This window comes from Notolepis coatsorum, assembly GCF_963971535.1.
Source record: "Notolepis coatsorum genome assembly, chromosome: 4".
Classification (NCBI taxonomy): Eukaryota; Metazoa; Chordata; class Actinopteri; order Aulopiformes; family Paralepididae; genus Notolepis; species Notolepis coatsorum.
The window spans coordinates 29,803,855-29,948,033 of NC_140168.1; the positions used below are offsets into that span (position 1 = coordinate 29,803,855).

The following is a 144,179-nucleotide window of genomic DNA, read 5'->3' on the forward strand; positions in this document are numbered from 1 at the left end:
GCGGGTCAATGTTGACCCGGGGTCTAACTCAGTCCTGACCACTAAAAAGAAAGGAGTATCACTCAATATAGTTAATACTACATCCTAACTAACATTATATGCATTCATAACCATATAATCCCATTGTAATTTGATTGTATTACAATCACATCATGTCCCTTATTTTTTAGATGAAAATGAGGTTGTTCAATCATAATATACTAAATGTGAAACCCATAGATAATGTTTTCTGACTATAATAGAACAATATTAGAATATAACTACTGAAAAAAAGTTTAGTATATTTATTATTTTATTTATTTATATTTAGTATTTTTATGGTATAGTTTACCTTGCCCGGTCAAGAATGACCCTAACACCACAGTCGTACCTTTTTTTCTGCAGATACCTTCAGAATTTTCAAAATGGTGACAGTTTTGCTGCGCTTATATAATATGTATAATATGTGTTGTGGAGGATATCATAAAGCCTTGTTCTAATCAAATCAACTACATGATAGTTATTACATATTATAACCTTGAAACGGGTCGCTGGAGACCCTACCACCACATAAGGGTTAAACATTATTTCTCTTCGGAGTTGTGGGATATTTTCAATGTTTTAGCAAATTTTGATTTAAATGGTATAATTCCCATTTTAAAATGTTTTACCATGGTATGTTTGGTATCTTTTTTTTCCAGCACAGCCTCACATATATGACCTGACAGTTTTCATACTGCATAATACTGTATATACTACTGTATACTGTACAACACAAAACACAAAATCGGATTGAGAAATGTGTTCTTTTTACTATGAACCAATGCAAACATATTCAATCAAGCATATAAAACAGTGGAAATGCCCCCTCAGGTAGCATATTTACATAAACAAAAGAGAAAAGGGCAGAATTCAATTCAAAAACAAGTATTTTCTTAATACACAGGTAATAAACCCAGACGAAATGTAGATTCTCAACTGGAAAATCTCACCATCATGCTTTTTTAGAAATAGTCAGTAAAAAAGTAAGTAAAAGTAAAAAAAAAATATAGCATCATTATGGAATGTAACTAAAGTAATGTGCAATAAAAATACTATAATATAATAATAGTAAAAGTAAAGAGGAATATTCAATATACACTATATAGACTACTGTAGACTACTGTACATCATATACATATGTGTGTGTGTGCGACATTGTACTGTGCTGTACTGTGTGCTCAACTGTGCCACAATTCGAAACAGTTTGCCAATGACGAGACAGAGGGCTACATCACAGCGCTTGCATTTCCAGGGAGTCAGGGTCCTTTTCCCCCCTTTGTGACACTGCTGGCAGATCCTGCGGCCATGTGTGGCTTTCTGTCTGACGTCCTCTGTAGGTGCTGCGATGGCAACAGGGATATGGTCTACCTTCCTGTCAAGAGGAGCTAGTGTGATGTCCACGCCACACAACTCACGCGCTATCTCGCACATGAAGTCCTTGTGAGTCATGTGTGCCTCCTGTTTTGCCTTACTGATTTCACAGTGGAGGATGTAGGCGTTGGTGCTCGCGATGTCCACAAAGTGGAAGAACATGGTCCGGTACCAGTGGGAAGTTCTGCGGTGTGTGGAGTAGTACTGGATCAGCTGGTCTGAAAGGTCAACTCCGCCCATGAATTTGTTGTAGTGAATCATGGTGGTGGGACTACGAAACATCTTGATCGTCCAGACCCCATGCACCTTCAAGATTCAAGAGATTCAAGAGTTTTATTCATCACATACATACAGTGAAATGCGAGTGGCCATGCCCGCTTCGATTGTGCAATAATACAAAATAATAAAATAGACATAATAAACAGGTATAAAAATACATAAAGCATATACCTTTACTCTCCTCTGGACCATGTCTGTAGGTTGAAGGACCCCTGGGTGGACGGTGGAGCACGCAGACACCTAGACAGAATAGAATAGAAATTAATCATCCACAGGGAAATTTTACACTACAAATCGCTCACAGTAGAGGGTACATGGTGTGTACAGTATATGTTGTGTACAGTGTGTACAGTATATGTTGTGTACAGTGTGTACAGTATATGGTGTGTACAGTGTGTACAGTATATGTTGTGTACAATGTGTACAGTATATGTTGTGTACAGTATATGTTTACAGTGTGTACAGTATATGTTGTGTACAGTATATGTTGTGTACAGTGTGTACAGTATATGTTGTGTACAGTCTGTACAGTATGTGTTGTGTACAGTATGTACAGTATATGTTGTGTACAGTGTGTACAGTATATGTTGTGTACAGTATATGTTGTTGTGTATAGTATGTGTTGTGTACAGTATATGTTATGTACAGTATGTGTTGTGTACAGTGTGTGTTGTGTACAGTGTGTACAGTATATGTTGTGTACAGTATGTGTTGTGTACAGTGTGTGTTGTGTACAGTGTGTACAGTATGGTGTGTACAGTGTGTGTTGTGTACAGTGTGTACAGTATATGGTGTGTACAGTATGTGTTGTGTACAGTGTGTACAGTATATGTTGTGTACAGTATATGTTGTGTACAGTATGTACATTATATGGTGTGTACAGTGTGTACAGTATATGATGTGTACAGTGTACAGTATATGGTGTGTACAGTGTGTACAGTATATGGTGTGTACAGTATATGGTGTGTACAGTGTGTACAGTATATGGTTTGTACAGTGTGTACAGTATATGTTGTGTACAGTGTGTACAGTATATGTTGTGTGTGTACAGTGTGTACAGTATATGTTGTGTACAGTATATGTTGTGTACAGTATATGGTGTGTACAGTATATGGTGTGTACAGTGTACAGTATATGTTGTGTATATGCCCGCTTCGATTGTGCAATAATACAAAATAATAAAATAGACATAATAAACAGGTATAAAAATACATAAAGCATATACCTTTACTCTCCTCTGGACCATGTCTGTAGGTTGAAGGACCCCTGGGTGGACGGTGGAGCACGCAGACACCTAGACAGAATAGAAATTAATCATCCACAGGGAAATTTTACACTACAAATCGCTCACAGTAGAGGGTACATGGTGTGTACAGTATATGTTGTGTACAGTGTGTACAGTATATGGTGTGTACAGTGTGTACAGTATATGGTGTGTACAGTGTGTACAGTATATGTTGTGTACAGTGTGTACAGTATATGTTGTGTACAGTATATGTTTACAGTGTGTACAGTATATGTTGTGTACAGTATATGGTGTACAGTGTGTACAGTATATGTTGTGTACAGTCTGTACAGTATGTGTTGTGTACAGTATGTACAGTATATGTTGTGTACAGTGTGTACAGTATATGTTGTGTACAGTATATGTTGTTGTGTATAGTATGTGTTGTGTACAGTATATGTTATGTACAGTATGTGTTGTGTACAGTGTGTGTTGTGTACAGTGTGTACAGTATATGTTGTGTACAGTATGTGTTGTGTACAGTGTGTGTTGTGTACAGTGTGTACAGTATGGTGTGTACAGTGTGTGTTGTGTACAGTGTGTACAGTATATGGTGTGTACAGTATGTGTTGTGTACAGTGTGTACAGTATATGTTGTGTACAGTATATGTTGTGTACAGTATGTACATTATATGGTGTGTACAGTGTGTACAGTATATGATGTGTACAGTGTACAGTATATGGTGTGTACAGTGTGTACAGTATATGGTGTGTACAGTATATGGTGTGTACAGTGTGTACAGTATATGGTTTGTACAGTGTGTACAGTATATGTTGTGTACAGTGTGTACAGTATATGTTGTGTGTGTACAGTGTGTACAGTATATGTTGTGTACAGTATATGTTGTGTACAGTATATGGTGTGTACAGTATATGGTGTGTACAGTGTACAGTATATGTTGTGTATATGCCCGCTTCGATTGTGCAATAATACAAAATAATAAAATAGACATAATAAACAGGTATAAAAATACATAAAGCATATACCTTTACTCTCCTCTGGACCATGTCTGTAGGTTGAAGGACCCCTGGGTGGACGGTGGAGCACGCAGACACCTAGACAGAATAGAAATTAATCATCCACAGGGAAATTTTACACTACAAATCGCTCACAGTAGAGGGTACATGGTGTGTACAGTATATGTTGTGTACAGTGTGTACAGTATATGGTGTGTACAGTGTGTACAGTATATGGTGTGTACAGTGTGTACAGTATATGTTGTGTACAGTGTGTACAGTATATGTTGTGTACAGTATATGTTTACAGTGTGTACAGTATATGTTGTGTACAGTATATGGTGTACAGTGTGTACAGTATATGTTGTGTACAGTCTGTACAGTATGTGTTGTGTACAGTATGTACAGTATATGTTGTGTACAGTGTGTACAGTATATGTTGTGTACAGTATATGTTGTTGTGTATAGTATGTGTTGTGTACAGTATATGTTATGTACAGTATGTGTTGTGTACAGTGTGTGTTGTGTACAGTGTGTACAGTATATGTTGTGTACAGTATGTGTTGTGTACAGTGTGTGTTGTGTACAGTGTGTACAGTATGGTGTGTACAGTGTGTGTTGTGTACAGTGTGTACAGTATATGGTGTGTACAGTATGTGTTGTGTACAGTGTGTACAGTATATGTTGTGTACAGTATATGTTGTGTACAGTATGTACATTATATGGTGTGTACAGTGTGTACAGTATATGATGTGTACAGTGTACAGTATATGGTGTGTACAGTGTGTACAGTATATGGTGTGTACAGTATATGGTGTGTACAGTGTGTACAGTATATGGTTTGTACAGTGTGTACAGTATATGTTGTGTACAGTGTGTACAGTATATGTTGTGTGTGTACAGTGTGTACAGTATATGTTGTGTACAGTATATGTTGTGTACAGTATATGTTGTGTACAGTATATGGTGTGTACAGTATATGGTGTGTACAGTGTACAGTATATGTTGTGTATATGCCCGCTTCGATTGTGCAATAATACAAAATAATAAAATAGACATAATAAACAGGTATAAAAATACATAAAGCATATACCTTTACTCTCCTCTGGACCATGTCTGTAGGTTGAAGGACCCCTGGGTGGACGGTGGAGCACGCAGACACCTAGACAGAATAGAAATTAATCATCCACAGGGAAATTTTACACTACAAATCGCTCACAGTAGAGGGTACATGGTGTGTACAGTATATGTTGTGTACAGTGTGTACAGTATATGGTGTGTACAGTGTGTACAGTATATGGTGTGTACAGTGTGTACAGTATATGTTGTGTACAGTGTGTACAGTATATGTTGTGTACAGTATATGTTTACAGTGTGTACAGTATATGTTGTGTACAGTATATGGTGTACAGTGTGTACAGTATATGTTGTGTACAGTATGTACAGTATGTGTTGTGTACAGTATGTACAGTATATGTTGTGTACAGTGTGTACAGTATATGTTGTGTACAGTATATGTTGTTGTGTATAGTATGTGTTGTGTACAGTATATGTTGTGTACAGTATGTGTTGTGTACAGTGTGTGTTGTGTACAGTGTGTACAGTATATGTTGTGTACAGTATGTGTTGTGTACAGTGTGTGTTGTGTACAGTGTGTACAGTATATGGTGTGTACAGTATGTGTTGTGTACAGTATGTACAGTATATGTTGTGTACAGTATATGTTGTGTACAGTATGTACATTATATGGTGTGTACAGTATATGGTGTGTACAGTGTACAGTATATGGTGTGTACAGTGTGTACAGTATATGTTGTGTACAGTATATGGTGTGTACAGTATATGGTGTGTACAGTGTGTACAGTATATGGTGTGTACAGTGTGTACAGTATATGGTGTGTACAGTGTGTACAGTATATGTTGTGTACAGTATATGTTGTGTACAGTGTGTACAGTATGTGTTGTGTACAGTATATGGTGTGTACAGTGTACAGTATATGGTGTGTACAGTGTACAGTATGTTGTGTACAGTATATGGTGTGTACAGTATATGGTGTGTACAGTGTACAGTATATGGTGTGTACAGTGTACAGTATATGGTGTGTACAGTATATGGTGTGTACAGTGTACAGTATATGGTGTGTACAGTATATGGTGTGTACAGTATATGGTGTGTACAGTGTGTACAGTATATGGTGTGTACAGTGTACAGTATATGGTGTGTACAGTATATGGTGTGTACAGTATATGGTGTGTACAGTGTGTACAGTATATGGTGTACAGTGTACAGTATATGGTGTGTACAGTATATGGTGTGTACAGTATATGGTGTGTACAGTATATGTTGTGTACATTGTGTACAGTATATGTTGTGTACAGTGTGTACAGTATATGTTGTGTACAGTATATGTTGTGTACAGTGTGTACAGTATATGTTGTGTACAGTGTGTACAGTATATGTTGTGTACAGTATATGGTGTGTACAGTGTACAGTATATGGTGTGTACAGTATATGGTGTGTACAGTGTGTACAGTATATGGTGTGTACAGTGTGTACAGTATATGTTGTGTACAGTATATGGTGTGTACAGTATATGGTGTGTACAGTGTGTACAGTATATGGTGTGTACAGTGTGTACAGTATATGGTGTGTACAGTGTGTAGAGTATATGGTGTGTACAGTATATGGTGTGTACAGTGTACAGTATATGGTGTGTACAGTGTACAGTATATGGTGTGTACAGTGTACAGTATATGGTGTGTACAGTGTGTACAGTATATGTTGTGTACAGTATATGGTGTGTACAGTATGTACAGTATATGGTGTGTACAGTGTGTACAGTATATGTTGTGTACAGTATGTAGAGTATATGGTGTGTACAGTGTGTACAGTATATGTTGTGTACAGTATATGTTGTGTACAGTGTACAGTATATGGTGTGTACAGTATATGGTGTGCACAGTATGTATAGTATATGGTGTGTACAGATAGCTGAAGCAGATAGCTGAAGCAGATAGGCTCTCTGAAGCAGATAGCTGAAGCAGATAGGCTCTCTGAAGCAGATAGCTGAAGCAGATAGGCTCTCTGAAGCAGATAGCTGAAGCAGATAGCTGAAGCAGATAGCTGAAGCAGATAGCTGAAGCAGATAGCTGAAGCAGATAGGCTCTCTGAAGCAGTTGCTGAAGCAGATGGGCTCTCTGAAGCAGATAGCTGAAGCAGTTGGGCTCTCTGAAGCAGATAGCTGAAGCAGATGGGCTCTCTGAAGCAGATAGCTGAAGCAGATAGCTGAAGCAGATAGCTGAAGCAGATAGGCTCTCTGAAGCAGATAGCTGAAGCAGATAGCTGAAGCAGATAGGCTCTCTGAAGCAGATAGCTGAAGCAGATAGCTGAAGCAGATAGGCTCTCTGAAGCAGATAGCTGAAGCAGATAGGCTCTCTGAAGCAGATAGCTGAAGCAGATAGGCTCTCTGACGTGTACAGTATATGGTGTGCACAGTATGTATAGTATATGGTGTGTACAGATAGCTGAAGCAGATAGCTGAAGCAGATAGCTGAAGCAGTTAGCCTCTCTGAAGCAGATAGCTGAAGCAGATAGGCTCTCTGAAGCAGATAGGCTCTCTGAAGCAGATAGCTGAAGCAGATAGGCTCTCTGAAGCAGATAGCTGAAGCAGATAGGCTCTCTGAAGCAGATAGCTGAAGCAGATAGGCTCTCTGAAGCAGATAGCTGAAGCAGATAGGCTCTCTGAAGCAGATAGCTGAAGCAGATAGGCTCTCTGAAGCAGATAGCTGAAGCAGATAGGCTCTCTGAAGCAGATAGCTGAAGCAGATAGCTGAAGCAGATAGGCTCTCTGAAGCAGATAGCTGAAGCAGATAGCTGAAGCAGATAGGCTCTCTGAAGCAGATAGCTGAAGCAGATAGGCTCTCTGAAGCAGATAGCTGAAGCAGATGGGCTCTCTGAAGCAGATAGCTGAAGCAGTTGGGCTCTCTGAAGCAGATAGCTGAAGCAGATAGGCTCTCTGAAGCAGATAGCTGAAGCAGATAGGCTCTCTGAAGCAGATAGGCTCTCTGAAGCAGATAGCTGAAGCAGATAGCTGAAGCAGATGGGCTCTCTGAAGCAGATAGCTGAAGCAGATGGGCTCTCTGAAGCAGATATCTGGGTATTTCTTAAGTAAAGTAACTGTGTACTTGTTCCACCACTGATATAGAATCAGATTTCGCAGTGACTCACCAGTTCTCTGGGCTCCAGTGGGTGTTCTGGGGACTGCGGTGGATCACCTCCCCGTGGATCAGAACCACTGCACCTGGAGAGAGAGAGAAATGGATGGATGGATTAGTTGTATGACCGATTGCATGTGTAGTGTATTTGCCCATCATTGCCCAGGTTTGGTTGTCGAGTAACAATTTTTTTTAGATTGAATTTAAAAGATGGAAATGATGTACAATCTCGTATGGTCAGTGGTAGATCATTCCAGATTAAACATCCCTGGACTGAGAGGGTGTTTTTAGCAAAGGCGGTTTGCCGGCCGGGCACTTCGCAATCCCCTCTAGTGCTGAATCCTCTATCGGGCTTCCTTTCTATGAATTCCCTCAGAGGGGGCGGGCACAGACCATGTAGGGTCTTGTAAATAACAATAGCATGTTTAAAAAAATTAAATTGGCAAAACTAAAAAAATGGTACCTCTGAAGAATCTGACAGTGGTGATATGAGTGAGGTTTCTTATGGAATACTTTAAAGGGGAGATGAAGCGTTAAACAATATGAGCCTAGTTTGTTTGTTGTGTACCTTGGGTAAGACATGGTCCTATAATCAAATGTGAAATCCTGCTTATTTGTCTGAAAAATCCAGTCTGAGTCAGAGCGATAGTTCAACTTGACTAACAGGGTGAAGTAGGTAGGTATCAGTTTCCTTTTTTTCCTCCCTCAATAATGTTATTTATGTACGTTATCATTATGTAAACTAGGGATGCACGATAATTATCGGGCCGATATCAGCAATTATGACATCATCCCGATAACGGTGATAGCTCCGATAATATAATATATTTTTTGGTAAAAAAAAATGCGGTGCGGGTGAATTGGGATGAAGGGCGTTTGTTTTTACTGTAGGCTCCTCCCGTTTTGCCAGTACTGTGGTACGACTGATAGCGTGTGGTTTAGGAAGAGGGCGTTTTACACAAATCCAGCACTCCCATTCTTGGCTGTGACGTAGCCACGTAAGTTTCAGAAGCAGCGCGGATGTAAACAAAGATGGCGTCAGTAGTGTGGGAATAGTTTTAGAGGAAAAAAGTTCACTTGCTATTTGTAACAAATGCAATGCAGAAGTTCCATGAGGAGGGAAACGGGCAACAACTTATAATACATCCAACCTAACAAGTCACCTGCAACATCACCACCGCTACGATGGTGTGTTAAAAGCCTACGACGACACGCAAATCTAGCCCCTTTCATGACTGTGATGCAACCCTTGGTTGAATACGCAGTCACTTATTGCTCTGTAGTAGCCAGGTTAATTTGCACCACCAAGCACTGCTTAAAAGCTAGCGGCTTGAGCCCTTGGGTCATTTCTGTCAAACTTCTTTAATTTAGCAAACGCCTCGTCAATAGGTACAATCGCTGCGGGTTCCTTTGTAGCTGGCTTTGGATTCACAGCAGCTTTACGGTGGTGATGTTGCAGGTGACTTGTTAGGTTGGATGTATTATAAGTTATTGACGGATTGTGAATTTTCTGATTCAAATTATATTTATTTGGAAAAACTGTTGTCTTGGCTTTTTTTTGTTCATAACGCTCATGTCATGATAAATCTGGTTAGGTCAAAACTACAGGAATATACATTTAAAAAAAATATTATAATACAATAAATATCGGTTATCGGTATCGGCCTTGAGGAGCAGAAAGTTATCGGTATCGGGGTCAAAAAATCAATATCGTGCACCCCTAATGTAAACAAATGCACATATGGATTGTTTGCTGCAACGTTTCTGAATGAATTGAAGCATTAATAAATAAGCAGATAATTAAATTAGATGTCCATAACATTTGTGTTTTTAATTAGCATAGCCTAAATAAATATGAATTCAAGAAGTTAAATACTGAATTAATGACACATTTATTAACAGGCTGAAAGTTAAAACGAAAAAAAAAAAATTAGCCTATTTAATAGGCTAAACACTGCATAAAATATAGGCCAAGCGGTGGTAAAAGGCAACTTTTTCTTTTAGGCTATAGCCTTTTAAAACAGGCTAAACTTCGTTTTGGCTTCTTGAGTTCACATTTCTTTGGTTTGCAGTGGTGCATCTGCCGGCCAATGTTCCGAGACATATTACATTTTATTTGTTAGGCTATTTGAATACACCAGCCCTAAATGGTGGATTCAAATAGCCTAACAATTATACAAATATATAAATATGTCTCAGAACATTGGCGGGGACACTGGACAGCCAGCTGAAGCGCGCCGTGGGCCATACATCCCAAACGTTGTAATCCTGCGTCTTGACCACGTTTCGGGCATTGGAGTATGACATGAATATTTTCTTTCGGAATATGCCACATCTGGAACATATTCTCGAATGCTGTTGCCATGCCAGCACTGCAGCAGTATGGGCAGGGATTAAAGCAAAAAACTAAATCACCTGACTGAACTTTTTTTCAGGCCAAGTCATATTCTTATTTTAACCTCCACTGAATTTTTTTTTAATAGCGTTAGCGTTTTAAGGGAGCCTACTTGTTTCGGTTTCGTGGATAATCCAATGTACAGTTACCCCCCCCCCCTCCCACCCAACCACCTCCAATGTACAGCCCCCCCCCCCCCTCCTCCAATGTACAGTTTCTTCGTCAAATGTATATACTCTTTTTTTAGACTCTTATTGTATCACAAACAATACTGTATTTGTAAATCTGGTATGTCATAAATGTATAGATGTAGCAGTATTGTCTATCTGTATGTCATGTATGTCATATGTTATGATGAATTGAAAATGGGGGACTCTCTGAAGCTTTCTGCTTTGCCTGCCCCGCTAAGCCAATGCGAAGGACGAGGGGGGCTGTGCTTCCTGTTCTGCCCCCTTGCAAATGGGTGTAGCATTCCCTGAGGGGGAGGAGCTGCGCATTATATGGCTTTTTTTGCTTACCTTGCTTCCTCTAGAACTTTGCGAACTCCAAAAGCGGTACTGCTGGTTCTGGTGAGGGGAGGTACTCACTGTACACTGTTCAAGATGGACATGCAGCTGTAAAATAAGAAAAGAGAAAGTTAGTGAGAAAAACATTAAAGAGGAACTACATGCAATTTCACAATTTATTCCTTCAGTTATACCTCTGTACAATTGAACATACAAGTACAAAAATATTAGTGAACATGAAAAAAAACTCCAACTCTCACTGAAGCTGCTCAATAGACAATGAATTTTGAAATATGTTATAGGTGACACTGAGCACCCAGGTGAATGTTCTGAGTTCGTAGGTACATGTTCTACTATAGAATAAAGATAATTTGGATATAAAAAAAAGTAAACAAAAGTTCTGTGGGTCCAGACTTTATACTTGATGACATCACAGGTTTGATTCTTACTTCTCACGTTTCTGGTTTGGGAGAGAAACCCAAATGAATGAATTGAAAATGGGGGACCCTGATGTAAACAAGACGAACGTCTTTCTCTGGTCTGCATCCCCTTAACAATTGTGTGTATTGAGCTGTACTGTATTGTACCCATTCTGCAATCTGTTAATAACAATCAATCAATCAATCAATCAATATTTAACAGATTGCAGAATGGGTACAATACAGTACGGCTCAATACACACAATTGTAGCGCTTCCTGCCGGGGGGTCTTGGACTGGCTGCTCGACCACCTCCCTGACCAGGCCGAAGTCAGTGACCAGGGCATCCCGGCCTTGCGACGTCACCCTGATCAGACAGTTCTGGAAGGTAGAGAATAAAATGGACAATAGTTGTTAATATTATTGTCAGCGATGATGAACAGGAAGTTTCAAGTTCAAGTTTCTTTATTAGTTGTCATACAAGAATACAGAATACTTTTATATGAAATGCTTTCCCTATTGTTAACATGTAGGAACAATTAGATCTGAAATTAGTTTAAAAAACGGTTGCACTGTGGGGACAATTTAAAAGTACAGTAGATTACAGTAGATTTCATTATCTGTTCTTATGCATGCATTTGAAAGATAATATATGTATATATTATATATATGTCCCACACAACCCCACCCAACCTCCTCCTATGCACAGTTTTTAACGTCAAATGTATATACTCCCTTTTCTGGACTCTTTTTGTATCACAAACAGTACTGTATTTGCAAATCTGGTATGTCATAAATGTATAGATGTAGCAGGACTGTCTATCTGTATGTCATATATGTCCTGATGAATTGAAAATGGGGGACCCTGATGTAAACAAGACGAAAGTCTTTCTCTGGTCTGCATCCCCTTAACAATTGTGTGTATTGAGCTGTACTGTATTACATCAATCAATCAAAACAAACACATTGCTGTGACTTGTTTTTAACATGGAAATTAGCTTACAGTCTTCTCCAGAAAAAGACAAGAAGATAGATACCAGTTTCCTCTCTGTGCGTTCAGTAGAAAGCTATCTGGCTGCACGTTAGCCTTAGCTTAGCACAATGAATGGAAGCGGACATGACCGGTTAGCCTAGGCATTGTCCAACTAACACCGCTCCCGAAGGCTAACTGGTCATGTTCGCTTCCATTCATTGTGCTAAGCTAAGGCTAACATGCAGCCAGATAGCTTTCTACTGAACGCACAGAGAGGAAACTGGTATCTATCTTCTTGTCTCTCTCTGGAGAAGACGATAATAAGCTAATATCCCAAAATGTTGGCGTTCTTTTAACTTGGCTAGTAAATCTGCAGTCTGCGAAACACGTTGCTAGTAATTTAGCTGTGTTATATTAGCCTGGTAGCTACAGGCTAACGTCACGGTGACAATCCTTTTAGCAAACACATGAAACACTATAGCTAGTGTTAATCTACTATAAACTAAACTGAAATTACACCGTTTATATCCAAATGACACAAGCTGTATGCAAGATAAGACTTACATTTCAAATTGGAGCGTGGGTTTATCATCAGATTAATAGAACCTAATCCTCCAACATGCCGCCGACTGTGAAAGGGTTAATTCGGATTTTAGAGGAGTCGAGAGTCGAGACACACAAACTACCCCTCCCCCACACTGCAACTAATGATAATGTTTTCAACCTGTGGGGGAGGGGTGCATGCAGCAGTAGGCTACACAATTTTGAGCTGAGCTGAGTCTTTGAGAGTGGCAGTAGATTGATTGATTGATTGAAAATTTTATTAAGGTGATACTTGGATAGATATCACTTAAACGTTCCCAGCTTGTTATGTACATATAAACTAAGAAAAAATTTATTACAAGTTTTCTGAATTTGATGTTTATATATGCAAATGAGGCACTTCCCACATTAAATATGCACATATCATCCAATCCAATCCACTTTATTTATAAAGCACATTTAAAAACAACAAAGTTGACCAAAGTGCTGTACAAGTCCACAACATAAGATAAAACATAAAACATAAAACATTTTAATAAAAGCACACAATAAAAACAGTACAATGTGTCACATAAAAAGGCAGGTCTCTCAAAAACTGTTTAAAACACCGAAAGCCAGAGCAAATAGATGTGTCTTGAAGCGTGATTTGAACACCTGCAGAGTGGGGGCCTGCCTAACATGCAGTGGCAGCTCATTCCAGAGCGTTGGGGCTGCCACAGCAAAAGTACGGCCCCCCCATAGCTTCAGCCTGGACTTTGGAACGGCCTAGAGGAGCTGGTCAGAGGACCTGAGGGACCTTGGAGGAACATAAGGTTCCAGCAGGTCCGAGAGGTACCCCGGTGCCAAGCTGTCCAAACATGTTCCTCTGTCTCCTCCGTGTATAAACATGTTAGCTACAGCCAAAGGTCACACTTGTCTCCCAGTCACACAAGTCTCCCAGTCACACAAGTCTCCAAGTCACACAAGTCACACAAGTCTCCCAGTCACACAAGTCTCCCGAGTCTCCCAGTCACACAAGTCTCCCAGTCACACAAGTCTCCAAGTCATACAAGTCACACGAGTCTCCCAGTCACACAAGTCTCCAAGTCACACAAGTCTCCAAGTCATACAAGTCACACGAGTCTCCCAGTCACACAAGTCTCCAAGTCACACGAGTCTCCCAGTCACACAAGTCTCCCGAGTCTCCCAGTCACACAAGTCTCCCAGTCACACAAGTCTCCAAGTCATACAAGTCACACGAGTCTCCCAGTCACACAAGTCTCCAAGTCACACAAGTCTCCAAGTCATACAAGTCACACGAGTCTCCCAGTCACACAAGTCTCCAAGTCACACAAGTCACACAAGTCTCCCAGTCACACAAGTCTCCAAGTCACACAAGTCACACGAGTCTCCCAGTCACACAAGTCTCCCAGTCACACAAGTCTCCCAGTCACACAAGTCTCCAAGTCACACAAATCTTCCAGTCACACAAGTCTCCCAGTCACACAAGTCACCCAGTCACACAAGTCTCCCGAGTCTCCCAGTCACACAAGTCTCCAAGTCACACAAGTCTCCCAGTCACACAAGTCTCCCAGTCACACAAGTCTCCAAGTCACACAAGTCACATGAGTCTCCCAGTCACACAAGTCTCCAAGTCACACAAGTCTCCCAGTCACACAAGTCTCCAAGTCATACAAGTCACACGAGTCTCCCAGTCACACAAGTCTCCAAGTCACACGAGTCTCCCAGTCACAAGTATCCTAGTCACACGAGTCTCCCAGTCACACAAGTCTCCCGAGTCTCCCAGTCACACAAGTCTCCAAGTCACATGAGTCTCTCAGTCACACAAGTGTCCAAGTCACACAAGTCTCCCAGTCACACAAGTCTCCCAGTCACACAAGTCTCCAAGTCACACAAGTCACACAAGTCTCCCAGTCACACAAGTCTCCAAGTCACACAAGTCACACGAGTCTCCCAGTCACACGAGTCTCCCAGTCACACAAGTCTCCCAGTCACACAAGTCTCCAAGTCACACAAGTCTCCCAGTCACACAAGTCGCTATAGTCTACATTACAGCGCTAGCCAGGGCTAACTCATGTTGTTAGTGGTAGCCTGTAGGAGCTCTATAGTATACATTACAGCGCTAGCCAGGGCTAACTCATGTTGTTAGTGGTAGCCTGTAGGAGCTATATAGAGTCTACATTACAGCACTAGCCAGGGCTAACTCATGTTGTTAGTGTTAGCCTGTAGGAGCTATATAGTCTACATTACGGCGCTAGCCAGGGCTAACTCATGTTGTTAGTGTTAGCCTGTAGGAGCTATATAGTCTACATTACAGCACTAGCCAGGGCTAACTCATGTTGTTAGTGGTAGCCTGTAGGACCTATAGAGTCTACTGCACCACAACATCGACAAAGCAACGGTGTTGCAAACACTCTGCCTTTATGCTTCTGCAACATCGACGCACAGCCTAATGTAACATTGTACCCGGTATGTAGCTAGGTTCCCTAGATAGATGACACTTCCCTTCTCAACCAACCCATTGATAACAAGCAGAAGTTGCTGTAGCATGTAGAGGCCTTTAGGCCTTCCCTGCTTTAAAACCTGGTGCGGGCATTTACCTTACCCAGTACCCAGTTTCCTGATGAATTGAAAATGGGGGACCCTGATGTAAACAAGACGAAAGTCTTTCTCTTTACATTACAGCGCTAGCCAGGGTTAACTCATGTTGTTAGTGGTAGCCTGTAGGAGCTATAGTCTACATGGCGGCGCTAGCCAGGGCTAACTCATGTTGTTAGTGGTAGCCTGTAGGAGCTATAGTCTACATTACATGCTAGCCAGGGCTAACTCATGTTGTTAGTGGTAGCCAGTAGGAGCTCTATAGTCTACATGGCGGCGCTAGCCAGGGCTAACTCATGTTGTTAGTGGTAGCCTGTAGGAGCTCTATAGTATACATTACAGCGCTAGCCAGGGCTAACTCATGTTGTTAGTGGTAGCCTGTAGGAGCTATATAGAGTCTACATTACAGCACTAGCCAGGGCTAACTCATGTTGTTAGTGTTAGCCTGTAGGAGCTATATAGTCTACATTACGGCGCTAGCCAGGGCTAACTCATGTTGTTAGTGTTAGCCTGTAGGAGCTATATAGTCTACATTACAGCACTAGCCAGGGCTAACTCATGTTGTTAGTGGTAGCCTGTAGGACCTATAGAGTCTACTGCACCACAACATCGACAAAGCAACGGTGTTGCAAACACTCTGCCTTTATGCTTCTGCAACATCGACGCACAGCCTAATGTAACATTGTACCCGGTATGTAGCTAGGTTCCCTAGATAGATGACACTTCCCTTCTCAACCAACCCATTGATAACAAGCAGAAGTTGCTGTAGCATGTAGAGGCCTTTAGGCCTTCCCTGCTTTAAAACCTGGTGCGGGCATTTACCTTACCCAGTACCCAGTTTCCTGATGAATTGAAAATGGGGGACCCTGATGTAAACAAGACGAAAGTCTTTCTCTGGTCTGCATCCCCTTAACAATTGTGTGTATTGAGCTGTACTGTATTGTACCCATTCTGCAATCTGTTAATAAAGTTTTCAATCAATCAATCAATCAATCAATCAATCAATCAATCAATCAATCAATCAATCAATCAATCAATCAAACCTGTAAGGCCTCCCCCCCCATCATTTATGTACAATAAAAATAGCAATGGTCCTAAAACATGTTATGTTTTGATGAATTGAAAATGGGGGACCCTGATGTAAACAAGACGAAAGTCTTTCTCTGGTCTGCATCCCCTTAACAATTGTGTGTATTGAGCTGTACTGTATTGTACCCATTCTGCAATCTGTTAATAAAATGTTCAATCAATCAACCAAACTCCCCCCTCCCCCATGCTGCTATGATGCCTGAATTTCCTCAAGGGGATCAATAAAGGAATATCTTATCTTATAATTATCTAAATGAATAACAAACTGTTAATTATGACTATTGTAAACAAGACAAATGTCTTTCTCTGGTCTGCATCCCATTAACAATTGTGTGTATTGAGCCGTACTGTATTGTACCCATTCTGCAATCTGTTAATAAAGTTTTCATTAATTCATTCTCCTTTTGGATTGCCCAGCTGCTGCTAGCCTGCTAGCTAGCGTTTTAGCTTGCTAGCCTGCTAGCTAGCATTCATTCTCCTTTACGATTTTGATTATGATGTTCAGCCAAACATTACTTTGCATAATCTATGCAATAGTGTCATTGCATAAAATAGCAGTGCTATAGGCGCCCTCGTTGTATAATAGTATAATTATTATATGCTAGTACTGTACTACACTACCCAGAATGCACGTTAGGTCATGAGCAGCCAATAAAAAAATCCCCTCTCAGACCACGTGAGGTCACTTTTAGCTTGCTAGCCTGCTAGCTAGCGTTTTAGCTCATAGTCATAGATATCTATAGCCTGCTAGCTAGCGTTCATTCTCCTTTACGATTTTGATTATGATGTTCAGCCAAACATTAATTTGCATAATCTATGCAATAGTGTCATTGCATAAGATAGCAGTGCTATAGGCGCCCTCGTTGTATAATAGTAGAATTATTATATGATAGTATTGTACTACACTACCCAGAATGCACGTTAGGTCATGAGCAGCCAATAAAAAAATCCCCTCTCAGACCACGTGAGGTCACGTAGCTAGCAGATGAGTGACAGGTCACGAGCAGCCAATCAAAACAATCCCCTCTCAGACCAACCAATCAAAAATAGTCTCCAAAGGTCCTCACACACATCTGCGCCAAACGCATATTTCCCCCTGCAGTACTCGAGTGTGTCCTGTAGGAATGCTGTAGAGTCGGGTGAAATCAACAATTATACCAGTGTGAGGACCTAGTCTAAAAAATGTATATTAGGGACTTAAAGATCATTTTAAAGTCATCTAAAGTATATTATTTCTGGGGACCAGGAAAAAGTCCTCGCAAGTGGATTTGACCTCACAATGAAGGTTGGCGGAGCATAGTATGTCCTCGCAAGTACCTATAGACATGCACACACACACACACACACACACACACACACACACACACACACACACACAGAGAGTATGCGCATGCATGCATATGCAAAAGGACTAAATGCAACCGCAGTAACAACTACATGAATATGAATCTGTTCTCGGCATCGTGGTATAAAACACATTTCCATGATGGCAGCATATCTGTCACACCTCCAGTTTGCTTGGCATCGCAAATCTGCTCCCATCTGTCTAAATATGTCTCTCTTGGTGACAATATAATCAACGCGACTCGCGGATTTGCGGATGGAACCCGAGCCTAATGCACCATCACGATTAGCATCAGGTAACCAGTGGTTGTCAGGCCGGGAATGGTGTCGTCAAATGTCATTCTACTTAAACCGGTGACAGGGCTCACACACGTCAAGAGGCAATCTAATCTTCTCAAACTCAACAACAATAAAACTGAGCTCATGGTTGTGGCACCCAAGGCCCTGCTCCGGAAGGTTGGGGATCTCACCCTCAACATAGACGGCTGCTCCATCTGCCCATCCCCTAAGGTCCGCAACCTGGGCGTTATCCTGGACTCCACCCTTTCCTACCAAGCCCATGTCAGTTCTGTCACCGAATCCGCCTTTTTCCACCTCAGAAACATCTCCAGACTCCGACCATCACTTTCCGACTCCACAGCTGAGACCCTCATCCATGCCTTTGTAACCTCCCGCCTGGACTACTGCAACGGGGTCCTGTCCGGGGTCTCAAGCGAAACCCTGGACAGGCTCCAGTATGTTCAAAATTCAGCTGCCAGGGTTCTAACCCGCACCAAACCCTGGCAGCACATCACCCCCACCCTCATCCACCTTCACTGGCTCCCCATCAAATCCTGCATCACCTACAAAACCCTCCTGCTCACCTACAAATCCCTCCACGCTCTGGCACCTCAGTACCTCACTGACCTCCTCCACCCCTACACTCAGTCACGGTCCCTGCGATCCACGGACACTGGTCAGCTCTCCATCCCCCGAACCAGACTGCGGACCTTCGGGGAACTCCCTCCCTGCAGAACTCGCAACACCCCAACTCTGGACTCATTCAAAAAAACTGCTCAAAACCCACCTCTTCAACTTGGCCTTTAACCCCTAATTTCTCACTTTATATGTATATGTTGTGTCTGTCCACTGTCTGTTACTTTGTTATTCCCCCCCCCCTATGTAAAGCGACCTTGGGTCTCTTGAAAGGCGCTATATAAAATGAAGTCATTATTATTATTATTTAATTGTAGAGCTACTGCCAATCACTGAAACGACAGGGCAAATCAGAGCATCGCATGTGAAAGAATGCACGCATGAACACACACACACACACACACACACACACACACACACACACACACACACACACACACACACACACACACACACACACACACACACACACACACACACACACACACACACAATCATCCTGAGAGGATAGCCTTTCACTATATCACACACACACACACACACACACACACACACACACACACACACACACACACACACACACACACACACACACACACACACACACACACACACACACACACACACACACACACACACACACACACACACACAATCATCCTGAGAGGATAGCCTTTCACTATAACACACACACACACACACACACACGCACGCACGCACACACACACACACACACACACACACACACACACACACACACACACACACACACACACACACACACACACACACACACACACACACACACACACACACACACACGCAATCAACCTGAGAGGATAGCCTTTCACTATAACACACATGCACATACAGTTTTTAAACTAGTGTAAACAAAGGTGTTCAATATACATATATACAATACAGAGTAGGACAAAAATTAGTAACTGAGTTACAATACAATATACAGTACAATGCAGAAATGGGATGAGGTACAACTTAGGGTAAGGTGCAATGAGTTATGAGTTGTAGTGCAAATCTCTTTACCAATCAATATAAAGTGGGTGCTACAGTGAGTTGTTTGTTTAAAGTGAGTGTGTGCGTGTGGATGTGTGTGCGTGTGTGCTGTGAGTGTAGTTGATGGTTTGTTACATAGTGTTATTGTCGTTGAGCATCCTGACGGCCTGGGGATAGAACGAGACTACCTTGGAGACAGGGAGACATACATAAATACATGTAATAACAAGTATATATATGAATAGAAGCACAGAAATGGTTAGAGTTCCTGTTTGCAGCATTTCTTTTACAATAAGCAGTGCAACAATATAACAAAATGATTCCCACTTATAGTAACTAGGAGTTTACTTATTTTGTATGTATTCCGCTCGGATCCATTTGAAGTATAGGGTATGGGTTTAGACATTGGTCAGTGTAGGATCCAGAGTGTTTACAATATAAATTTGGACGTGACAATGTGTCTTTAGTGACTCACAGTTGGGGGAAGGGTACAGAGGGCACAGCAGCAGTCCGGTCAGAGTGGCACAAAGAAAAAAGAGGGGGGGGGGGGGGGGGGGGGGGGCGTGTGTGCTTTAATGGCCTCGTCTTTGTTTGGTCTGGGAAGTAAGCCGATGTTTGATTAGAGCACAAGCAGAAATCATTTTAGCATTACCATAACATTCATTTTGAAGTGAATTGACTTTGCAATAAGGTGTGTGTGTACTTGTCTACCTTTCGTATCTCCTTTTGACGAGCTACAGCACCACCACATGTGATTGCTTATACTTTTCATATATACTTGTGCTCTAGTTTTACTGCTCGGCGATTTTAATGTTCACGTATGCTGCCCAAATAAACCCCATGTGAAGGAATTCCTGCACTTAATTGAGTCTCTTAATTTTAGCCTACATGTTAATTCCCCAACACACAAACTCGGCCACATTTTAGATTTAGTTTTAACAGCAGGTTTCTCCATCGACAACATGAAAATAGATGACCCAGTCCTCTCAGACCATTCACTGATCTCTTTTGATGCTCTGTGTTTTGTCCCCATTTCCAAAGCTATTGTCCCAGCGCGTTCCTCTCGCCACATTAACCCCTCCACTGCCATTAAGTTCCGTGATGCCTATATAGCTGCCCCTAACACCTGCAGTATTGAGGCCTCTCCTGCCCAGCACAGCACTGAGATCCTTATCTCAATGTTCAATTCCTCATGCTCCTCCATACTCGACTCTGTCGCCCCCTTAAACTCAAAAGGCCCAGACCTAGATCTCAGCCCTGGCTTGATGAGAACACCAGAGCTTTAAGGAGACAGTGCAGACAGGCCGAGCGCAGGTGGAAACACAATAAACTGCAGATCCACTATGAGATCCTTAAACATCACCTCAAACAGTATCAAGAGGCAGTTAAGGTGGCGAGAGAAAGGCACTTCTCAGAAATAATTGCCAAAAATTGTCACAATCCCAGAGTCCTTTTTTCGACCATTAACTCTTTCACCTCCCCTCCTCCCGCCCCCTGCCCCGATGCCTCCCCCTCCAAATGTGAAGAATTCCTAAACTTCTTCATTAGGAAGGTGGAAACCATTAGATTAGCCATCTCATCGTCCTCCTCCACCCCCCCTCCTACCCAGCCCCCCTGCCCGGCCCCCCCTCCTGCCCAGCCCTCCTGCCCACTTCCCCCTCCCTCCCTCCCCTCCTGCCCAGCTCTTTTGAACAACTTCCAACCCATCTCTCTAACCACTCTCAGAGAGCTGGTGGCAGGCATGCGGACTGTCACATCCCCCCTTGATGCCCTCCCTACCCATCTTCTAAAAGACTCCATGGACATAGTAGGCCCCAGTATTTTGTCTATCATAAACAGCTCTCTGGAATCTGGCTCTGTTCCCTCCTCCCTTAAGCATGCCATGGTTGAGCCCCTCCTAAAAAAACCTAACCTAGACCCTGCTCTTTTCAATAATTACAGGCCCATATCCAAACTACCCTTCCTATCTAAGATTTTAGAAAAGGCTGTCCTGGCACAGCTCCTCCCATTCCTACATCACAACAACCTCCTAGACAAACTCCAGTCAGGTTTCAGGGCAGGGCACAGCACTGAGACAGCGCTAGTCAAAATCTACAATGACCTGCTTCTCACCATCGACTCAGGTAGCTGTGCCATGCTCCTCCTCCTGGACCTCTCTGCCGCGTTCCACACGGTCGACCACTCCACCCTGGTCGATCGTCTTGAACACAGGCTAGGTATTGGGGGGTCTGCCCTAAACTGGTTCGCATCCTACTTGAGCGGCCGCTCCTTTTCGGTCAGTTTGGGTGGACACTCCTCCCCCACAGCTAGTCTACCGTATGGGGTTCCCCAAGGTTCCATCCTGGCCCCCATACTCTTCTCTATCTACATGCTCCCTCTGGCCGAAATCATCCAGAAACACAACATTTCATATCACTTTTATGCCGATGACTCCCAAATCTACCTTCCCCTCAACCCCTCTGACACAGCTAACCTAGACTCTCTTAAAAACTGTCTCAGGGACATAAAAAGCTGGATGGCCCTTAACTTCTTACAGCTAAATGAAAATAAAACGGAGATCATTTTGTTTGGCCCCCCCTCTTCCACCAAAACACTCTCCAACAGCCTAGGACAACTCTCCACCCACCTCAAACCCCACGTCAAGAGCCTGGGTGTAATCTTTGACCCAGAGCTCAAATTCGACCGGCAGGTAAATGCCGTAGTCAAATCATGCTTCTTTCAACTCCGCAACATCAGTAAAATAAAACCAATCCTCTCACCCGTTGACCTGGAAACGGTAGTCAATGCATTCATAACCTCACGCCTTGACTACTGCAATGCCCTCTACACCGGCATCAGTCAGACAGCCATGTCCCGCCTCAAAATGGTCCAGCACTCTGCAGCTAGGTTCCTTACCGGCACCAGAAAGAGAGAGCACATCACACCAGTCCTAGCCTCCCTACACTGGCTCCCAGTCCCATTTAGAATAGACTTTAAAATCCTCCTCCTCACCTGTAAAGCACTATCGGGTGCAGCACCCTTATATATCGGGTGCAGCACCCTTATACATCACCGAACTCATCACCCCCTACGCAGCACCCAGGTCACTAAGATCCTCCAACCAGGCTCGGCTGGTCCCCCCACGCACCAGACTCAAAAAGAGAGGCGATCGCTCCTTCAAGGCCGTGGCCCCCAAGCTATGGAACCAGCTTCCCCTGGAGATCCGATCTGCCCCCTCACTGGAGACATTTAAGGCCCGTCTAAAAACCCACTTCTATTCCCTGGCCTTCAATAAACCCTGATTCTCCCACACCCTAACTCACACACTCCCATGTAATTTTATCCTGCCCCCTCCCTCTTGTATCTCTTATTATGCTCCTCTGTCCCCTGTGTGCTACTGTACTTTGTGTTCCCCTATCCGTGTGTTGTCCTACTGTCCTACTCTCTGAATGTACTGTCTTGTCCTGCTGTGCCTTTTTGTATTTTTGTATTTGTGTATTTTATATTAGGACATTGATTTTAAGATTTGATTGTACAGCACTTTGGTTGGCTCTTGGGCTTTTAAACGTGCTTTATAAATAAATTACTTGACTTACTTGACTAGTGCCTGGTACACTAGCTTAGACTGACAATAGATTACACTAACCTTTTGCAGTATACCATGGATCAAACTCGTGCTTTATGTCTGGATAACGCTCTCTCAGAATTTTCCTGATGGAGGGATGTCTGTCGGTGGTGACAACATTTACATTAATCCCTGCATCTAGGATCTTTTCCAGTCCTTTCTCGAACCCCATTGGCTCCATTGCGACGGAATTTTTGGCCTGGGTCACCTAGAAGGAACAAGTAAGGATTCGTTTACAGGTGATTACATTTTTGACAATCAGATCATTTAAATAACGCACATCCTCCATTCATGGGTGCTGAGCCAAACTGTAAAACAGTAGTAAATGAACTAAGCGTGGCTCGCAACTCACTTTTTGATGCTCCAGGGTTTTAATTGTGAAAAAAAATATATATATAACAGATGATACAAGGTTTTGACCACTTCTGGTCTTTTTCAAGTATGAACAGAAAGTGAGTTGAGAGCCCCGCTTTGTTCATTTACATTTCTGACTAGATTTATTATCACAATAACTGATGTTTAGTCTATTGGTGCCTCTTTTTTTTACCTGAATCAAATCAAATACTATAATCTGGTTGGTGGGGTCATCCATGAAGGAATACGTGGTGTATTTGCAGGAATGGCCTGGGCTATCAATCACTCCTCCCATCTCCGCAGACCTGCACCCCCTCACCATCCAGAGTTTGGCCGATGAGCCTTGCCAGTACAGAATTCTCCTGCTCCTCGTATGCTTTTCCAATGACTGGAATCAGGTAGCTGGACTGTATATTGTAGTACGTTGTTGTTTTCTGAGGCAGCTGAAGCTTCAAAAGCCCAATCAGCAATGTAATGTAAGTTGCACCAGTGAAAAGTGTTGCTGCTGCTGCTAGCAGGTTATTTTCAGCCATTCCACGTACAGTTGGACACGACTCCCAGTCTCCAGTGTGTCCATCGTTGCATTTCCATGTCACTTTGATTCTGCTGCCAGATGTTGATATGTCTTGGTTCAGGTCACACAATGCATCTCCACAAATATTACACCTTTGGAAGAGTTCCATGAGATTGGACTCATTCACAATGCACTTGTTGTTATTTCTTGCTCTTATTAGTCCAGCGATGCTTGATGTGCCTCCTGAACTAGATGTCTTGCCTGAGGTCGAGGAGCTTGTCAAGGGGACACAACTGGACTCTGCAGGATCAGCAGCAGCCTCTGAAGTCATGCTGATGTCCAACACAGCTGATGACGATGCACTGATGTCCATTTCACTAGATTCCATTTGGTGCGTTTCCTGTTGCAGACAAACCAACATGAACATGTTTAGTTTCTCTACTCACCTTTACATGAGTGTTTCAGCACTGACTAAATTACTCAAATGTAATGTATTGACTTTTATTAGGGATCCTAGATAGATAACATATACTCAGTCACATGGAAGGTTAGCCTTGTTTTTGTCCTGCACGTAGTCATTGTGGAAGAAGATGCCATGTCCTACAAATTAAATAACTTTCATTACATTGATTACATTGAAAAGTAATAGAAAATTCATAGCATGAGATATGATTAATTAGCCTACCGATTGTTGTGTCCAGCTGGGTGCCAGGGAAATACATGGTTTTCTGCGGGTTACTGTTTGCTGAGGACTAGTCAGCTGTGGGAGTTTGAACTCTGCAGGGTTTTCTGGATGAATTTTCTTGGGTGTTGATTGTGGTAAACTGGCAAATAGGTTGGTAGGATCCACCACTTCTGGTTCACCCTAATGATGAATGACAGAACATGGATAAAAACACATTATTATTCATAAATAATACATACATGAAGGCAATATGTACATATTGGTATTACAACTCTGCACATACATCTGATTAGCACTACACTCAGTAGTACTCATTTATATATTTTGTACCCAGTTTAATCACCTGTACATTGTATATTGCTGTTGCACTTTACTGTTACATTTGCACTCTGGTTGGATTCCAAACGTCTTTTCGTCGTACTGTACTTGTGCTGTATAATGACAATATATTTCAATCTAATCTAATCTAAAATATACATACTCCTCTCCAAGGCCAGATTAAGACTTCAGAGGCCCCTGGGCCAGATTCTTGTGGAGGCCCCCCCAAACACACATACACGTGCACGCACGCACAGTGGCGTTTTTATATGTCACTTTAAAAAATATATAGAATATTTAGAAGTGGTGGGCTCTGAGGGCCAAGCTAAAAGGACGTTGATCACCCCTGCCCACTTTGACAACCTAGGATGGCTTAGAGTAGACGACAGAGTACAGGAACTTGCAATGGGCCTGGTCTACAAGATACACTACACGACCAAGGTACCCATGTACATGTCAAAATACTTCCCAAAGGTCAGTGAATACCACGATCACAACACCAGAGGGAGCTCCACAAATCATGTTAAACCCAGATTCGGCTCAAACAAGGGACTAAACACGTTTCGCAATTATGCCACATCAATGTGGAACGCCCTACCCAAAGCTGTAAAGGAATGTGAATCAATACCCACTTTCAAAACCACTCTCAAAGAACACCTACGGGAGACTGCAATTCGAAACTGGCCCCTGTAAATGTCCTAACCCAATCCCCTCCAATGTACAGTAAATTACCAAGTATGGTTGTCAATATTCCAATGTACAGTTTTGCTTGTACAGTTGTACAGTGTCCCCCACCAACCCACCCCTCCCACCCACCGAACCACCTCCAATGTACAGTCCCCCCCACCCCCCCAACCCCACCCCACCTACCCAACCTCCTCCAATGTACAGTTTCTACATCAAATGTATATACTCTCTTTTCTGGACTCTTTTCGTATCACAAACAGTACTGTATTTGCAAATCTGGTATGTCATAAATGTATAGATGTAGCACTACTGTCTATCTGTATGTCATGTATGTCATATATGTTGTTATGATGAATTGAAAATGGGGGACCCTGATGTAAACAAGACGAAAGTCTTTCTCTGGTCTGCATCCCCTTAACAATTATTGAGCTGTACTGTACTGTACTGTACCAATTCTACAATCTGTTAATAAAGTTTTCAATCAATCAATCAAGAAGCGAAAAGAAACACATCATGTTTAGATGGGGGGATGGCGCCATCCTCAGGAAGAAAAAAAACATGCACACACTTTGGAGACAAGAATATAATATTATAATAGTAAGCTTACTTTTACGTGAATGTCAATTTAAATTATAATTAGGGAAGGGAGGGGGTTGAAATGTGTTTTTGTCCTGTGTTACTGTCTGTGAATGAATGAATTAATGAAAATTGTATTTAACAGATTGCAGAATGGGTACAAATAATACAGTACGGCTCAATACACACAATTGTTAACACTTTGAGAGCCACTCACGGCTAAACTCGTGTTTACGATAGTTACTTTGAAAGCTACTCACAAGATTTCTCTGAATTTTTTTTTTTTTTTTTTAGCGATCTGAAATCATATTGCATCACGCGAGCCTACCCTAGCCTACCCAAGGGCCGCCGGCGATCAGATGTGAAAAAAGCACCCCCTATCGTCTCCCAGATGGTAAATCACCCTTTTGGAATGGACTCAATGAAAATGGGAAAAAAAAATATTCCAGTCCACATTTCACTTCTCACCCATGCAGCCGGAGTACCAGAGTTCATTCAGGGGGCTCTGAGCCCCGCGGATCATGAGTTCTACTGTATACACGTTAGATCTATACACTTATCGATTTTTTCGAATGGTGATTAGGAATTGGAATATACCAGTTGGATACTGTTGTGAAGGATCAGATTAAACCGAATATGTATATTTATTTATATATATATATTTAATTGTATTTGTATATCGTTTGATATCCCCTGTATATTCCTTGTACAATATGCATTGAATATCCCCGTTTCTACTAAACAGCCCATAATAGTTTCATTCTACCATTGGACGAGAACCTGGCGCCAGGTTGCCATACCCCTAGGTCCAAGTTCAATCGTGCCGCCTAACATGTCGAGGCAACCCCCGGTTCCGCGCAGTAATATGCCGGGCGAAATACGAATGGTACTATTTGTTCATAGCGCATATATATATATATGGCGCTCGTAAAGTAGAACTTTCTTTTAGTCCAGTTCTTTACCCTCCAACAGAGTGACAGACGCAAAAGCCTCCCCACGACGCACGTGCGGTGTAGTAAGGCCTACTTGGCCCAGAATAGGCATTGAGATATCGTGTAGATTAATAGTTGAATGGTCATAGTTTGGCACCATACCGTCGAGTTGGACGTATTCTATTAAGCTAATAATAGTCTATTTATGTATGGTGCATCGTTCGGTTAGAGTTCTACAGTTATCAGTACCCCCATCGTTCCTGACGTTATCTGGACGCTTATCCAGGCTGGTCAGACCCCTAGTGGTGATTGCATCCGAGGAGCTCCGGGCCAAGAGCGACTGGACCTGTATATTGGATTACTCTACCCAGACGACGGCGAGCCTTCCCCGGCTCTTGGATTATGCTTTGTGTGCTTTGATTATTCCATGGATAAAGGCCAACACTGCCGAGTGTTGGAATTACCCCCCGGAGAGGACTCCAGGTGAGGCGGCGCTCTACACGTGAGGTCGCACCACGTCTCTCCGTTGTGGACCGGCAGATACCGTTCCACAGAGGGTCCAGCTGTATTCGTCTGCGGCCCGAGGTTCTGTGGGCACCGTGTCCAAGACTTTGGATTCTCCCAAGACACTGTCGGCCAGATGGGATACCGCCAGCGGCTTCTCTAACCCCCCCCCTCCTACTGTCTTACAACCAGCGGGAACCCCCCCCCCCCTTAGTGTATCCAGCTATAATCATTTAAGTACCATCGCTATCGTTTCCTAAATATTCCAGGTTGTATACTTACTCCCTGCGCAACCAGAGATTGGACATTCAATGTTGATTTACCTACGAATACTCATTTGCCATAAAAGTGCATATTCCATATTTCAAATCATAAATGTAATTAAGTGATCGTTGTATACACCCTTTGCTGTATTAAACTTTCGATTTGGTACATTTGTGTTGGTTCGTTTCATCAGGTGGGAAAGTGTTCATCATACTTATATCTTGTACTGGGTGGCCAGAAGTTAAAGTACATGAGGTAGTGGTATTAAATATCATATCTAACAATACAGTCAGGGAATTGTACCCCTCAGTTACAATTGGTCCTTCGAGCCGGATGGTAACTAGTGTAATATTAATATAGTGTTATTAATATCGAAATGGCCTATGATGAACACTCCACGAAACGATCCTCCTAACCTAGAACGCCCGCGGCGCAGACGACAGACACCTCAGTACTTAGAGGCTTACACTGTCAGTCAACTACCTAGCCTTCGACAAACGGTAAACGTGGTAAAAGTAGAAAGTAAAATTATGTCTGACCTTAACGACCAGGTTTCCCCGACCACAGAGGCCCTAGTAGGTCCTAATGTAACTGACCAAGCCCACGGTGGGGACCAGGAGGGAATTGACATGCCTTTACCCCCCGCCACTACTAAAGAAGTAGTCCCCGACAAGCCCCGGGAGGAAGACAACCCTACAGAGAGAGAACTCTGCACGGAGGAAGAGGAGGAGAGCGCCGAGGAACTAGAGCTCCAGGACTCCCCAACGAGTACCCCCAGGAGCAGCTCACGCAGGAGCGGCTCACCTCCACTACCGCCTTCCCCCAACGAAGCGGAGAGGACACTACAACAGGCGTTCCTCGTCAGCCTGACAGCCTCCGCCGAGCGCGATCGGCTCCAAGCACAGATGCTTGGCGAGCGCGAACACCTCCAAGCGCAGCAACGGAGCGAAGAACAGCGCACACGTCTGGAGATGAGACGTTTCCAGATGGAAGAGAATATGGCAAGAGACCGGGCCGACGGCCAGCGCGCCGCTGCCGGTGCCCAAAGAGAAACAGAGCGTGCCGCCGCCGACGCCCAGCGCGCCGCTGCCGGTGCCCAAAGAGAAGCAGAGCGCGCCGCCGCCGACGCCCAGCGCGCCGCTGCCGATGCCCAAAGAGACGCAGAGCGCGACAGGATACAAGCCGAGCGCGACAAGCAACAAGCGCAGCTAATGGAGCAGCTGATCAAAAGGACAACTCCCTCTCCCTCCGCCAGGGGCTCAAGGAACTCGTCGAGACAACAGTCAAGAGCAGCGTCACTGCAACGAGCAAGCGACCCTGAACTTGACCAACAGACCGAGTCTAGACCCCCCGCAGACCCCCTTCCCATACCGGTCCAAGCGAGACCCAGCTACAAGGAAGGAGCGGCCTACACTGCGGAGAAGCTAAATAAACGATTACAGGATCTGGAAGATTTGATAGAAGAAGAAGAGGGAGAAGAGGAGAACCAAGCCCGACGACAGCACAGTACTCCACCGGACCAGGAGGTCCCATACAGTCCAGGCTATACCCCCGCGGCGCTGCGCTACAGACCCCCGACTCTATTCACGGGTGAGCACGACCAGCCCCGAGGAACAGTACCTGGACCAGCGGGCCATGGTACCCTGCCAGTACCAGCCCACAGCGAGGCGCAAGAGGGGACTCGCCCAGGAGGTCTCTCCCCCAACGCTCGCCGATGTATCAGCCATCCACGGCGTCATACAACGCCACGCCGTCATTCCCAGACTGTGCCTATGAGAGTCGAGCACAGTACACGGAGCTCCGGATGTGCTTAGAGACAATGATGGTGGATGTCGCTGATGAACGCCACAAGTATGCAATATTATTGAAGCACCTGAAAGTACCGCGAGCGCACAATATAGCGCTAGCCTATGCTACCTCCTCGACCCCATACACAGCGGCCCTTGCAGCGCTGGATCAGAGATATGGACGTATATGGGATTACGTAATCCAGGAGATAAGGCATATTGACCGCCTACCCCCAGCCACAGACAATCGCTCACTAGACGACCTGTCAATCAAAGTGCAGTCCCTGGTGGGGATGCTGGGAGCTCAACGGGAGAAGGGCATGCATGAGCTGTACGCCAACTCTAACGTTGAGAGGATTTTGGAGAAGCTGCCACCCGCAAGACAGGAGCGCTTTCGACGGCAGAGGGACTACCGAGATCCCGACGGCCCCGAGCCATCCCTCCTTGATCTGGCCGACTTCCTGGCGAGAGAGGTCAGCAGCTTACGACTGGACACCTTCGGGCGGAGCACGACAAGCTCCAGAGAGGGACCCAGGAGAATAAGTGATGGAAGAAGATCGGTGACTGTCATGCACCAATCAGAGTCAGTACCGAGCAGTAAGAGTCACAGCACCCCCTCGAGAAAGGAGAAGTGGAAGATAGCGTGTCCCTACTGTGAGAAAGAACACTGGCTGTCACAATGTGACTCATTCACAAAGATGAATGCAGAAGAAGTGAGCCAATGGATAAAGTCCAACCGGCGCTGTTATCGATGTGCGCGGCCCCACATGGCAGCCGAATGCCGCCTAAAGAAAAGGTGCAGCCGGTGCGATGGAGCCCATCTAGATATACTACACGATAGTAACGGAAGACGGCCTATACCTGCACCACGGAGCGGCACCAAGGCAAGTGTCATGTACATTGACCCCGCCAGCAGCAACGGAGCTCAAGTGCTCTTAAAGGTAGTCCGTGTGACATTGAGCTACCAGGATAAAGTCATGGACACTTACGCCGTCCTTGATGACGGGTCAGAGAAGACCCTTCTGCTCGCCTCCGCTGCGACTCAGCTGGGACTGCGGGGGAGCAAGAACGAAATGACGATTCGGACAATAAGAAGAGATTTAAAGACGATAAAGGGCGAGAATGTCTCCTTCACTATCGCAGCCAACGGGCAGCCAGAGCGACGGTACAAGATCACAAATGCTTTCACCAGCCAAGAAATAGGATTATCGCAGTACACCTACCCTGTCACCAAGTTGATGGATAAATATGTGCACCTGCGTCAATTACCTATCCCGCTCATAGACGGCGCTACCCCGACCCTGTTGATAGGCTCCGACCATGCAGAACTCATAGTCCCGATTGACCGGGTCCATACGGGCCCCCGAGGCTGTCCTGCAGCAGTCGAGACCCGCCTAGGATGGACATTACAAGGCCCCCTCGCTAAATCTCTCAACCGAACAGCAGCCACTAGCTGCTTCCACTCCAGAACGACAGAAGAAGACACCACTCTCCTGCAGCATGTCGAGAGGCTATGGACCCTAGAGACAATGCCCTTTAAGAACGAAAAGAAAGACATTCGCTCTAAAGAAGACATTTACGCCATCAACCTACTCGAGCAGGGGACAAAGAGAGTCACAGTCGGCGGATTGATGAGATACGCAACTCCACTCCTGAGGCGAGAGGGAATGCCCACCTTTCACGCAAAGAAAGACGCCACGGAGCGCTATCTACTGAACACAGAGCGGCGCCTAGCAAAAGACCCTGTTCAAGAGAGTGTGTACCGAGCTGAGATTGAGAAGCTAATCACAGCGGGACACGTAACAAAGATTGACATTAAAGAGGCCGATCAGACGACCGAATCATGGTACGTGCCGCATCACAAGGTCCATCACAATGGCAAGGATCGCATTGTGTTTAACTGCAGCTACCAGATCGGATCCCAAAATCTGAATAAAGAGCTCTTGCCCGGCCCCACACTCGGCCCCTCCCTACTAGGCGTGCTACTGCGCTTCCGCCAGGACAAGGTGGCTATAAGCGGGGATATCAAAGGGATGTTCTTGCAGGTGAGACTAGTAGAGGAGGACAAGCCTCTGCTACGGTTCCTATGGAGAGAGAAGATCGGAGATGAGAACCCAACCATCTACCAGTGGGAAGTACTCCCCTTCGGAACCACATGCAGCCCGTGCTGTGCTACCTTTGCACTACAGAAACACGTCACAGAGGACCCAGCAGCAGATGAAGAGGTCCAACACAGTGTGAAGAACAGTTTCTACGTGGACAACTGTCTACAAAGCGTCTCGACTCAAGAAGAAGCCGAGGCTCTCCTAATCAAGTTACGCGCCTCCCTAATCAAAGGAGGCTTTGATCTCAGGCAGTGGGCCAGCAGTGACCCGCACGTATTGCGCAGCCTCTCCTCCGCAGACAAGGCTGCCAGCAGCGAGACCTGGATGGCGACAATCCCAGGAGAAGCCCAAGAAATGACACTAGGATTAGTCTGGCGCTTCAAAACAGACTCGCTCCACTATAGACACAAACCCTTGGCTCCAGAGCAAGGAAGGTCGGCGGCGATACCGACCACCAGACGGAGTGTGTACAGAACACTCGCCAGACAATATGACCCGCTGGGATGTATTCTACCTTACACCACCAGGGCAAAGATGATTGTACGAGCACTATGGGACAAGGACCAGGGCTGGGACGACCCAATACCCGCACACCTTGCCTCAACATGGAGAGAGTGGGAGACGGAACTCCGCTCACTCCCAGGTGTCAATATACGCCGCAGCTACTTCCCATCCACAGTGAGGCCAGAGACATGCGAGATTGAGCTACACGTCTTCAGCGACGCCTCCGAAGTAGCCTACGGATCGGTTGCCTATTTGCGTGCCCAAGAGATGGGAGGAAAGATACACACTGCTTTCATACTGGCCCGCTCAAGAATAGCCCCACGTAAGCAACAATCTATCCCACGTCTAGAGCTCTGCGCAGCCCTCGCAGGAGCGCATCTAGCCACGTTAATCCAACGTGAACTCACCATTCCGGTGCATAGAACAATCTTGTGGTCAGATTCCACGACAGTACTCACATGGATTAAGTCTGATTCATGCAGATACAAAGTCTTCGTGGGAGTCAGAGTCACCGAGATTCAAGAATTAACAGAAGAAGCAAGCTGGAGGTATGTGGATACCAAACACAACCCAGCTGACGTCATCACCCGGGGAATGTCCCTGGATGACCTAACCCGTCGCAACATCTACAGTGACGGACCAGCATTCCTCCAGCTCCCGGAAGGAGATTGGCCTACGCCCACCCCGAGGGAAGCAAGTAACGAGGAGGCTGAGAACAAGAAGCCTATGTTCTGTGGACTGAGCACTGTCGCCTCCACAGACCCGAACATAGATGACTGCATTACCCTAGAGAGTGCGCAACAAAGAACATTCCTGCGGCACCACCCAGAGATTCAGTCCACCACTGACATGTCAGCAGCTGACTACGAAGAAGCAGAACTTCTTCTACTACAACGAGCCCAGAGAGACTCGTTCCCCGATGAGCTAGACTGTCTACAGGGAGGAAACCCCGTCCCATCAGACAGCAGACTGATTCACCTGGCACCAGAGAGTGACGCACATAATCTCATCAGAGTGGGTGGTCGCCTGCGGAGAGCCCCCGATCTACCAGATGACATTAAGCACCCGATCGTCTTGAACAGCCGACACAAGGTCACAGAGCTGATCATAAAGAAATACGACGAGGATGTACACCACGCAGGAGCAGAGAGAGTCTTCGCGGAGATCAGACGTCGTTATTGGATATTGCAAGGGAGAGAAGCAGTACGGCGCTTCCAGCGAACCTGTCTAGACTGCCGTAAGTGGCACGCGCAGCCCAGCATACCACGGATGGCTGACCTACCCCCCTGTCGCCTCCGAATCGGCGACAAGCCATTCCACTCCACAGGCATGGACTGTTTTGGCTCGTATATAAAGAGAGGAAGAGGCACCGAGAAGCGGTGGGGTATTGTATTCAAATGCATGACCACCAGAGCGATACATATCGAGCTCCTTCCGACCATGAGCACAGACTCATTCCTTATGGCCTTCCGGAGATTCACATCACGGAAAGGAAACCCGTCTACATTGTTGTCTGATCACGGGACCAACTTCAAAGGCGGAGAAAGAGAGCTGAGAGAGAGCTTCCAAGCTATGGGCCCAGAACTTAAGACCCACCTCGCTCCAGCCCAGATTGACTTCCAGTTTAATCCCCCGAACGCACCCCACTTCGGTGGAACCTGGGAACGAGAAGTACGTTCTATAAAGACAGCCCTGTATGCCGTACTCGGAGCCCAGACTGTGGCAGAGGAAGTCCTAATGACAGTCCTCACGGAGATCGAGGGAGTATTGAACTCAAAGCCCCTCGGTTACGTCTCCAGTGATGTAGCAGATGTCGACCCAGTCACCCCCAACACACTCCTAATGGTGCGGCTGGACCCCGCGCTACCCCAGACAATGTACAGGCCCGAAGAAGCGAACGGCCAAAGAATGTGGAGGTACAGCCAAGTACTAGCTGACAAGTTTTGGAGCAGCTTCCTACTTCACTACCTACCGTCTCTACAGACCCGCCAGAAGTGGGTAAAAGAGAGAGACAATTTGACAGAAGGAACAGTCGTCATGATTATTGACCAGTCACTCCCCAGAGCTATGTGGCCGGCTGGCCGCGTAAGCAAAGTGATCACCGGTGCCGATGGCAAGGTCCGAGCAGCTGAAGTACTCGTCCAAGGGCGCACCTACACACGTCCCGTGGCGAGGCTCATAGAACTGCCCCGACTCCCAGATACTATCGATGATGACCATGACCCTATGACTTTGTGAGTTGACTGACCCTTACAGCGGACCTTGAGTGGAAGACAGTGCGGTTAATCTGTCTCTGCTTAGCTAATTAGGTGGGACTAATTAGGGGGCGGCTGTTGTGAAGGATCAGATTAAACCGAATATGTATATTTATTTATATATATATATTTAATTGTATTTGTATATCGTTTGATATCCCCTGTATATTCCTTGTACAATATGCATTGAATATCCCCGTTTCTACTAAACAGCCCATAATAGTTTCATTCTACCATTGGACGAGAACCTGGCGCCAGGTTGCCATACCCCTAGGTCCAAGTTCAATCGTGCCGCCTAACATGTCGAGGCAACCCCCGGTTCCGCGCAGTAATATGCCGGGCGAAATACGAATGGTACTATTTGTTCATAGCGCATATATATATATGGCGCTCGTAAAGTAGAACTTTCTTTTAGTCCAGTTCTTTACCCTCCAACAGAGTGACAGACGCAAAAGCCTCCCCACGACGCACGTGCGGTGTAGTAAGGCCTACTTGGCCCAGAATAGGCATTGAGATATCGTGTAGATTAATAGTTGAATGGTCATAGTTTGGCACCATACCGTCGAGTTGGACGTATTCTATTAAGCTAATAATAGTCTATTTATGTATGGTGCATCGTTCGGTTAGAGTTCTACAGTTATCAGTACCCCCATCGTTCCTGACGTTATCTGGACGCTTATCCAGGCTGGTCAGACCCCTAGTGGTGATTGCATCCGAGGAGCTCCGGGCCAAGAGCGACTGGACCTGTATATTGGATTACTCTACCCAGACGACGGCGAGCCTTCCCCGGCTCTTGGATTATGCTTTGTGTGCTTTGATTATTCCATGGATAAAGGCCAACACTGCCGAGTGTTGGAATTACCCCCCGGAGAGGACTCCAGGTGAGGCGGCGCTCTACACGTGAGGTCGCACCACGTCTCTCCGTTGTGGACCGGCAGATACCGTTCCACAGAGGGTCCAGCTGTATTCGTCTGCGGCCCGAGGTTCTGTGGGCACCGTGTCCAAGACTTTGGATTCTCCCAAGACACCGTCGGCCAGATGGGATACCGCCAGCGGCTTCTCTAACCCCCCCCCTCCTACTGTCTTACAACCAGCGGGAACCCCCCCCCCCCCCTTAGTGTATCCAGCTATAATCATTTAAGTACCATCGCTATCGTTTCCTAAATATTCCAGGTTGTATACTTACTCCCTGCGCAACCAGAGATTGGACATTCAATGTTGATTTACCTACGAATACTCATTTGCCATAAAAGTGCATATTCCATATTTCAAATCATAAATGTAATTAAGTGATCGTTGTATACACCCTTTGCTGTATTAAACTTTCTCAGCAAGACCGACGGCTTCTCAGTTACAGTGGGTGACAATATTGTCACAAGGAAAGATGAAATTACCTACCTGGGTTCCATCCTAGAGGCTAATCTCTCCTGTGACAAAATGGCATCCAATGTAATAAAAAAAGTCAACCAACGAACTCGATTCTTGTACCGGATCTCCTCTCTGGTAAACAAGAATACCCTGAAGACTCTGGCAGGAGCACTCATTCAGGGGTACTACGACTATGCTTGCACCTCATGGTACCAAAGCACCTCAAAGGCGCTAAAAACAAAATTACAAACATCTCAAAACAAACTGGTCAGACTACTGCTTGACCTTACTCCTAGAACCCACCTCACCCCTGCCCACTTTGACAACCTAGGATGGCTTAGAGTAGATGACAGAGTACAGCAACTTGCAATGGGCCTGGTCTACAAGATACACTACACGACCAAGGTACCCATGTACATGGCAAAATACTTCCCAAAGGTCAGTGAATACCACGATCACAACACCAGAGGGAGCTCCACAAATCATGTTAAACCCAGATTCGGCTCAAATAAGGGACTAAACACGTTTCGCAATTATGCCACATCAATGTGGAACGCCCTACCCAAAGCTGTAAAGGAATGTGGATCACTACCCACTTTCAAAACCTCTCTCAAGAGACACCTACGGGAGACTGCAATTCAACACTGGCCCCTGTAAATATCCTAACCCAACCCCCTCCAATGTACAGTCATTTACCTAGTATGGTTTTGTCAATAGTCCAATGTACAATTTTGTTTGTTTGTACAGAGTCTCCCCCCCCTCAATGTACAGTTTTGCTTGTCTATACAGTGTGCCCCCCCCAACCACCTCCAATGTAAATTACCCAGTATGGTTGTCAATATCCCAGTGTACCCAACCCCCCCCACCCAACCTCCTCCAATGTACAGTTTCTACGTCAAATGTATATACTCCCTTTTCTTGACTCCTTCTGTATCACAAACAGTACTGTATTTGCAAATCTGGTATGTCATAAATGTATAGATGTAGCAGTACTGACTATCTGTATGTCATGTATGTCATATATGTCCTGATGAATTGAAAATGGGGGACCCTGGTGGAAACAAGACGAAAGTCTTTCTCTGGTCTGCATCCCCTTAACAATTGTGTGTATTGAGCTGTACTGTATTGTACCCATTCTGCAATCTGTTAATAAAGTTTTCAATCAATCAATCAAAAAATTTGTGTTGGTTCTTTTCATCAGGTGGGAAAGTGTTCATCATACTTATATCTTGTACTGGGTGGCCAGAAGTTAAAGTACATGAGGTAGTGGTATTAAATATCATATCTAACAATACAGTCAGGGAATTGTACCCCTCAGTTACAGATACCATCTGATGTCAGGTAAGGTATCTATGTTATCAGTGTTAGGATAATCAGACTCGTTTTCATGAAGATATAAGCTTTTTTGTGATATGTGCTCCAGCTGTTTCACTGTAAAATCCACGAGGAAATGAAAGCAGCTATTATCCGTGCGCGCCTCAAACGTGCGTGCGTGCACGTATAGTATTGATCATCTAGCGTTTATTTGAAAATGATTCATAAATAGGCCGACAAATATCAACGTTCTGGAATATTCCAGTAAAAGGCGATTATCACAGAATGGGCTGTTTTTCACCTCAAAACGGGTGCTTTTCAAAATGCTCTCAAACGGAAATGAAGCGATAAAAAACCAATCTGCCTTGACAACACTGACTGGAAAATGATTCTTTGATAAGCGACGGGCAGATTAGACACATAGCCATCATTTAAAACATAGATTAGGCGATATTAACGTTAACATTGGCGCCGATGGTGGCATTCAAGCACTAAGTCGTGCGCCCCCTGGTGGCACTGAAAGTGTTAATTGTGCGGAAAAAAAACGTTGCGCAGTGATTGATTGATTGAAAATTTCAAGTTCTAAATGCATGAAACTGCTCTTGGTCAGTGTGTCAGATCAATATCCAAATCCAGTCCATAGCTTCATGTAAACTGAATAGAAATGGTTACTCTGGACTTTAATAAAATAATAATTAAAAGAGAATGATACAACTGAATAATATATGGTTGTAACTTAAGACTGGATTTTGTTTGCGAATTTGAAATAAGATTTGGTATTTTTCTGAGCAAAACCAAGCTATGTAGTCTACAGTATATATCATCTATCAAATCAAATCAAATTTATTTGTAAAGCCCGAAATCACAAGGCAATGCCCCTATGGGCTGGACAAGTCTTCTTCAACTACAACTTGCACCTTACCCTAAGTTGTACCTCATCCCATTTCTGCATTGTACTTTATACTGTATTGTACTGTAAATTCTTTCTACTCTGTATTGTATATTGTATATATCTATATTGATGAACACTTTTGTTTACACTTGTTTACGTACTTTTGACTTTCTATTTTATACTTTATCTATTTTTATCTAGCACACTCTCAGGAGCAAAACAGAAAAAAGCATTTCATATAAAAGTATTCTGTATTTTTGTATGACAACTAATAAAGAAACTTGAAACTTGAAACTTTAAACAAGTCAAGAAGAAACATCATAATAAGTTGTTATTAATAAAAAATGGGGGACCCTGATGTAAACAAGACGAAAGTCTTTCTCTGGTCTGCATCCACTTAACAATTGTGTGTATTGAGCCATTCTGCAATCTGCTAATACAATTTTCAATCAATCAATCAAACCAGACACCTGCCCAGAGATAAGAGTCAAGGTACTGTAGAGAGAAGGATATAGAGGTTGAATAAACCAGAGGCCTGACAACCCTGTTGTTACTTCCCCCCCCCCCCCCCCCCCCTAGAAACTGAGAAGAGACACACCCAAATCATACAGTTTCATATTAAAAATTAAATCAGCTGTGGACCTAAATGGGAAATGTAGTTTCTCACCCTTGGACCCCAGTTCATTAAAAGGTATCTTGCTACTCTCGTTGTTTGACTCCCCATCAGGAAAAGACCAAACCCCCATTGTGGGTCTTGATTGAACTCAGTTTGAGGTTCTCCTTCTCTTCATCCTTTAGGATCCTGGGCTGAAGACCTGCGTCATGGTCATGGCGTCTACACATACTCCAACAGAGACTCATATGAAGACCTGCGTCATGGTCATGGCGTCTACACAGACTCCAACAGAGACTCATATGAAGACCTGCGTCATGGTCATGGCGTCTACACATACTCCAACAGAGACTCATATGAAGACCTGCGTCATGGTCATGGCGTCTACACATACTCCAACAGAGACTCATATGAAGACCTGCGTCATGGTCATGGCGTCTACACATACTCCAACAGAGACTCATATGAAGACCTGCGTCATGGTCATGGCGTCTACACATACTCCAACAGAGACTCATATGAAGACCTGCGTCATGGTCATGGCGTCTACACATACTCCAACAGAGACTCATATGAAGACCTGCGTCATGGTCATGGCGTCTACACATACTCCAACAGAGACTCATATGAAGACCTGCGTCATGGTTGTAACTGAGGGGTACAATTCCCTGACTGTATTGATAAGTATGGTATCATTAAACCACTACCGCTTTATGTACTTTAACTACTGGCCATACAGTACACAATATCTAAATATGATGAACACTTTCCCACATATGAAATCAGGTCCACACAAATGTAACAGTCGAATATTTAATATAGCAAAAGGTATATACAATAGTTACTTATTACATTTATGATTTGAATGCACTTGTAAGGCAAATGAGTATTCGTAGGCAAATCAACACTGAATGTCCAATCTCTGGTTACGCAGGAAGCAAGTATACAACCTGGTTCTTAGGGAATTATAGCGATGGTACTTAATGATTATAGCGGGATATACTAAAGGGGTCCTGCCGGTTGTAAGTCAGTAGGGGGGGGGGGGGGTTAGGAGAGCCGTCAGCTGTATCCCATCTGGCCAACGATTTCTGGGGAGAATTCAGGTACAGAACACAGTGCCCGCAGTATCTTGATCCACAGATGAATACACTTGGGCCCTCTTGTAGACGGTAGCTGTAGGCTGTAGGTCCACAACGAAGGAGAAGCGAGGCGACCTCAGTCTGGGTTGAGCGCCGTCTCACCTGGGCTCCTCTCGGGGGTAATTCCAACACTCACCGGCGTTGGCTGTTATCCGCTCCACAAATCAAAGCACCCAAAGCAAATAGATATTCCATGCCGTATAGGGCTCAGCAGTCGTCCGGGTAGGTAATCCAATGTGCAGGTCCCTTCGGTCCTCGTCTAGAACTCCTCGGATGCAAGCACCACATGTGGTCTGCCCAACCTGGTTAAGCTTCTAGATAACACGAGGAGGCGATGGGGATGCTACTCACTTTAGAACTCGATACCGCACGATGCACCATACATAATAGACTATTATTAACTTAATAGAAATACGTCCCACTCGACGGTACAGTGCCAAACTATGACAATTCAGCTATTAATTTACACGAGGTCTCAATGCCTATTCTGGGGCCAAATAGACCATACTGCACCACACGCTGGTCGTGGGTGAGGCTTCACGTCTGTTACTAAGTTGGAGGGTAAAGGACTAAGGGCTAAGGGTCGTCTACATTTACTTGCGCCATATTTATATGCGCGGTGAACAAATAGTACCATTCGTATTTCGGTAGCCGTATTCCTACGCGGAACCGGGGCTTGTCACGACATGTTCGTCGGCGCTATTGAACTTGACTCAAGGGGCTTGTCTGCTGGCGCCAGGTCCTTGTCCAATGAGAGAATGAACTATTATGGGCTGTAGTAGACTAAAGGGATATTCAGTGTATATGTACAAAGAATATACAAGGGATATCGAACGATATACAAATACTATTAAATATATATCCATAAATAAATATATATATTCGGTTTAATCTGATCCTTCACAACAGCCGCCCCCTAATTAGTCCCACCTAATTAGCTAAGCAGAGACAGATTAACCGCACTGTCTACCACTCAAGGTCCGCTGTAAGGGTCAGTCAACTCACAAAGTCATGGGGTCATGGTCGTCATCGATAGTGTCTGGGAGTCTTGGCAGTTCTATTAGCCTCGCCACGGGTCGTGTGTAAGTCCGCCCTTGGACGAGCACTTCAGCTGCTCGGACCTTGCCATCGGCACCGGTGATCACTTTGCTTACGCGGCCAGCCGGCCACATAGCTCTGGGTAGTGACTGGTCGATAATCATGACGACTGTTCCTTCTGTCAAATTGTCTCTCTCTTTTACCCACTTCTGGCGGGTCTGTAGAGACGGTAGGTAGTGGAGTAGGAAGCTATTCCAAAACTTGTCAGCCAGTACTTGACTGTACCTCCACATTCTTCGGCCGTTCGCTTCTTCAGGCCTGTACATTGTCTGGGGTAGCGCGGGGTCCAGCCGCCCCATCAAGAGTGTGTTGGGGGTGACTGGGTCGACATCTGCTACATCACTTGAGACGTAACCGAGGGGCTTGGAGTTCAATACTCCCTCGATCTCCGTGAGGACTGTCATTAGGACTTCTTCCGCCACAGTCTGGGCCCCAAGCACGGCGTACAGGGCTGTCTTTATGGAACGTACTTCTCGTTCCCAGGTTCCACCGAAGTGGGGTGCGTTCGGGGGATTAAACTGGAAGTCAATCTGGGATGGAGCGAGGTGGGTCTTAAGTTCTGGGCCCATAGCTTGGAAGCTCTCTCTCAGCTCTCTTTCTCCGCCTTTGAAGTTTGTCCCGTGATCAGACAACAATGTAGACGGTTTTCCTTTCCGCGATGTGAATCTTCGGAAGGCCATAAGGAATGAGTCTGTGCTCATGGTTGGAAGGAGTTCGATATGTATCGCTCTGGTGGTCATGCATTTGAATACAATACCCCACCGCTTCTCGGTTCCTCTTCCTTTCTTTATATACAACGGGCCAAAACAGTCCATGCCTGTGGAGTGAAAGGGCTTGTCGCCGAGTCGGAGGCGACAGGGAGGTAGGTCTGCCATCCGGGGTATGCTGGGCTGCGCGCGCCACTTTCGGCAGTCTAGACAGGTTCGCTGGAAGCGCCGCACTGCTTCTCTCCCTTGAAGTATCCAATAGCGACGTCTGATCTCCGCGAAGACTCTCTCTGCTCCTGCGTGGTGCACATCCTCGTCGTATTTCTTTATGATCAGCTCTGTGACCTTGTGTCGGCTGTTCAAGACTATCGGGTATTTAACGTCATCCGGTAGGTCGGGGGCTCTCCGCAGACGACCACCCACTCTGATGAGATTATGGGCGTCGCTCTCGGGTGCCAGGTGGAGCAGTCTGCTGTCTGATGGGACGGGCTTTCCTCCCTGTAGACAGTCTAGCTCGTCGGGGAACGAGTCTCTCTGGGCTCGTTGTAGTAGAAGAAGTTCTGCTTCTTCGTAGTCAGCTGCTGAAATGTCAGTGGTGGGCTGAATCTCTGGGTGGTGCCACAGGAATGTCTTTAGCTGCGCACTCTGTAGGGTGAGGCAATCATCTATGTTGGGGTCTGTGGAGGCGACTGTGCTCAATCCACAGAACATAGGTTTCTTGTTTTCAGCCTCCTCTTTACTCGCCTCCCGTGGGGTGGGCGTAGGCCACTCTTCTTCCGGGAGCTTGAGAAACTCTGGTCCGTCACTGTAGATGTTGTGACGGGTGAGGTCATCTAGGGACATTCCCCGGGTGATGACGTCAGCTGGGTTGTGTTTGGTGTCCACATACCGCCAGCTCGCTGCTTCTGTTAACTCTTGAATCTCTGTGACTCTGACTCCCACGAAGACCTTGTATCTGCATGAATCAGACCTGATCCATGTGAGTACTGTCGTGGAGTCTGACCACAAGATTGTTCTTTGCACCGGAATGGTGAGTTCACGTTGGATTAACGTGGCTAGATGCGCTCCTGCTAGGGCTGCGCAGAGCTCTAGACGCGGGATAGATTGTTGCTTTCGTGGGGCTATTCTTGAGCGAGCCAGGATGAAAGCAGTGTGTATCTCTCCTCCCTTCTCTTGGGCACGCAAATAGGCCACCGATCCATAGGCTACTTCGGAGGCGTCGCTGAAGACGTGTAGATCCATCTTGCATGTCTCTGGCCTCACTGTGGGTGGGAAGTAGCTGCGGCGTATATTGACGCCTGGGAGTGAGCGGAGTTCCGTCTCCCACTCTCTCCATGTGGAGGCAAGGTGTGCGGGTATTGGGTCGTCCCAGCCCTGGTCCTTGTCCCATAGTGCTCGTACAATCATCTTTGCCCTGGTGGTGTAAGGTAGAATACATCCCAACGGGTCATATTGTCTGGCGAGTGTTCTGTACACACTCCGTCTGGTGGTCGGTATTGCCGTCGACCTTCCCTGCTCCGTGGTCAGGGGTTTGTGTCTATAGTGGAGCGAGTCTGTTTTGAAGCGCCAGACTAGTCCTAGTGTCATTTCTTGGGCTTCTCCTGGGATGGTCGCCATCCAGGTCTCGCTACTGGCGGCCTTGTCCGCGGGGGAGAGGCTGCGCAATACTTGCGGGTCGCTGCTGGCCCACTGCCTGAGATCAAAGCCGCCTTTGATCAGGGAGGCGCGTAGCTTGAGTAGGAGAGCCTCGGCTTCTTCTTGAGTCGAAACGCTTTGTAAACAGTTGTCCACGTAGAAACTGTTCTTCACACTGTGTCGGACCTCTTCATCTGCTGCTGGGTCCTCTGCGACGTGTTTCTGTAGTGCAAATGTAGCACAGCATGGGCTGCATGTGGTTCCGAAAGGGAGGACTTCCCATTGATAGATGGCTGGGTGCTCATCTCCGATCCTCTCTCTCCATAGGAACCGCAGCAGGGGCTTATCCTCCTCCACTAGTCTCACCTGCAGGAACATCCCTTTGATATCCCCGCTGATAGCCACCTTGTCCTGGCGGAAGCGTAGTAGCACGCCTAGTAGAGAGGGGCCGAGTGTGGGGCCGGGCAAGAGCTCTTTATTCAGATTTTGGGATCCGATCTGGTAGCTGCAGTTAAACACAATGCGATCCTTGCCGTTGTGGTGGACCTTGTGGTGCGGCACGTACCATGATTCGGTCGTCTGATCGGCCTCTTTAATGTCAATCTTCGTTACATGTCCCGCTGTGATTAGCTTCTCAATCTCAGCGCGGTACACACTCTCTTGAGCGGGGTCTTTGGCTAGGCGCCGCTCTGTGTTCAATAGATACCGCTCCGTAGCTTCTTTTGTGGCGTGAAAGGTGGGCATTCCCTCTCGCCTCAGGAGTGGAGTTGCGTATCTCATCACTCCGCTGACTGTGACTCTCTTTGTCCCTTGCTCGAGGAGGTTTATGGCGTAAATGTCTTCTTTAGAACGAATATCTTTCTTTTCGTTCTTAAAGGGCATTGTCTCTAGTGTCCATAGCCTCTCGACATGCTGCAGGAGAGTGGTGTCTTCTTCTGTCACTCTGGAGTGGAGGCAGCTAGTGGCTGCTGTTCGGTTAAGAGATTTAGCGAGGGGACCTTGTAATGTCCATCCTAGGCGGGTCTCGACTGCTGCAGGACAGCCTCTGGGTCCTGTATGGACCCGGTCTATCGGGACTATGAGGTCTGCATGGTCGGAGCCTATCAGCAGGGTCGGGGTGGCGCCGTCTATGAGCGGGATAGGTAGTTGACGCAGGTGCACATATTTATCCATCAGTTTGGCGATGGGGTAGGTGTACTGTGATAGTCCTATTTCTTGGCTGGTGAAAGCATTCGCAATCCTATACCGTCTCTCTGGCTGCCCGCTTGCTGCGATAGTGAAGGAGACATTCTCGCCTTTTATCGTCTTTAGATCTCTTCTTATTGTCCGAATCGTCATCTGGTTCTCGCTCCCCCGCAGTCCCAGCTGGGCCGCAGCGGATGCGAGGAGAAGGGTCTTCTCTGACCCGTCATCAAGGACGGCGTAAGTGTCCATGACTTTATCTTGGTAGCTCAATGTTACACGGACCACCTTTAAGAGCACCTGGGCGCCGCTGCTGCTGGCGGGGTCAATGTACATGACACTTGCCTTTGTGCTGCTCGATGGTGCAGGCTTTCTTCTGTTACTGTCGTGCAGGACATCTAGGTGGGCTCCGTCACACCGACTGCACCTCTTCTTTAGGCGGCACTCGGCTGCCATGTGACTGCGCGCACATCGGTAACAGCGCCTGTTGGACTTTATCCAGTGACTCACTTATTCTGCATTCATCTTCTTAAATAGGTCGCATTGTGACAGCCAGTGTTCCTTCTCGCAGTACGGGCACACCATCTTCCACTTCTCTTTCTTCGAGGGGGTACTGTGGTTCTTACTGCTCGGTACTGATTCTGATTGGTGCATGACAGTCACCGATCTTCTTCCATCGTTTACTCTCCTAGGTCCCTCTCGGGAGCTTGGTGTGCTCCGCACGAACGTATCCAATCGTAGGCTGCTGACTTCTCTCACCAGGAAGTCGGCTAGGTCTAGGAGGGATGGTTCGGGACCGTTAGGATCACGGTGGTCTCTTTGCCGCCTAAAGCGCTCTTGTCTGGCGGGCGGCAGCTTCTCTAAAATCCTCTCGACGTTAGAGTTGGCGTATAGCTCGTGCATACCCTTTTCTCGTTGCGCTCCCAGCATCCCTACCAGGGACTGCACTTTTATAGACAGGTCGTCTAGTGAGCGATTGTCTGTTGCTGGGGGTAGGCGGTCAATATGCCTTATCTCTTGGATTACGTAATCCCATATACGTCCATATCTCTGGTCCAACGCTGCTAGGGCCGCGGGGTCGTAGAGGTGGCATAGGCTAGCGCTATATTGTGCGCTCGGGGTACTTTCAGGTGCTTCAGTAATATTGCATACTTGTGGCGTTCATCAGCGACATCCACCATCATTGTCTCTAAGCACATCCGGAGCTCCGTGTACTGTGCTCGATTCTCATGGGTGAAGTCTGGAAACGTTGGTGTGCCAATGTATGACGCCGTGGATGGCTGGCACATCGGTGAGCGTTGGGAGAGAGGCCTCCTAGGCGAGTCTCCTCTTGCGCCTCTCTGTGGGCTGGTACCGGCAGGGTACCATGGCCCGCTGGTCCAGGTGCTGTTCCTCGGGGCTGGTCGTGCGTCATGCTCACCCGTGAATAGAGTCGGGGGTCTGTAGCGCAGCGCCGCGGGGGTATAGCCTGGGCTGTACTGGACCTCCTGGTCCGGTGGAGTACTGTGCTGTCGTCGGGCTTGGTTCTCCTCCTCTCCCTCTTCTTCTTCTGTCAGGTCCTCTAGATCCTGTAGTCGTTTATTTAGCCTCTCCGCAGTGTATGCTGCTCCTTCCTTGTAGCTGGGTCTCGCTTGGACCGGTCGGGGAAGGGGGTCTGCGGGGGGTATGGGCTCTCTCTGGTGGTCAAGTTCAGGGTCGCTTGGTCGGTTAGGGGATGCTGCCCTTGACTGTTGTCTCGACGAGGCCCTTGAACCCCTGGCGGAGGGAGAGGGTGTTGCCTTGGTGATCAGCTGCTACATTAGTTGCGCTTGTAACTTGTCGCGCTCGGCTTCGCGCTTGGTGAGGTCCGCCTCTCGTTTGGCACCGGCAGCGGCACGCTGGGTGTCTGCTCGGTCTCTTGCCATATTCTCTTCCGTCTGAAGGCGTCTCATCTCCAGACGTATGCGCTCTTCGTCGCTCCGTTGCTGCGCTTGAATGCGTTCTCTTTCCAGAGTAGAAGCGCTCACTAAGCGTCTGCGCTTGGAGCCGGTCGCGCTCTGTGGCTGCTGCTAGGCTGGCGAGGAACGCCTTTGCCAGCATCTTGTCCGCTTCGCTGGGAGAAGGCGCTGGTTGGGGTGACCCGCTCCTGGCAGTGCCCGTGGGAGATGCGCTCTCCTGCGGGGAGTCCTGGAGCTCTATCTCCTCGGTGCTCTCCTCTTCTTCTACCGTGCAGAGTTCTCTCTCTGTAGGGTTGTCTTCCTCCCGGAGCTGGTCGGGAACTACTTCTTCGGTATTGGCGGGGGGTAAAAGCATGTCAGTTCCCTCCTGGTCCCCACCGTGAGCTTGGTCAGTTACATTAGAACCCACTAGGGCCTCTGTGGTTGGGGTATCCTGGTCGTTAAGGTCAGACATAATTTTACTTTCTACTTTTACCGCGTTTACCGTCTGTAGAAGGCTAGGTAGTTGACTGACAGCATAATCCTCTAAGTACTGAGGTGGCTGTCGTCTGCGCTGCGGGCGTTCTACTTTAGGGGGACCGTTTCGTGGAGTGTTCATCATAGGCCATTTCAATATTAATAACACTATATTAATATTACACTAGTTACCATCCGGCTCGAAGGACCAATTGTAACTGAGGGGTACAATTCCCTGACTGTATTGATAAGTATGGTATCATTAAACCACTACCGCTTTATGTACTTTAACTACTGGCCATACAGTACACAATATCTAAATATGATGAACACTTTCCCACATATGAAATCAGGTCCACACAAATGTAACAGTCGAATATTTAATATAGCAAAGGGTATATACAATAGTTACTTATTACATTTATGATTTGAATGCACTTGTAAGGCAAATGAGTATTCGTAGGCAAATCAACACTGAATGTCCAATCTCTGGTTACGCAGGAAGCAAGTATACAACCTGGTTCTTAGGGAATTATAGCGATGGTACTTAATGATTATAGCGGGATATACTAAAGGGGTCCTGCCGGTTGTAAGTCAGTAGGGGGGGGGGGTTAGGAGAGCCGTCAGCTGTATCCCATCTGGCCAACGATTTCTGGGGAGAATTCAGGTACAGAACACAGTGCCCGCAGTATCTTGATCCACAGATGAATACACTTGGGCCCTCTTGTAGACGGTAGCTGTAGGCTGTAGGTCCACAACGAAGGAGAAGCGAGGCAACCTCGGTCTGGGTTGAGCGCCGTCTCACCTGGGCTCCTCTCGGGGGTAATTCCAACACTCACCGGCGTTGGCTGTTATCCGCTCCACAAATCAAAGCACCCAAAGCAAATAGATATTCCATGCCGTATAGGGCTCAGCAGTCGTCCGGGTAGGTAATCCAATGTGCAGGTCCCTTCGGTCCTCGTCTAGAACTCCTCGGATGCAAGCACCACATGTGGTCTGCCCAACCTGGTTAAGCTTCTAGATAACACGAGGAGGCGATGGGGATGCTACTCACTTTAGAACTCGATACCGCACGATGCACCATACATAATAGACTATTATTAACTTAATAGAAATACGTCCCACTCGACGGTACAGTGCCAAACTATGACAATTCAGCTATTAATTTACACGAGGTCTCAATGCCTATTCTGGGGCCAAATAGACCATACTGCACCACACGCTGGTCGTGGGTGAGGCTTCACGTCTGTTACTAGGTTGGAGGGTAAAGGACTAAGGGCTAAGGGTCGTCTACATTTACTTGCGCCATATTTATATACGCGGTGAACAAATAGTACCATTCGTATTTCGGTAGCCGTATTGCTACGCGGAACCGGGGCTTGTCACGACATGTTCGTCGGCGCTATTGAACTTGACTCAAGGGGCTTGTCTGCTGGCGCCAGGTCCTTGTCCAATGAGAGAATGAACTATTATGGGCTGTAGTAGACTAAAGGGATATTCAGTGTATATGTACAAAGAATATACAAGGGATATCGAATGATATACAAATACTATTAAATATATATCCATAAATAAATATATATATTCGGTTTAATCTGATCCTTCACAACAATGGTCATGGCGTCTACACAGACTCCAACAGAGACTCATATGATGGGGAATGGTTGAACAATGAAAGGTAACTCTGGTCTACATCCATTACATGGAATGGAAGAGTAGTTGTTACTGTGGAATGTGGATCCTAAATAAACTAAACTAAACTAAACTAAACAAACATCAGGGAATTCTATAAAGGAAGTCATCTTTACCTGTGACTGTATGTCTGTCCTTTACCTGTGACTGTATGTCTGTCCTCATCTTTACCTGTGACTGTATGTCTGTCCTCATCTTTACCTGTGACTGTATGTCTGTCCTCATCTTTACCTGTGACTGTATGTCTGTCCTCATCTTTACCTGTGACTGTATGTCTGTCCTCATCTTTACCTGTGACTGTATGTCTGTCCTCATCTTTACCTGTGACTGTATGTCTGTCCTCATCTTTACCTGTGACTGTATGTCTGTCCTCATCTTTACCTGTGACTGTATGTCTGTCCTCATCTTTACCTGTGACTGTATGTCTGTCCTCATCTTTACCTGTGACTGTATGTCTGTCCTCATCTTTACCTGTGACTGTATGTCTGTCCTCATCTTTACCTGTGACTGTATGTCTGTCCTCATCTTTACCTGTGACTGTATGGTTGACTGTATGTCTGTCCTTTGCATATCCCTCTGGTGACTCTGGATAACAGTTAGCCGATCGTTGGCCCTTGTGTTAGTAAACTTTTCAATCAATCAATCAATCAATCAATCAATCAATCAATCAATCAATCAATCACCTGCAGCCATGCTGGAAGAAGGAGAACTACATAAACATTCGGTGCAGGCCTCTATTGACCATTCATAGATGTTGATTTGAATGGGAAGTTATGTGGTTTCAAACCATCTTCTCACTCAGTAAAGAACATAATGCTCCCACAGTGTACTTTTCCCATATGGAAGTATTTTTTGGATTATTCTTTGACATTTTGTCTATTCTTTCAAGCATAATTGAAGACATGAACTGCTTTGAGGTTCAGGAGTTTCTATATGGACAAGAAAAGACTGCCTATCAGAAACACATGTTTAGGAGGGGGGGGGGGGGTTGTGCATACTGTACATTTAAATTGGAGAATTCAATTTGGACATTTTGTCTGCTTTAATTTAAGAAATCTTATGGGTAGGTGCTGTACAAGCATTTTCACAGGAACCGTTCTGTGGAAACGTCCCTGGTTTCCATTATGAAACCTTACTTGTAAACTTGAGTTTGTTTTAATTCATTCATAAATGTTCTAATTAACCTCACATTTACTTTATTCCCTTTATCCTTGGGGTCTGTTACACCCCGCAGTAAGGGGACACAACACAAGGCCACAGACATAGAAGGTGAGGGTGTAGTGACACAAAACCGTGAAACAGTTTTAAAATAGTATTTATTTCACAAAAACTCAACAGAGAACAAGGCACCAAACAGTGGCACCAAATCAATATTCAAAAAGGAAAAGAACAGTGTCCATAACAGGGTCATTTTTACCTCAGCAGTTTAAACCTCCAGCAAATGATCATAATCAAAACTGTACCTGAATGAAAACTTTATTTAACAGATTGCAGAATGGGTACAATACAGTACAGCTCAATACACACACTTGTTAAGGGGATGCAGACCAGAGAAAGACTTTCGTCTTGTTTACATCAGGGTCCCCCATTTTCAATTCATAGTGACATTTATGACATACACAACATACATGACATCATGACATTTATGGCATAGGGACATACATGACATACAGGTATGTCATTAGGACGATATTGATCACCCTTTGCGTCTTTTAGAGCAAAGATAATGAGAGTGCGTTGCAACGGCTGTTGTGGAAAATCTATGATTGTCTCACATAAATATAAATGATATGTATTGCATATATTCAAATGACACTTGTCTTTCATGACATAATTATGTGTATAGTGATTCATCATAATTGTGATTGCTTGTCAGGAGAACGCACACAGAGATGTTCAATGTCCTGGTTTATGTCAAAACCACCTGTTATCTGTGTGATTCAGCTTATTTATGACCACTTTCTAGAAAACACAGCAACCTGACCTTAGCAGCACTAAGATGTCAAATACCCTGCTGCAAATCAAATATGCAGGGGACATAGTCCACCACCAGTAAACACAATCATGACACCAGCCAGCTGTGTATTCAGAATATCACTGTATATAAAGTGATGACGCATTACCTAAAATGATATAGGTAATGCGTCTAAAATATTGAAAAATGTTATTTTTGCTGACGATACAAATGTCTTCTGTGAGGGAGAGAACCTCCAAATGCTTTTAAAGAATGTCACAGCTGAGCTATCCAAGCTGAAAGTGTGGTTTGATGTAAATAAATTATCATTAAATATAAAAAAAAAAAAAATCATGATATTTGGTAAATGTGATATACAAGCAAATACACCGGTTGAACTAATGATTGATAGTATTAAACTGGAGAGGGTATTTGAGAATACATTTCTGGGTGTGATAATAGACCACAAACTCAACTGGAAACCTCAAGTCAAATATGTCAGGACTAAATTGGCACGGAGTGTTGGTGTTTTATGCAAGATAAGACACATTCTAAACCAGTGGAGGCTGCTGACCAAATTTTTAGGTGAAGCACAAATTATTATATTATATATTAAATTATATTTTTTAAACATCCCCAACGCTGCAACACCCCCATTCCTCCCAGGTGTCAGGCTCCTCATTCGCTTCCATTCATTTTGGGGACGTACAGTATACAGTGGCTCGGCGGCCCCTGATCAAACCAGACCATGTACAGTATACAGTGGCTCGGCGGCCCCTGATCAAACCAGACCATGTACAGTATACAGTGGCTCGGCGGCCCCTGATCAAACCAGACCATGTACAGTATACAGTGGCTCGGCGGCCCCTGATCAAACCAGACCATGTACAGTATACAGTGGCTCGGCGGCCCCTGATCAAACCAGACCATGTACAGTATACAGTGGCTCGGCGGCCCCTGATCAAACCAGACCATGTACAGTATACAGTGGCTCGGCGGCCCCTGATCAAACCAGACCATGTACAGTATACAGTGGCTCGGCGGCCCCTGATCAAACCAACAGACCATGTACAGTATACAGTGGCTCGGCGGCCCCTGATCAAACCAGACCATGTACAGTATACAGTGGCTCGGCGGCCCCTGATCAAACCAACAGACCATGTACAGTATACAGTGGCTCGGCGGCCCCTGATCAAACCAGACCATGTACAGTATACAGTGGCTCGGCGGCCCCTGATCAAACCAACAGACCATGTACAGTATACAGTGGCTCGGCGGCCCCTGATCAAACCAGACCATGTACAGTATACAGTGGCTCGGCGGCCCCTGATCAAACCAACAGACCATGTACAGTATACAGTGGCTCGGCGGCCCCTGATCAAACCAACAGACCATGTACAGTATACAGTGGCTCGGCGGCCCCTGATCAAACCAACAGACCATGAACAGTATACAGTGGCTCGGCGGCCCCTGATCAAACCAACAGACCATGAACAGTATACAGTGGCTCGGCGGCCCCTGATCAAACCAACAGACCATGTACAGTATACAGTGGCTCGGCGGCCCCTGATCAAACCAACAGACCATGAACAGTATACAGTGGCTCGGCGGCCCCTGATCAAACCAACAGACCATGTACAGTATACAGTGGCTCGGCGGCCCCTGATCAAACCAACAGACCATGTACAGTATACAGTGGCTCGGCGGCCCCTGATCAAACCAGACCATGTACAGTATACAGTGGCTCGGCGGCCCCTGATCAAACCAAGCAGACCATGTACAGTATACAGTGGCTCGGCGGCCCCTGATCAAACCAAGCAGACCATGTACAGTATACAGTGGCTCGGCGGCCCCTGATCAAACCAAGCAGACCATGTACAGTATACAGTGGCTCGGCGGCCCCTGATCAAACCAAGCAGACCATGTACAGTATACAGTGGCTCGGTGGCCCCTGATCAAACCAAGCAGACCATGTACAGTATACAGTGGCTCGGCGGCCCCTGATCAAACCAAGCAGACCATGTACAGTATACAGTGGCTCGGTGGCCCCTGATCAAACCAAGCAGACCATGTACAGTATACAGTGGCTCGGCGGCCCCTGATCAAACCAAGCAGACCATGTACAGTATACAGTGGCTCGGCGGCCCCTGATCAAACCAGACCATGTACAGTATACAGTGGCTCGGCGGCCCCTGATCAAACCAGACCATGTACAGTATACAGTGGCTCGGCGGCCCCTGATCAAACCAACAGACCATGTACAGTATACAGTGGCTCGGCGGCCCCTGATCAAACCAACAGACCATGTACAGTATACAGTGGCTCGGCGGCCCCTGATCAAACCAGACCATGTACAGTATACAGTGGCTCGGCGGCCCCTGATCAAACCAACAGACCATGTACAGTATACAGTGGCTCGGCGGCCCCTGATCAAACCAGACCATGTACAGTATACAGTGGCTCGGCGGCCCCTGATCAAACCAAGCAGACCATGTACAGTATACAGTGGCTCGGCGGCCCCTGATCAAACCAAGCAGACCATGTACAGTATACAGTGGCTCGGCGGCCCCTGATCAAACCAAGCAGACCATGTACAGTATACAGTGGCTCGGCGGCCCCTGATCAAACCAGACCATGTACAGTATACAGTGGCTCGGCGGCCCCTGATCAAACCAACAGACCATGTACAGTATACAGTGGCTCGGCGGCCCCTGATCAAACCAGACCATGTACAGTATACAGTGGCTCGGCGGCCCCTGATCAAACCAAGCAGACCATGTACAGTATACAGTGGCTCGGCGGCCCCTGATCAAACCAAGCAGACCATGTACAGTATACAGTGGCTCGGCGGCCCCTGATCAAACCAAGCAGACCATGTACAGTATACAGTGGCTCGGCGGCCCCTGATCAAACCAAGCAGACCATGTACAGTATACAGTGGCTCGGCGGCCCCTGATCAAACCAAGCAGACCATGTACAGTATACAGTGGCTCGGTGGCCCCTGATCAAACCAAGCAGACCATGTACAGTATACAGTGGCTCGGCGGCCCCTGATCAAACCAAGCAGACCATGTACAGTATACAGTGGCTCGGTGGCCCCTGATCAAACCAAGCAGACCATGTACAGTATACAGTGGCTCGGCGGCCCCTGATCAAACCAAGCAGACCATGTACAGTATACAGTGGCTCGGCGGCCCCTGATCAAACCAGACCATGTACAGTATACAGTGGCTCGGCGGCCCCTGATCAAACCAGACCATGTACAGTATACAGTGGCTCGGCGGCCCCTGATCAAACCAAGCAGACCATGTACAGTATACAGTGGCTCGGCGGCCCGATCAAACCAACAGACCATGTACAGTATGGCTCGGGCCCATCAAAAAATAACACAGTATGCTATGACTGGCCCCTGTAAATGTCCTAACACAACCCCCTCAATGTACAGTAAATGACCAAGTATGGTTGTCAATATTCCAATGTACAGTACAGTTTTGTTTGTACAGTTGTACAGTGTATGTCCCCCACCTCCAATGTACAGTCCCGTCCCGTCCCCCCCTACCCAACCTCCTCCAATGTACAGTTTCTACGTCAAATGTATATACTCCCTTTTCTGGACTATTTTTATATCACAAACAGTACTGTCTGTATGTGCAAGTCTGGTACATGTCAGAATTCTCCTGCTCCTCGTATGCTTTTCCAATGACTGGAATCAGGTAGCTGGACTGTATATTGTAGTACGTTGTTGTTTTCTGAGGCAGCTGAAGCTTCAAAAGCCCAATCAGCAATGTCAGTGTAAGTTGCACCAGTGAAAAGTGTTGCTGCTGCTGCTAGCAGGTTATTTTCAGCCATTCCACGTACAGTTGGACACGACTCCCAGTCTCCAGTGTGTCCATCGTTGCATTTCCATGTCACTTTGATTCTGCTGCCAGATGTTGATATGTCTTGGTTCAGGTCACACAATGCATCTCCACAAATATGACACCTTTGGAAGAGTTCCATGAGATTGGACTCATTCACAATGCACTTGTTGTTATTTCTTGCTCTTATTAGTCCAGCGATGCTTGATGTGCCTCCTGAACTAGATGTCTTGCCTGAGGTCGAGGAGCTTGTCAAGGGGACACAACTGGACTCTGCAGGATCAGCAGCAGCCTCTGAAGTCATGCTGATGTCCAACACAGCTGATGACGATGTACTGATGTCCATTTCACTAGATTCCATTTGGTGCGTTTCCTGTTGCAGACAAACCAACATGAACATGTTTAGTTTCTCTACTCACCTTTACATGAGTGTTTCAGCACTGACTAAATTACTCAAATGTAATGTATTGACTTTTATTAGGGATCCTAGATAGATAACATATACTCAGTCACATGGAAGGTTAGCCTTGTTTTTGTCCTGCACGTAGTCATTGTGGAAGAAGATGCCATGTCCTACAAATTAAATAACTTTCATTACATTGATTACATTGAAAAGTAATAGAAAATTCATAGCATGAGATATGATTAATTAGCCTACCGATTGTTGTGTCCAGCTGGGTGCCAGGGAAATACATGGTTTTCTGCGGGTTACTGTTTGCTGAGGACTAGTCAGCTGTGGGAGTTTGAACTCTGCAGGGTTTTCTGGACGAATTTTCTTGGGTGTTGATTGTGGTAAACTGGCAAATAGGTTGGTAGGATCCACCACTTCTGGTTCACCCTAATGATGAATGACAGAACATGGATAAAAACACATTATTATTCATAAATAATACATACATGAAGGCAATATGTACATATTGGTATTACAACTCTGCACATACATCTGATTAGCACTACACTCAGTAGTACTCATTTATATATTTTGTACCCAGTTTAATCACCTGTACATTGTATATTGCTGTTGCACTTTACTGTTACATTTGCACTCTGGTTGGATTCCAAACGTCTTTTCGTCGTACTGTACTTGTGCTGTATAATGACAATATATTTCAATCTAATCTAATCTAAAATATACATACTCCTCTCCAAGGCCAGATTAAGACTTCAGAGGCCCCTGGGCCAGATTCTTGTGGAGGCCCCCCCAAACACACATACACGTGCACGCACGCACAGTGGCGTTTTTATATGTCACTTTAAAAAATATATAGAATATTTAGAAGTGGTGGTCTCTGAGGGCCAAGCTAAAAGGACGTTGATCACCCCTGCCCACTTTGACAACCTAGGATGGCTTAGAGTAGACGACAGAGTACAGGAACTTGCAATGGGCCTGGTCTACAAGATACACTACACAACCAAGTTACCCATGTACATGTCAAAATACTTCCCAAAGGTCAGTGAATACCACAACCACTACACCAGAGGGAGCTCCACAAATCATGTTAAACCCAGATTCGGCTCAAACAAGGGACTAAACACGTTTCGCAATTATGCCACATCAATGTGGAACGCCCTACCCAAAGCTGTAAAGGAATGTGAATCAATACCCACTTTCAAAACCACTCTCAAAGAACACCTACGGGAGACTGCAATTCGAAACTGGCCCCTGTAAATGTCCTAACCCAATCCCCTCCAATGTACAGTAAATGACCAAGTATGGTTGTCAATATTCCAATGTACAGTTTTGCTTGTACAGTTGTACAGTGTCCCCCACCAACCCACCCCTCCCACCCACCGAACCACCTCCAATGTACAGTCCCCCCCACCCCCCCAACCCCACCCCACCTACCCAACCTCCTCCAATGTACAGTTTCTACATCAAATGTATATACTCTCTTTTCTGGACTCTTTTCGTATCACAAACAGTACTGTATTTGCAAATCTGGTATGTCATAAATGTATAGATGTAGCACTACTGTCTATCTGTATGTCATGTATGTCATATATGTTATGATGAATTGAAAATGGGGGACCCTGATGTAAACAAGACGAAAGTCTTTCTCTGGTCTGCATCCCCTTAACAATTATTGAGCTGTACTGTACTGTACTGTACCAATTCTACAATCTGTTAATAAAGTTTTCAATCAATCAATCAAGAAGCGAAAAGAAACACATCATGTTTAGATGGGGGGATGGCGCCATCCTCAGGAAGAAAAAAAACATGCACACACTTTGGAGACAAGAATATAATATTATAATAGTAAGCTTACTTTTACGTGAATGTCAATTTAAATTATAATTAGGGAAGGGAGGGGGTTGAAATGTGTTTTTGTCCTGTGTTACTGTCTGTGAATGAATGAATTAATGAAAATTGTATTTAACAGATTGCAGAATGGGTACAAATAATACAGTACGGCTCAATACACACAATTGTTAACACTTTGAGAGCCACTCACGGCTAAACTCGTGTTTACGATAGTTACTTTGAAAGCTACTCACAAGATTTCTCTGATTTTTTTTTTTTTTTTTTTTTGCGATCTGAAATCATATTGCATCACGCGAGCCTACCCTACCCAAGGGCCGCCGGCGATCAGATGTGAAAAAAGCACCCCCTATCGTCTCCCAGATGGTAAATCACCCTTTTGGAATGGACTCAATGAAAATGGGAAAAAAATATATTCCAGTCCACATTTCACTTCTCACCCATGCAGCCGGAGTACCAGAGTTCATTCAGGGGGCTCTGAGCCCCGCGGATCATGAGTTCTACTGTATACACGTTACATCTATACACTTATCGATTTTTTCGAATGGTGATTAGGAATTGGAATATACCAGTTGGATACCATCTGATGTCAGGTAAGGTATCTATGTTATCAGTGTTAGGATAATCAGACTCGTTTTCATGAAGATATACGCTTTTTTGTGATATGTGCTCCAGCTGTTTCACTGTAAAATCCACGAGGAAATGAAAGCAGCTATTATCCGTGCGCGCCTCGAACGTGCGTGCGTGCACGTATAGTATTGATCATCTAGCGTTTATTTGAAAATGATTCATAAATAGGCAGACAAATATCAACGTTCTGGAATATTCCAGTAAAAGGCGATTATCACAGAATGGGCTGTTTTTCACCTCAAAACGGGTGCTTTTCAAAATGCTCTCAAACGGAAATGAAGCGATAAAAAACCAATCTGCCTTGACAACACTGACTGGAAAATGATTCTTTGATAAGCGACGGGCAGATTAGACACATAGCCATAATTTAAAACATAGATTAGGCGATATTAACGTTAACATTGGCGCCGATGGTGGCATTCAAGCACTAAGTCGTGCGCCCCCTGGTGGCACTGAAAGTGTTAATTGTGCGGAAAAAAAACGTTGCGCAGTGATTGATTGATTGAAAATTTCAAGTTCTAAATGCATGAAACTGCTCTTGGTCAGTGTGTCAGATCAATATCCAAATCCAGTCCATAGCTTCATGTAAACTGAATAGAAATGGTTACTCTGGACTTTAATAAAATAATAATTAAAAGAGAATGATACAACTGAATAATATATGGTTGTAACTTAAGACTGGATTTTGTTTGCGAATTTGAAATAAGATTTGGTATTTTTCTGAGCAAAACCAAGCTATGTAGTCTACAGTATATATCATCTATCAAATCAAATCAAATTTATTTGTAAAGCCCGAAATCACAAGGCAATGCCCCTATGGGCTGGACAAGTCTTCTTCAACTACAACTTGCACCTTACCCTAAGTTGTACCTCATCCCATTTCTGCATTGTACTTTATACTGTATTGTACTGTAAATTCTTTCTACTCTGTATTGTATATTGTATATATCTATATTGATGAACACTTTTGTTTACACTTGTTTACGTACTTTTGACTTTCTATTTTATACTTTATCTATTTTTATCTAGCACACTCTCAGGAGCAAAACAGAAAAAAGCATTTCATATAAAAGTATTCTGTATTTTTGTATGACAACTAATAAAGAAACTTTAAACTTGAAACTTTAAACAAGTCAAGAAGAAACATCATAATAAGTTGTTATTAATAAAAAATGGGGGACCCTGATGTAAACAAGACGAAAGTCTTTCTCTGGTCTGCATCCACTTAACAATTGTGTGTATTGAGCCATTCTGCAATCTGCTAATACAATTTTCAATCAATCAATCAAACCAGACACCTGCCCAGAGATAAGAGTCAAGGTACTGTAGAGAGAAGGATATAGAGGTTCCCCCCCCCCTAGAAACTGAGAAGAGACACACCCAAATCATACAGTTTCATATTAAAAATTAAATCAGCTGTGGACCTAAATGGGAAATGTAGTTTCTCACCCTTGGACCCCAGTTCATTAAAAGGTATCTTGCTACTCTCGTTGTTTGACTCCCCATCAGGAAAAGACCAAACCCCCATTGTGGGTCTTGATTGAACTCAGTTTGAGGTTCTCCTTCTCTTCATCCTTTAGGATCCTGGGCTGAAGACCTGCGTCATGGTCATGGCGTCTACACATACTCCAACAGAGACTCATATGAAGACCTGCGTCATGGTCATGGCGTCTACACATACTCCAACAGAGACTCATATGAAGACCTGCGTCATGGTCATGGCGTCTACACAGACTCCAACAGAGACTCATATGAAGACCTGCGTCATGGTCATGGCGTCTACACAGACTCCAACAGAGACTCATATGAAGACCTGCGTCATGGTCATGGCGTCTACACATACTCCAACAGAGACTCATATGAAGACCTGCGTCATGGTCATGGCGTCTACACATACTCCAACAGAGACTCATATGAAGACCTGCGTCATGGTCATGGCGTCTACACAGACTCCAACAGAGACTCATATGAAGACCTGCGCCATGGTCATGGCGTCTAGACATACTCCAACAGAGACTCATATGAAGACCTGCGTCATGGTCATGGCGTCTACACATACTCCAACAGAGACTCATATGAAGACCTGCGTCATGGTCATGGCGTCTACACATACTCCAACAGAGACTCATATGATGGGGAATGGTTGAACAATGAAAGGTAACTCTGGTCTACATCCATTACATGGAATGGAAGAGTAGTTGTTACTGTGGAATGTGGATCCTAAATAAACTAAACTAAACTAAACTAAACTAAACAAACATGAGGGAATTCTATAAAGGAAGTCATCTTTACCTGTGACTGTATGTCTGTCCTTTACCTGTGACTGTATGTCTGTCCTCATCTTTACCTGTGACTGTATGTCTGTCCTCATCTTTACCTGTGACTGTATGTCTGTCCTCATCTTTACCTGTGACTGTATGTCTGTCCTCATCTTTACCTGTGACTGTATGTCTGTCCTCATCTTTACCTGTGACTGTATGTCTGTCCTCATCTTTACCTGTGACTGTATGTCTGTCCTCATCTTTACCTGTGACTGTATGTCTGTCCTCATCTTTACCTGTGACTGTATGTCTGTCCTCATCTTTACCTGTGACTGTATGTCTGTCCTCATCTTTACCTGTGACTGTATGTCTGTCCTCATCTTTACCTGTGACTGTATGTCTGTCCTCATCTTTACCTGTGACTGTATGTCTGTCCTCATCTTTACCTGTGACTGTATGTCTGTCCTCATCTTTACCTGTGACTGTATGTCTGTCCTCATCTTTACCTGTGACTGTATGTCTGTCCTCATCTTTACCTGTGACTGTATGTCTGTCCTCATCTTTACCTGTGACTGTATGTCTGTCCTCATCTTTACCTGTGACTGTATGTCTGTCCTCATCTTTACCTGTGACTGTATGTCTGTCCTCATCTTTACCTGTGACTGTATGTCTGTCCTCATCTTTACCTGTGACTGTATGTCTGTCCTCATCTTTACCTGTGACTGTATGTCTGTCCTCATCTTTACCTGTGACTGTATGTCTGTCCTCATCTTTACCTGTGACTGTATGTCTGTCCTCATCTTTACCTGTGACTGTATGTCTGTCCTCATCTTTACCTGTGACTGTATGTCTGTCCTCATCTTTACCTGTGACTGTATGTCTGTCCTCATCTTTACCTGTGACTGTATGTCTGTCCTCATCTTTACCTGTGACTGTATGTCTGTCCTCATCTTTACCTGTGACTGTATGTCTGTCCTCATCTTTACCTGTGACTGTATGTCTGTCCTCATCTTTACCTGTGACTGTATGTCTGTCCTCATCTTTACCTGTGACTGTATGTCTGTCCTCATCTTTACCTGTGACTGTATGTCTGTCCTCATCTTTACCTGTGACTGTATGTCTGTCCTCATCTTTACCTGTGACTGTATGTCTGTCCTCATCTTTACCTGTGACTGTATGTCTGTCCTCATCTTTACCTGTGACTGTATGTCTGACTGTATGTCTGTCCTTTGCATATCCCTCTGGTGACTCTGGATAACAGTTAGCCGATCGTTGGCCCTTGTGTTAGTAAACTTTTCAATCAATCAATCAATCAATCAATCAATCAATCAATCAATCAATCAATCAATCAATCACAGGCAGCCATGCTGGAAGAAGGAGAACTACATAAACATTCGGTGCAGGCCTCTATTGACCATTCATAGATGTTGATTTGAATGGGAAGTTATGTGGTTTCAAACCATCTTCTCACTCAGTAAAGAACATAATGCTCCCACAGTGTACTTTTCCCATATGGAAGTATTTTTTGGATTATTCTTTGACATTTTGTCTATTCTTTCAAGCATAATTGAAGACATGAACTGCTTTGAGGTTCAGGAGTTTCTATATGGACAAGAAAAGACTGCCTATCAGAAACACATGTTTAGGAGGGGGGGGGGGGGGTTGTGCATACTGTACATTTAAATTGGAGAATTCAATTTGGACATTTTGTCTGCTTTAATTTAAGAAATCTTATGGGTAGGTGCTGTACAAGCATTTTCACAGGAACCGTTCTGTGGAAACGTCCCTGGTTTCCATTATGAAACCTTACTTGTAAACTTGAGTTTGTTTTAATTCATTCATAAATGTTCTAATTAACCTCACATTTACTTTATTCCCTTTATCCTTGGGGTCTGTTACACCCCGCAGTAAGGGGACACAACACAAGGCCACAGACATAGAAGGTGAGGGTGTAGTGACACAAAACCGTGAAACAGTTTTAAAATAGTATTTATTTCACAAAAACTCAACAGAGAACAAGGCACCAAACAGTGGCACCAAATCAATATTCAAAAAGGAAAAGAACAGTGTCCATAACAGGGTCATTTTTACCTCAGCAGTTTAAACCTCCAGCAAATGATCATAATCAAAACTGTACCTGAATGAATGAATGAAAACTTTATTTAACAGATTGCAGAATGGGTACAATACAGTACAGCTCAATACACACACTTGTTAAGGGGATGCAGACCAGAGAAAGACTTTCGTCTTGTTTACATCAGGGTCCCCCATTTTCAATTCATAGTGACATTTATGACATACACAACATACATGACATCATGACATTTATGGCATAGGGACATACATGACATACAGGTATGTCATTAGGACGATATTGATCACCCTTTGCGTCTTTTAGAGCAAAGATAATGAGAGTGCGTTGCAACGGCTGTAGTGGAAAATCTATGATTGTCTCACATAAATATAAATGATATGTATTGCATATATTCAAATGACACTTGTCTTTCATGACATAATTATGTGTTCAAGTTCAAGTTCAAGTTCTTTAATAGTTGTCATACAGAAGTACAGAATACTTTCATACAAAATGCTTCTTACTGTTACGCTCCAGAGACTGTGCTAGACAAGATAGTATCAAATAACATAATAACATAATATAGAATGAATTTAGAAGAAGAAAATGAGGTCACAGTGTTCGGTATAGACATATGTACAATGTTCTGAGTTACCATATAATATACAATACACAATACTATGCAGTGTACTAATGTACAGTACTATCTAGTGCAAAGCAGAAATGGGATGAGGTACAATTTTAGGTACAATTTACAGTAAGGTGTACGAGTTGTAGTGCAATCCTTCATCCATAAATATAAAGTGTGGGGAGTGGGTGCTACAGTGTGTTTGTTTAAAGTGGGTGTGTGCTATAAGTGTGTGGAGTGGGTGCTACAGTGTGTTTGTTTAAAGTGAGTGTGTGCGTGTGGATGTGTGTGCTATGTGCGTTTGGTGGTTGTTGTTGTGTAGTGTTCATTCATTGTTCGTTTAGCAGCCTGATGGCCTGGGGATAGAAGCTTCTTCTGAGTCTTTCTGTGCTCGCCTTGAGACTCCTGTATCGCTTGCCTGACCGCAGCAGTTCAAAGAGGCAGTTGTTCGGGTGACTGGAGTCTTTAATGATTCTCTTAGCCTTGCCCTTGCAACGCTTGTAGTAAATGTTCTGGAGGGTGGGGAGCCCCCCTCCAATTGTGCGTTCGGCTGAACGTGTCACTCTTTGTAGTCTGCTTTGGTCTTGTGCAGTGCTATTCCCAAACCAGGAGGTGATGTTGCCGGTCAAGATGCTCTCTATTGTACATGAGTAGAAGTTCTTAAGGATCTTCTGGCTGACTTGGAACTTCCTTAGGCGCCTGAGGAAGTAGAGGCGTTGTCGTGCCTTCTTCACAACACTGTTAATGTGTGTGGTCCATGTCAAGTCCTCGGATATGTAGGCTCCGAGGTACTTAAAGCTGTTGACTCTCTCAACCGGTGCCCCGTCGATGCTGAGGGGGCTGTAGTCCTTGACCCCCGACCTCCTGAAGTCCACAATCATCTCCTTTGTTTTGCTGACGTTCAGGGAGAGGCTGTTTTCCTGGCACCATCCCGCCAGGACCTTGACCTCTTCCAGGTAGGCCCTCTCGTCGTTGGCAGAGATCAGGCCCACCACCACTGTGTCGTCAGCAAATTTGACGATTGTATTGCTACTCCGCTGAGCCACACAGTCGTGTGTGTACAGGGAGTAGAGGAGGGGACTCAGAACACAGCCCTGGGGGGCCCCTATGTTGAGGGTGATGGATGAGGAGGTGCAGTTGCCTGCTCTCACCACCTGGGGTCTGCCAGTCAGGAAGTCCAAGACCCACTGGCAGAGGTCATAGCCCAAGCCCAGGTCCCTGAGCTTGGCTATGAGTATGGAGGGGACTATGGTATTGAATGCCGAGCTGTAGTCGATGAATAGCATTCTCACATAGTTCCCCTGCCTCTTGTCCAGGTGTGATGCTGCTGTGTGCAGCACATGGGATATGGCGTCCTCCGTGGACCTGTTGGGGCGGTATGCAAATTGCAGGGGGTCCATGTTGATGGGGAGGGAGGAGCAGATGTAGCCCTTTACTAGCTTCTCAAAGCACTTCATGGCTATGGAGGTGAGAGCTACAGGGCGGTAGTCGTTGAGGCAAGCAGGCTTGGATTTTTTGGGTACAGGGATAATAGTGGACTTCTTCAGGCAGGTGGGGATGACAGCCTGTTCTAAGGACAGGTTAAATATGTCAGTGAATACTGGGGCCAGTTGGTCAGCACAGACTTTTAGGACGCGGCCGGGGATGCCGTCTGGACCTGCTGCCTTCCTGATATTTACTTTTTTAAAGGTCCGCCTCACCTCATGCTCTGTTACCCTGAACACTGCGCCTCCATCAGCAGCCGACCCCCCCCCCCCCCCATTGCCGAGGCTTGTGAGCTGGTGTTGTTATTACCAGCATCAAACCTCGCATAGAAGGTATTGAGGTCATTTGCTAAGGAGATGTCACTGTTCAGTTTGAGGGAGGCGCCTTTGTAGTCTGTCATCGTTTTGAGCCCCTGCCACATAGCTCTAGAGTCAGCTTGTTCAAACTGGAGTTCAATTTTATCCCTGTAGCGTCGTTTGGCCTCTGACACTGTCCTCCTTACGTTGTATCGCGCCACCTTGTGGTCATTCATGTTGCCTGCCTCTAGGCCGTCGTTGTATGCTTTGGTGCGCTCTCTCAGAGCTTCACGGACGGATTTGTCTACCCAGGGTTTTTGATTTGGGTAAACTTTCATTTTGGTAGTGGGGATTGTTTCTTTCACCCTAGTACAAACATAGTCCAGCACTGTCTCCGTGTAGACATTAATGTTATCTGTGTCGCGGAACACATTCCAGTCTGTGTGGTGAAACACTGACCGGATCGTCTCCTCTGACGTCACATCCCATTTCTGCACCTCTCGCGAGACTACGGGAGTACTTTTAATTCTCTGTCTGTACTTTGGTGAAAGAAAGATGGACGCGTGATCTGACTTACCAAAGCCACTATCAGAATGAGCCTTGTAGCCACCTTTAAATTGCGTGTAACAGTGATCTAGGATGTTACCGCCTCTGGTGTTGCAAGTCACATGCTGATAGAAGTCAGGCAATACCTTTCTCAGATTGGCGCTATTGAAATCTCCCAGAACTAAAATGGCGGCGTTAACATTCGCCACTTGGATTCTATTTACCTCGTCGTGTAGTCTGGAGAGCGCAACCTTGTTGCTGGCTTGCGGTGGAATATACACTCCGACCAGGACGATCGCCGTTAACTCCCTCGGGAGGAAGAAAGGACGACACTTGATGGTTATATATTCCAGTTCTGGGGAGCAGTGGTTGGATAATTCCTTCACGTTAGTTGGATCGCTCCAATTTTTGTTAAACATGAAGGCAATACCTCCTCCACGTTGTTTACCGGACTCTGCTGATGTCCGATCCTTGCGATGGATAAAGAAGTGATCAGCCGGTTGAATTGCATGGTCTGGGACGTCCGGCGTCAACCACGTCTCGGTGAAGCAGAGGACGTTGCAGTCCCTAACGTCTCTTTGATATTGAATCCTTGCTCGGATGTCATCCAGTTTATTGTCAATTGATTGTACATTGGCTAGCAATATACTGGGCAGTGGTGTACGGTGGCGTCTGGATCTCAGCCTGTTACGGATCCCAGCCCTCTTCCCTCGCCGTCTGGTTCCTCTGTTCCTGGGGTCTAGGAACAAAGGATCTGGTCCTGATCTCCGGAGAATTTCTTCAGGCCATTGATGCGGTTCGGAAAGCTGATCCAGTGAGTAATCCAGTTGGTAAGTTTCCCGTAATCCAATGTCTATGAGTGACTGACGGTCATATACATTAAATGCACCAACAGTTGGTACGAACAAAACTCTAAAAACTATAAATATTAACAAAAGTAAACACAGTCTCGACGGAGCGAACAGAGAGGCAGCCGGTCGGAGCAGCGCCATCATCCTGTGTATAGTGATTCATCATAATTGTGATTGCTTGTCAGGAGAACGCACACAGAGATGTTCAATGTCCTGGTTTATGTCAAAACCACCTGTTATCTGTGTGATTCAGCTTATTTATGACCACTTTCTAGAAAACACAGCAACCTGACCTTAGCAGCACTAAGATGTCAAATACCCTGCTGCAAATCAAATATGCAGGGGACATAGTCCACCACCAGTAAACACAATCATGACACCAGCCAGCTGTGTATTCAGAATATCACTGTATATAAAGTGATGACGCATTACCTAAAATGATATAGGTAATGCGTCTAAAATATTGAAAAATGTTATTTTTGCTGACGATACAAATGTCTTCTGTGAGGGAGAGAACCTCCAAATGCTTTTAAAGAATGTCACAGCTGAGCTATCCAAGCTGAAAGTGTGGTTTGATGTAAATAAATTATCATTAAATATAAAAAAAAATAAAATCATGATATTTGGTAAATGTGATATACAAGCAAATACACCGGTTGAACTAATGATTGATAGTATTAAACTGGAGAGGGTATTTGAGAATACATTTCTGGGTGTGATAATAGACCACAAACTCAACTGGAAACCTCAAGTCAAATATGTCAGGACTAAATTGGCACGGAGTGTTGGTGTTTTATGCAAGATAAGACACATTCTAAACCAGTGGAGGCTGCTGACCAAATTTTTAGGTGAAGCACAAATTATTATATTATATATTAAATTATATTTTTTAAACATCCCCAACGCTGCAACACCCCCATTCCTCCCAGGTGTCAGGCTCCTCATTCGCTTCCATTCATTTTGGGGACGTACAGTATACAGTGGCTCGGCGGCCCCTGATCAAACCAGACCATGTACAGTATACAGTGGCTCGGCGGCCCCTGATCAAACCAGACCATGTACAGTATACAGTGGCTCGGCGGCCCCTGATCAAACCAACAGACCATGTACAGTATACAGTGGCTCGGCGGCCCCTGATCAAACCAGACCATGTACAGTATACAGTGGCTCGGCGGCCCCTGATCAAACCAACAGACCATGAACAGTATACAGTGGCTCGGCGGCCCCTGATCAAACCAGACCATGTACAGTATACAGTGGCTCGGCGGCCCCTGATCAAACCAGACCATGTACAGTATACAGTGGCTCGGCGGCCCCTGATCAAACCAACAGACCATGTACAGTATACAGTGGCTCGGCGGCCCGATCAAACCAGACCATGTACAGTATACAGTGGCTCGGCGGCCCCTGATCAAACCAACAGACCATGAACAGTATACAGTGGCTCGGCGGCCCCTGATCAAACCAAGCAGACCATGTACAGTATACAGTGGCTCGGCGGCCCCTGATCAAACCAAGCAGACCATGTACAGTATACAGTGGCTCGGCGGCCCCTGATCAAACCAAGCAGACCATGTACAGTATACAGTGGCTCGGTGGCCCCTGATCAAACCAAGCAGACCATGTACAGTATACAGTGGCTCGGCGGCCCCTGATCAAACCAAGCAGACCATGTACAGTATACAGTGGCTCGGCGGCCCGATCAAACCAACAGACCATGTACAGTATGGCTCGGGCCCATCAAAAAATAACACAGTATGCTATGACTGGCCCCTGTAAATGTCCTAACACAACCCCCTCAATGTACAGTAAATGACCAAGTATGGTTGTCAATATTCCAATGTACAGTACAGTTTTGTTTGTACAGTTGTACAGTGTATGTCCCCCACCTCCAATGTACAGTCCCGTCCCGTCCCCCCCTACCCAACCTCCTCCAATGTACAGTTTCTACGTCAAATGTATATACTCCCTTTTCTGGACTATTTTTATATCACAAACAGTACTGTCTGTATGTGCAAGTCTGGTACATGTCATAATGTATAGATGTAGCAGTACTGTCTATCTGTATGTCATGTGTGTCATATATGTTATGATGAATTGAAAATGGGGGACCCTGATGTAAACAAGACGAAAGTCTTTCTCTGGTCTGCATCCCCTTAACAATTGTGTGTATTGAGCTGTACTGTGTACTGTACCCATTCTGCAATCTGTTAATAAAGTTTTCAATCAATCAATCAATCAATTCAATCAAGCGAATTGCAGTTCTGCTCAATGAATGAATCCGAGAGGAATCCGAATGTCCCCTCTAACTAGTGCTATATGCTTCATTGCGTCATTAATAAAGTTTTCAATCAATCAATCAAACAATGCCGTTTGTTTAGACATTCACAAGACTTGCATAATGTTACAACTGCACGGCGGCAGTTTCAACAACATTATGTATTGTCCCTTACCTTAGATGAGCCGCGCCTGCTGCATACATCCCACAACGTCATCTTTTCCATTCATTCATTCCAGATAGGGCGGCGGCATTGTTGTTATTGATATCATCTTCATTCATAAGAAAAAGGGGGACCCTGATGTAAACAAGACGAAAGTCTTTCTCTGGTCTGCATCCCCTTAACAATTGTGTGTATTGAGCTGTACTGTATTGTACCCATTCTGCAATCTGTTAATAAAGTTTTCAATCAATCAATCAATCAATCAATCAATGCCATCAGCCCTGTTTAGACATTCACAAGACTTGCGTAACGTTAGCTAGCAAGCAAGCTAGTCGACAATATCTCGTTCCTCCATGTATGTCTGTCCTCATCTTTACCTGTGACTGTATGTCTGTCCTCATCTTTACCTCTGACTGTATGTCTGTCCTCATCTTTACCTGTGACTGTATGTCTGTCCTCATCTTTACCTGTGACTGTATGTCTGTCCTCATCTTTACCTGTGACTGTATGTCTGTCCTCATCTTTACCTGTGACTGACAACGCTATCTACACACTACAGTACTAGAGAATTCAAAGTGCCCGCGAGGCGATGACGTTGTTGTTGTGACGTTTATGACGTTTAGCTTTTATCGCAGGTGTATATATATATCATCAAACGATGCACAATAAGTTCATGAACAATAACAAAACACTCCACCCTGGGCCTGATAGCTGCGGTGGTAGCCATTTAGCTACATTAGCTCCAACAAGTTATCTTCTTAAACTGAGATAAAAATTATTTTGAAAACAAGCTCGCTGCAGAGCCACAGTACAGCCCAAGAGAAACCATTATCTGATTGGGCCACAAGGCTGTCAATCATGCTAGCTGCAGAGCCACAGAACAGCAAAAGCTGATTGGTGGATTGAATGATTGACAGCCTTGTTATCCATTCAATGGCAAGAGTTTAACTGCACAGACCGTGCTTAGATGAAGTTAATAGCCTATTTTGATTGGCTGTTGAATGAATGAATGAATGAATTTATTCACACACACACACGATACATTTACATGCGAGTATCCTCATGTGATATCAATGTCACAAATTGTGTGCATGTGCCAGGTCTCCCAAGAAGCTATTTAAAGCTTTTGGAGGGAGCCTGAACACAGATACAAACAGAATATAAACAACAAAACAATAACAAAAAACAAAACAAAACAATACAACGTGGGTAGGTTTACACACCTACCTACTAACTGACATATAACAGAGATACATAATACAGACAATTTTATTCCTAAGTTATAATTTTAATTAGAGATATGATTTTAGCAGTTCCTCTTTCAGTGATTTTTTAAAGGTTTTAAAGGTATTAGTCATTTTTAGATTTTCGTCAAGCTTGTTCCAGATCTGTGGACCCCTGCATGCTATGCTTAGGCTAGCACAATTGAGTCTTCTCCTCTTGCCAGATATAAGATGCTTATTTCTTGTGTTGTGGATGTGCAGTGGTTGGCAGACTGGGACAAGCTCAGACAGTCTGTGATTCATGTTGTTGACAACTTGATACATAATTGATGCGTTTTGATGAATGTTAAATTCAGCGAGCCTCAGGAGACCAAAGCGATGGAAAAGAGGCTTTGAGGGCGCTCTATACCCGGACCATGACAGCACTCGTAGTACCCTCTTTTGTAGGCTTTCTAGTTTCTTGAGATGGCTGGGGTATGTGTTGCACCATATGACGTTACAGTAATTGATGAGGGGTTCAAACAGGGTTTTGTATAAAGTGAGAAGGGCAGGCAAGGGAAGAAAATTACGTATTTTGCAGAATAAGCCAACATATTTGGACAGTTTTGTTTGTAGATATTTTATGTGGCATTTGAAGTTGAGTGACTCATCGATGATGACCCCCAGGAATTTTGTGGACACCACTCTTGACAGCTCCTTTCCATTTATTTGTATGCACATGTGATGTGTGCGCATCCAATTTGAGTGGAAGACAATGAAATTTGTTTTGCTGAGATTTAGTGATAATTTGTTGCATTTGAACCAGGTGTCCACTTTTTGTAGTTCTGTATTGAGTAGATCTTGTAGCTCGAGTGGATTTTTATGTGACAGAAACAAATTAGTGTCATCAGCGAATATTACTTTGTGCAGTAGTACAGATGAGTTGACAAAGTCATCGCATACACTGGGGGCCTACAAATACATTCTTTCATGGGGCCCAGAATCTGGAGCTACACCCCTGACTGCGTCACTACGGGAGACTGCAATTCAAAACTGGCCCCTGTAAATGTCATAACCCAACCCTAATGTACAGTAAATTACCAATGTACAGTTTTGCTTGTACAGTGGTACAGTTTCCCCCACTCCGCCTACCCCAACCCCCACCCACCTAACCACCTCCAATGTACAGTCCCCCCCCCCCCACCCCACACCTCCTCCAATGTACAGTTTCTACGTCAAATGTATATACTCTCTTTTTGAAACTCTTTTTGTATCACAAACAGTACTGTATTTGCAAATCTGGTATGTCATAAATATATAGATGTAGTACTGTATCTGTATATTGTGTTGTATGTCATAATATGTTATGATGAATTGAAAATGGGGGACCCTGATGTAAACAAGATGAAAGTATTTCTCTGGTCTGCAGCGCCTGGCCCTTAACAATTGTGTGTATTGAACTGTACTGTAGTGTACTGTACCCATTCTGCAATCTGTTAATAAAGTTTTCAATCAATCAATCAATCAATCAATCAGTTAACGTAACTTAAAAACGTACAGGTCCAGGACTCAGTGAAAGATATCGTATATCCTGCAGAGTGGGACACAATAATAGTCTTCAACAAATAATATCTCGTTGTCTGTCTGTAGTTCCGATGGTAAAGAAGAGAACAGCCGGCAGCAGGTTGCGTTCATTCACTACTGTCTCGAAATCCCGCGTCCCGTTTTATATGACGAGCGATCAGCTTCTTCAATGTAATACAATCGATTTCGAGTGGGTGGTAATAAAGCAATGTTGACATCTTTAGTTCAATTCATTCTAGTGGCGGACGGTCGCTCCCTGTAGACACGATGATGCTGCGCCCCTCATTGACGCCCAGAAACATCATGGAATAATAATAACAACAACTAAGCAACAGATGGAGCTTTACTTTTTTTTTTTTTTTTCAAGAAAAAAATAGTTTTGCACATCAACCAATCAAGAAATATCCTATTGGAATTGGCCAAAGAAAATGGCGTGGCGTTGTAGAAAACAAACGTATAGTTTTCCAAAGTAGCGCCTTATCGTTGGATGTTGGCCGCAGACAGACAGACAGACAGACAGACAGACAGACAGGTGTTTCTCGCGGCCCGGAGGCCAGAAGCTTATAGTTGACCTGTCAGCTCACTGACCACAGTGTCGGTGTCCAGGTCTTATAGTTGACCTGTCAGCTCACTGACCACAGTGTCAGTGTCCAGGTCTTATAGTTGACCTGTCAGCTCACTGACCACAGTGTCGGTGTCCAGGTCTTATAGTTGACCTGTCAGCTCACTGACCACAGTGTCGGTGTCCAGGTCTTATAGTTGACCTGTCAGCTCACTGACCACAGTGTCGGTGTCCAGGTCTTATAGTTGACCTGTCAGCTCACTGACCACAGTGTCGGTGTCCAGGTCTTATAGTTGACCTGTCAGCTCACTGACCACAGTGTCGGTGTCCAGGTCTTATAGTTGACCTGTCAGCTCACTGACCACAGTGTCGGTGTCCAGGTCTTATAGTTGACCTGTCAGCTCACTGACCACAGTGTCGGTGTCCAGGTCTTATAGTTGACCTGTCAGCTCACTGACCACAGTGTCAGTGTCCAGGTCTTATAGTTGACCTGTCAGCTCACTGACCACAGTGTCGGTGTCCAGGTCTTATAGTTGACCTGTCAGCTCACTGACCACAGTGTCTGTGTCCAGGTCTTATAGTTGACCTGTCAGCTCACTGACCACAGTGTCAGTGTCCAGGTCTTATAGTTGACCTGTCAGCTCACTGACCACAGTGTCGGTGTCCAGGTCTAATAGTTGACCTGTCAGCTCACTGACCACAGTGTCGGTGTCCAGGTCTTATAGTTGACCTGTCAGCTCACTGACCACAGTGTCGGTGTCCAGGTCTTATAGTTGACCTGTCAGCTCACTGACCACAGTGTCGGTATCCAGGTCTTATAGTTGACCTGTCAGCTCACTGACCACAGTGTCGGTGTCCAGGTCTTATAGTTGACCTGTCAGCTCACTGACCACAGTGTCGGTGTCCAGGTCTTATAGTTGACCTGTCAGCTCACTGACCACAGTGTCGGTGTCCAGGTCTTATAGTTGACCTGTCAGCTCACTGACCACAGTGTCTGTGTCCAGGTCTTATAGTTGACCTGTCAGCTCACTGACCACAGTGTCTGTGTCCAGGTCTTATAGTTGACCTGTCAGCTCATTGACCACAGTGTCAGTGTCCAGGTCTTATAGTTGACCTGTCAGCTCACTGACCACAGTGTCAGTGTCCAGGTCTTATAGTTGACCTGTCAGCTCATTGACCACAGTGTCAGTGTCCAGGTCTTATAGTTGACCTGTCAGCTCACTGACCACAGTGTCAGTGTCCAGGTCTTATAGTTGACCTGTCAGCTCACTGACCACAGTGTCAGTGTCCAGGTCTTATAGTTGACCTGTCAGCTCACTGACCACAGTGTCAGTGTCCAGGTCTTATAGTTGACCTGTCAGCTCACTGACCACAGTGTCTGTGTCCAGGTATTATAGTTGACCTGTCAGCTCACTGACCACAGTGTCGGTGTCCAGGTCTTATAGTTGACCTGTCAGCTCATTGACCACAGTGTCGGTGTCCAGGTCTTATAGTTGACCTGTCAGCTCACTGACCACAGTGTCGGTGTCCAGGTCTTATAGTTGACCTGTCAGCTCACTGACCACAGTGTCTGTGTCCAGGTCTTATAGTTGACCTGTCAGCTCACTGACCACAGTGTCAGTGTCCAGGTCTTATAGTTGACCTGTCAGCTCATTGACCACAGTGTCTGTGTCCAGGTCTTATAGTTGACCTGTCAGCTCACTGACCACAGTGTCAGTGTCCAGGTCTTATAGTTGACCTGTCAGCTCACTGACCACAGTGTCTGTGTCCAGGTCTTATAGTTGACCTGTCAGCTCACTGACCACAGTGTCAGTGTCCAGGTCTTATAGTTGACCTGTCAGCTCACTGACCACAGTGTCTGTGTCCAGGTCTTATAGTTGACCTGTCAGCTCACTGACCACAGTGTCTGTGTCCAGGTCTTATAGTTGACCTGTCAGCTCATTGACCACAGTGTCAGTGTCCAGGTCTTATAGTTGACCTGTCAGCTCACTGACCACAGTGTCAGTGTCCAGGTCTTATAGTTGACCTGTCAGCTCACTGACCAGTGTCAGTGTCCAGGTCTTATAGTTGACCTGTCAGCTCACTGACCACAGTGTCGGTGTCCAGGTCTTATAGTTGACCTGTCAGCTCATTGACCACAGTGTCAGTGTCCAGGTCTTATAGTTGACCTGTCAGCTCACTGACCACAGTGTCAGTGTCCAGGTCTTATAGTTGACCTGTCAGCTCACTGACCACAGTGTCTGTGTCCAGGTCTTATAGTTGACCTGTCAGCTCATTGACCACAGTGTCAGTGTCCAGGTCTTATAGTTGACCTGTCAGCTCACTGACCACAGTGTCAGTGTCCAGGTCTTATAGTTGACCTGTCAGCTCATTGACCACAGTGTCAGTGTCCAGGTCTTATAGTTGACCTGTCAGCTCACTGACCACAGTGTCAGTGTCCAGGTCTTATAGTTGACCTGTCAGCTCACTGACCACAGTGTCAGTGTCCAGGTCTTATAGTTGACCTGTCAGCTCACTGACCACAGTGTCAGTGTCCAGGTCTTATAGTTGACCTGTCAGCTCACTGACCACAGTGTCTGTGTCCAGGTCTTATAGTTGACCTGTCAGCTCACTGACCACAGTGTCGGTGTCCAGGTCTTATAGTTGACCTGTCAGCTCATTGACCACAGTGTCGGTGTCCAGGTCTTATAGTTGACCTGTCAGCTCACTGACCACAGTGTCGGTGTCCAGGTCTTATAGTTGACCTGTCAGCTCACTGACCACAGTGTCTGTGTCCAGGTCTTATAGTTGACCTGTCAGCTCACTGACCACAGTGTCAGTGTCCAGGTCTTATAGTTGACCTGTCAGCTCACTGACCACAGTGTCAGTGTCCAGGTCTTATAGTTGACCTGTCAGCTCACTGACCACAGTGTCGGTGTCCAGGTCTTATAGTTGACCTGTCAGCTCATTGACCACAGTGTCTGTGTCCAGGTCTTATAGTTGACCTGTCAGCTCACTGACCACAGTGTCAGTGTCCAGGTCTTATAGTTGACCTGTCAGCTCATTGACCACAGTGTCTGTGTCCAGGTCTTATAGTTGACCTGTCAGCTCACTGACCACAGTGTCAGTGTCCAGGTCTTATAGTTGACCTGTCAGCTCACTGACCACAGTGTCTGTGTCCAGGTCTTATAGTTGACCTGTCAGCTCACTGACCACAGTGTCAGTGTCCAGGTCTTATAGTTGACCTGTCAGCTCACTGACCACAGTGTCTGTGTCCAGGTCTTATAGTTGACCTGTCAGCTCACTGACCACAGTGTCTGTGTCCAGGTCTTATAGTTGACCTGTCAGCTCATTGACCACAGTGTCAGTGTCCAGGTCTTATAGTTGACCTGTCAGCTCACTGACCACAGTGTCAGTGTCCAGGTCTTATAGTTGACCTGTCAGCTCACTGACCAGTGTCAGTGTCCAGGTCTTATAGTTGACCTGTCAGCTCACTGACCACAGTGTCGGTGTCCAGGTCTTATAGTTGACCTGTCAGCTCATTGACCACAGTGTCAGTGTCCAGGTCTTATAGTTGACCTGTCAGCTCACTGACCACAGTGTCAGTGTCCAGGTCTTATAGTTGACCTGTCAGCTCATTGACCACAGTGTCAGTGTCCAGGTCTTATAGTTGACCCGTCAGCTCACTGACCACAGTGTCAGTGTCCAGGTCTTATAGTTGACCTGTCAGCTCACTGACCACAGTGTCAGTGTCCAGGTCTTATAGTTGACCTGTCAGCTCACTGACCACAGTGTCGGTGTCCAGGTCTTATAGTTGACCTGTCAGCTCACTGACCAGTGTCTGTGTCCAGGTCTTATAGTTGACCTGTCAGCTCACTGACCACAGTGTCGATGTCCAGGTCTTATAGTTGACCTGTCAGCTCACTGACCACAGTGTCTGTGTCCAGGTCTTATAGTTGACCTGTCAGCTCACTGACCACAGTGTCAGTGTCCAGGTCTTATAGTTGACCTGTCAGCTCACTGACCACAGTGTCAGTGTCCAGGTCTTATAGTTGACCTGTCAGCTCACTGACCACAGTGTCAGTGACCAGGTCTTATAGTTGACCTGTCAGCTCACTGGCCACAGTGTCGGTGTCCAGGTCTTATAGTTGACCATCAGCTCACTGACCACAGTGTCGGTGTCCAGGTCTTATAGTTGACCATCAGCTCACTGACCACAGTGTCAGTGTCCAGGTCTTATAGTTGACCTGTCAGCTCACTGACCACAGTGTCAGTGTCCAGGTCTTATAGTTGACCTGTCAGCTCACTGACCACAGTGTCAGTGTCCAGGTCTTATAGTTGACCTGTCAGCTCACTGACCACAGTGTCGGTGTCCAGGTCTTATAGTTGACCTGTCAGCTCACTGACCACAGTGTCGGTGTCCAGGTCTTATAGTTGACCACTAGTTGACCACCTAGTGGCGTGTCACTATATTAGTAGACTCTATGGATATATTTTAGTCTTCGTTCTATGACCGCGTCTCATTCATTCTTTCTCACTTTAGTCATAAATCAAATAAACAGACAAAGAGAAACATAAAGTAAGTTTCATATCGTTACTTTGCACAGTGTTTCCAGGATTTGACGTCGTGTACCCAACCCCCCCCCCCACCCAACCTCCTCCAATGTACAGTTTCTACGTCAAATGTATATGCTCCCTTTTCCTGACTCCTTCTGTATCACAAACAGTACTGTATTTGCAAATCTGGTATGTCATAAATGTATAGATGTAGCAGTACTGACTATCTGTATGTCATGTATGTCATATATGTCCAGATGAATTGAAAATGGGGGACCCTGATGTAAACAAGACGAAAGTCTTTCTCTGGTCTGCATCCCCTTAACAATTGTGTGTATTGAGCTGTACTGTATTGTACCCATTCTGCAATCTGTTAATAAAGTTTTCAATCAATCAATCAATCAATCAATCAATCAATCAATTCAATCAATCAATCAATCTGTTTTTTCTTTGACCGCATCATACAAAGTCATCTAGATCTCATAGCCGGAAGGACGTTTCGATGGGAATATTTTTTTTTACCAAGCTGTAAAGCCGTAATTTATCATATGTTATAAACCCACCCTTTACCATAACTCTAACAACCGCCCCCACCACATACAAAATAAAAATACATGTACAAACGTCCTTCCCGAATATGGGATCTAGTCACTACCGGTCTGATCGCTAATCACTGTTACTATGGAGACGGACCAAACTCATGAGTAACGTCAGAGACGTTGGAGCATAATTTAATAAACCAACGCTAATAAACCAGTCAGTTAGTTTAGCTAACATTAGTTATGAAACTCTGAAAGCAAATGACCGGTATTTGCTTCCTATGGTTGCAGGGATATGTCGCACAGGTAACGTTACCGTCAACATAGTGTGTATATCGTGTTGGTTGATTGATTGATTGATTGATTGAAAAGTTTATTAACAGATTGCAGAATGGGTACAGTACAGTACAGCTCGATACACACAATTGTTAAGGGGATGCAGACCAGAGCTCTACCTCCTGAGACACTGTCTCTAGACCAGCTCTACCTCCTGAGACACTGTCTCTAGACCACTCTACCTCCTGAGACACTGTCTCTAGACCGCTCTACCTCCTGAGACACTGTCTCTAGACCACGCTACCTCCTGAGCCACTGTCTCTAGACCAGCTCTACATCATGAGCCACCGTCTCTAGACCGCTCTACCTCCTGAGCCACTGTCTCTAGACCGCTCTACCTCCTGAGCCACTGTCTCTAGACCAGCTCTACCTCCTGAGCCACTGTCTCTAGACCGCTCTACCTCCTGAGCCACTGTCTCTAGACCGCTCTACCTCCTGAGCCACTGTCTCTAGACCGCTCTACCTCCTGAGCCACTGTCTCTAGACCAGCTCTACCTCCTGAGCCACTGTCTCTAGACCGCTCTACCTCCTGAGCCACTGTCTCTAGACCAGCTCTACCTCCTGAGCCACTGTCTCTAGACCGCTCTACCTCCTGAGCCACTGTCTCTAGACCGCTCTACCTCCTGAGCCACTGTCTCTAGACCAGCTCTACCTCCTGAGACACTGGCTCTAGACCAGCTCTACCTCCTGAGCCACTGTCTCTAGACCAGCTCTACCTCCTGAGACACTGTCTCTAGACCGCTCTACCTCCTGAGCCACTGTCTCTAGACCGCTCTACATCCTGAGCCACTGTCTCTAGACCGCTCTACCTCCTGAGCCACTGTCTCTAGACCGCTCTACCTCCAGAGCCACTGTCTCTAGACCGCTCTACATCCTGAGCCACTGTCTCTAGACCGCTCTACCTCCTGAGCTACTGTATCTAGACCGCTCTACATCCTGAGCCACTGTCTCTAGACCGCTCTACCTCCTGAGCCACTGTCTCTAGACCGCTCTACCTCCTGAGCCACTGTGCTGTTATCCTGTAGTCCGTGTATCCACAGGGGCAGCATTACCTGCACGCGGATCTCTGCCTCAATCTCTTTCCTTTTTTCCTCCTTGACCAGCTCGGCTTCATGCCTCTGGCTGTAGTTGCTCGACTCCTCACGGTTCTGCCACACATCTGATGATAAAAGACACGTTCAGTTGAGGTCAGGGAGGCAGCGACACAAACTCTTCACTGCCGATGCCCATTCTAACCCTAACCCTAACCTTTAAGCACCGTCAGATAGGGGGAACCATTCTACGGTAAATCCTAACCTTTGTCGTATATTCTATACATTTCTAAGGTTATTTACAGTGCATTGAGGTTGCCAACTAGAGGGAGAGAAGGAGAATGGTTCCTCTCATCTGACTTCAAATATAGCCAGTAGAGAAATAAACTGTGCAGCCAGACAATAGAGCTATAGTTAAAACTCATGATTTATTTGCCTCTGGGCTCAGAGTGAAATTAAATGTTGTTGTTTACATACAGGGATCATTTCATAGTACATCAAAACATGTTGTACAAAATTATTGATAAGGTTTGCACATCAAACCCAGTCTGTACATAAAACAGTAGTCATGTTTATCAAATGAAGAGAGAATCTACTGAGCATTTCACATGAGTAAACCTGGTCAACAGATAGGGATCTGTACATGTTACACTAAACTAAACAACAGTGGTTTTTCCATGATTTACTCACATGCAAGACAACAGCATTCTCTGGATGCTTAACAATGAGTTTTCCTTTTTATACTCAAAATGATGTCACAAGTTGACTTGATTCATAGCCAATCAGTTATATTATATATATATATATATATATATATGGCGTTCTGTTCCAATTGGTTCTTGATTCTAAAAACAGGCTTTCTTCTGTTTCTTGGTTTCCAATCAGGTTTGTCTTCTGGGGGCCGTCCGCCCCCTCCTTTGGGCTGTGGTCTTCTCAGTTGGACAGAGGGGTAATTCCCATAAACTTTTACAAAGTATTTCCAGTGTATATGAATTACACTCTTCCAGTATTATCACAGTTTTACTCTTTTGTTTACCTTTTGATACCAAATTGCATACTCAGGTGACATTCTAAATGACATTTAAATCCTTTTATCAAATAAGTCAGTTTAATTAATATAATCTTGTTTGTGCTGGTCTGCCCTCGTTCAGACCAGCTGTCCTCTTGACTCCTACGGGGGGTGTGAGGTACATTAACATAAAGTCAACTTGAGGTTCCCACTCTGTGCGTGGGAAGATCTAATCATTCTAGTCATATGTACTTAAGGCATTATTTGTATTTAACCATTATTACAGATATTTGCAGTTTTCAGTGATGATGTAACAGTGCGTTTTGTCTCTAATCTATAATTGTTTCATTTAGCCTTCTGCTTTTTGGTGCAACTGTCCCTGTGGAAAGGTGTTGTTTGTTCTATAGATTAGCCATTGCTTGAGTGGGGGTTGAGTGACTGTTCCTTCTGTTCTAAGTAGTTAAGTACATCTGTTTGTGTGGGGGTTTGTTGACTGTCTCCTGAATACAGTTCAACACAGCAGGGGTTTCATAGGGGCTCAAACAGTTTTACCTGTTTCCTGTCACGCTAGTATCACTCCTTATGGCACACCAGACTTTTGCATTGTGGTTTTCTAATTATACACACATATGGATTATGAAATACACAGTCAATGTTACCACACCTTTAAGCATTGTGAGATACGGGGAACCATTCTACTGTAACTCCTAACCTTTAAGCATCGTCAGATAGGGGGGACCATTCTAACTCCTAACCTTTAAGCATCGTCAGATAGGGGGAACCATTCTACTGTAACTCTTAACCTTTAACACATTGGGCGCCAGCCATTAGACGGGTCCCGTTGTAGCAATGCCACGCTTTAAAAGATAGGAGTGCGTACCTTGTTTGTAGAGCTATAGTATGAGGTTTTTTATGGAGCTTACCCACAAAGGTCTTGTGTCCCACTTCCAAATCAGACAGGAGAGCAGAGGGCAGCATCTTCAACCCTGCCTCCTCCTCCCCCTGTGGTTCAGTAGAAGGTTACGCCGGTCCATCTAAACACGCACTGCATTGCAATCTCTACCTGATCACAGTATGGTTGATTCGATTGAGCTAAATCCTCTTATTTAGTAATAGTAGTATTAGTCGTTTTTGTATTCAGTCATCACACACAATACAATATGCAATATGCAGACTGTCAACAGTCTTTGATTTTGGCAGTGACAGAAAAGGTACAGGCTGAAGCATAACACTTATACATGCCTGTCCTGTATTCTTAAGCCTCCAAAACGGAAACCAAAAAATTGACAAAATACAACTTATTCAGATTTGTAACCTTCAATAATATCTATACAAACCATTTTTTGGATAAGCAAAAGCAAATGACTAATTCTTAAATGTATATCAGCATTGTTCCACAAGTTACCTCAACAATAGAAATACATCTCCTTGTAATCCCTTTCTTAGCTTTTTGAACAGTAAACTTACAAACGTCTCTCAAATCATATTTGCTTTCCTGTATTGGGAAAAAAATAAAATGTATAATAAACCAAATCATTACATTTCATAACTTTATAAACAGTGGATTTGTGTGGTCATAGTAATCAGCCTTATAAATGCTTTAGATCTTTATATTGTTCAGAATTCATAATACAACATAATACATAATACAAACATGATTGAAAACAACACAATTCCAGAACAACCCACCTCTTCTCCTCCCTTCCCTTTGTCCTTTCCTTTCTTTCCTTGTTCCTTCTTCTCTTCTTTGCCCTTTGGTTTGTTGTTGACGTCCTCCTCCTCCTCCTTTGCAGCTAATTCCTCCATTAACTGAAACAAAGCATAGTTGCATCACTGTCATTTAATGATCACCTGTCGATTTGATTGACTGATTATTTTTTATACATCTTTGCCTACCAAGATGTCTGCGATGATAATGTAATACAGATTTGAACTACTGTACAAGCAGGCTGTGAACTATAGTTTGACTGTGTGATGGGAGGTAGATGCTGTACTGTACCTCCTGGGGGGTTTTCTCTGCGAAGAGAAGAGTGGAGCCTCCGGCCTCTTGCTCTGGGTAGTCTGGAAAAGATCCTGTTGCATCACTAGAAGTCAAACGTGCAGGAAAGAATGATACATTAGATAACCATCAACGTATCAGCACTTTGTGCCCCTGTGGCTGTTAAAGCGCTTTATAAATTAAGTTGGATTGGATGGATTGGATTGGACCATCAACATATTTTAATCAAAATCACCCTGATTGGGGAAATGCTCTGTGTAAAAAGAGGACTAGCAGACTACAGACTACAGAGAGTGGCACGTTCAGCCGAACGCACAATTGGAGGGGGGCTCCCCACTCTCCAGAACATTTACAACAAGCGGTGCAGGGGTAAGGCTAAGAGAATTATCAAGGACTCCAGCCACCCAAACAACTGCCTCTTTGAACTGCTGCGGTCAGGCAAGCGATACCGGAGTCTCATGGCAAGCACAGAAAGACTCAGAAGAAGCTTCTATCCCCAGGCCATCAGGTTGCTCAACGAACAATAACACTATGCAACAACCATCAAATGCACTCACAACACACACATCTGTGAGGTTTTGTCCGCTGCTCACCTACTCGCTCTGTTCCTTTAAGCCTACTCGCTCTGTTCCTTTAAGTTTTCAGTTAATTAATTGCATTCTCCTCTTCACACGCTTCTTCCTGTAGACGCCGTTTGATTGGTGCTTCCCCAACCACACGCTTGTCAATCTCATCCCGCAGCTGTCACAGCTTGTCATTAAGCATTCCTTTTGATTATATATACCCCGATTCCCCATCAAGTGTTGTTGGATCGTTTTGATATATTATCAGCATTTGCCGTTCCTTCCTTGCCTGCTGTTTTCCCTGTGCTTTGCCTCCCAGGACACTCAAGAAGTATTCCGCTTGGACAACCCGTTCCCCGTAACGACGCGCTCGCCCTGTTTGATCCTGCTCTCTTTACGCACAGCGCCTGGGTGAGTTTTGCAAGACAGTCTTTTGTCCCTATCGTTTTTCGTGTGTGTAGACACTGAAGAGATCCTGCTTTTTGTTCGGTCTGTCACTCACCCTGTGCCTGCTTTTTGGATTGTTCATTTGGGATAATATTTGCTTGAACTTTGCTCACTGTGTGTATTCACACCGAAGATATTATCACTTGGATTATTATTGGGACATCGCTCACTGTGTGTATTCGCACCGAAGATTCTATCACTTGGATTGTTGTTGGGACATTGCTCACAGTGTGTATTTACACCGAAGATTCAGTCACTTGGATTACCTGTTTTGGGACAAGTCACTTCTCCTGTCACCTGTTCTGTTCCCAACTGTACTCTGAGCTAACCCGCTCTCTCTCTCTCTCTCTCTCTCTGTCCCGTTACCACCTCGGAGAGCTGCCGAGAGGATTCTGCAGAGCGGCTCTGACGTCACTGTCAGATTCCTCAGACGAACCTTCCCGGGAGAAGCTGCAGAGCAGCAACATTCTTCTAATGCTTGTATCCCAGTCTTTGTTTGTTTTCAACCAAGTTCTTGCTGCTATTTTGTGAAATAAAACAAGCCCTAGTTTTTGGCAACTCTGAAACAACTCTCTTTGTGTCGTTAGCGTTTGGGGTCGGTGTCAAACCATAACATTACGATCCAACCAATATGACGACCCCAGCCGACACAGAGAGAGTCAGAACAGCACTAGCTGGTCAGATCGAGTTGACCAAGGATCACAGTCACCAACTAGAGAGGGCTGCGGCTGCGGTGCATGAACTCAGGGAACAGGTCCAGCCTATTCAAGGGTCCCTGGCCGCTCTGGCAGGACAACAGTCAAGTATACTCCTTCATCTTCACACGCTGAGCGACACCGTTAACGCTTTACTTGTACCCCCACTTCCTTCAGGAGCATTGGCAGGAGCATCCCCCGCAGCCCCAGCAGGCCCCGCGCTTCCCGATCCCGCACCTCGGGAACCCCGTCTCTCCGTCCCACGGCTGTTCGACGGCAATCCCGAGGAGTGTGCCACATTCATCATGCAATGTGAGTTGGTTTTCCGTCATCAACCCAGTCGATTCACTTCAGAAGGAGCCCGAGTGGCCTATATGACAAACTTGCTCTCAGGCCGGGCAGCCCAGTGGGTCACTTCCTCCTGGGCAATGGATGCAGATTTTTGTTTCTCCTATCCAGACTTCGTGGCTGAGCTCCGCAGGGTGTTCCACCATCCAGCCCGTGGTCTGGACCCTGGAGCCCGGTTGGGTACCTTCCGACAGGGGAGCGGCGGGGTAACAGACTACGTCCTGGAGTTTCGACTGGCGGCGGTGGAGAGTGGTTGGAACGACCCAGCACTTCGCCTAACCTTCATGAGGGGGCTCAGTGACGCAGTCAGGGACCAGCTCGCGACCCGGGAGGAGCCTGACTCCCTCGAGGACCTGTTCAGCCTCGCCATTCGCATCGACGGACGCCTCCAGGAGAGAAGGCGTGAGAGGACCCGACAGGTACCTCCTGAGGGACTCCGGACCCCCCGTACTCATGACGTTACTGCTGGTCGCCCTGCCCTCAACACGACTGGTGGTAGCTTACCCTCCCGTTCGGTTCGCGAGGAGGAACCCATGCAGCTGGGACGCTCTCATCTGAGCCAGGCTGAACGTGAGGCGAGGTACAGGTCCGGTCTCTGCCTCTACTGCGGGACACCGAATCGCCAACTGCCCCACCCGGCCAAAAGACCAGGCTCGCCGAGACCCCGGGAAATCCTGGTGAGCCGTTTTTCTCATTCCCAGAGCCGCGCACCACCTGGCCATCTGATGAGCGTCACCCTGGCCTGGGCGGACCAACGGGCCACGGTGGAGGCACTCATCGACTCTGGGGCAGACGAGAGTTTCCTCGACTTCGAGTTTGCTACCCGGGCCAACATTCCACTTGAGGACCTAGTGAGGCCTTTGGAGATCTTCGCATTGGACCAACACCGCCTGGCCGACATCTCTCAACGCACCTGCCCAGTCGTGCTGACCATCGCTGGGAACCACGTTGAGAGAATCCAGTTCCTTATCACCCGATCCCCTCTTGTCCCGGTGGCCCTGGGTAGGCCCTGGCTCGCGCTGCACGAGCCCCACATCGCCTGGTCCTCCGGTACCATCAAGGGCTGGAGCTCCTCCTGTCACGCCCAGTGTCTACAGGCGGCGTCCTGTCCCCCGCCCCGGAGGCCCGCTGGTGAGTCGCCTCCGGACTCTTCATCCATACCCCCCGAGTACCACGACCTCTTGGAGGTTTTCAGTAAGTCCAGGGCTCAGGCCCTTCCACCCCACCGTCCTTACGACTGCGCCATCGACCTCCGCCAAGGGGCTCCCCTTCCCGGCAGCCGCCTCTACAGTCTGACCGTTCCGGAGAAGAAGGCGATGGATCAGTACATCTCTGAGTCCTTGGAAGCAGGACTCATTCGGCCTTCCTCCTCTCCGGTGGCGGCCGGTTTCTTCTTTGTTGGGAAGAAGGACGGGGACCTTCGACCCTGCATCGACTATCGCCAGCTCAACGAGATCACCATCAAGAACAAGTACCCTCTTCCTCTCATGAACTCCACCTTCGAACCTCTCACCCAGGCTACCGTCTTTACCAAGCTGGACCTCCGGAGTGCCTACCATCTTGTCCGTATCCGTGAGGGCGATGAATGGAAGACCGCCTTCAAGACCCCCAGGGGCCACTACGAGTACCTGGTGATGCCGTTCGGCCTCACCAACGCCCCGGCGGTATTCCAGGCGCTCATGAACGACGTCCTTCGTGACATGCTGGAGGTGTTTGTGGTGGTGTACCTGGACGACATCCTCATCTTCTCCAAGACCCTCGAGGAGCACATCCAGCATGTCCGCCGTGTGCTGGAGCGCCTCCTCCACAATCGGCTCTTCGTCAAGGCGGAGAAGTGCCGTTTCCACTCCGACTCCGTCGACTACCTGGGCTTCATCGTGGAGAAGGGCTTGACCCGAGCGGATCCTCGCAAGATCCAAGCTGTGGAGGAATGGCCTGAACCCACCACTCGGAAGGAGTTACAGAGTTTCCTCGGGTTCGCCAACTTCTACCGAAGGTTCATCCGGAACTACAGTCAAGTGGCGGAGCCACTTACCAGACTGACCTCTCCCGCCCTGCCGTTCGACTGGTCCCCAGCGGCATGTGCTGCGTTCCGCTCCCTCAAGAAGAGGTTCACTTCCGCCCCGATCTTGCTCCACCCTGACCCCAAGAGACAGTTCATCGTTGAGGTGGACGCCTCGGATACTGGACTGGGGGCTGTCTTATCCCAGCGTTCGGCAACGGACCAGAAGGTACATCCTTGCGCCTTCTACTCGCGTCGGTTCCTCCCTGCCGAGAGGAACTACGACACCGGCAATCGGGAGCTGCTGGCGGTCGTGGCTGCTTTGGAGGAGTGGCGTCATTGGCTTGAGGGGGCCGAGGAGCCATTTACCATCTGGACGGACCACAAGAACCTGACGTTCATCCGCGCTTCCAAGCGCCTCAACGGTCGGCAGGCGAGATGGGCCAGCTTCCTCAGTCGGTTCGACTTCTCGCTGACTTTTCGTCCTGGTTCCCGCAACACGAAGGCCGATTCCCTGTCCCGGTTACACTCCAAGGGGACTCCACCCTCTGAGGACCCGACTCCCATCCTCCCGGAGGCCAGGGTGGTTGGAGCCATCACCTTGGGCATCGAGGGGGTGGTTAGACGTGCCCTACGCTTCCAGCGTGCTCCAAGCAACGTTCCGATTCATCGTCTCTTCGTCCCCGACTCTGTCCGGTCCCGGGTGCTGCTGTGGGGCCATACCAGCCGGTTCGCCTGCCACCCGGGCGTTCATCGCACGTTCTCCTTCCTGGCTCGTCGTTTCTGGTGGCCCACCATGCGGAACGACGTCAAGGAGTTCGTATTGGCCTGCGCGGTCTGTGCCCGCAGCAAGGCCTCGCACCAGGCACCCTCCGGGCTGTTACAGCCACTTCCCGTTCCGAGCCGTCCTTGGTCACATGTGGCGCTAGACTTCGTCACAGGTCTTCCCTCCTCCCAGGGGAACACTTGCCTTCTGACCGTGGTGGATCGATTCAGCAAGGGGGTTCACCTCGTGGCCCTTTCCAAGCTTCCCTCGGCGGCCGAGACGGCGGACCTCCTGACTCACCACGTGTTCCGCCTTCATGGTTTTCCCCAGGACATCGTCTCTGACCGGGGGCCCCAGTTCACCTCCCAGGTATGGCGGGCTTTTTGCAAGGAATTGGGGGCGACGGTCAGTCTTTCCTCTGGTTATCATCCCCAGACTAACGGACAAACGGAGAGGATGAACCAGAGCGTGGAGTCTGCTCTTCGGTGTGTGTGGCAGCCGAGAGACCAGCTTCCTGGAGCCGTTTCCTTCCCTGGGTCGAGTACTCCATCAACTCCATGGTCAGTTCCGCCACCGGCCTCTCACCATTTGAGGTTTCCCTGGGCTACCAACCCCCTCTTTTCCCCGCACAGGAGACGGAGGTGGCAGTTCCCTCCGTGCAGGTCCACCTCGACCGCTGCCGACGGGTCTGGGAGATCACCAGGACCGCGCTGCTCCGGACATCTGAGCGCGCCTGTCGTGGGGCCGACCGGCGCCGGGTTCCTGCGCCGACTTACCACCCTGGGCAGAGGGTGTGGCTTTCCGCGAAGGACCTCCCGCTTCGGTCCTCGGCCAAGAAGCTTAACCCCCGTTTCGTCGGACCTTTCGAGGTTCTGAAGGTACTCAGTCCGGCGGCTCTGCGTCTGAAACATCCTGCGTCCATGCACATTCACCCCGTTTTCCATGTCTCCCGGGTTAAGCCTGTCTCCCTCAGTCCCCTGATGCCTCCAGCTCCTGATCCTCCGCCTCCCGAGATGGTGGATGGTCACCCCCAGTGGCAGGTCCGCCGGTTGATGGGCGTTCGACGGCGGGGTCGGGGGTTCCAGTACCTGGTGGACTGGGAGGGTTACGGCCCGGAGGAGCGGAGCTGGGTCTCCCGACAGCTCATCGTGGATCCCGGCCTGATCACGGACTTCCATCGTGCCCATCCGGACGAGCCAGGTCGGCCTGGTCGCCGGGTGGCTCCCGTGGAGGGGGGGGTACTGTGAGGTTTTGTCCGCTGCTCACCTACTCGCTCTGTTCCTTTAAGCCTACTCGCTCTGTTCCTTTAAGTTTTCAGTTAATTAATTGCATTCTCCTCTTCACACGCTTCTTCCTGTAGACGCCGTTTGATTGGTGCTTCCCCAACCACACGCTTGTCAATCTCATCCCGCAGCTGTCACAGCTTGTCATTAAGCATTCCTTTTGATTATATATACCCCGATTCCCCATCAAGTGTTGTTGGATCGTTTTGATATATTATCAGCATTTGCCGTTCCTTCCTTGCCTGCTGTTTTCCCTGTGCTTTGCCTCCCAGGACACTCAAGAAGTATTCCGCTTGGACAACCCGTTCCCCGTAACGACGCGCTCGCCCTGTTTGATCCTGCTCTCTTTACGCACAGCGCCTGGGTGAGTTTTGCAAGACAGTCTTTTGTCCCTATCGTTTTTCGTGTGTGTAGACACTGAAGAGATCCTGCTTTTTGTTCGGTCTGTCACTCACCCTGTGCCTGCTTTTTGGATTGTTCATTTGGGATAATATTTGCTTGAACTTTGCTCACTGTGTGTATTCACACCGAAGATATTATCACTTGGATTATTATTGGGACATCGCTCACTGTGTGTATTCGCACCGAAGATTCTATCACTTGGATTGTTGTTGGGACATTGCTCACAGTGTGTATTTACACCGAAGATTCAGTCACTTGGATTACCTGTTTTGGGACAAGTCACTTCTCCTGTCACCTGTTCTGTTCCCAACTGTACTCTGAGCTAACCCGCTCTCTCTCTCTCTCTCTCTCTCTGTCCCGTTACCACCTCGGAGAGCTGCCGAGAGGATTCTGCAGAGCGGCTCTGACGTCACTGTCAGATTCCTCAGACGAACCTTCCCGGGAGAAGCTGCAGAGCAGCAACATTCTTCTAATGCTTGTATCCCAGTCTTTGTTTGTTTTCAACCAAGTTCTTGCTGCTATTTTGTGAAATAAAACAAGCCCTAGTTTTTGGCAACTCTGAAACAACTCTCTTTGTGTCGTTAGCGTTTGGGGTCGGTGTCAAACCATAACATTACGATCCAACCAATATGACGACCCCAGCCGACACAGAGAGAGTCAGAACAGCACTAGCTGGTCAGATCGAGTTGACCAAGGATCACAGTCACCAACTAGAGAGGGCTGCGGCTGCGGTGCATGAACTCAGGGAACAGGTCCAGCCTATTCAAGGGTCCCTGGCCGCTCTGGCAGGACAACAGTCAAGTATACTCCTTCATCTTCACACGCTGAGCGACACCGTTAACGCTTTACTTGTACCCCCACTTCCTTCAGGAGCATTGGCAGGAGCATCCCCCGCAGCCCCAGCAGGCCCCGCGCTTCCCGATCCCGCACCTCGGGAACCCCGTCTCTCCGTCCCACGGCTGTTCGACGGCAATCCCGAGGAGTGTGCCACATTCATCATGCAATGTGAGTTGGTTTTCCGTCATCAACCCAGTCGATTCACTTCAGAAGGAGCCCGAGTGGCCTATATGACAAACTTGCTCTCAGGCCGGGCAGCCCAGTGGGTCACTTCCTCCTGGGCAATGGATGCAGATTTTTGTTTCTCCTATCCAGACTTCGTGGCTGAGCTCCGCAGGGTGTTCCACCATCCAGCCCGTGGTCTGGACCCTGGAGCCCGGTTGGGTACCTTCCGACAGGGGAGCGGCGGGGTAACAGACTACGTCCTGGAGTTTCGACTGGCGGCGGTGGAGAGTGGTTGGAACGACCCAGCACTTCGCCTAACCTTCATGAGGGGGCTCAGTGACGCAGTCAGGGACCAGCTCGCGACCCGGGAGGAGCCTGACTCCCTCGAGGACCTGTTCAGCCTCGCCATTCGCATCGACGGACGCCTCCAGGAGAGAAGGCGTGAGAGGACCCGACAGGTACCTCCTGAGGGACTCCGGACCCCCCGTACTCATGACGTTACTGCTGGTCGCCCTGCCCTCAACACGACTGGTGGTAGCTTACCCTCCCGTTCGGTTCGCGAGGAGGAACCCATGCAGCTGGGACGCTCTCATCTGAGCCAGGCTGAACGTGAGGCGAGGTACAGGTCCGGTCTCTGCCTCTACTGCGGGACACCGAATCGCCAACTGCCCCACCCGGCCAAAAGACCAGGCTCGCCGAGACCCCGGGAAATCCTGGTGAGCCGTTTTTCTCATTCCCAGAGCCGCGCACCACCTGGCCATCTGATGAGCGTCACCCTGGCCTGGGCGGACCAACGGGCCACGGTGGAGGCACTCATCGACTCTGGGGCAGACGAGAGTTTCCTCGACTTCGAGTTTGCTACCCGGGCCAACATTCCACTTGAGGACCTAGTGAGGCCTTTGGAGATCTTCGCATTGGACCAACACCGCCTGGCCGACATCTCTCAACGCACCTGCCCAGTCGTGCTGACCATCGCTGGGAACCACGTTGAGAGAATCCAGTTCCTTATCACCCGATCCCCTCTTGTCCCGGTGGCCCTGGGTAGGCCCTGGCTCGCGCTGCACGAGCCCCACATCGCCTGGTCCTCCGGTACCATCAAGGGCTGGAGCTCCTCCTGTCACGCCCAGTGTCTACAGGCGGCGTCCTGTCCCCCGCCCCGGAGGCCCGCTGGTGAGTCGCCTCCGGACTCTTCATCCATACCCCCCGAGTACCACGACCTCTTGGAGGTTTTCAGTAAGTCCAGGGCTCAGGCCCTTCCACCCCACCGTCCTTACGACTGCGCCATCGACCTCCGCCAAGGGGCTCCCCTTCCCGGCAGCCGCCTCTACAGTCTGACCGTTCCGGAGAAGAAGGCGATGGATCAGTACATCTCTGAGTCCTTGGAAGCAGGACTCATTCGGCCTTCCTCCTCTCCGGTGGCGGCCGGTTTCTTCTTTGTTGGGAAGAAGGACGGGGACCTTCGACCCTGCATCGACTATCGCCAGCTCAACGAGATCACCATCAAGAACAAGTACCCTCTTCCTCTCATGAACTCCACCTTCGAACCTCTCACCCAGGCTACCGTCTTTACCAAGCTGGACCTCCGGAGTGCCTACCATCTTGTCCGTATCCGTGAGGGCGATGAATGGAAGACCGCCTTCAAGACCCCCAGGGGCCACTACGAGTACCTGGTGATGCCGTTCGGCCTCACCAACGCCCCGGCGGTATTCCAGGCGCTCATGAACGACGTCCTTCGTGACATGCTGGAGGTGTTTGTGGTGGTGTACCTGGACGACATCCTCATCTTCTCCAAGACCCTCGAGGAGCACATCCAGCATGTCCGCCGTGTGCTGGAGCGCCTCCTCCACAATCGGCTCTTCGTCAAGGCGGAGAAGTGCCGTTTCCACTCCGACTCCGTCGACTACCTGGGCTTCATCGTGGAGAAGGGCTTGACCCGAGCGGATCCTCGCAAGATCCAAGCTGTGGAGGAATGGCCTGAACCCACCACTCGGAAGGAGTTACAGAGTTTCCTCGGGTTCGCCAACTTCTACCGAAGGTTCATCCGGAACTACAGTCAAGTGGCGGAGCCACTTACCAGACTGACCTCTCCCGCCCTGCCGTTCGACTGGTCCCCAGCGGCATGTGCTGCGTTCCGCTCCCTCAAGAAGAGGTTCACTTCCGCCCCGATCTTGCTCCACCCTGACCCCAAGAGACAGTTCATCGTTGAGGTGGACGCCTCGGATACTGGACTGGGGGCTGTCTTATCCCAGCGTTCGGCAACGGACCAGAAGGTACATCCTTGCGCCTTCTACTCGCGTCGGTTCCTCCCTGCCGAGAGGAACTACGACACCGGCAATCGGGAGCTGCTGGCGGTCGTGGCTGCTTTGGAGGAGTGGCGTCATTGGCTTGAGGGGGCCGAGGAGCCATTTACCATCTGGACGGACCACAAGAACCTGACGTTCATCCGCGCTTCCAAGCGCCTCAACGGTCGGCAGGCGAGATGGGCCAGCTTCCTCAGTCGGTTCGACTTCTCGCTGACTTTTCGTCCTGGTTCCCGCAACACGAAGGCCGATTCCCTGTCCCGGTTACACTCCAAGGGGACTCCACCCTCTGAGGACCCGACTCCCATCCTCCCGGAGGCCAGGGTGGTTGGAGCCATCACCTTGGGCATCGAGGGGGTGGTTAGACGTGCCCTACGCTTCCAGCGTGCTCCAAGCAACGTTCCGATTCATCGTCTCTTCGTCCCCGACTCTGTCCGGTCCCGGGTGCTGCTGTGGGGCCATACCAGCCGGTTCGCCTGCCACCCGGGCGTTCATCGCACGTTCTCCTTCCTGGCTCGTCGTTTCTGGTGGCCCACCATGCGGAACGACGTCAAGGAGTTCGTATTGGCCTGCGCGGTCTGTGCCCGCAGCAAGGCCTCGCACCAGGCACCCTCCGGGCTGTTACAGCCACTTCCCGTTCCGAGCCGTCCTTGGTCACATGTGGCGCTAGACTTCGTCACAGGTCTTCCCTCCTCCCAGGGGAACACTTGCCTTCTGACCGTGGTGGATCGATTCAGCAAGGGGGTTCACCTCGTGGCCCTTTCCAAGCTTCCCTCGGCGGCCGAGACGGCGGACCTCCTGACTCACCACGTGTTCCGCCTTCATGGTTTTCCCCAGGACATCGTCTCTGACCGGGGGCCCCAGTTCACCTCCCAGGTATGGCGGGCTTTTTGCAAGGAATTGGGGGCGACGGTCAGTCTTTCCTCTGGTTATCATCCCCAGACTAACGGACAAACGGAGAGGATGAACCAGAGCGTGGAGTCTGCTCTTCGGTGTGTGTGGCAGCCGAGAGACCAGCTTCCTGGAGCCGTTTCCTTCCCTGGGTCGAGTACTCCATCAACTCCATGGTCAGTTCCGCCACCGGCCTCTCACCATTTGAGGTTTCCCTGGGCTACCAACCCCCTCTTTTCCCCGCACAGGAGACGGAGGTGGCAGTTCCCTCCGTGCAGGTCCACCTCGACCGCTGCCGACGGGTCTGGGAGATCACCAGGACCGCGCTGCTCCGGACATCTGAGCGCGCCTGTCGTGGGGCCGACCGGCGCCGGGTTCCTGCGCCGACTTACCACCCTGGGCAGAGGGTGTGGCTTTCCGCGAAGGACCTCCCGCTTCGGTCCTCGGCCAAGAAGCTTAACCCCCGTTTCGTCGGACCTTTCGAGGTTCTGAAGGTACTCAGTCCGGCGGCTCTGCGTCTGAAACATCCTGCGTCCATGCACATTCACCCCGTTTTCCATGTCTCCCGGGTTAAGCCTGTCTCCCTCAGTCCCCTGATGCCTCCAGCTCCTGATCCTCCGCCTCCCGAGATGGTGGATGGTCACCCCCAGTGGCAGGTCCGCCGGTTGATGGGCGTTCGACGGCGGGGTCGGGGGTTCCAGTACCTGGTGGACTGGGAGGGTTACGGCCCGGAGGAGCGGAGCTGGGTCTCCCGACAGCTCATCGTGGATCCCGGCCTGATCACGGACTTCCATCGTGCCCATCCGGACGAGCCAGGTCGGCCTGGTCGCCGGGTGGCTCCCGTGGAGGGGGGGGTACTGTGAGGTTTTGTCCGCTGCTCACCTACTCGCTCTGTTCCTTTAAGCCTACTCGCTCTGTTCCTTTAAGTTTTCAGTTAATTAATTGCATTCTCCTCTTCACACGCTTCTTCCTGTAGACGCCGTTTGATTGGTGCTTCCCCAACCACACGCTTGTCAATCTCATCCCGCAGCTGTCACAGCTTGTCATTAAGCATTCCTTTTGATTATATATACCCCGATTCCCCATCAAGTGTTGTTGGATCGTTTTGATATATTATCAGCATTTGCCGTTCCTTCCTTGCCTGCTGTTTTCCCTGTGCTTTGCCTCCCAGGACACTCAAGAAGTATTCCGCTTGGACAACCCGTTCCCCGTAACGACGCGCTCGCCCTGTTTGATCCTGCTCTCTTTACGCACAGCGCCTGGGTGAGTTTTGCAAGACAGTCTTTTGTCCCTATCGTTTTTCGTGTGTGTAGACACTGAAGAGATCCTGCTTTTTGTTCGGTCTGTCACTCACCCTGTGCCTGCTTTTTGGATTGTTCATTTGGGATAATATTTGCTTGAACTTTGCTCACTGTGTGTATTCACACCGAAGATATTATCACTTGGATTATTATTGGGACATCGCTCACTGTGTGTATTCGCACCGAAGATTCTATCACTTGGATTGTTGTTGGGACATTGCTCACAGTGTGTATTTACACCGAAGATTCAGTCACTTGGATTACCTGTTTTGGGACAAGTCACTTCTCCTGTCACCTGTTCTGTTCCCAACTGTACTCTGAGCTAACCCGCTCTCTCTCTCTCTCTCTCTCTGTCCCGTTACCACCTCGGAGAGCTGCCGAGAGGATTCTGCAGAGCGGCTCTGACGTCACTGTCAGATTCCTCAGACGAACCTTCCCGGGAGAAGCTGCAGAGCAGCAACATTCTTCTAATGCTTGTATCCCAGTCTTTGTTTGTTTTCAACCAAGTTCTTGCTGCTATTTTGTGAAATAAAACAAGCCCTAGTTTTTGGCAACTCTGAAACAACTCTCTTTGTGTCGTTAGCGTTTGGGGTCGGTGTCAAACCATAACAACATCCACACGCACGCACTCACTTTAAACAAACAACACACTGCAGCACCCACTCTCCACACTTTAGAACACCTAAACACACTTTATATTTATTGGTAAAGGCTTTGCACTACAACCCATACCTCAGTACACCTTACTGTAAATTGTACCTAAATTGTACCTCATCCCATTTCTGCTTTGCACTATATAGTATATTGTATATTAGTATATTGCATAGTATATTGTATATTGTATGGTAACTCAGTTACTTCTATTCTGCATGTATATACTGAACACTGTGCCTACGTACGTGACTTCTATTTTTTACTTCTATTTTTACATGCTATACTATTTTATTGCATACTTATCTTTTGTCTAGCACAGTCTCTGGAGCGTAACAGAAAGAAGCATTTTGTATAAAAGTATTCTGTATGACAACTATTAAAGAAACTTGAACTTGAACTTGGACTACATTTTTTTTTTATTGTCAATGTCCATAAGGCAATTGCAGTGTATTTATTCTGCATATATCCCTCCTAGATACACATGGTAACTTACACTTGTGTATTTCACGAGATGTCAGAGCACACAGGGGGTCGCCCCACAGTTGCAGTTCCCCTGGAGCCTTTTGCTCAAGGGCACGTAGGCAGACTGTGGTCACCAGCCACCCTTCAGTCACTGACTCATCATTCTGCCAGTGCCTGGGATTCAAACCAGAAACCTTTCGGTCACTGGTCGGCCTCTGTTAACCTCTCTGTACGATCTTACCGACATGCAAAGAACCACTGCCGGATCTGCTCTTGCATGGTCTCCTTCATGTCCGGCCCCTCCACATCTCGCAGGTTTCTGGTGATGGCCACCATGGACTCCTGGTATTCCTCCTCGTTCTCTCCCTGTTTACTCCGTCTGCGAGCTTTGGTAGCCTGGGCGGAGGTGGTGGCAGGGGCGGGCTGCTGCTGCTTTGGGTCCAAAGCCTGAGAGAAGACATTCATACAGCGTCTCTAGGATACAGTGTCTGTCTAACAATGTATACAAATGATGGAGAGTGCAAGACTGCGTGTTGATGGAACTTCAAGAGATTTATTTAAGAGATTTATTCGTCACATACATACACGAGACATGTAGTGAAATGAAGGTGGCCATGCCCGCCTTGATTGTGCAAAGAAATACAAATAAAATAGATAATAAATAGACATGATAAAAGGTACTAATATAAAATACTATACAATGCTAAGCTTACGAATGAAAGGTAATGAGTCCTATATACACTACTATACAATATGCTATACAATATACATTTATGCTATATGTAACTATACTAACTATACTATGCAAAAACATACATTTATGTTTTTTAAAGAACTTTGTGAGTCTACGTTGACCACGCCCAGAGACAACCAGTGTCGTGTCTGTTTAACTCACCAGACACAACCAGTGTCACGTCTGTTTAACTCACCAGACACAACCAGTGTCACGTCTGTTTAACTCACCAGAGACAACCAGTGTCATGTCTGTTTAACTCACCAGAGACAACCAGTGTCACGTCTGTTTAACTCACCAGACACAACCAGCGTCATGTCTGTTTAACTCACCAGACACAACCAGTGTCACGTCTGTTTAACTCACCAGACACAACCAGTGTCACGTCTGTTTAACTCACCAGAGACAACCAGTGTCACGTCTGTTTAACTCACCAGACACAACCAGTGTCACGTCTGTTTAACTCACCAGACACAACCAGTGTCACGTCTGTTTAACTCACCAGAGACAACCAGTGTCATGTCTGTTTAACTCACCAGAGACAACCAGCGTCACGTCTGTTTAACTCACCAGACACAACCAGTGTCACGTCTGTTTAACTCACCAGAGACAACCAGTGTCACGTCTGTTTAACTCACCAGACACAACCAGTGTCATGTCTGTTTAACTCACCAGAGACAACCAGTGTCACGTCTGTTTAACTCACCAGAGACAACCAGTGTCATGTCTGTTTAACTCACCAGAGACAACCAGCGTCACGTCTGTTTAACTCACCAGACATAACCAGTGTCACGTCTGTTTAACTCACCAGAGACAACCAGTGTCATGTCTGTTTAATTCACCAGACACAACCAGCGTCACGTCTGTTTAACTCACCAGAGACAACCAGTGTCACGTCTGTTTAACTCACCAGACACAACCAGTGTCACGTCTGTTTAACTCACCAGACACAACCAGTGTCATGTCTGTTTAACTCACCAGAGACAACCAGTGTCACGTCTGTTTAACTCACCAGACACAACTAGTGTCACGTCTGTTTAACTCACCAGAGACAACCAGTGTCATGTCTGTTTAACTCACCAGAGACAACCAGTGTCACGTCTGTTTAACTCACCAGAGACAACCAGCGTCATGTCTGTTTAACTCACCAGAGACAACCAGCGTCACGTCTGTTTAACTCACCAGACACAACCAGCGTCACGTCTGTTTAACTCACCAGAGACAACCAGTGTCACGTCTGTTTAACTCACCAGAGACAACCAGTGTCACGTCTGTTTAACTCACCAGACACAACCAGCGTCACGTCTGTTTAACTCACCAGAGACAACCAGTGTCACGTCTGTTTAACTCACCAGAGACAACCAGTGTCACGTCTGTTTAACTCACCAGACACAACCAGTGTCACGTCTGTTTAACTCACCAGAGACAACCAGTGTCACGTCTGTTTAACTCACCAGAGACAACCAGTGTCACGTCTGTTTAACTCACCAGAGACAACCAGTGTCACGTCTGTTTAACTCACCAGACACAACCAGCGTCACGTCTGTTTAACTCACCAGAGACAACCAGTGTCACGTCTGTTTAACTCACCAGAGACAACCAGTGTCACGTCTGTTTAACTCACCAGAGACAACCAGTGTCACGTCTGTTTAACTCACCAGACACAACCAGTGTCACGTCTGTTTAACTCACCAGAGACAACCAGTGTCATGTCTGTTTAACTCACCAGAGACAACCAGTGTCACGTCTGTTTAACTCACCAGAGACAACCAGTGTCACGTCTGTTTAACTCACCAGAGACAACCAGTGTCACGTCTGTTTAACTCACCAGAGACAACCAGTGTCACGTCTGTTTAACTCACCAGAGACAACCAGTGTCACGTCTGTTTAACTCACCAGAGACAACCAGTGTCACGTCTGTTTAACTCACCAGACACAACCAGCGTCACGTCTGTTTAACTCACCAGACACAACCAGCATCACGTCTGTTTAACTCACCAGACACAACCAGTGTCACGTCTGTTTAACTCACCAGAGACAACCAGTGTCACGTCTGTTTAACTCACCAGACACAACCAGTGTCATGTCTGTTTAACTCACCAGAGACAACCAGTGTCACGTCTGTTTAACTCACCAGAGACAACCAGTGTCACGTCTGTTTAACTCACCAGAGACAACCAGTGTCACGTCTGTTTAACTCACCAGACACAACCAGTGTCACGTCTGTTTAACTCACCAGACACAACCAGTGTCACGTCTGTTTAACTCACCAGACACAACCAGTGTCACGTCTGTTTAACTCACCAGACACAACCAGTGTCACGTCTGTTTAACTCACCAGAGACAACCAGTGTCACGTCTGTTTAACTCACCAGAGACAACCAGTGTCACGTCTGTTTAACTCACCAGAGACAACCAGTGTCACGTCTGTTTAACTCACCAGACACAACCAGTGTCACGTCTGTTTAACTCACCAGAGACAACCAGTGTCATGTCTGTTTAACTCACCAGAGACAACCAGTGTCATGTCTGTTTAACTCACCAGACACAACCAGTGTCACGTCTGTTTAACTCACCAGAGACAACCAGTGTCATGTCTGTTTAACTCACCAGACACAACCAGTGTCACGTCTGTTTAACTCACCAGAGACAACCAGTGTCACGTCTGTTTAACTCACCAGAGACAACCAGTGTCACGTCTGTTTAACTCACCAGACACAACCAGTGTCACGTCTGTTTAACTCACCAGAGACAACCAGCGTCACGTCTGTTTAACTCACCATGCCCAGAAATATCAGCTCTTCCTCACGTTCCTTTAAGGTCCTCTTCCTCTGTATGTAGCCTTTCCACACCTGAGAATGAAGTCTTCATTTGTCATCATTTGTATCTCGTACAATGAGAAGTTGTACATCTCAGAGCTCATGTCTATGAAACCATGTGATTATCTGTATCTAGCGAGGGAGGGAGGGAGGGAGGGAGGGAGGGAGGGAGGGAGGGGGGGAGGGGGGGAGGGAGGGAGGGAGGGGGGGAGGGAGGGAGGGAGGGGGGGAGGGAGGGAGGGAGGGAGGGAGGGGGGGAGGGAGGGAGGGGGGGAGGGGTAATGTACATAGTGATGTAGCTACACTACCCCCCCTGATGAGCACGGTGCACACAGTACCTTCTGGATGCAGACCACAGCCGAGTCAATAGCAGCTGCCCCCAGATCCCTGTCACGGTCCCAGCTCTGCCTCTCCTTTCCCCTGTGGATCTCCTTCATGAACATGGCCCTGGTGCGCCCCTGGCGAGCTCTCTCTGCTACCTGGATGATCCTAACCGCCTCCTCCAGGTCCATTGTTAATGCTACAGACTGACAGGGACAATAGAAGAAGTGGTAAACTGATACTGTAGTAATATGTAGATCAGTGGTTCTCAAACTACGGGTCGCGACCCAAAGTGGGGTCGTGGGTATAGGTGACAGCGCATTGGCAAGTAATTTTCTTTAATACAAGAAATACATTTTTTTATATATTTTTGTATGTTCTGGCAACATATTTTGGCTAAATATGCCTCGTTTTATAAATTTGTATTGATAACATAGTGCTGTAATATAATTGTCTAATAAATATGCATGATCAAAGTCAAAAACATGTGCTTTTATTTTGATATTCCTTAATTCCACATTGAAATGACACGATACCTTAAGTGTGGGGTCGCCAAAAAGAATCCTAAATAAAATGGGGGTGTGGTATAAAAAGAAATTTGAGAACCCCTGATGTAGATTATACTGTAAAAATACTGTAATCTTATTTTTGAATGAATGACCAAGTAAATAGTAAATAACATGATCAAGTACAGTATGTTGTTTTTTCCCTCGACTGAACTGTAGCCAGTGTAGAACTCACTTGGGGTCTCTCTGGAGTACCTTCCATCCTGTTGAGGATGTCCTTTAACATCGCCCTTCGCTCCTGTAGCATTTCGCTGCGTTCACTGATGAAATAGCGAGGGATAGGGATCTCTATGTCTGCCTATAAGGGGAAATCAAAGACAACAGCTCTCATGGTTTCGTGGCGATTGAAGAATCTATATAGCATTCCTTCTTTTTTGGGGAAGGGCATTACCATGAGCCAACCTTTACAGTCCCTGCCTGGTTATGAAGTATGTTAAGTGAACGGGGACTGCTGGTCACTTCTGCCCCCAAGACAGCACCTTTATGATATTTAAATCCCTGGACTCTGTATATTATTCTGCCCTCAGATTCATCACTAATTGATTGATTGATTTAAAATTGTATTAACAGATTGCAGAATGGGTACAATACAATTGTTAAGGGGATGCAGACCAGAGAAAGGCTTTCGTCTTGTTTACATCAGGGTCCCCCATTTTCAATTCATCATAACATATATGACATACATGACATACAGATAATGATAGATACAACACTCATCCCTGTGTCCTTTATAAGAAGGTTGGTTGGTCCTCTCTGATGGAGAGGCGCAAAAAAACACTGGTATTTGTTCATTTTTAAGGCCATTTTTGGTAAGCTACCTCCTTATACAAAATCATTATTGGAATGGAATGTTGGTACCTATGGATCCCATTCTAGTGACTGGCTGGTCCTTAAGGTCCAGTTTGCTCGTAAACAGGGTAAATATGCATTTTGCTATGATGCCCCTAGCTCATGGAATGAACTCCAACAGTCCTTAAAGCTTGAGATTCTCCCCTCTGGTGCAGAGTTTAAAACCTTGATCTCCAACCTTTGTCAATCAAGTTGTATGTGTTTTAATAGATTTGTTATCCTTACTACTTTTATCCTTACTCGCCGTGTTGTCTTATTGTTATGATTTTATGTGCTGTGTGATTTTATATGCCCTTTTCTTTGCTTATTTCTGTATGTACACTCGACGTGACTGTAAATGAGGGAAACCTCAGTTGCCTTTCGAGTTTAAATAAAGGTTTAAATTAAATTAAATATTTATGTTGATTGTTAAACTGTGTGGGTATCAAACAGGAGACTATCTGGTATCAAACAGGAGGAAAGACTGTCAGGTTTTGGGCTGTGTGGGTATCAAGCAAGAAAGACTGTCAGGTTTTAAACTGTGTGGGTATCAAACAGGAGGAAATACTGTAAGTAGATCAGGTTTTAAACTATGAAAGACTGGGTTTTAAACTGTTTAAACAGTAATTGTAATTGTTTAAACTGTTCTGTAAAGCGTGGGCACTGCACTATTGCATTATTTTATTCTGTCTATTCTATTTTACCAACTATTTTATTGCACTGCACTATTTTACTCTTGTCTATTATATTTTACGCTTTTATTAAAAATGTTAATTGTTGTGCACCCAAGTGGCGACCCATGTAACGCACTGCATCGCAAAGCGGCTGACTGGGGTTCAAATCCCGGACCCGGCGTCCTTTGCCGAATGTCTTCCCCCCGCTCTGTCTCCCGTTCTTCCTCTCTCTCTCCCTCTACCGGACTGCCCGGTAGTACAAACAAATAAAAATCTACCAAAAACATAATACAATATTTTTTTAATGTAATTGTCTATATTATGAGTAGGCCTATCAGTGATAATTAAACCATAAACAAAGAGGCCTATTAAGATGTTAGATCCTAATGTGAAAAACTATGTGATTTAATGTTCTATGCCTTACCTTGAATTTGTCTATTTTGCTGCTGTCTATTTTATGCTCATTGTATACTTGTTTTATGTCTGCACTTCATGTGTAACGGAGGTACCGCATGTCTATCCACAGTCACGAGGGACTTGTATAGTGAAGTGGCTGTGGACGTTAAGCGGTACTGCAAGTAAACTCACTCCCCAGAGGCATCCAGACCCAGTACTTAGAAGTGAATTCACCTCAGGCGGTTAGGTGGCCGAGCGGAGATTGCGTTTGTCACCAGCCCCGGAGCTGTGAGCTGGATTCGCCTGTTCGAATCCAGCTCACAGCTCCGGGGTTGTCACCAGCTTGGCTGGCCGTCTGCACTAATACAATTGGCTGTATTAGAGGGTGGGAGAAGCTGGCGGGGTGGGTCCGGGTCGTTGTAAACAGCGACTCCTACAGTTCGGTCGGGGCGCCTGCTAAGCGCGGATTGGACTTGAGGGGGATAGTGTGGTCCTCCCACACGCTATGCCCTCTCAATGAGAATCCGCGCTGCCAGGTGAAAAGAAGCGGTGATTGGCTGGACGTGTGTCGGAGGAAGCACGTGGTAGCCTCCACTCTCCCAGATGATCTGACTGTGGGGGGTAAGTGCGCAGCGACCAGGAAGGGACTGGGAATTGGCATACGACTAACATTGGGATGGGAGAAAATCGGAGGAAAATGGAGGGGGAAAAGACCAAAAAAAAATAAAAAAAAGTGAATTCACCTCTTGGTACGGTGGTCTGTGATGCCGCCCGCGGCGCGCGAGGCCGGGGTTCAACTCCCACTCAGGGCGATCCCTTAACAGGGGTCGAATCGAAACACAATGCAGAGCGAGATCACACGGGTCACACATGCATTGCTCTTGATCTGCCAATTTTGTGCACATTTTTGCCTATGTCTTTTTTTTACTGCTGTGAAGCACTTCTTGTATGAAAGGTGCTATACAAATAAAGTGTATTATTATTATTATTGACTGCTGAGACTCACAGGTGTGAGTTTCAGATCCTGGACCACATCATCCAGGTAGTGGTACTCCGAGAACTCTTTCTCCACCATCTCGTGCTTGAGCTCCAGCACTCTCCCCATCACGCCCTCCAGGACCCCCCGGATCACGCGTCTCTTCTGGGGGTGGACCACCTGGTCGTAGGCCTCCTCCAGCTGCCGGAAGATTTGAATGTAACGTACGTAGAGGGTGGCCACGCGCTGGACGAACACCACCCGGTCCTTTTCTGGACGAGGGGGCTCGACAGGGAGCTCCTGAGTCAGCAGACTGCTCAGCTCCACTTGGGCTTCTGCCCATTGCTTGTTGTACGCACTGGAAAGAGATAAGATGAGATCAGATATTCCTTTACTGATCCCCTTGGGGGAATTTAGGCATTATAGCAGTATGGGGGCGGGGGGGGGGGTACAGGTATGGGCAACAAACTTGCAGTTCCGCGCTCGGGTTCTGCGATCTGATTGGCCACTGACGTACGCTCTCTCTACGCCCAAACAGCGCGTTACGCTAGTTCTGCCTCTAAGCTCTAACAGCCTGCAGCCTGCTAGCATTATCGATTTCATAACATAAATGTTCAAAACACGACAAGACAGTTTGCATCACTTCCCACGGTTCTCTGCACTTATTCTACCGGTAGTGCGGTAGTTGTTGCCACGGTATTGGGTCTTTGGGTGAATACTTCATTGGCGGGGAAGAAGAACACTGATAGCGGTGTGTGGACCGTCCTGCGAGCCCCAGACCACCGCCCCGCGAGCCCCAGACCACCGTCCTGCGAGCCCCAGACCACCGCCCCGCGAGCCCCAGACCACCGTCCTGCGAGCCCCAGGCCACCGTCCTGCGAGCCCCAGACCACCGTCCTGCGAGCCCCAGACCACCGTCCTGCGAGCCCCAGACCACCGTCCTGCGAGCCCCAGACCACCGTCCTGCGAGCCCCAGACCACCGCCCCGCGAGCCCCAGACCACGTCCCGCGAGCCCCAGACCACCGTCCAGCGAGCCCCATGGGACGAGACCAGGTAGAATTTTAGGCGCACAGGAAATAAGTCTCGCGGGGCTCGCGGGGCGGTGGTCTGGTCACCCAAAGACCCAATACCGTGGCAACAACTACCGCACTACCGGTAGAATAAGTGCAGAGAACCGTGGGAAGTGATGCAAACTGTCTTGTTGTGTTTTGAACATTTATGGTGTGTTGATGGAATCATGTTAATATAGAGAGATGAAAACAATACGTTATTTCGATTGATATGAAATCGATAATGCTAGCAGGCTGCAGGCTGTTAGAGGTTAGAGGCAGAACTAGCGTAACGCGCTGTTTGGGCGTAGAGAGAGCGTACGTCAGTGGCCAATCAGATCGCAGAACCCGAACACGGAACTGCAAGTTTGTTGGTAAAAGACACGCTGCCCGGCATGGTAATAGTAAGACATAAATACAGGCAATAAATATTATAGTACAGTAGAAAGGTAAAAATAGGCAGTGTAAACAATATAATTAACTCTGAATATAAGCATATGAGCAAGTAGGCAGTGTGATCAAAGGTGCAGATGAGGGTCTGTAATATGACCTGAATATCAGTTATATTATACATTACAATAAATATGGTTACAATAAACACTAGAATCTAAATATATATGTTACACCCGCTAAGTTCTTAGCTTTAAGAAAGACACAAGAGTGTAGGTTAATTTAACCATAATATTTATTACATAAAAGGAGTGGACAACATTATTATAAGCCCACTTCAACCTCATGCTCAGGAACCCCAATCAGTCTTGACCGGGCAGGGTTTTATTCACAGCAACCTGGTGACACTTCACACAATGAAGGAGAGTAATATCAATTGTCAATAAATAGCATGTCATACGATCAATTGTCAATAAATAGCACTTCATATGATATCGATTGTTAATAAATAGCACTTCACACAATGAAGGAAACTTTATCACACATCAATAAATACCACGTCAAGAACTGTATAAAAAGGGATGTCAAACTTCTCACAATGAAGTAAACAGATATCCTACCACTCTGTGATTCAACTTGTGCAAACTGTGCATAATCACGGCATCCATATGATAATGGCACACTAAGCCTGCCCGTGTTCACGTCTGAGAGAGGTACCTTGTACATGGGTTGGTGTTATGGTGGGGGGGAAACGGACACACAAATAAACAAACAAACATACATGTAAAGAAAACTAATCCGGCCCAAGGGCAAGACCCAATTCTTTTTGCCCATCTACCGGCCCATTGGCCCGGGCGGATTAGACATTATATTAAACTACCAAACAATATATACTAAAAGTGTTTCACGGCAAGAGCAGCTGGACCACTGGTGCTCTGGTTCGTCGGTGGTCCTATAATCCTACCGACTACTTTCAATCCCGCTGGGAACCAGGCAAGTGATCTTAGCGTGTAATGCTTGTTCCTGCATTCCGGAGTGAGGTGTGCACCTACCTCACTGCACCGGCCGCAACAAACAATTCCAACTAACGTTCCTCCCGCAGGTAGCCCCCTATAACAGAACCTGGCTCATTGAGGCCCCTCCTCCTTTCTCATTAATGCCACCCGTCACATACACCCCCTCCAAATGTATCGGCGTCCCGACGATATACCAATACAATCTACTACTTGGGGAAAACCTTAAACTGCAGATTTAGGGAGTCTAAACGGATTATCGTGTTTGCCTGCAGTACTCCTATTAGACTTCCTGAGGCCTTCCACCACCACTGGGAAATCTGTCTCCAAGTCACCATCCCCTCCTTCCAACACATCATCCTCTGGACCAAGCTCGGATTCTGACATTGACCCCTCACTATATGACTCCAACGGCCGTCCTTCAGTCAATGTAACATCTGTATCCTCCACCCCATTGTCTCCTCCATCCCCCTGCTCCTCCTGCTCTTCCCCCAAATCATGGCCTGTATCAGGCCTCAACCCACCTATGGGCATACCTCTCATCTCAGTCCGGTGGACATGCCGTACCGGACCATCCTGAACTGCAGGGGTGATGGAGTAGACTACACCACGTTCTGCGGGGCACTGTACCACCCGGTAAGGGGTCGGTTCCCAGACATCCTGAATCTTGTTACGACCCTTCACCCCATGGTTACGGACATATACAAGGTCTCCCTCCCCTATAAATGGATCTCTCACTTGCTCTTCCTGTTTCTTATCTCTGTACTCTCTCCTTGTAGCCAGGCGCTGTCGTACATGGCTATACGCTCCCTCCAGTGACTCCTGGTGCTCCTTTACCCAGTCCTCTAGACCCTGCTCTGCCTCCTCTAACCCCTCCCCTAGCAAAAAATCCACAGGGAGTCGGGGCTCCCGGCCAAACATTAAAAAGTAGGGAGTCATGCCAGTGGACTGATGCACGGTGGTGTTCTAGGCATAGGTTAACTGAGGAAGGTGCCGCGGCCAATATCTCTTCTGGTCTGGGGGCAGTGTGCGCAACAAATCATGTAATGTGCGATTATATCTTTCACACTGACCATTTCCCTGAGGGTGGTAAGGGGTAGTACGAGACTTGCGAATCTTGTAGACCTTGCATAACTGCCTGACCAACCCACTCTCAAAGTTTCTTCCTTGATCTGAATGGATACGTTCAGGAGGACCAAACAAATTAAACCACTGTTTAACCAGAACATCAGCTACGGTACTGGCCCGCTGATCTTTAGTGGGAATGGCCTGGGTGTATTTGGAAAACACATCTGTTAAGACCAGCACATTTTCTCTTCCATTTGAAGCTAGTTCCAACATGGTGAAATCTATAGCCAGGATTTCATGTGGCCTAGAGCAGTGTTTCCCAACCGGTGGTACGCGTACCACTAGTGGTACGTGGGTGGTCCCCAGGTGGTACGTGAAAAGATTTTGAAAAGTAAAAAAAAAAAAAAAAATTATTATTAGAAATTGTACAGGAAAACTGTACCCACATAATGAATAATGCATAATCTGTAATAATGTAACCAAAATTGGGGGCATTCAAATTAAGTAATCATTTGCTGGCTATAATTATATTATTATTGGCGCTGAGTTCAGCTTCCCGCCCGCCGGCGCCGGACTGTCTGTCAGCTGTCAGGTATTCATTGAAGCGCTGGTGTTTATTGAGATAAAAATCATTATGGATCAATGGCTGAGTCGAGATGGTTCATCCAGAAACAATGTAAAGCATATAAATTATGTTCGCTTTGCAGTTGGATGAATAGACGGATGTCAGTGGGGAAGCACAACTGATTGCGTTTGTGCGTTACAAAGACACTTTGGAGATGAACGAGCACATTCTGTTTTGCAAGAAACTCACGGGGAGAACTACTGGACTGGACGTTTTTAACGTTATTGACAATTTTTTCTCTCAACACAAGCTGGATTGGAAATACTGCTCATGTGTGCACAGACGGCGTCCAGAGTTAAATTATGTTTTGAATGATGCCGTAAAAGTGATCAACTTCATACAGTCCAGGCCTTTGAATCATAGACTGTTTCAGTCACTTTGTGAAGACGGTGGGTCAGACTCAGAACATAAACAGCTCCTGCTTCACACCGACGGTTATCCCGAGGGAAGACGTTACAGCGAGCAGCTGTTCGAGCTGCGCAATGAAGTGAGGGCATTTCTGTCTGAGCACACACACCCCCTTGTGGCGATGTTCGACGACACAGACTGGGTAGCTCGGCTGGGAAACCTCTCTGACATTTTCAGCAAACTCAACCAGCTGAATCTCTCTCTTCAAGGTAAAGACACAACTGTTCTTAGCTTGTATGACAGGCTCAAGTGTCACATTAATTGGTGAGTTACTAACTTTTTTTTAGTCTTTAAACAATGGCTATTATAATTTATATGATTAGTTATGATTGAATATATGATTTAAGTGTCACATTAATTGTCGCATTGGGTCACAAAGACAAAAATCTCCTCTTCTCTATCTCTCCTCATCACTTCTCTCCTTCTTCCACTCCCAGGTTTCACCTTAGCTACACACACACACACACACACACACACACACACACAGCCGGTCTGCCACAATATATAGACTATTCATTTATTAATTATACATCCTGGGCATCACCACGATTGATTGCGTAGTAGGTGGTACTTTTGGTTGGCTTGAAATGCTTTGGTGGTACAGTACTCAAAAAAGGTTGGGAACCACTGGCCTAGAGGCCTGTAGACTGCCCATAACTGGTTTAATTTTTGGCTGTACAGCTTTAGCCAACACACATCTCCCACACTGCAGACACCATTTCTCGACATCCCTGTACATATTTGGCCAGTAACACCGCGAACGCGCAAGCTGCAACGTCCGCTCCACCCCCTGATGCCCATGATTATCATGCAGCTGAGTGAGCACATCTTTATGTAAACACTGTGGTAGTACAAGCTGATAGATCTCCTTACCACCATCAGGAGATTTACACTGTCGATACAGCACTGTCCCTTCCTCTCTCAGGCGCCCCCATTGGCGTGCAAGCTCCTTGGTACCCTGGCCAAACCTCTCCCTCTCCTTTGCATCGGGTGGCCTGGCTTTTCTCCAACAGGCCAACAGTGGTCCAATAACTGGATCTTGTTCTTGCAACACGGCTCTCCTTGGAACAACCTGGAAGCACAGAAATGTCAGACTGGATGCCAAAGAGCCCTTCCTCCCAGACATCTTCCTCCTCCGAGGCCTCAGTCGTACTGGGCTCCCTGTACCGGCAAGACAAGGCATCCGCATTACCATTCCTAGTCCCAGGACGATATTTTAAAGTAAGGTTAAATGGAGCCAGCTCGCCTGCCCATCGTTGCTCTACTGCACCAAGTTTAGCTGTGTCTAGGTGGGTAAGTGGGTTGTTATCTGTATATACAGTGCAGGAACCCCCTAACAGATACCCTCTGAATTTCTCCGACACTGCCCACTTAAGAGCAAGAAACTCTAGTTTCATAGAGCTATAGTTCTGCATGTTCTTTTCTGTAGGTTTAAGTGCCCTACTAGCATAAGCAACAGGCCTGAGCTTCCCTCCATGTTCCTGGCAAAGTACTGCCCCCAACCCCGCATGACTAGCATCAATCTGTAACACAAATGGCCTATGAAAATCTGCATAGGCCAACACTGGTGCAGAGATCAGCGCCGTCTTTATCTGGCCAAAATTCTCTTCACACTCTGGTGTCCAGACCGGGGCCAGTGGCTTCCTGGGAGTCTTACCCTTTTTTATGCCTGGGGACAATTGTGCTGCTGCATGATTTAAAGGAGCAGCCATCTTTGCAAACCCAGCTATAAAGCGCCGATAGTAACTAGCAAACCCCAGGAAAGATTTGAGCTCGGCCAGATTAGTGGGGGTCCGCCACTCCTTCACAATTGCTACCTTGTCCGGGTCTGTTGCCACTCCCTCAGCCGAAACTACATGGCCCAGATATTTCACTTGCCTCTGAAAGAAATGGCATTTAGAACCCTTTACCTTGAGCCCCTGCTTCTGTAGCCGAGAGAAAACTTCCTCCAGCCTCTCTATGTGCTGCTGAACAGAGGAAGAGAACACAATCACATCATCAAGGTACAGTAAAACAGACTGATAACGGCAATCTCCGAACATGCGCTCCATAAGGCGTTGAAAAGTGCTAGGAGCATTGCACAATCCAAATGACATCCTATTAAATTCGAATAGACCGAATGGAGTACAGAATGCCGTCTTTGCCCTATCCTTTTCCACAACCTCCACTTGGTTGTAGCCACTGGCTAAGTCCAGAGTTGAAAACCATTTAGCTCCCACCAGTCCATCTAATGACTCCTCAATCCGTGGCAAAGGGAACGCATCTTTCCTAGTCTTAGCATTGAGGCGACGATAGTCTACACACATTCGGTTTCCGCCCTCTTTCTTCTGTACCATGACAATGGGTGATGCATAAGGGCTACAACTCTCTCTGATGATCTGGCTGTCCAGCAGTTGTTTTATGTGGGCCCTCACCATATCATATTGAGACGGGATGATGCGACGGTACGGCTGCCGTACAGGAGCATCATCTAGCAGGGGGATCTCATGCTGAATCAGATTGGTACAGCCCAAATCAGCTTCACTTTTTGCAAACAGACTGTTATATTTATTAATCAAAGCTGCCGCTTGTTGTTGCTCAGATGCATCTAATCCCTCAAAAGAATTAGGCAAAACCCAGTCAGCCCCCCCCCCCAGCTTCAGTTCCTGGAAGGGACACAGATGCTGTGCACTCATTGTTAATCACATCCCTGCGAAACTCAACCTGAGGAGCTGGTTCTGATACTATAGTTACCATGCTCACCGTAGCGATGACCCTGCGTGGGGTTAGCCAAACATCAGAGTAGCCCACATTAGTGATTGGTACATATGTTATCCCTGCTTCAGCTGTCACTAGGGCAGGTGAAACCAACAGCCCTTCTGGAAGTACCCCCTCACCTGGCCGTAATGGCTCCACCAATAATTCCATGTGCTGCTGTGAATGGACCTTAGGACATGTTACAGGGACCATTATTAATGTACCGGCAGCTACACAAAATGGCCGCTTACCTCTCACTCTGACTCTGAAGGGCTCAGGGGAATTGGCCATGGTCTCCTCCACTTGGCAGTGTCTAAGGGCTCGTCTCCATTCCGGGGCCTCTGTCACTCTAGGATCCTCAAAAAGACTAGAGCCAGACTGTACAAACAACTCCTGATAAAACCCTTTGATTACATTCATACCCAGTACTCCCGGGGTTAACCTTTTTTTATGCTGCATTTGAGGGTCATCTGCATCTCTGACTACCAGGACACCCCTGCCCGTGATACATTTTCCCAAAATCGTGATGTCCAACTCCAAATAACCCAGGTATGGCAGCTCTAGACCATTTCCTGCCCGAAGATCTAACCATGCACACTCACGTAACTGAGCATCGGTGAGGTGACCAAAATGTTCTTTAAAAAAACTCTCAGTCATCGTTGTGACCATGGACCCAGTATCCAATAATGATGGAACCACAATTTCCCCCATCTTAACCTCCACTACTGGACATTCACTCACAAGTGTCGACATAACAGATGGATTTCGTCCTGAATCAAGCTTAGTCTCAGGGTTTATATGACTTTGCTCGGTAGTAGTGGGCTCTCGTCCCTCTGCTTGGCCTGGTCCCTTTTTGGGCTGGGATGTTTTTGGGAGAGCTGCAGTGCAGTAACGTGCTATATGGCCCCTTTGATCACACCGAAAACAGATAGGCTTTCCATCAGGAGCAGGAGCTCTTCTAAATCTAGATGGAGGTTGAGCCCCACCTTCCTGTTTGAAGGGCTGCAATGCTTTCATTAGCACATCCAATTGTCTCTGTTGAGCCTCAATGAGGGCTTTCAGTTCAGAATAACTTGATTTATTTTCAATTGGCTCGCAGGACACTTGTGCCTGGACTTCATTCGAAAATGGAGGGGAGTGATTATCCTTTTTAAATGACCGTTTTTCACACTGCGCTGTCCACTCAACAGCCTCCCTCCGTACATCCCTAATTTTCCAATTAGGGTTCACACAAATTTTGTCTCGTAATCTTATACTCAAACCATGGTCCTTGACCCCCTCACAAAATTGGTCACGCAGGTCTCTTTGGGACTTAGGCTTAGCCTGTGCGTCTGTTTGAACAATCTGATCCATTTGGGACATAAGGGCATGGGAATAGTCCAACAATGACTCCCCCTCACGTTGTTTGCGGTTAAAAAACCTGCGCTGAAGAGAGATTAGAGAGTGTGAACATCCATACACTTCTCTCAATATCTGAATTATTCCACCAACAGTCTCTCCCTCTTGTTTGGGAAGATATTTAACCTCTACCCGGGCCGCCCCTTCTAAATGGTTATACACACAATTAGCTTTTTCTTTTTCAGACGATTTTAACTGGATATGGTTCTCAATCAGTTCAATCCATTCTTCCAGGGTAGGCGAGTCTGCGTTATCCAGATTGCCCGAGAATTTGGGTACCTTTTCACTCTGCTGGATGTACACCAACCGTGTTCCCCCTTGAGCCTCTGCAGCTGGCTCCACATTGTCCCCAGTGCTGCTCGAAGCTCCTGGTTGAACGTCTGGCTGCAGTCTCTGCAACTCCTGCTCCAACTCCTGTATGCGCTGCGCCATCGCGTCTGGCTCCATGGCCTATGAGAACTGATGAGAAGACCACAATGGCCCTGGATCCTCTCTGCTGCGTGGCCCTGGCCCACCGCTGCTCTTGCCGTTTCACGTGCTCAAAAATAAGGAAAAAAACATGTAATCCGCTTCCCCCATGAAAAGATAAATGCTTACTTAGCTAGGACTACTGACTACGCCAAATGTTACACCCGCTAAGTTCCTAGCTTTAAGAAAGACACAAGAGTGTAGGTTAATTTAACCATAATATTTATTACATAAAAAGGAGTGGACAACATTATTATAAGCCCACTTCAACCTCATGCTCAGGAACCCCAATCAGTCTTGACCGGGCAGGGTTTTATTCACAGCAACCTGGTGACACTTCACACAATGAAGGAGAGTAATATCAATTGTCAATAAATAGCATGTCATACGATCAATTGTCAATAAATAGCACTTCATACGATATCGATTGTTAATAAATAGCACTTCACACAATGAAGGAAACTTTATCACACATCAATAAATACCACGTCAAGAACTGTATAAAAAGGGATGTCAAACTTCTCACAATGAAGTAAACAGATATCCTACCACTCTGTGATTCAACTTGTGCAAACTGTGCATAATCACGGCATCCATATGATAATGGCACACTAAGCCTGCCCGTGTTCACGTCTGAGAGAGGTACCTTGTACATGGGTTGGTGTTATGGTGGGGGGGAAACGGACACACAAATAAACAAACAAACATACATGTAAAGAAAACTAATCCGGCCCAAGGGCAAGACCCAATTCTTTTTGCCCGTCTACCGGCCCATTGGCCCGGGCGGATTAGACATTATATTAAACTACCAAACAATATATACTAAAAGTGTTTCACGGCAAGAGCAGCTGGACCACTGGTGCTCTGGTTCGTCGGTGGTCCACAAGGAAGCATACTAAGACCGCTACTATTCCTAATTTATGCAAATGACATGTCGTCAGCTTGTGACTGCAACCTGTTTGCGGACGACTCAGCCCTGCTGGTCTCTGACAAGAACAAGTTACAGGTTGAAAAAGCCCTCAGCTCGGAACTAGGCAAAATCTGCATATGGCTCGCCGACAACAAACTATCATTACACATGGGCAAAACAGAGTCCATTCTCTTCGGTTCAAATAACAAACTCAGCAAGACCGACGGCTTCTCGGTTACAGTGGGTGACAATATTATCACAAGGAAAGATGAAATTACCTACCTGGGTTCCATCCTAGAGGCTAATCTTTCCTGTGACAAAATGGCATCCAATGTAATAAAAAAAGTCAACCAACGAAGGCGATTCTTGTACCGGATCTCCTCTCTGGTAAACAAGAATACCCTGAAGACTCTAGCAGGAGCACTCATTCAAGGGTACTACGACTATGCTTGCACCTCATGGTACCAAAGCACCTCAAAGGCACTAAAAAACAAATTACAAACATCTCAAAACAAGCTAGTCAGACTAATACTTGACCTGACTCCTAGAACCCACCTCACCCCTGCCCACTTTGACAACCTAGGATGGCTTAGAGTAGACGACAGAGTACAGCAACTTGCAATGGGCCTGGTCTACAAGATACACTACGCAACCAAGGTACCCATGTACATGTCAAAATACTTCCCAAAGGTCAGTGAATACCACGATCACAACACCAGAGGGAGCTCCACAAATCATGTAAAACCCAGATTCGGCTCAAACAAGGGACTAAACACGTTTCGCAATTATGCCACATCAATGTGGAACGCCCTGCCTAAAGCTGTAAAGGAATGTGAATCACTACCCACCTTCAAAAACACTCTAAAAAAACACCTACGTGAGACTGCAATTCGAAACTGGCCCCTACAAATGTCCTAACCTAGTTGTACAGTAAATGACCAAGTAAGGCTTTGTCAATATTCCAATGTACAGTGTAAAATGTGTGTGTCCCCTCCCCAACCCCCCCCCCCCCCCCCCCCCCCCCACCTCCAATGTACAGCCCTCACCCAACCCACCCAACCCCACCCCACCCAACCAACCTCCTCCAATGTACAGTTTCTATGCCAAATGTATATACACTCCTTTTCTGGACACTTCTGTATCACAAACAGTACTGTATTTGCAAATCTGATATGTCATAAATGTATAGATGTAGCAGTACTGTCTATCTGTATGTCATGTATGTCATATATGTTATGATGAATTGAAAATGGGGGACCCTGATGTAAACAAGACGAAAGTCTTTCTCTGGTCTGCATCCCCTTAACAATTGTATGTATTGAGCTGTACTGTACTGTACCCATTCTGCAATCTGTTAATAAACTTTTCAATCAATCAATCAAGTCCTATAATCCTACCGACTACTTTCAATCCCGCTGGGAACCAGGCAAGTGATCTTAGCGTGTAATGCTTGTTCCTGCATTCCGGAGTGAGGTGTGCACCTACCTCACTGCACCGGCCGCAACAAACAATTCCAACTAACGTTCCTTCTTCTTCTTCTTCTTTGTCTGATTTATTGGCAGTTGGCACCTACAGAGTGCATTACCGCCACTTCCTTTAGTTTGACACGATCGCAACTGCACAACACCGCCATCTCCTGGCCCCCTTCACCTCCCATACTGCCCCTCCTGCGAGTAGGGGGTATCTGCAGAGCCGCAGAGCCAGGCTGGACGGGTATAAGTGGTCTGGACAAGTATAAGTGGTCTGGACAAGTAGTTGCGAATGGGGGGGGGGGGGGGGGGGGGGGGGGGGCGGGGTTCGTCTCGTTTACATAGGTACATTATACATAGACAGTAATGTTACATCTAGACATGTAATAATAGAGTCAGTGTGTCAACAGTTGGAGGATGTGTGTTTAGTTGTCACTTTGTTCCCTCAAAGATGCTGCTGCCAGCAGCTGGAGAACTAATGGCTGCACGACTATTAGGAATGTCTGACTGCTAACTGTGTCTGACTCTTAACCACCAAAACCTGCAGCACCTATAATGTATATCATGCCAGTTAGGGTTCAGACCCTCGCCTGAACAATACTGTTTATTTTTCTCATATTTTTTATATTCAGATGACATTTTATTGCCTGTATTTATGTCTTTCTACTATTACCCTGTCCATACCTGTACCCCCCCCCCCCCCCCCCCCCCATGACACCTACATTTCTCCTTTAACTCACCTGCATGTACATGGGTGGACACACACACACACACACACACACACACACACACACACACACACACACACACACTCCAGGGTGTTCTCTGACTATAGCTGTTAGTCATCCCGCCTAAATGGTTTAGTCTCTGACCACCTAAAGGACAACTTCTTAATTTTCAGGATTTGTAATCATACTAAATATGTTGTCATCTACGCCGGACGCGTATCGCTGGAAAGAAACTCCGGAGACTGTCTCATGCTTTCCTCCGACGCATGTGCGGCCAGCCTGGCAGCGCAGATTCTCACTGGGAGAGTAACGTGTGGAAGGTCGCACTACCTCTCTCATTGTACTGTACTTGTCTAATAGCCCTTCAAGAGCAACGGGTACAGGGTGACCCTGATGTAAACGAGACACTAATCTCTCTACCCCGCGCTCGGTTGCTAACTTGCTATTGTTTTTTTACAGTCTGCCGTGAACATGGGAAATAATTGCGACAGCTCTGCTGTACACTGGGAACCTTGGTTGCTATGCCCACACAAAACCGCAAAACTTCACCCTGGACTCCGGTTTTCAAAGACCGGGGTTGCAGTGTAGCAAATCCCCGGTTGTGTGTGGCCGAACAGTGCAAATGCGCACATACAATCATGGTTATATTAAATCCAGCGCTCGTGTGGACTGGGCAACTTGCCTGCCATTACGTTTCGTTCTGAAAAGCGAAACTGACCCTGAAAACGAAACGAAAATGGCCCTGTGTGTAACTGCAGCCGTCTCTGTGCTAACAGTCACGTTTTCAGTACGAGAAGACAAGACAAAACTTCTTTCTCTGGTCTGCATCCCCTTAACAATTGTGTGTATTGAGCCGTACTGTATTGTACCCATTCTGCAATCTTGTTGCAATAAAGTTTTCATTCACACTCAAAATCTGTGTTCATTTTTTATTTTGCATACTAATGTTCTGTGTCTTGAGTCGTACTTGTATTGAAAAACTGATTTTATGTCTGAGGAGAAGACCGGTACTCATCATCTTCGTCTCCACAAAAAGAAAAATGACATGTGAAGTATGTTGTGTGCCAGGTTCAAACAGTGCTGTATATGTACAGTTTATTCCTACTCCTATCCAAGCTCCGGGAGGGTCATCAAAGAGAATTCGGGTCATCAAAGAGAAGTCTCCTATTCTTAGTCCTTGCCCCACAATGGTGGAATAACAAAAAGAAAAATGACATGTGAAGTATGTTGTGTGCCAGGTTCAAACAGTGCTGTATATGTACAGTTTATTCCTACTCCTATCCAAGCTCCGGGAGGGTCATCAAAGAGAATTCGGGTCATCAAAGAGAAGTCTCCTATTCTTAGTCCTTGCCCCACAATGGTGGAATAACAAAAAGAAAAATGACATGTGAAGTATGTTGTGTGCCAGGTTCAAACAGTGCTGTATATGTACAGTTTATTCCTACTCCTATCCAAGCTCCGGGAGGGTCATCAAAGAGAAGTCGGGTCATCAAAGAGAAGTCGCCTATTCTTAGTCCTTGCCCCACAATGGTGGAATTGTCCTAATAAACTAACCTACACTGTAGCACTCAACACTTTATGAACATTGTTACTGAGACGAAAGTTAAGTTTACTCTATTATTACTAGATCTGGTATGTCTAGATGTAACACTGTATGGGTACAAGTTTACTCTATTATTACATGTCTAGATGTAACATTACTGTCTATGTATAATGTACCTATGTAAACGAGACAAACCCCCCCCCCCCCCCCCCCCCCCCGCCCCCCCCCCCATTCGCAACTACTTGTCCAGACCACTTATACTTGTCCAGACCACTTATATATACCCGTCCAGCCTGGCTCTGCGGCTCTGCAGATACCCCCTATTGCCTCCTGCGCCCACCACCCTGAATTGCAGCTAACGCTGCTTCCCCCTGACTGAGTCCCCCTCCACGATACATGCTTCATCACCCCCCGTAGCCTGGCTCCGAACCACCCGCTCACTCACACCCCCCTTCTCTAACTCCACCAGATCAGCCACCCTCTTCAACTCCCTTATAACATCCTCCACCGTCAACCCCTCCATACCCAAGTGCCCCACAGCTGCTAAAACTATCAACCTAGTCCTCTCTGTCCTACTGCTAACCGTCGCCGTCGTATTCACTACCCCTGCCACAAAGGCCACTAAATCCAACTTCCCCCTCCACACCCTCCTCTCCTCCTCCTGTACCTCCTCTACTGTCAGCTGCCCTTTCCTAAAACCCTGTGCCCTCTCTTGCTGTCCCTGACCCTCCTGCACTATCCTCACTGCCAACTGCCCTTCTCTAAACCCCTCTCCCTTGCCCTGCTGTCCCTGTCCTAACTTCCTAGCTGCCTCCGCATATGAAATTCTACCTTCCCTTCTCACCCGCTGGACCACTCCCTCTCGCTTCATCGCCTCACAACCCCAATACGCTACACTATGCTTCCCACCACAACTACAACACCTCGGCTCCACTCCCTGGTCACACTCCCCATACTCATGCTCCCCACTACATCTACCACATCTCTGCCCCTTCCTACACAACTTAGCTATATGACCAAACTCCTGACACCTGTAACACCTCAACGGATTCGGCACAAACTCCCTAACCCTATACGCCATAAACCCTACAAATACCACTCTCGGCCTAACCTCACCCTCAAACTGCACGACTACCGTCCCTGTCACCACCTTCTCTGCCCCTCTCTTCATCCTCTCTACACTCTTAACTTTCCCATTACGTTCGTCACTCCTCAACTCTCCTAACAGCTGCCCTTCACTAACCCTAATTGGAATTCCACTAATCACCCCCTTGCAACCACCATCCCTCTTCTCCCCTACTATCCCCACTCCACAGACCTTCACTTTTCCAACGCTCTTCATTTCCCTAGCCTTCTCTACCTGCACTACACTTACACATCCTATAAACAAGTTCCCATCCCCTAACGTCCTTGCATACCTTACCTCTCCTACCTGCGCCTTAATGATTCCTGACAGCTGTCTCGGCTCCATTTCCCTAACCCCGCCTCCTCCCTCAAACCGCACCACTACATTCAACCCTTCTACAAAATCCTTCCCTCTGCCCTCATCCTCTGACCCACTCAAGCTATCTCCCCTCCCCTTCTTCCTCTTACTCCCCTTCCCCTCACTTCCCCTACTCTTCTTCCCCACCTTCGTCCACCCTTCTCCCCCGCTCCCCTCTCCCTCACTACACTCCATACTGTCACTATCCGTCTCCCTTTCCTTGGCTGAAGCCTCCGTCACCTCACCTCCCTCTCCACACGTCACACCCCGAGGGGACACTGGGCTCGCACCCGGTGACTCGCGTCCCTCCTGACGCAAGCCCTCATTCCACTCGCTCCCATCTCGATTCACCCAAAACCCTGGACAGTCTTCCACCGGCCGGGGCCATTCACGAGGACTCCACTCTCCCTGCTCTCCATACGCTGCCTCGCTCGCCTTCCACCACCGCTCACTCCCCTTCATCCGCTTCCGCATTCTTGCACATTCAAAAAAAAACGTCCAACTAACGTTCCTCCCGCAGGTAGCCCCCTATAACGGAACCTGGCTCATTGAGGCCCCTCCTCCTTTCTCATTAATGCCACCCGTCACAGTACCCATTCTGCAATCTGTTAAATAAAGTTTTCATTCATTCATTCATTCATGTCGTGTATGTTATGATTAATTGAAAATGGGGGACCCTGATGTAAACAAGACGAAAGTCTTTCTCTGGTCTGCATCCCCTTAACAATTGTGTGTATTGAGCTGTACTGTACTGTACCCATTCTGCAATCTGTTAATAAAATGTTCAATCAATCAATCAATCAATCAATCAATCAATCAAACCTTGTGCCGCGCGGCAGTGAAGGGGTTAATGATCACGTGGTGAGTAGCTCTGTAGCCTTGGAGAATAATGTTGTTTACTTCCGGGTTGTGTCTCAGACCAAAACAAGCTGCTTGACTACACACTACACTACACACTACACTACACACCGACTACACAACACTACACGACACTACAAAGCCGCTTACACACACACACAGAGAGAGATGGACGCGGAGACCGAGGACGAGAAGATACCCGGTAATAATAATAAGACAATATTAATCATCATAATGTAGAGAATCTCTCTCCTGACGACACCGATTGAAAACGTGTTGTGTTGTGTGTAAACAAACAGCGTGCGCGCTGCAGCAGTGTGTCGCTGTGATCATTCGATTCAAATCACATTCGATCACATTCACATGCATTATTAGTACAAGTACAGTACAACGAAAATAAGTTGGCATTCAACTTATTCAAAATAAGAGTGCAAATGTATTAACAGTAAAGTGCAACAGCAATGTGCAATGTACAGGTGATTCAACTGGGTGTAACATTATATACATTAGTACCACGGAGTAATACTAGTGCTAATCAGAGGTATGTACAGTTGTAACGTTAGTATTAATATGTACAGTGATACAGGTATAAAGACACTCTGGTAGTAAGTCTATAGATATATAGTATTAATATGTACAGTGATGCAGATAAAGACTGATTGATCGATTGATTGAACACTTTATTAACAGATTGCAGAATGTGTACAGTACAGTACAGCTCAATACATACAATTGTTAAGGGGATGCAGACCAGAGAAAGACTTTCGTCTTGTTTACATCAGGGTCCCCCATTTTCAATTCATCATAACATTTATGACATACATGACATACAGATAGACAGTACTGCTACATCTATAGATTTATGACATACCAGATTTACAAATACAGTACTGTTTGTGATACAAAAAGAGTAAAAAAGAGAGTATATGCATTTGACTTAGAAACTGTACATTGGAGGAGGTTGGGAGGGTGGGGTCGGGGGGGGGGGGGGCGGTAGGCGGGGTGGGTGGGGGGGGGGGGTCGTGGGGGAAACTGTACAACTGTACAACAAGCAAGACTGTACAGTGGAATATTGACGAAAACATACTTTGTTCCAAGAAGGGGGCCTCGTGTATTCTTGGGTTAGGTCATTTACTGTACATTGGAGGGGGTTGAGTTAGGACATTTACAGGGGCCAGTTTAGAATTGCAGTCTCCCGTAGGTGCTCTTTGAGAGTGGTTTTGAAAGTGGGTAGTGATTCACATTCCTTTACAGCTTTGGGTAGGGCGTTCCACATTGATCTGGCATAATTGCGAAACGTGTTTAGTCCCTTGTTGGACTTTACTGCATGGGTCCCCCATTTTCCATTCATCATAACATATATGACATACATGACATACAGATAGACAGTACTGCTACATCTATACATTTTATGACATACCAGATTTACAAATACAGTACTGTTTGTGATACGAAAAGAGTCCAGAAAAGAGAGTATATACATTTGACGTAGAAACTGTACATTGGAGGAGGTTGGGTGGGTGGGGGGGCGTGTTTAGTCCCTTGTTTGAGCCGAATCTGGGTTTAACATGATTTGTGGAGCTCCCTCTGGTGTTGTGATCGTGGTATTCACTGACCTTTGGGAAGTATTTTGACATGTACATGGGTACCTTAGTGGTGTAGTGTATCTTGTAGACACTATGGTAGTAAGTCATACTGGCCAGCAGTGTAATTAACTAGTAAGAGTAGGTAAGAGATATTGACATATATAGATATAGTATTAATATGTACAGTGATACAGGTATAAAGACACTATGGTAGTAAGTCATACTGGTCAGCAGTGTAACTAGTAAGAGTAGGTAAGAGATATGTACAGATATAGATATAGTATTAATATGTACAGTGATACAGGTATAAAGACACTATGGTAGTAAGTCATACTGGTCAGCAGTGTAAGTAGTAAGAGTAGGTAAGAGATATACAGATATAGATATAGTATCTAGACTGCTAGAGACTGAAAAATGCATTTATAATGCATGTCACCTTTAAACATACTTGGTCTACTTGACAGATTTGTGTCGGTTGCTAAAGTTTGTTTGTGATTAAAAGTTATACAAATAATAATAAATAGTGTTTAAATGGTTTTAAACTGGATAGAATGTTACCCTGACTTTCATTCTAAAACACAATTAACTAACGAATGCAACCGAAACACAGAATATGTTATTTTTTTTGATCTCTTATCTCACAGAATCGGGAGCGGTGTTCACGTTTGGAAAGAGCAAATTTGCTGATAACATCCCTAGTAAATTTTGGCTTAAAAATGACGTCCCCCTGCAAATTGCCTGCGGGGACGAACACACAGCATTAATTACAGGTAAGAGACACGTCTTGAGACATTTTGTACTTTAGTTTGTACTTTAGTTTTGTATATTGTATATGTGTGTATAGTGTTTGGTCTTTATTCTTTAAACGTTTTACTGTATGTAGCACAATCGCAGGGGCTCATACAGAACCAAGCATTTCACTGTAATGCACCTTATATGTGACAAATAAACCAAAACGTGAACTTGAAACTTGAGGCACTAAAACCTACTTCTAGTAATTATTAGCCCCAATCTGTGGTCTTTGACTATTTCATTGTGGCGCATGATTACATTATTTTTATTTTTTTTTTGGTCTTTTTCCCTCTCCATTTTCCTCCGATTTTCTCCCATCCCAATGTTAGTCGTATGCCAATTCCCAGTCCCTTCCTGGTCGCTGCGCACTTACCCCCCACAGTCAGATCATCTGGGAGAGTGGAGGCTACCACGTGCTTCCTCCGACACACGTCCAGCCAATCACCGCTTCTTTTCACCTGGCAGCGCAGATTCTCATCGAGAGGGCGTAGTGTGTGGGAGGACCACACTATCCCCCTCAAGTCCTATCCGCGCTTAGCAGGCGCCCCGACCGAACTGTAGGAGTCGCTGTTTACAACGACCCGGACCCACCCCGCCAGCTTCTCCCACCCTCTAATACAGCCAATTGTATTAGTGCAGACGGCCAGCCAAGCTGGTGACAACCCCGGAGCTGTGAGCTGGATTCGAACAGGCGAATCCAGCTCACAGCTCGCGAATCCAGCTCACAGCTCCGGGGTTGGTGACGAACGCAATCTCCGCTCGGCCACCTAACCGCCTCGCATGATTACATTCTATGTGTAGATGGAGAATACTTTCTTCACTCTTTGTAAATTAAAATATACTAGTTTTCACTCTAGTGTTTACAAACATTACCAACGTAAACAAAACTTTTTACAGCCACGAAATGCAACAAATACACTTAAAAACTCATATGTTGTTCCTTGTATCAAGAGCTCAGTCAATCAAATGGAGAATGAAAACATGTCTTCATTATTATTTCTTATTTGTTTACATTTGGATCACTGTACCCCCCCCCATGCTGCTATGACACCCTCACTCCATTCTGATTGACAAGCTAAAAGCAATTGGTTTTGATAGTTCATCAGTGAGCTGGATGCAATCCTAGCTGGAGGGGAGAGAACAGATGGTGGAGGTAAACGGTACCCTATCCCCCCCCCCTCACAGTGAGCTGTGGTGTTCCACAAGGAAGCATACTAGGACCGCTACTGTTCCTAATTTATGCAAATACATGTCGTCAGCTTGTGACTGCAACTTGTTCCTGTTTGCGGACGACTCAGCCCTGCTGGTCTCTGACAAGAACAAGTTACAGGTTGAAAAAACCCTCAGCTCAGAACTAGGCAAAATCTGCATATGGCTCGCTGATAACAAACTATCATTACACATGGGCAAAACAGAGTCCATTCTCTTTGGATCAAATAACAAACTCAGCAAGACCGGCGGCTTCTCAGTTACAGTGGGAGACAATATTGTCACAAGGAAAGAAGATATTACCTACCTGGGTTCCATCCTAGAGGCAAATCTTTCCTGTGACAAAATGGCATCCAATGTAATAAAAAAAGTCAACCAACGAACTCGATTCTTGTACCGGATCTCCTCCCTGGTAAACAAGAATACCCTGAAGACTCTGGCAGGAGCACTCATTCAAGGGTACTACGACTATGCTTGCACCTCATGGTACCAAAGCACCTCAAAGGCGCTAAAAACAAAATTACAAACATCTCAAAACAAACTGGTCAGACTACTGCTTGACCTGACTCCTAGAACCCACCTCACCCCTGCCCACTTTGACAACCTAGGATGGCTTAGAGTAGACGACAGAGTACAGCAACTTGCAATGGGCCTGGTCTACAAGATACACTACGCGACCAAGGTACCCATGTACATGTCAAAATACTTCCCAAAGGTCAGTGAATACCACGATCACAACACCAGAGGGAGCTCCACAAATCATGTTAAACCCAGATTCGGCTCAAACAAGGGACTAAACACGCCCCCCCACCTACCCAACCTCCTCCAATGTACAGTTTCTACGTCAAATGTATATACTCTCTTTTCTGGACTCTTTTCGTATCACAAACAGTACTGTATTTGTAAATCTGGTATGTCATAAAATGTATAGATGTAGCAGTACTGTCTATCTGTATGTCATGTATGTCATATATGTTATGATTAATGGAAAATGGGGGACCCTGATGTAAACAAGACGAAAGTCTTTCTCTGGTCTGCATCCCCTTAACAATTGTATGTATTGAGCTGTACTGTACTGTACACATTCTGCAATCTGTTAATAAAGTTTTCAATCAATCAATCAATCACCTCCCCTCCCTTTTACCTCCCCCTCCCCCACGCTGCTATGACACTTGAATTTCCCCAAGGGGATCAACAAAGGGACACTTGACTTGAACTATATAGATTATTAATATTTATTATTGTTATATTGTAGAAATGTGTGCATTGAAATGTCTGTAAAGTCTCGACGACATTGAAAATGAGGGTGACCTCTGACCTCGATTGTAATCTGGAGAATAAATAAAGGTTGATGATGATGATGGTGATGATGGTGATGATGATGATGGTGATGATGGTGATGATGATGATGGTGATGATGATGATGATGATGATGATGGTGATGATGGTGATGATGATGATGATTGGGCCTAAAACGTTACTGTGGCCTACATCCAGGGCTTCCACACTGGAAGTCAATAGGAACATTAAGGTGCTGCTTCCACACTGGAAGTCAATAGGAACATTAAGGTGCTGCTTCCACACTGGAAGTCAATAGGAACATTAAGGTGCTGCTTCCACACTGGAAGTCAATAGGAACATTAAGGTGCTGCTTCCACACTGGAAGTCAATAGGAACATTAAGGTGCTGCTTCCACACTGGAAGTCAATAGGAACATTAAGGTGCTGCTTCCACACTGGAAGTCAATAGGAACATCAACGTGCTGCTTCCACACTGGAAGTCAATAGGAACATTAAGGTGCTGCTTCCACACTGGAAGTCAATAGGAACATTAAGGTGCTGCTTCCACACTGGAAGTCAATAGGAACATTAAGGTGCTGCTTCCACACTGGAAGTCAATAGGAACATTAAGGTGCTGCTTCCACACTGGAAGTCAATAGGAACATTAAGGTGCTGCTTCCACACTGGAAGTCAATAGGAACATTAAGGTGCTGCTTCCACACTGGAAGTCAATAGGAACATTAAGGTGCTACTTCCACACTGGAAGTCAATAGGAACATTAAGGTGCTGCTTCCACACTGGAAGTCTATAGGAACATTAAGGTGCTGCTTCCACACTGGAAGTCAATAGGAACATTAAGGTGCTGCTTCCACACTGGAAGTCAATAGGAACATTAAGGTGCTGCTTCCACACTGGAAGTCAATAGGAACATTAAGGTGCTGCTTCCACACTGGAAGTCAATAGGAACATTAAGGTGCTGCTTCCACACTGGAAGTCAATAGGAACATTAAGGTGCTGCTTCCACACTGGAAGTCAATAGGAACATTAAGGTGCTGCTTCCACACTGGAAGTCAATAGGAACATTAAGCTGTATTTTCTTTCCCACAGAAAACGGGAAGCTCTTCATGTTCGGGAGCAATAACTGGGGCCAGTTGGGTCTGGGGTCCAAATCCAGCGTCAACAAGCCCAGCTGTGTGAAAGGTCTGTCTTGAAGTAGCCCCCCCTGTCCCCCCCTCTTTCCCCTGCCCCCACCCCCCACTCTCCCCTGACCTCCAGCATCCCCCCACTCTCTCCCCCCCACTCTGTGTTATGTCAGTGCTATGAGAAAGGTGTTGAAATGGGGGCCATGAAAAAAATCTAGATAACATTCAGCCACTATATAATATAGCCATTATATAGCACATTTCACATGACGCGTGTCAACCAAAGTGCTGTACAGAGGGTAGATACACAAGATACATATAGACAACAATCACACTCCGTTGTATGGGAGGGCACACAGGCAAACACATAGGAAAACAGGGCATGAGTCAGTGAACGGGAAAGGCTAGTAGGTAGAAGTGGGTTTTGAGCCTCAATTTGAAGGCATCTATCGAGGGGCGAGGAGCCTAATGGAGGTGGGGATGCTGTTCCACAGTTCAGGGGCTGCGACAGCAAAGCAAAGCGATAGCAAAGCACTAGATGTTAAAGGTGCTATAGATAACATTCAGCCACTAGATGTTAAAGGTGCTATAGATAACATCAGCCACTAGATGTTAAAGGTGCTATAAATAACATTCAGCCACTAGATGGTGCTATAGATAACATTCAGCCACTAGATGGTGCTATAGATAACATTCAGCCACTAGATGTTAAATGTGCTATAGATAACATTCAGCCACTAGATGTTAAAGGTGCTATAGATAACATTCAGCCACTAGATGTTAAAGGTGCTATAGATAACATTCAGACACTAGATGTTAAAGGTGCTATAGATAACATTCAGCCACTAGATGTTAAAGGTGCTATAGGTAACATTCAGCCACTAGATGTTAAAGGTGCTATATATAACATTCAGCCACTAGATGTTAAAGGTGCTATAGGTAACATTCAGCCACTAGATATTAAAGGTGCTATAGATAACATTCAGCCACTAGATGGTGCTATAGATAACATTCAGCCACTAGATGTTAAATGTGCTATAGATAACATTCAGCCACTAGATGTTAAAGGTGCTATAGATAACATTCAGCCACTAGATGTTAAAGGTGCTATAGATAACATTCAGGCACTAGATGTTAAAGGTGCTATAGATAACATTCAGCCACTAGATGGTGCTATAGATAACATTCAGCCACTAGATGTTAAATGTGCTATAAATAACATTCAGCCACTAGATGTTAAAGGTGCTATAGATAACATTCAGCCACTAGATGTTAAATGTGCTATAAATAACATTCAGCCACTAGATGTTAAAGGTGCTATAGATAACATTCAGCCACTAGATGTCGCACTAGAGCACCCGCGTGTTATTTATCCAATCAGGTGCAATATAATAATGCAGGACTCAGAGAGTCCTATAGGATTATAGAATAGGATTATATATCAATATCACAATATAAAAGAAAAGCACACTGTGAGAGATCACACTGGGGAGTAATGTGATGTCAGGTTGTTTTACCTTGGTGAGTAGCTTCTTTAGTATGTCACCCCCCCCCCCACCCCCCCCCATAAAGAGGAAGAGCCTAGATGTATTACTACGGTAATCCCAATCTGGAGGGTCCTGTAATCTGTCCTAATCCAGAGCAGGAGGGAACCGCTCTGGATGAGAGTTGAGGATAATAGTAATCCAGTGACTCATTGTATCCAAAGCAAAGTCTGTGTCTCAGAAGGGAGTATAACGCGTGTGCTAAAGGAACGGGTGATATGGAAGAAATTAAAGGTGCTATAGATCAGCGGTTCTCAACAGGGGTTCCGCGGCACACGGGTTCCGCGGAGAGCTGTCAGGGGTTCCGCGAGATGCCTGGCAATGTTCTTTAAAAATATAGAATGACAACAGTCTTATTTTGAAAATCCTATAGCGGGTCTCATTTATGCCCACGCGCAGCTCCAGCTATAATAACTAGGCTCCGAAAGCTAGCAACATTAAGGTCATTATGATACTCTTATTTTGAAAATCCGTGGTGTCGTGACTCATATCCGCTCCAGCACACAGCCAATAGGATGCATCTCAGGCAGGCTGAGCAGTGAGCAGAGTAGCGTCTCTCAGCTCAGCAGTACTAGTAGCGTCTGGATCTGGAACGCGGACATTGAAACACAGAAAGGGTAGTGTTTTTGCGACCCAAAACAAATCCCTGCTGTTTTATTCCGCAACGGGTCAAATGCATATAACATGCTTTGCAATCCTTGACATTCCTTTATGACCACGTCGTGTTTAAGACCGGAATTAATGTCCCGTTACCATAAGCTAACAACAAGCTAAAGCCCTGTTCAGAGCGACAGAGAACAGCAGAGTGGGGACTGGGAAGGAGGACTGGGGAGGAGGGGGGGGGGGGGGCATTCTCCCTTCTGTGTGTGCGTTTGAAAAGATGATGAAGTCAGACTACTATATTATATTGATAGTAAATGTACTGAGGGTGGACAAACAGATTATGTTGATATTTACACATAAAAAATACAATACATAAATGTATCCATGATCATCATGCAACATAAAACAATTGCAGGAACGGTTTGGGGGAGGAAGGTGTTTTAGGTTGCGTGTTCCAAAAAATTTACTTAAAGTTTAAAGCTCAATATATCAAAACGTGGCACTTTATAGTGAACAGGCACTTTATAGTGAATCCAAATTCTTTTTGGATTACAGAAAATTATCCCTAAAGTGCTATCTGTTGCAGCTGCACTGTTTTCCATGAAAATACCATATTTGGATACGTTTGACCATTTCTAAAAATCTGAAAATCATTATTTAATAAAACACAGAAAAGTATCACCAAGTTACTCTGGATAAAAAAATACTTTACAGACAACATTGAGACAAAACTTCCTGACACATCTCCATCCAAACTCTTGGAAGAACTCATTGAAATCTCATCTGATACCACCTGGAGAGCTAGTTTCAGAGTGTGGTGCTGAGTACCAAGTATCTCATGATGCTGCAGTTAAGGTGTTGATACCATTCAGCACCACATATCTGTGTGAAGCTGGCTTTTCATCCATGACAGCTCTGAAAACAAAATATAGGGCCAAGTTGAGCCTTGATGATGACATGCGTGTTGCCTTGTCAAAGATCTCCCTGCGTATTGACCGTATCATTAGCCAGCAGCAGCGGACCTCGCATTGAGCTAGAAATGTCCACTGAGTGAACAAGTGCTTATTTTCTGTATTTATTTATATTTTTTGAGAAATGGTAACTTGGTGATCCTTTTCTGTATTTAAAAAAAATACATGATTTTCTGTTTTTGAGAAATTGTCAAACTTATCCAAATATGCTATTTTTATGGAGAACAGTGCAGCTGCAACAGATAGCACTTTAGTGATCCTTTTCTGTATTTAAAAAAAAACTTTTGTCATCAGATTCAGACAACTTTATTGATCCCGCGTGGGGCAATTCATATTTGCAGATTCACCAACAAGCAACAAAGACAAACAAACAACAAAACATCTCAACGACAGCACGGCAAATAAAGAGTCATTGTATCATCATTGTAGCAAAAAAGACAGGACCGGGAAAGTCTTTATCGTATGTAGGGGTGCCCTGGAATATTTTATTGAACACAGGGGTGCCTTGGCAGCAGAAAGGTTGAGAACCCCTGCCTATAGATAACATCTTTATGTAGAGTAAAAAATAACTGAACCTGAGCTTTTTGAAAGGTGCAGAATAAAAGTATTGCTTTTCCCCCCAAATAATTATTGATTAATGAATTTATAATTTAAAGGTGCTATAGATAAATGTAAAGTTATCTTCTTTTATTATAATTTCTTTAATAATACATCCACAGAGGTTTTAGAAATGTGCAGAATAAAAGTATTATTTATTTGGCCGGGCCCAATTTAGATGGCAGCATCCCCATTGTCTGTGCTGAATGTTTGTTAGTGTTTGATATTTTTTGTTGGTTTTTAGTACTTTTAAACATCCATTTTTAGTAAGTAGTAGTTTTCATTTGATCCTATAATTTCTTCATTCACCGATTTGTGGATTTTTTTTTAGTGTCCTGAAAGGCGCATTATAAATCAAATGCATTATTATTATTATTATTATCATCCAGGAAGGAAAATACACTTTGGATAGTAGGGACTGCATCTCTGCCTGTGCTGGCCATGAAACACTTTGCAACTGTGATCTTCTCTGGCAGTAGTTGGATATTGTAATGGGTGGCGAGGGGTTGCAGCAATTCCACTGAGAGAAACTGGTCTGAGGCTGGATAACATGCCTGTATGCCTCTCATAAGTTGTTCTCCAACTCATGAGAACCTGCTCTCAAGCTCTTGCAGCATGCTGTCGAGGACTGGATAGAACAGTCTCTGTCTCAGCTGATCTCCTGAGCTGAGGTCTGAGCTTGTGCCACAAGATGACTCAACTACATACTTGTCCATCCTTTTCTGCTTCCTCCTTTGGCTTGTAGTATGTTCCTCAATCCCAAGGCCCTTACATAGGGCCTTTGTCCTGTCATACATGTCCACTGCCATCTCTGAGGTGCGATAACCTTTGAGTGTGTCCTGCACTGTTGTACAGTTTCCCCCACCCTGTCTACCCAACCCCACCCCACCTACCCAACCACCTCCAATGTACAGTCCCCCCCCCACCCCACCTACCCAACCTCCTCCAATGTACAGTTTCTATATCAAATGTATATACTCTCTTTTTAGACTCTTTTTGTATCACAAACAGTACTGTATTTGTAAATCTGGTATGTCATAAATGTATAGATGTAGCAGTACTGTCTATCTGTATGTCATGTATGTCATATATGTCCTGATGAATTGAAAATGGGGGACCCTGATGTAAACAAAACGAAAGTCTTTCTCTGGTCTGCATCCCCTTAACAATTGTGTGTATTGAGCTGTACTGTATTGTACCCATTCTGCAATCTGTTAATAAAGTTTTCAATCAATCAATTCAATCAATCAATCACTGTGCTTTTAAATAGTACAGAGCTAGAGCTATGTGGCCTGTAGGTACTGTATATTTATTTCATAAATAGTGTTATTTATTTCATTAACACTTTGTGCGCCATTCACGTTGTACAACGTATTTCAAGTTCATGCGAATTTTGCCAATCCACGGCGTACGACGTTATTTTGATCATATTTCATATTTTCGCCATGGTATTCATATTTCACTCACGGAGCCTTGTCTGATGCTGTGGGACTCGGCACAACTCTGCAACGCTTCAATACTGCCACCTGGTGTATGATCGGCGAGTTGCCAAACCGGAAATGCCGGTTGGATATCGGTGCGTCTCCTAAATCCGTCCGGCCACTCGCATATCATCGCAGGACTCTAGCCACACACCGTGGATATGGATCGCTGCCATAACTCAATAATCGACATGATTTGGGCGTGTATTAGTATTATACAAACCGGAAATGGATCGCCTCGATCCCCATCGAATAACTGGGATCTGTTTGCTCCAGTATCATCGCCCAACGGTAAGAGGAGGCTGCCGTGACTTTCAGCGTTTTTGTTTATTATTATCAATGCAAACTGCTCCGATCTATATATCACCCATACTACATAAATCATTTAACGACAATCACGGAATTATAAACGACCCCCCCCCCCCCCTCTGTTCACCCGTGCATGATCAGTCATAACGTTTAGGACCATGTACAGTTGAAATTTTTAATATAGCGTCGATCGGCAACAAACGGCATTTGATAATGTATATATGCATTTATGCCTATATCTCACGTTCTAGGAATTACTGCAGAAAACGATAAAAACATGTTTATATTCTAGACGGTATTTTTGTATGAATGTGTGAATGAAAAAGTAAAACGTTCCTACATCCTGAACGATAGATAATCGATGTTGAATGGGCCATAGTAATGTCAATTTAGCAATACAATTTAAAAAGTTATAGCCCTGCAAAGAAGGTGAACATCTCCATAGACTTACAGTGCTGGCAGAGAATGGTATAAGATGCTGAAAATCCGTGGCAGTTAATGTGTAGTGTTATTATTTATTTCCTGACTTTTTTTTTATGTGAAGATCCCGGAAAGGGTTATTAATATTTGGTTATGTGTGGCTTTCTGGAAAACAATAAATGTTTACGTTTAGGCACCCCTGCGATCGTCACACCTTTTCTGTTACAAACTGACCCCGGCCCCCACCAGAGAAGGGAACAGTTATGTGGCCCTCACAGGACAAAGTTTGGGGACCCCTGATCTAGTGGCTGAATGTTATCTATATAGCACCTTTAACATCTAGTGGCTGAATGTTATCTATAGCACCTTTAACATCTAGTGGCTGGATGTTATATATAGCACCTTTAACATCTAGTGGCTGAATGTTATCTATAGCACCTTTAACATCTAGTGGCTGAATGTTATCTATAGCACCTTTAACATCTAGTGGCTGAATGTTATATATAGCACCTTTAACATCTAGTGGCTGAATGTTATCTATATAGCACCTTTAACATCTAGTGGCTGAATGTTATATATAGCACATTTAATATCTGGTGGCTGAATGTTATCTATAGCACCTTTAATATCTAGTGGCTGAATGTTATCTATATAGCACCTTTAACATCTAGTGGCTGAATGTTATCTATATAGCACATTTAATATCTAGTGGCTGAATGTTATATATAGCACCTTTAATATCTGGTGGCTGAATGTTATCTATAGCACCTTTAACATCTAGTGGCTGAATGTTATCTATAGCACTTTTAACATCTAGTGGCTGAATGTTATCTATATAGCACATTTAATATCTAGTGGCTGAATGTTATATATAGCACCTTTAACATCTAGTGGCTGAATGTTATCTATAGCACCTTTAACATCTAGTGGCTGAATGTTATCTATAGCACCTTTAACATCTAGTGGCTGAATGTTATATATAGCACCTTTAATATCTAGTGGCTGAATGTTATCTATATAGCACCTTTAACATCTAGTGGCTGAATGTTATCTATAGCACCTTTAACATCTAGTGGCTGAATGTTATCTATAGCACCTTTAACATCTAGTGGCTGAATGTTATCTATAGCACCTTTAACATCTAGTGGCTGAATGTTATATATAGCACCTTTAACATCTAGTGGCTGAATGTTATCTATAGCACCTTTAACATCTAGTGGCTGAATGTTATCTATAGCACCTTTAACATCTAGTGGCTGAATGTTACCTATAGCACCTTTAACATCTAGTGGCTGAATGTTATCTATATAGCACCTTTAACATCTAGTGGCTGAATGTTATCTATAGCACCTTTAATATCTAGTGGCTGAATGTTATATATATAGCACCTTTAACATCTAGTGGCTGAATGTTATCTATAGCACCTTTAACATCTAGTGGCTGAATGTTATCTATAGCACCTTTAATATCTAGTGGCTGAATGTTATCTATAGCACCTTTAACATCTAGTGGCTGAATGTTATATATAGCACCTTTAACATCTAGTGGCTGAATGTTATCTATATAGCACCTTTAACATCTAGTGGCTGAATGTTATATATAGCACATTTAATATCTGGTGGCTGAATGTTATCTATAGCACCTTTAATATCTAGTGGCTGAATGTTATCTATATAGCACCTTTAACATCTAGTGGCTGAATGTTATCTATATAGCACATTTAATATCTAGTGGCTGAATGTTATATATAGCACCTTTAACATCTAGTGGCTGAATGTTATCTATAGCACCTTTAACATCTAGTGGCTGAATGTTATCTATAGCACCTTTAACATCTAGTGGCTGAATGTTATATATAGCACCTTTAATATCTAGTGGCTGAATGTTATCTATAGCACCTTTACCATCTAGTGGCTGAATGTTATCTATAGCACCTTTAACATCTAGTGGCTGAATGTTATCTATAGCACCTTTAACATCTAGTGGCTGAATGTTATCTATATAGCACCTTTAATATCTAGTGGCTGAATGTTATCTATAGCACCTTTAACATCTAGTGGCTGAATGTTATATATAGCACCTTTAACATCTAGTGGCTGAATGTTATCTATATAGCACCTTTAACATCTAGTGGCTGAATGTTATTTATAGCACCTTTAACATCTAGTGCCTGAATGTTATCTATAGCACCTTTAACATCTAGTGGCTGAATGTTATCTATAGCACCTTTAACATCTAGTGGCTGAATGTTATCTATAGCACCTTTAACATCTAGTGTCTGAATGTTATCTATAGCACCTTTAACATCTAGTGGCTGAATGTTATCTATAGCACCTTTAATATCTAGTGGCTGAATGTTATCTATAGCACCTTTAACATCTAGTGGCTGAATGTTATCTATAGCACCTTTAACATCTAGTGGCTGAATGTTATCTACAGCACCTTTAACATCTAGTGGCTGAATGTTATCTATATAGCACCTTTAACATCTAGTGGCTGAATGTTATCTATATAGCACCTTTAATATCTAGTGGCTGAATGTTATCTACAGCACCTTTAACATCTAGTGGCTGAATGTTATCTATAGCACCGTTAACATCTAGTAGCTGAATGTTATCTATAGCACCTTTAACATCTAGTGGCTGAATGTTATCTATAGCACCTTTAACATCTAGTGGCTGAATGTTACCTATAGCACCTTTAACATCTAGTGGCTGAATGTTATATATATAGCACCTTTAACATCTAGTGGCTGAATGTTATCTATATAGCACCTTTAACATCTAGTGGCTGAATGTTATCTATAGCACCTTTAACATCTAGTGGCTGAATGTTATCTATAGCACCTTTAACATCTAGTGGCTGAATGTTATATATAGCACCTTTAATATCTAGTGGCTGAATGTTATCTATAGCACCTTTAACATCTAGTGGCTGAATGTTATCTATAGCACCTTTAACATCTAGTGGCTGAATGTTATCTATAGCACCTTTAACATCTAGTGGCTGAATGTTATCTATATAGCACCTTTAATATCTAGTGGCTGAATGTTATCTATAGCACCTTTAACATCTAGTGGCTGAATGTTATATATAGCACCTTTAACATCTAGTGGCTGAATGTTATCTATATAGCACCTTTAACATCTAGTGGCTGAATGTTATTTATAGCACCTTTAACATCTAGTGCCTGAATGTTATCTATAGCACCTTTAACATCTAGTGGCTGAATGTTATCTATAGCACCTTTAACATCTAGTGGCTGAATGTTATCTATAGCACCTTTAACATCTAGTGGCTGAATGTTATCTATAGCACCATCTAGTGGCTGAATGTTATCTATAGCACCTTTAACATCTAGTGGCTGAATGTTATCTACAGCACCTTTAACATCTAGTGGCTGAATGTTATCTACAGCACCTTTAACATCTAGTGGCTGAATGTTATCTACAGCACCTTTAACATCTAGTGGCTGAATGTTATCTATAGCACCTTTAACATCTAGTGGCTGAATGTTATCTACAGCACCTTTAATATCTAGTGGCTGAATGTTATCTATATAGCACCTTTAACATCTAGTGGCTGAATGTTATATATAGCACCTTTAACATCTAGTGGCTGAATGTTATCTATAGCACCTTTAACATCTAGTGGCTGAATGTTATCTATAGCACCTTTAACATCTAGTGCAGGGCTATTCAACTGGCGGCCCGCGGGCCAGATCCGGCCCGCGGGATGATTCTGACCGGCCCGCCAAAGATTACATGATAATAAAAAAAAATAAAATAAATATATTTTTTTTAAATATTTTTTATTATTTTATTTTTTTTTACTTTATTTTTTTTTCATGTCAACGTTAACACGCACAATTGAGCCAAAAGTCACTCAATTAATGACAGATTTCATTGATAAATTGAGGGAAAACTTTGCAAGTTGATTTGATGAATTTGACATAATAGATAATTGATGCATTTTGTGAGCAACCCATTTGCCAATGTAGCTGCTATTTCCACAAAAGGACAAGAGTTCCTTGCATCACTTCACATTGATGAAGGTCTCCTGCAACTTGAAATAATTGACATGCAAGCATCATCTGCTCTGAAGCAGGCACTTGAGAATGAATCCACCACAACATTTTGGATAAAGTGTATTCATGTCAAGACATTCCCCAAAATAAAAACGCTGGCAATATCTGTGCTAACAATGTTTGGCTCAACATACACCTGTGAATCCAGTTTCTCTCACATGAATGCCATTAAAACAAGCAACCATGCCTCCTTGACAAATGAGCATTTGCATCACTGTTTGCGGGTAGCCCTCACTTCCTATGAACCCTCTTTCTCTGCCATTGCCCAGTCAAAGAAGTGCAATCGCTCTCATTAGATGTGTGTATGTAGGCTAGGCCTGTCTGCCCGCCACCCCCCTGATGTTTGAGAGTTAAGAGTCGACAATAAGTGCTAATAAGATGCTGTGATTTGCTGTTGTTGCAAAGACATGAAGCACTTTTTCATAAGCTCAGCTGCACTATAAATGTGTTTTTTTGTTCAAGTGTTGATGTTAGAATGTTCATATGCACATCATGCATATAGTGGCCGACTGTCATTCCTGTGTGCTGATAGTCGTCCACGATGCACCCGCTATTGCCTTTTTTACACTGTACCAAAGTTGTTGATGTTAATGAGTTGAATGTCCACAGTTGCTTCTCTTACGGTGTACAGGGTTTATTGTTGTCCAAATGAAAGTGATAATGAATTAAAGGTTTGACAGAACAGTTGTCAGTTGCTCCGTGCCAATAGTATAACAGTGTTTGAAAGTAAGTTCTCAGCAGGTGCATGGCTCAAGGCTAATCACCTAGTGGGTTATATTGGGTGGTGAGCCCCCTAGTGTCCAAACATTGTCCAAACAGTGCATGGTTCCAATATATACATAATGTAATATATATACACAATAATAATATAATATATATATATATATAACACAATATATATATAATAATAATATAATAGTATATAATCCACCAAGTCGGTTTCTGCCTCTACACACCGGCCCCTTAAATGTGTACCAAACACAATTTCAAAATCATATGAGAGGCAAAGAAGCCGACACAACCTACAGCCAATGCTAACGTCCTCAAGAATAAACAATATGAAGTCACAATGCTAAGCATAAAGAAACTTGACAGGGTCCTGTGGTTTTCACCTGTCGTCCCTGAGCATGGGAAGAACAAATCAGTTAGTGAGTCAAGTACTGTAACAGTTTTTTTTTTTTTTTTTTTTTTAACAAACAGAGCCATAGCTCCGACAGGCATACAGCCAATGTCTATTCAAAGTCCATGCCTTATTCTGAGGCAGGGACCAGTAAGCATAGCTTACTGATCGGTCGTTCCAACGTGTTAGTTCTGGTTTGTAGGAGCACGCTGCGCACCAATCCTCTGGATCCAGGGCGTGTCTCCAGGACTCTTGCCATGACCCAGGACCCACGGGGTGCATTGGAGTCTATGATCAGAACGATGTCCCCTTTTGTGAAGTTCCTCCTGGTTCTATTCCATCGCTGCCTTTCTTGGAGAAGTGGAAGGTATTCCTTCACCCATCTGGTCCAGAACAGATCCGAGATGTACTGAACTTGCCTCCAACGGCGCCTAGCGTACAGGTCATCTGGGTTGAACACACCAGGTGGCAGAACAGGCTGGACCTTAAGCTGAAGAAGATGGTTAGGAGTAAGAGCTTCCAAATCATTCAGGTCATTTGAGACATTTGTCAGCGGGCGACTGTTCAAAATGGCTTCCACCTCACACATGATAGTGGAGAGCGCTTCATCATCAAGAGCTTGTTGCTTAGTGACTGATAATAGGGTTTTCTTGACCAGACGGATTAATCTCTCCCATATCCCACCATGATGGGCTCCATACGGGGGATTAAAAGTCCATTTCACATTCCTTTGCTGTAGGGCTTGTGTTATTTGAACATGATTCCACTCCTTCAAGGCTTTCTTTAGCTCCTTTTCTGTTGAGACAAGGTTGGTCCCATTGTCAGACCTTATTCCAATCACTTGGCCCCCCCACTGATGAAACGTCGGAATGCGTTAATACAAGAATCCGTATCCAACGAATGAGCCACTTCTAAATGTATCGCTCGGCTGGCGAGGCACGTAAAAATTACTCCATATCTTTTCTGCGTAGTCCTTCCTCTTTTTACTTCAATCGGCCCAAAGTAGTCGACCCCCACATGCGAGAATGGTGGCAAATCTGGTATCAACCTGTCTTTGGGTAAATCTGCCATCTTTTGCTCTCCACCTGTAGCGAGTAAACGTCGGCATACAGTACAATCAGATATGACCCTTCTTGCCAGAGCGTTGGCTGAGGGAATCCAGTACTTTTGCCTCAATCTTGACAACATGTGGTTTCTGCCGCTGTGACCAACCTTGTTATGGATACTTCGGAGAATGATATGGGAGACATGGTGATTCTTGGGAAGAATTACTGGGTGTTTCGTTTCTTCTGGCATTGCCATTTTGTTCAATCGTCCCCCAATTCTCAAGATACCATTTTCAAGGACTGGATCTAGTCTGTACAGTGAACTGTTCTTCTTGACAGAACCATTGGCTTGCAGTGCTGTCAGTTCCTCCAAAAAGCTTTGCTTCTGACAGAAGAGTATTATAGCTACTTCCGCCTCTTCCAGATCCTCAATGGTGAGTGTGATAACAGTCATCGTCTCTTTGAACCTTGTCATCTCAGCCTCAACCATCTGTTTTTGCTTGTCCACATCCTTCAGTTGTGCTTGCACAATGGTAAGCACTTCCTTTCGCTTTTTGCTCAATTGTAACAAGATGCTTTTCAAGTGCAGAAACCACGACGTTGCTCTCTTTAGTTTACCCCAATCTGAAAAATGAAGTATCATTTTGCTTGTTGCCTCTTGTCCGTGTTCATTGATTGCGTTCACGGTGACCTTTTCCTTCCTTACTTCAGGGTCATCGGGATTGTCGACGGCAATTCGGTCAGGCTGTTTCGGCCATTCCTTTTCAGGTTGGTTCAAGAAAACTGGACCATTGCACCAAATGTCGCACTTTAAGAACGCCTCAGCATGGAGACCGCGAGAAGCGTGGTCTGCCGGGTTCAATTTGGTGCTTATGTACCTCCACTGCGATACATCTGTTGCTTCTCGGATGGCGCTCACCCGATTGGCCACAAAGGTGTGAAACCTTTGGTTTTCATTTTTTATATATTTTAGTACCGTCGTACTGTCTGTCCAGAACATGGAACTTTCAAGAGGGATTTTGAGCTCAGTCGTCAACATTCGGTCAATGCGTACAGCAAGGGCTGCTGCAGTAAGCTCCATCCTAGGGATCGTTATTTGCTTGAGAGGTGCCACCCTCGCCTTTCCCATTATGAAGGCTGTGTGCGCATCATAATTTTTGTTTGACATCTTCAGGTAGGCGACGACACCATACCCCATCTCACTTGCATCACAAAAGAGGTGTAACTGTGCAAATTGGATCGACCCGAATTGTTTGGGTTTGACACACCGTGGGATACTGAAGTCTTCCATCTGCTTCAAACCCATCAACCATTTCTGCCATGGCTTTCTGATGGCCTCTGGAATTTCCTGATCCCATCCGCTATGATGCTTGCACAGTTGTTGTAACATGTGTTTAGCTTTAAAAACAAAGGGGGCAAGAAACCCAAGCGGATCATAGACTGAGGCTACAATGGAAAGAATACCTCGTCTAGTCTCCGGTTTGGGTTTCAGGCTGACTTGGAACTTGATGGTGTCTTCTTCCACGCACCACTGTATTCCAAGCGCTCTTTCGATGGGAAGAGTTTGTTTCTCCAAATCCAGGGTCTTCACTTCCTTGGCTCTTTCCTGTTCAGGAATTGAAGCCAACACAGTTCTGCTGTTACTTATCCACTTGGTTAAGTTGAACCCTCCTTTTGCACATACGTTTTTTAGCTCTGCACAAAGTCTCACGGCCTCTTCCTCTGTGGAAACAGACTTTAAACAATCATCCACGTAGAAGTTGTGTCGAACAGTGTCAACTGCTTCGGCTGAGAATGCTTCCGTGTTGTCCTCTGCAGATTTCAGTAGGGCGTAACTGGCACAGCTGGATGAGGATGTAGCACCGAACAGGTGCACCGTCATCCTGAATTCAGCTAAGGGTTTAGATATGTCCCCACCAGCCCACCATAGGAAGCGAAGGTAGTCGCGGTCTGAGGGTGCAACCTTGACTTGATGGAACATTCCTTCCACATCAGCCATGAAAGCAACTGGTTCTTGCCTGAACCGCATCAAAACGCCAAGAAACGTGTTAGTAAGGTTGGGACCTTGGATCAGATTGTCATTCAGGGAAGTTCCTTGTAGTGAGGCAGAGCAATCAAAAACAACACGAAGTGAGTCCTTCCTTGGGTGGCGAACCCCATGGTGTGGTATGTACCATACCTTTCCACTGTCAGCCTTGAGCTCTTCTTGTGGCACAAGCTCAGCATGACCTTTCTGTATTACGCCTTCCATAAATGTTCTGTACTCCTCGTGGAAAGCTGGATTCCGGTGGAACTTTCTCTTTAGTGACATCGTTCTTTGTTCTGCTAGATGGCGATTGTTTGGCATTCTGGTTTCCCTTTGCTTGAATGGAAGTGCAAGCTGGTAATGTCCATCTCTTTTCACAGCAGAGTTCGACATAATTTCTACAAATCTTTTGTCTTCAACAGACATTTCCTTCTTTTCCTCATATTTCCTTTCTGGGAAATCATGGTTGTATTGTTCCATGAGAAGGTCGTTTAAGTCCGTTACTGAAATCCGATTAGAGGTGACAGATGAGTGCAGTCCAACCCCATCATCAGTGTTTAGTGTACCATTCACTATCCATCCTAGGACTGTTTTAACAGCATAAGGTCCTTCCCTCTGGCTGTTAATGACTTTCCACGGTTCCATTAGTTGTGGCGCATTGGTTCCTATAAGCAGTCCAACAGGCACATCAACTTCTTTCAGGTGAATCTCCTTCAAGTAGTCCCACCTTTCTAGTGCAGCTTGTGTAGGTATATGATCCTTGGTTACAGGGATTTCGTCTTGGATGTACAGTTTTGGTAGCTCATAGAAATCCGAACATTCTATGTTGCTTACTTCAAGTCGACCAGCAGGGACAAATGAAGTGTCAACAGCTTGCTCTTGGCCCATAGTTCTCAACAGGATTCGTGTTTTCTTTACCTTTGTATTCAACTGCCGTCTCAATGCTTCAGTACAAAAACATGCTGTACTCCCCGAATCCATGAAAGCATACGTTTGGATGACTTTAGTTGAGTTGGACATTTTTACCTGTACTGGTATGATTGCAAGTGTTTGGCCATCACCGGCCCCGGTAATGCCATCACCGGCCCCGGTAATGCCATGGGCTTTCAGAGAAACCATGCCATTGTTGATTGACATACTTGTTTCACCCGTCTTTTGTCCTTCACCCTTATACATGTGCAGAATTGTTGGATGTTTTTGGGAACACACATTACATTTCAATCTGCTGGGACAATCTTTGCTTCTATGTCCCTTATTCAAACAGCTGAAGCATATTCCTTTAGACATCAAGCATTCAATTTTCTCCTTGTGAGGTCTTTTGTTCATTTTACATGTTTCATCTGCATGTTCTCCTTCACAGAATACACACGGTCTGCGCACGGTTATCCTTGAACCTTTGTAGGGCTTCCGTTCGTCATGGAAAACCGGGGTTGCAGTAGTTGCAAAGCTACTTCGCTGATAGTCCAGGTTGAACCTTGCATTGAATGGTTTGCTTCCTCTTTGTTCCTTTTTGGGTGCAGGGTCTTGTATGTCCCCAAAAAGAGGATCTGTTGCCATTCTAGCCTGTCGCTCTATGAAGACAACAAGCTCGGGAAACTTTGCTCTTTTTTTATTACGTTCATAAAAATCGTAAGCAGTAGCTCGCCACCTCTCCCTGAGTCTGTATGGTAATTTTAGGATCACCAGCTTCATTTGTGATGGGGTGCTCATCTCTTCCAAAAATTCAATGTCTTGCATTGTATTTAGACATCCACGGAGAGCAATTGAGTAGGCATGCAGTGCTCTTTTGTCCTCACTTTTAATAGCAGTCCACTTGGAAACTTTCTCCATACAAGCCGCTGCGATTAGGAGTTGATTTCCGAAGTTTTCTTCAAGCAGTCTTTTAGCTTCGTTATAACCCTTCTTGTGGTTTGTATACCGACAACTTCTTACAAGCTCTTTTGCCTGGCCTTCGGTAAACTGTTCAAGGAAGAAAAGGCGGTCTTTGTAGTTGTCAGTTTTTTCTTCAATTGAATGCTCAAAGACTCGGATGAATGACAGGTATTGTAGTGGATCTCCTTTAAACATGGGTATCTGGCTGGTAGGAAGTAATGAATGACGTTGTTCTTTTATTAGTATTTCAGTTATTTTATTCTGTTTCCTCATCACCTTTGCCAGGTTGCTGCTTTCGCTTGTTTGGTGTTGATCAGTGTGAGACTGAGGGGCTTGAGTATGAGAGGTTGTTGGCAGCACATGCCGGCTTCGACCAGCAGGGGCAGCACATCTTGTCTTATGGCTTGTTTGGTGTTGATCAGTGTGAGACTGAGGGGCTTGAGTATGAGAGGTTGTTGGCAGCACATGCCGGCTTCGACCAGCAGGGGCAGCACATCTTGTCTTATGGCTTGCAGCAGTATGGCTTGGCCACTGGTCCACCTCTTCTACCTCTTCTTTATCACTGTCCTCCTCCTCGTCTTCATCACTGTCCTCCTCCTCGTCTTCATCACTGTCCTCCTCTCCTTCATCACTGTCCTCCTCCTTGCCTTCATCATGTAGCTTATACAGTTTATCTTTCATTCTTCCATTGTCATGGTGTTTATTTGAACATGCCTCATTGTCTTGACCACGCTCTTGTTCCTCACTATTTGATAGTGTTCTTAATGTTGCATCTGCAGCGTCAATGACAGTTTTCATCTCAAGCTCCTCTTGTAAGGTATTTAGGGCTGCTTGTCTGTTTTCCAATTCATGACTTATTGCTGCTTGTTTGGCTTCCAATTCATGACTTTTGGCTTCCAATTCGTGCTTCAAATCCCTTTGTTGTTTTTCAAGGTCATTTTTTTTCTTTAAATTGGCAAGACGTGCCATCGCGGCAGCTTTTTCAGCTTGAGTCCTTTTAAACATAGATGAAGTTGTTGAGCTCACACCACTTATACGACTGCTTGGACCCCTTTTGCTACTTCTGTAACTGGTTGGTGCCTTTTCTTGCTGCTGGGAACGGGTGGCAACCTCGCACATGTAAGTTGTTACGATATCATGGAATCTGCTAAAAGGATCCATTTTTGAGTGCCAACCTAGGTTGTCTTGTACTTTATCCTCCTCGTCAATGAGATCCTGAATGGTTGCGTGATTGTTTATAACTTATTTTTCAATGGCTCGGAATGCATCAAAATTGTCTTTAACAAGCAACACATTTCCATGATCAATCATTAATTCTTCCATTGCATTCCTTTTTATAGTCAGTGTTTTAATCCCTTTGGTTCTTGTCTTTTGGAGTTGGGATATATGAATTAGGAGGGCCTTTTTTGTGAGCCTTTTATCCCTTTTAGGTCTACAATCAGGCTCTTGCTCCACAGGGCCTGTTGCTCCATTTTCACTTGTCTCGTGGAATTGGCCTTCCTGGGCTGGTTCAACAGCTCCATCCTTTTCCGTTATTTCAGACATTCCGTTATTGTATTTATTTTATTCTTTACATATAACGAATTGTAACTTTAAATGTTATAATCGAACGGCGAAGTGATGTGACGTCAGAGCCTTCAAAGTGGGTTTACTTTCTTCCCGCTGATGAATGCTCTGCAGTAACATAGTATTTGTCCACTGCTATATATGTCGGAATTTAAATCAGACAGTCTATTGCGTTACACTAATGTCCATTTTCCACACGCCCAGACAATAATAATTGTGACGGTTCCACATCGATACGGCGCATAGTCCGTTCCGTTCTATTATCCACAGTATCACATTTTAATTAGTCCGACGCTAGAATGCTCCCCAGCGTTCGCAAGGAAGCGCACACAGTAGTAATGTCCTGAGTTGGTTCCATTCATAAATACAGCAGCGCTATCCGTTATCCAGTTCTTCATTAGAGGAGGTTTTATTTAAAATCTTCTTACCTCTGCTTGTCCTTGTGAGGGAGGTGATCCAACTTTATACTCACATAGCACGTCCTTCTTTCACGAGGATATTTTTTCCTCTTTTTCAATCGCGTCCTTCTGTCGTGAGGGTAGTTTCAAACTTTATAGTGGCCGACTGTCATTCCTGTGTGCTGATAGTCGTCCACGATGCACCCGCTATTGCCTTTTTTACACTGTACCAAAGTTGTTGATGTTAATGAGTTGAATGTCCACAGTTGCTTCTCTTACGGTGTACAGGGTTTATTGTTGTCCAAATGAAAGTGATAATGAATTAAAGGTTTGACAGAACAGTTGTCAGTTGCTCCGTGCCAACAGTATAACAGTGTTTGAAAGTAAGTCCTCAGCAGGTGCATGGCTCAAGGCTAATCACCTAGTGGGTTATATTGGGTGGTGAGCCCCCTAGTGTCCAAACATTGTCCAAACAGTGCATGGTTCCAATATATACATAATGTAATATATATACACAATAATAATATAATATATATATATATATAACACAATATATATATATAATAATAATATAATAGTATATAATCCACCAAGTCGGTTTCTGCCTCTACAATGCACTTGTTTGTTTTTTATTTTATTTTTATATTGAAATGTTGAAGAGGAGATGTTGCAGTTGTTGCACATAAATGAAAAGTATACTACTTTTGCAATGTAGTTAAAGGGGATCTTATAAATGGCCTTTTTCAGTGTTTAGCATTGTTTCCTAGCTATGTGGACTTATATTAATATGATCTATGTCTCTAATTCTCATATTGGCGCATTCTTCCAATTCTCCTCTCACAATATTCACCCTCACTGAACTGAGTCATCTGAAAATGTGCTGATTTGTGATGTCAGAGAGACACTGCTGCATGATAATCAGCTGAGTTTCCACACAGTTCCCACAGTGGTTGGAGCCCAGGCTCAAAACGTGTTTTTGAGTACTTGATTAGAAATACAAAACAATGAATTAAAAAAAAAAAATTACAGAGGTGTTCCATAAACCCACAGGAATTGTGTAAAAGTGCCCAAATAGTGAAAGAAATAGTAAAATAGTTCCCCTTTAAATAAAAGTTGTGAAAATGTGGTTGCGTGTTGTGTCAAGTGTACATATATTCATAGTACGGGGAGGCGCCGTGGCAGGCCGGCCCCTGGCCCCTTGGGTTTCTGACAATGTGGCCCCCTGAACAATTTAGTTGAATAGCCCTGATCTAGTGGCTGAATGTTATCTATAGCACCTTTAATATCTAGTGGCTGAATGTTATCTATATAGCACCTTTAACATCTAGTGGCTGAATGTTATCTATAGCACCTTTAATATCTAGTGGCTGAATGTTATCTATAGCACCTTTAACATCTAGTAGCTGAATGTTATCTACAGCACCTTTAACATCTAGTGGCTGAATGTTATCTATAGCACCTTTAACATCTAGTGGCTGAATGTTATCTATATCACCATCTAGTGGCTGAATGTTATCTATAGCACCTTTAACATCTAGTGGCTGAATGTTATCTATAGCACCTTTAACATCTAGTGGCTGAATGTTGTCTATAGCACCTTTAACATCTAGTGGCTGAATGTTATATATAGCACCTTTAATATCTAGTGGCTGAATGTTATCTATAGCACCTTTAACATCTAGTGGCTGAATGTTATCTATAGCACCTTTAACATCTAGTGGCTGAATGTTATCTATAGCACCTTTAATATCTAGTGGCTGAATGTTATCTATATAGCACCTTTAACATCTAGTGGCTGAATGTTATCTATAGCACCTTTAACATCTAGTGGCTGAATGTTGTCTATAGCACCTTTAACATCTAGTGGCTGAATGTTGTCTATAGCACCTTTAACATCTAGTGGCTGAATGTTATATATAGCACCTTTAACATCTAGTGGCTGAATGTTATCTATAGCACATTTAACATCTAGTGGCTGAATGTTATCTACAGCACCTTTAACATCTAGTGGCTGAATGTTACCTATAGCACCTTTAACATCTAGTGGATGAATGTTATCTCTATAGCACCTTTAATATCTAGTGGCTGAATGTTATCTATAGCACATTTAACATCTAGTGGCTGAATGTTATCTATAGCACCTTTAACATCTAGTGGCTGAATGTTATCTATAGCACCTTTAACATCTAGTGGCTGAATGTTATATATAGCACCTTTAATATCTAGTGGCTGAATGTTATCTATATAGCACCTTTAATATCTAGTGGCTGAATGTTATCTATATAGCACCTTTAACATCTAGTGGCTGAATGTTATATATAGCAGCTTTAACATCTAGTGGATGAATGTTATATATAGCACCTTTAACATCTAGTGGCTGAATGTTATATATAGCACCTTTAACATCTAGTGGCTGAATGTTATCTAT

The 144,179-nt window shown here is 45.6% G+C and overlaps 1 protein-coding gene across 1 annotated transcript; it reads right to left on the minus strand.

Moving 5' to 3' along the window:
* Nucleotides 1-61,564: 61,564 nt before the first annotated feature.
* Nucleotides 61,565-110,675, minus strand: LOC311226469 (dynein regulatory complex protein 11-like; the record flags this gene model as incomplete). Its single annotated transcript, XM_084311895.1, has 13 exons — nucleotides 61,565-61,609; nucleotides 78,140-78,246; nucleotides 80,051-80,126; nucleotides 80,817-80,936; nucleotides 81,127-81,211; nucleotides 94,484-94,689; nucleotides 97,756-97,827; nucleotides 98,133-98,321; nucleotides 98,857-98,979; nucleotides 101,586-101,913; nucleotides 107,078-107,181; nucleotides 108,020-108,076; nucleotides 110,523-110,675. 13 exons carry the CDS (start codon nucleotides 110,673-110,675, stop codon nucleotides 61,565-61,567), a joined length of 1,665 nt encoding a protein of 554 aa, XP_084168021.1.
* Between the last annotated feature and the right edge of the window lie 33,504 nt (nucleotides 110,676-144,179).